This window comes from Martes martes (genome assembly GCF_963455335.1).
Source record: "Martes martes genome assembly, chromosome: X".
In the NCBI taxonomy this organism is placed as follows: domain Eukaryota; kingdom Metazoa; phylum Chordata; class Mammalia; order Carnivora; family Mustelidae; genus Martes; species Martes martes.
The window spans coordinates 87,387,164-87,531,342 of record NC_137897.1 but is presented as its reverse complement, the minus strand read 5'-3'; positions in this window follow the sequence as shown (position 1 = coordinate 87,531,342).

The window sequence follows — 144,179 nt, the reverse complement described above, 5'->3', positions numbered from 1 at the left end:
TTGACCGAAAAAAACTATAACAATGGGCTCACACCTATTGCAACATAGTATCATCTAAGTGCTTTATAAGCACTTATCTAATTCCAACAATCCCACTAGGTAGATACTACATTAGTTATGTCCATTTTACAGAATGGAAAACTGAGAATAGGGGAGAGAAGAATTTGTGGAGGTCACATACCCAATAATAGTGAAACTAAAATTTGAACCCAGGCAGCTCACCATCAGAGCTAGTGCCACTACTATACATTATGGCCTCCTAATTTTGTTGAGAGGTCAAATGCTTATAAACATGCAGATAACTGTTTCCCCATAGTGAGGCACTAAAACTTTTGTGTTTACATAAATGTATGCTTTGCCTCTGCAACTTTTTTCACATGAGGATGTTAGAACTACTAAAAGACATAAATCTTGCATTATTTATTGATAGTTGAATTAAGAAAATAACCCAGCAATTATCAGCTAAAATTTAACAACGTGGAATCATAATATAGACAGGAATGGCCATATTATATATCTTCACTGTCAATAAGAGCAATGAACAAACACTGGTGGTCATTTCCTTGAATTTACGATTGATTTCCAAAAACAGTTTTCTTGGAAGTTGCACAAAGCAGACATATTGCTCTATGGGAATATGTTTCCTCTCTCAATGTGGGCATCTTATTAGTGGGGATGTAGGCTTTAAAGGTATTTTTTGGGTACACCTGGGTGGCTCGGTTGGTTGGGCATCTGCCTTTGACTCAGGTCATGATCCCAGGGTCCCGCATTGGGCTCCCTGTGTGGTGTGACTCCTGCTTCTTCCTCTGCCTGCTCTGCCTGCCGCTCCCCCAGCTTGTGCTTGCTTGCTCACTCACTCTCACTGACAAATAAATAAATAATAAATAAGCAAATAAATCTTAAAAAAATAAAAGTGTTATTTTTTAAAAGAAATATATATATATATATATATATATATATATATATATATATATATACACATTAACCACTGTATTTCCTGATATTTCATAGGTTCATGCTCCTATAGGAAATAGCTTCATCCTCATAATGCCTGAAATTTCTCTAACAATTCTCCACCTTCACCTCATTACTAATCATACTAATCATAATTACAGCTGTGACCCTGTCACAGGCAGCTGTGAGAGAGTCAGAATGGAGAAACTAATCCATTCACAGCTGGTCTAAACTTGCTTACCAGATTCAGACAAAATTTATGGATTATACCAATCAAAAGCAATCTAAACAGCTTATCATAAAGTCTAAACAAAAAATAAGAGAAGAGCCAAGTGAATGTAAATCAATTAAAAATCTAAAATGAAAAAATCTTTACTAGTGAACATATAAAATATTGGTCATTATATGACTTATGAAAAACAGAAAATAACTAAAATGTCTTGAAAATATTAGAGGATTAAATGAGTTAAGCAGGAGTGAAACATGGGGACTTTAAGGTCCAGAAGGCTGGAGTCCAAAAGTTTCCAAGTCTTCGACTAAATTTAGCTTTTCTGACATTGTTTTCTTAATGTTGCCAACATAAAGAAAGTTACAGTGTGTAAAAATATGCAGAATTATAGAACTAAAAAAGGGTTCTCTAACAAATCTCTCATTTTTTAAAAGATTTTTTATTTATTTGACAGAGATCAGTAGGCAGAGAGGCAGGCGTGGGTGTGGGGAAGCAGGCTTCCCACTGAGCAGAGAGCCCGATGCAGGGCTTGATTTCAGGACCCTGGGACCATGACTTGAGCTGAAGGCAGAGGCATTAACCCACTGAGCTACCCAGGTGCCCCAAATCTCTCATTTTTTTTAAAGATTTTATTTATTTATTTGACAGACAGAGATCACAAGTAGGCAGAGAGGCAGGCAGAGAGAGCAGAGGAAGCAGGCCTCCGGCTGAGTAGAGAGCCCGATGCAGGGCTTGATCCCAGCACCTTGGGATCATGACCTGAGCCGAAGGCAGAGGCCGCAACCCACTGAGCCACCCAGGCCCCGCCCCCAATCTCTCATTTTAATGGCAGTTATTGACTTAAGTCAGTAACAGTCAATAGCAGAACGAAAACTAGGTTCTGTATCCTGTATCAGGATTATTATTATTATTATTATTAATATCCTGTACAGGATATTCTCTATCAGGACACTATTCCATTTCTCATGCATATCATGCCTTAGTTTTTTTTTTTGATTTTTTAATTTTTTTTTTATTTTAATAAACATATAATGTATTTTTATCCCCAGGGGTACAGGTCTGTGAATCACCAGGTTTACACATTTCACAGCACTCATCATAGCACATACCCTCCCCAATGTCTATTTCCCCACCACCCTCTCCCATCACCCCTCCCCCCCGCAACCCTCAGTCTGTTTTTTGAGATTGAGTCTTTTATGGTTTGTCTCCCGCCCAATCCCATCTTTTCATTTTTTCTTTTCCTACCTCCCCCCAACCCCCTCGCATTGCATCTCCACTTCCTCATATCAAAGAGATCATATGATAGTTGTCTTTCTCCGATTGGCTTATTTCGCTAAGCATGATACCCTCTAGTTCCATCCACGTCGTCGCAAATGGCAAGATTTCATGTCTTTTGATGGCTGCATAGTATTCCATTGTGTATATATACCACTTCTTCTTTATCCATTCATCTGTTGATGGACATCTAGGCTCTTTCCACAGTTTGGCTATTGTGGACATTGCTGCTATAAACATTCGGGTGCACGTGCCCCTTCGGAGCACCATGTTTGTATCTTTAGGATATATACCCAGTAGTGCAATTGCTGGGTCATAGGGTAGCTCTATTTTCAGTTTTTTGAGGAACCTCCACACTGTTTTCCAGAGTGGTTGCACCAGCTTGCATTCCCACCAGCAGTGTAGGAGGGTTCCCCTCTCTCCGCATCCTCGCCAGCATCTGTCATTTCTTGACTTGTTAATTTTAGCCATTCTGACTGGTGTGAGGTGGTATCTCACTGTGGATTTGATTTGTATTTCCCTGATGCCGAGTGATGTGGAGCATTTTTTCATGTGTCTGTTGGCCATCTGGATGTCTTCTTTGCAGAAATGTTTGTTCATGTCCTCTGCCCATTTCTTGACTGGATTATTTGTTCTTTGGGTGTTGAGTTTGCTAAGCTCTTTATAGATTTTGGATACTAGCCCTTTATCTGATATGTCGTTTGCAAATATCTTCTCCCATTCTGTCAGTTGTCTTTTGGTTTTGTTAACTGTTTCCTTTGCTGTGCAAAAGCTTTTGATCTTGATGAAATCCCAATAGTTCATGTTTGCCCTTGCTTCTGTTGCCTTTGGCGATGTTCCTAGGAAGAAGTTGCTGTGGTTGAGGTCAAAGAGGTTGCTGCCTGTGTTCTCCTCAAGGATTTTGATAGATTCCTTTCTCACATTGAGGTCCTTCATCCATTTTGAGTCTATTTTCATGTGTGGTGTAAGGAAATAGTCCAATTTCATTTTTCTGCATGTGGCTGTCCAATTTTCCCAGCACCATTTGTTGAAGAGGCTGTCTTTTTTCCATTGGATATTCTTTCCTGCTTTGTCGAAGATTAGTTGACCATAGAGTTGAGGGTCTATTTCTGGGCTCTCTATTCTGTTCCATTGATCTATATGTCTGTTTTTGTGCCAGTACCATACTGTCTTGATGATGACAGCTTTGTAATAGAGCCTGAAGTCTGGAATTGTGATGCCACCGACTTTGGCTTTCTTTTTCAATATTCCTTTGGCTATTCAAGGTCTTTTCTGGTTCCATATAAATTTTAGGATTATTTGTTCTATTTCTTTAAAAAAATGGATGGGATTTTGATAGGGATTGCATTAAATGTGTAGATTGCTTTAGGTAGAATAGACATTTTCACAATATTTGTTCTTCCAATCCATGAGCATGGAATATTTTTCCATTTCTTTGTGTCTTCCTCAATTTCTTTTATGAGTACTTTATAGTTTTCTGAGTATAGATTCTTTGCCTCTTTGGTTAGATTTATTCCTAGGTATCTTATGGTTTTGGGTGCGATTGTAAATGGGACTGACTCCTCAATTTCTCTTTCTTCTGTCTTGTTGTTAGTGTAAAGAAATGCGACTGATTTCTGTGCATTGACTTTATATCCTGACACTTTACTGAATTCCTGTATAAGTTCTAGCAGTTTTGGAGTGGAGCCTTTTGGGTTTTCCACATATAGTATCATATCATCTGCAAAGAGTGATAGTTTGACTTCTTCTTTGCCAATTTGGATGCCTTTAATTTCTTTTTGTTGTCTGATTGCTGAGGCTAGGACTTCTAGTACTACATTGAACAGCAGTGGTGATCACGGACATCCCTGCCGTGTTCCTGACCTTAGCGGAAAAGCTTTCAGTTTTTCTCCATTGAGAATGATATTTGTGGTGGGTTTTTCATAGATGGCTTTGATAATATTGAGGTATGTGCCTTTTATCCCTACACTTTGAAGAGTTTTAATCAGGAAGGGATGCTGCACTTTGTCAAATGCTTTTCCGGCATCTATTGAGAGTATCATATGGTTCTTACTCTTTCTTTTATTAATGTATTGTATCACATTGATGGATTTGCGGATGTTGAACCAACCTTGCAGCCCTGGAATAAATCCCACTTGGTCGTGGTGAATAATCCTTTTAATGTACTGTTGGATCCTATTGGCCAGTATTTTGGTGAGAATTTTCACATCTGTGTTCATCAAAGATATTGGTCTGTAATTCTCTTTTTTGGTGGGATCCTTGTCTGGTTTTGGGATCAAGGTGATGCTGGCCTCATAGAATGAGTTTGGAAGTTTTCCTTCCATTTCTATTTTTTGGAACAGTTTCAGGAGAATAGGAATTAATTCTTCTTTAAATGTTTGGTAGAATTCCCCTGGGAAGGCATCTGGTCCTGGACCTTTGTTTGTTTGGAGATTTTTGATGACTGTTTCAATCTCTTTACTGGTTATGGGTCTGTTCAGGTTATCTATTTCTTCCTGGTTCAATTGTGGTAGTTTATATGTTTCTAGAAATGTATCCATTTCTTCCAGATTGTCAAATTTGATGGCGTAGAGTTGCTCGTAGTATGTTCTTATAATTGTTTGTATTTCTTTGGTGTTGGTTGTGATCTCTCCTCTTTCATTCGTGATTTTATTTATTTGGGTCCTTTCGCTTTTCTTTTTGATAAGTCTTGCCAGGGGTTTGTCAATCTTATTAATTCTTTCAAAGAACCAGCTCCTAGTTTCATTGATTTGTTCTATTGATTTTTTAGTTTCTATTTCATTGATTTCTGCTCTGATCTTTATGATTTCTCTTCTCCTGCTGGGTCTAGGCTTTCTTTGTTGTTCTCTCTCCAGCTCCTTTAGGTGTAGGGTTAGGTTGTGTATTTGAGACCTTTCTTGTTTCTTGAGAAAGGCTTGCACTGCTGTATATTTTCCTCTCAGGACTGCCTTTGTTGTGTCCCACAGATTTTGAACTGTTGTGTTTTCATTATCATTTGTTTCCATGAATTTTTTCAATTCTTCTTTAATTTCCTGGTTGACCCATTCATTTTTTAGAAGGATGCTGTTTAGTCTCCATGTATTTGCGTTCTTTCCAAATTTCCTCTTGTGATTGAGTTCGAGCTTCAGAGCGTTGTGGTCTGAAAATATGCAGGGAATGATCTCAATCTTTTGGTACTGATTGAGACCTGATTTATGACCCAGGATGTGGTCTATTCTGGAGAATGTTCCATGTGCACTAGAGAAGAATGTATATTCTGTTGCTTTGGGATGGAATGTTCTGAAGATATCTGTGATGTCCATCTGGTCCAGTGTGTCATTTAAGGCCTTTATTTCCTTGTTGCTCTTTTGCTTAGATGATCTGTCCATTTCAGTGAGGGGAGTGTTAAAGTCCCCTGGTATTATTGTATTACTGTTGATGTATTTCGTTGATTTTGTTATTAATTGGTTTATATAGTTGGCTGCTCCCATGTTAGGAGCATAGATATTTAAGATTGTTAGGTCTTCTTGTTGGACAGACCCTTTGAGTATGATATAGTGTCCTTTCTCATCTCTTATTATAGTCTTTGGCTTAAACTCTAATTGATCTGATATAAGGATTGCCACCCCAGCTTTCTTTTGATGTCCATTAGCATGGTACATTGTTTTCCACCCCCTCACTTTAAATCTGGAGGTGTCTTCAGGTCTAAAATGAGTTTCTTGTAGGCAGCATATTGATGGGTTTTGGTTTTTTATCCATTCTGATACCCTGTGTCTTTTGATTGGGGTATTTAGCCCATTTTCATTCAGGGTAACTATTGAGAGATATGAATTTAGTGCCATTGTATTGCCTGTAAGGTGACTGTTACTGTATATTGTCTCTGTTTCTTTCTAATCTACTACTTTTAGGGTCTCTCTTTGCTTAGAGGACCCCTTTCAATATTTCCTGTAGAGCTGGTTTGGTGTTTGCAAATTCTTTCAGCTTTTGTTTGTCCTGGAAGCTCTTTATCTCTCATTCTATTTTCAATGATAGCCTAGCCGGATATAGTATTCTTGGCTCCCTGTTTTTCTCGTTTAGTGCTCTGAATATATCATGCCAGTTCTTTCTGGCCTGCCAGGTCTCTGTGGACAGGTCCACTGCCAATCTAATGTTTTTACCCTTGTATGTTACAGACTTCTTTGCCGGGGCTGCTTTCAGGATTTTCTCTTCATCACTAAGACTTGTAAATTTTACTATCAGGTGACGAGGTGTGGACCTATTTTTATTGATTTTGAGGCGCGTTTTTAGCATCTCCTGGATTTTGACATTTGTTCCCTTTGCCATATTAGGGAAATTCTCTCTAATAATTGTCTCCAATATACCTTCTGCTCCCCTCTCTCTTTCTTCTTCTTCTGGAATCCCAATTATTCTAATGTTGTGTTGTCTTATGGAGTCGCTTATCTCTCGAATTCTCTCCTCATGGTCCAGTATTTGTTTGTCTCTCTTTTGCTCAGCTTCTTTATTCTCTGTCATTTGGTCTTCTATGTCACTAATTCTTTCTTCTGCCTCATTTATCCTAGCAGTGAGAGCTTCCATTTTTGATTGCACCTCATTAATAGCTTTTTTTATTTCAACTTGGTTAGATTTTAGTTCTTTTATTTCTCCAGAAAGGGCTTTTATCTCTCTGGAGAGGCTTTCTCTAATATCTTCTATGCCTTTTTCGAGCCCGGCTAGAACCTTGAGAATTGTCATTCTGAACTCTAGATCTGTCATGTTACCAATGTCCGTATTGATTAGGTCCCCAGCCTTCGGTATTGCCTCTTGTTCTTTTTTTTGAGGTGAGTTTTTCCGCCTTGTCATTTTGTCCAGATAAGATTTGCTTTCTCCTGCTGTGGAATTCCGCTGTTCTTGGTGACTGAAGTTGGTTTTGGATGGGTTTCTTGTTGATCTTCTGGGGGAGGGGCCTATTGTAGTGATTCTCAAGTGTCTTTGCCGCAGGCGGAATTGCACCGCCCTTGCCAGGGGTTCGGGCTAAGTAATCCGCTCGGGTTTGCTTTCGGGAGCTTTTGTTCCCTGAGTGCTTTCCGTAGAGTCCGGGCGGGGGGACGGGAATGAAGATGGCGGCCTCCCAATCTCTCAGCCCGGAGGAGCCAAGAGCTTGGGGTTCCGCTCCTCAGTGCGCCCTCAGAGTAAAGCGCCCAACCGCCCCGCCTCCCTGGCCTGCGGTCGCGCCGGTAGGAAAGCAGTCAATTGCTGGAGCTGGAGAAAAGCGCTGGGTCGCTTTTGTCTCGGTGGCCTCCTGCCGCGCTCCGAGCCCACCCAGCCTGCGACTGGCACAAGGTAACCCCGGGCTTAGAGCTCATTCCTCGGCTTTGTCACTGTAGCCGGCTTCCCCGCTCTAATACCTGTGAGCTCTGTGACACTCAGACACCCCCAGTCCTTCTGTGACCCCGCGGGACCTGGGGTTATGCTGACCCCGCCTGGGTTTCCCCCCCGGTTTAGCCTCTGGAGCGATGTCTCCCAGTGGAGACGACTTTTAAAAGTCCTGATTTTGTGCTCCGTTGCTCCGCTGCTTGCCGGGAGCTGGCCCCTCCCTCCGGGGTCTATCTTCGCTTTGGATTCACTTCTCCGCAGGTCCTACCTTTGAGAAAGTGATCAATTTTCTGTTTCTAGAATTGTTGCTCTTCTTCTCTTCGATTTCCCGTTGGATTTGTAGGTGTTCACAGTGGTTAGATAAGCTATCTAGCTGATCTCCTGCTACCCGATGTCGTCTCAGCCTGCTACTTCTCCACCATCTTGACCGAAAAATCCATGCCTTAGTTTTTAAAATGCATAAAACTAGCATCTTCAGGAAGAGAGTGCTTCTTTCTCTGCTGCCAAGTTACTGGTGGTAAATTATGCAATCAAAAGGCATTTTCAGTAAAGCTTGAAATCAGGCAACATGATTCCCCCAGTTTTGTTTTTCTTTTTCAATATTTCCTTAGCAATTTGAGATCTCTTCTGGTTCTATAAAAATTTTAGGATTGTTTGCTCCAGCCCTTTGAAAAATGCTGGTGGAATTTTAATCGGAATGGCATTGAAAGTATAGATTGCTCTAGGCAGTATAGACATTTTAACAATGTTTATTCTTCTGAACCATGAGCATGGAAAGGTATTCCATCTTTTTGTGTCTTCTTCAATTTCTTTTATGAGTGTTCTGTAATTTCTTGAGTACAGATCCTTTACCTCTTTGGTTAGGTTTATTCCCAGGTATCTTATGGTTCTTGGTGCTATAGTAAATGGAATCATTTCTCTAATTTCCCTTTCTGTATTTCCATTGTTAGTGTATAAGAAAGCAACTGATTTCTGTACATTGATTTTGTATCTTGTCACATTACTGAATTGCTATCTGAGTTCTAGTAGTTTAGTCGTGGAGTCTTTTGGGTTTTCCATATAAAGTATGACATCATCTGCGAAGAGAGAGAGTTTGACTTCTTCATTGCCAATTTGAATACCTTTTCTTTTTGTTGTCTGATTGCTGTTCCTAGGACTTCTAATACTATGTTGAACAGGAGTGGCAAGAGTGGGCATCCTTGTCGTGTTCCTGATCTCAAAGGGAAGGCTGTCAGCTTTTCCCCATTGAGGATGATATTCGCTGTGTGTTTTTCATAGATGGATTTTATGAAGTTCAGAAATGTTCCCTCTGTCCCTATACTTTGAAGGGTTTTAATCAGGAAGAGATGCTGTATCTTATCAAATGCTTTTTTTGGATCAATTGAGAGGACCACGTGGTTATTCTCTCTTCTCTTATTGATTTGTTCTATCACATTGATTGATTTGCGAATGTTGAACCATCCTTGTAACCCAGGGATGAATCCCACCTGGTCGTGGTGGATAATCTTTTTTAATGTACTGTTGGATCCTATCAGCTAGGATCTTGTTGAGAATCTTAGGGTCCATATTCAGCAGGGATATTGGTTTGCAATTCTCCTTTTTGGTGGGGTCTTTGCCTGGTTTGGGGATCAGGGTAATGCTGGCTTCATAAAAAGAGTCTGGAAGTTTTCCTTCTGCCTCAATTTTTTTGAAATAGCTTCAGGAGAATAGGTATTATTTCTTCTTTGAAAGTTTGGTAGAATTCCCCAGGGAATCTGTCAGGTCCTGGGCTCTTATTTTTTCGGAGGTTTATGATCACTGCTTCAATCTCATTACTAGATATTGGTCTATTCAATTTGTCAATTTCTTCCTGATTCAGTTTTGGAAGTTTATAGGTTTAAAGGAATGCATCCATTTCATCTAGGTTGCTCAACTTATTGGCATATAACTGTTGATAATAATTTCTGATGATTGTTTCTATTTCCTTGGTGTTAGTCATGATCTCTCCCTTTTCATTCATAATTTTATTAATTTGGGTCCTCTTTCTTTTCTTTTGGATTAGTTTGGCCAATGGTTTATTGAGCTCATTATTGAATCTTTCAAAAAACCAGCTTCTAGTTTCATTGATGTGTTCTACTATATCTCTAGTTTCAATCTCATTGATCTCTGTTCTAATCTTGATTATTTCCCTTCGTGTGCATGGGGTTGGCTAAATTTGTTGTTGGTTCTCCAGTTCTTTAAGGTATAAAGACAGCTGGTGTATTCTGGATTTTTTCAGTTCTTTTGAGGGAGGCTTGGATGGTTATGTATTTCCCCGTTAGGACTGCCTTTCTTGTATTCCATAGGTTTTGGACTGAAGTGTCTTCATTTTCATTGGTTTCCATGAATTGTTTAAGTTCTTCTTTGATTTCCTGGTTAATCCAAACATTCTTAAGCAAGGTGGTCCTTAGCTTCCAGGTGTTTGAATTCCTCCCAAACTTTTTCTTGTGGTTGAGTTCCAATTTCAAAGCATTGTGGTCTAAGAATATGCAGGGGATAATCTCAATCTTTTGGTACCAGTTGAGTCCTGATTTGTGACCCAGTGTGTGATCTATTCTGGAGAAAGTTCCATGTGCACTTGAGAAGAATGAGTATTCTGTTGTTTTAGGGTAGAATGTTCTCTCTCTATATATATCTATGAGGTCCATCTGGTCCAATGTGTTATTCTATGCTCTTGTTTCTTTATTGATTTTCTGCTTGGATGATCTGTTAGTGAGAGTGGCATGTTAAGATCCCCTACTATTAATGTATTCATATCAATATGACTCTTATCTTGATTAACAGTTGTCTTATGGAGTTGGCTGCTCCTGTATTGGTGACATAAATATTTACAATTGTTAGATCTTCTTGGTGGATAGACACTTTAGGAATGATGCATTTTCAGGCCACAATGATGATACTGTTCCCATAGGTTTTGCCCACCAGGGAGTGACTTCAGGAAGATATAGGTCTGGGACGTATTATTTGTGAAGGACAATAGTTCCATTCACACATATATATATATGACTTAGCTGTGCAAATGTTATGATAAAATTCATTGGACATTTATGGGAAGTAAAAGCAGAAATTGCGGGAGATGTCTTTGGAGATCATCTAACCCAAATTCATTTTGGGGATATGGACAGGAGAGAAGAGGGGATAAAATTTGCTGTAATTGGTCATAGTGATAATCTTGATGTGAAGAGTAGGTTTTCTGTATTTTTCTAAGGAATAAAGTATTTAGCCTCAAAATATATACCAATATTTGGTTATTGATATTCCAGATTGGTTCTCTAAGAAGTGAGAATATCCAAGGATGGGTTATTTGTTTAGCAAAACATTGTCAAAAGAGAAATACTTTTAAGGATTTTTTTTTTTTATTTAAGTAATATCTACACCCAATGTGCAGCTCAAACTGACAACCTTGAGATCAAGAGTCACCTGCTCTGACTGAGCCAATCAGGCATCCCAAGAGAAATATTTTAAAGTTTGTGATGATGAGATTAAATCATGCCCAATTACAGCACTTTATGAGTCCTATAAACTTCAAATGCATGATTTTACACACATGTGTTCTGAAAGAACTATATTGTACACCTGTCAAATAACTACATAACCTGGTGCTTTTGATTATTCTATACAGTTGTGGTTTTTTTATGGTTATAAAGCTATTTAGCTCTTCTTGAGCTTATGGTTACTGGAGGAGCAGCAGAAGAAATGACTTTAAGTGGCAGTTGCAAATGTTCTTTTAACATAAAGTCTGTTATTAAATTCCAAAGACAAATGGGTGGGTTGAGATTATTCACACCCGTTTTAACATATGGCTAAGTACTTTGAAAAATTCCTGTTTCCCTAGTAAAAGGCAGACATTAGTGAGAATGGTGTTATTAATATAACTGCATGCTTCTTTTTTTTCATTTTTAAAAGATTTTATTCATTTATTTGAGAGGGAAAGAGAGAGAGCATGAGTGGGGGGAGGAGCTGAGAGGTAGAGGCAGACTTCTTGCTGAGCAGGGAGCGAGATCTGGGGCTTGATCCCAGGACTCTGAGATCACGACCTGAGCCAGTCAGATGCTTAACTGACTGAGCTGCCCAGGCTTCCCAACAGCATGCTTATTTGTAATTCATTGATGAAATATTAAAAGAGATAATTGGTGGTGGTTTTCACTAGAATAGTGAAAATAAGTTCATGTTCTTAATATGAGAATTTTAAGGTGTGGTCATCTTTATGGTCTTAGATTCTGCCAGTTATATCATATATATTTTGATTACTAGAGTAAAATTAGAAGAGTAAAGACTGAGGAAAGCCTAAAATAATGCTTTAAGAAGTAGGGAAGAGTGTCCTATGTCAAATAATGGTGATAGATTGAGTAAGAAGATGACTAAAAATTATCTATGGAATTAGCAACAGAGATCTTTTATAATGTAGCATTTTAGAGTAAGGATTAATAAGCTACTGTTCAAAAAGATTAGCTACCTCTCCTTAGAGTCCCTCCCACAAGCTTTTCCTTGTGGGGTGGGAGGTTAAATATTCTCACACCATAGATATGAACAGAAGTATATGCTTCCTTTATTTTTTTCTTCTGGTACAGGAATGACAATGTTCCACACAAGAGTTTTCCCTTTAGTCTAGATAGATCTTAAAGAGGGCATGTTGACCAGCAATCAATATATAATATGCAAAAGAAATACATGTTTGTTGTCAGCAAACCAATTAAATTTTGGAATTTTTGGAATTGTTTGTTACTGCAGCATAACCTAGTCTAACTAATTGCTACACTTTGTCAAAGCAGTTTTAATGGAATGATATTGATGGGGAAAGATGAGAATGAATTGAAGAATGAAGAGATGACTTACTGCACCAATAATAATATATTAGAAGATAGTGGGAAACCTTCCCGACTACAAATACATGGAAATGCTAAGTAAAACAAAATTTTATTTTAAATAACATAGTAGGGCTTGGGAAAAAAACAACAACAACAACAACAGATAAATGACCAAGAACAGAAAAAAAAGGAGAGATATATAGAGAGACAGACAGAAACTGAGAATAAACTGATGACCAGAAATCTAGGCACCTAAGATGACATTGAAGCCACCTTGGGAATTGGAAAGAAGGAGGGATGTGGGTTATCATAATGACGGAGTTTGAAAGTTTTAATGACCCTGTAATAAAAAGGTAGGGCTTTTCCATCCCTAAGAGGATAAATGAGGAGAAAGACCACTGTGTAAGTTGAGACCAGAGCTTTTAAACTAGTGTGTGGTGGGGTATAGCTTAGTGTGCCTTACAGATGTTACAATTCTATTTTTTAAAAAGATTTTTATTTATTTGAGAGAGAGCGAGTGAGAGAGAGCACAAGTGGAGTTAGGGGCAAAGGGAGAGGGAGAAGGAGGCTCCCGCTGAGCAGATAGCCAGTTGCAGAACTCAATCCCAGGACCCAGGGTCATGACCTGAGCTGAAGGCAGATGCTTAACTGACTGAGCTATCCAGGCACCCCAGATGTTACAATTTTCAATGTGCAGCATGATGTAAAGAGTTTAGGAAGCTTTGGATAGAAACATCATATACTTTAACTTTAATAAAAGGATAAAATAGAAAATATCCATTCAATCTCAGTGGAAGACAAGAAAGGAGCTTGTCAGTCTAGGAGATTTTGGGAATACAGGCCTATACTACATGGGGTTTAGGGGTTAAAATATACATCACATGTATGAGATAAGAGCCCCTAAACTGAGATATCAGCACAATCTATGCCTCATATCTATGGTACACTTGTAAGACCCAAATATAAAATCTTTCTGAGATATACATTCTCAATTCACGTAACAAAGAATCATCACAGAAAATCTTACTATGGGGTGCCTGGGTGGCTCAGTGGGTTAAGCCTCTGCCTTCAGCTCAGGTCATGATCTCAGGGTCCCGGGATCCAGCCCCACATCAGGCTCTCTGCTCAGCAGGGAGCCTGCTTCCCTGTGCCACAACCCCCCCCCCCAACGCCTGACTCTCTGCCAACTTGTGATCTCCATCTGTCAAATAAATAAATTAAATCTGAAAAAAAGAGAAAATCTCTTAGTAGATATATGGTTACAATGAAAAATTATAAAACAAATGAGAAAATAATCTAGCAGGGTGAAAAATTATCTGACATAAAAGCATAAGGATCAGACTCTCAAAAACAATATTATAGAAACTACAAAAAATGCTTTAAAGGATTAAAGATATAGTAATAAAAGATGTAATGTAAAAAGTAAGAAACACTATGTAAAAGAAGGAGATCTTAAAAATTGACCTTATAAAACTGAAAAAATATAATGATCACAGTACAAATAAAATAGATTGTATAAATAATAACACAAGGAATTCAAGAAATGGAAAACATGTTTTAGAAAGTTGCCAAAATTTAATACAGAGATAAACAAATGGAACATATAAAAAAGATATTAAGAGACATGGGAAGCTGATTAGAACATTCAGTATATATTTCATAGGAGTTCCAGAAAGGGTGAAGAGAAATATGGGAGAAAGACAATATTTTGAAGAGATAATAGCTGAGACATTTCCAAAATTCAAAAGATAAGAATTCCCACATTCAGAAGTCACAAAAATTCCCAAAAGAAAATTTTAAGAATAGAGCTATCAGAAAGCTATATACAGAACAGCACACATAAAATGTTTCTTTCTGTGCCCATATACAGAATCTGGCACATAAAATTAGAAACACACTATGTTCAAACACACATGGAACACTTATGAAAACTGAACATATGTGTGATCCAAAAACATAACATAGTACAAAATGTTGATATGGACAATATTCTCTGAACACCATGTAATATAATTAGAAACCAAGGGCAAAAAGGTACCTAAAATATAAAGCCTGGACATATTTGTAATATGTATGTTTTTATATATTTGAAATATATATATATTTCTATGCATTTATCAATATATCAATGGATATATATATATATATGCATTTTAATTTTCTTGTAATCCATTGATTGAAATCCATTTCAATCTTGAAATCCATTTCTTGACCCATAGAGTACTTAGAAGTATATCAGTTAATTTCCAACATTTGGGGATTTTCTAGATCTCATATTGATAGACTTTTTTTTTTTAAAGATTTTATTTATTTATTTGACAGACAGAGATCACAAGCAGGCAGAGAGAGAGAGAGGAAGAAGCAGGCTCCCTGCTGAGCAGGGAGCCCGATGGGAGGATCGATCCCAGGACCCCGGGATCATGACCTGAGTTGAAAGCAGAGGCTTTAACCCACTGAGCCACCCAGGCACCCCATATTGTTAGACTTTTAATTTAATTCCATTGCGTTAGAAGAACACATAATCTTCTGTATGACTTCAAACATTATACATTTATTATGGCTTGTTCTATGGCTAAGCATATTATCTAAATGAACATGCCATGTACACTTGGAAAGAATGTGTATTCTTTAATTTTAGGGTATAATATATGAATATTAGCATCAAGGCTGTTGATAGTGCTTTTTTGATCTTTGGAGTATGTTATTGATCTTTGGATTACTTACATCAATTAAAGACAGATTTTATTTTTTAATTTTATTTTTTATAGATTTTTAAATTTATTTTTGTGACAGAGAATGAGAGAGAGAGAGAGCGCACAGGTATGGGGAGGGGCAGAGGGAGAAGCAGACTCCCTGCTGTGCAGGGAGCTGACTAGGGACTTGATTCCAGGGCCCTGGAATCATGACCTGAGTGGAAGGCAGATGCTTTACCAACTGAGCCACCCAGGCTCCCTAAAGAGAAGTTTTAAAATCTCCAATGAAGTTTGTGACTTTCTCTATGTTTCCTTTAATTCTGTCAATTTCAGTTGATATATTTTGAGGCTGTTTTTAGGAACATGCGTATGAAGATTATTTTATGTAAAATGCAGGGCTTTATCTCTATGGCTCTCCTCTTTCTTGGATTTTCCCCTAATTTTCTAGTTCCTTTACAATTCTGTCCCTCAGGTTCTTCAATTTAGTTGAGAAGGTTCCCTTTAGCCAAAAAAATAGAGCCTGAAAAATAATGCACTGTATATATGTATTAGGGCAAACAACACTAGCTGCTGTGATTATGCTTACATCAAAATTCCTTGACAAAATAAATCTTTATTTTTTACTCATATAATCATAATCAGTTTAGAGAACTCTCCTCCAGGAGGTGACACTAGGTCGTATTTGATTCCATCTTGTGGCTTCAACATCTTGTAATTTCAATACTGCCTTTATATCATTCAGCCTTAGACAAAGTGTGGTATAATGAAAAATATGTTTGATCTTTGTCTTAATTTCCTGACACAGAACTAAAAGCACTTCCTTGGAATTTCTGGAGGGATATAAATGTCTTTTGTCATTCATAGCAAACTTCTTTGGACTATATACATGTAAGCATGAAAGAAATTATATCAATAATTTAAAACTATACCCAGCAAAAATCCTCCACTAGGACAAAGCAGATTAATAGGCATGTTCTTATATATTTAAATGAGAGGAAGTATCAATCTTAGAGAAAGTGTTAATCTATACAAAAGTTTAAAGTATAGAGAAAATGGCAAAGTACTCAATATCCTTTTGTGAGGTTGGTCTATAATTTTTGCCAAAAAAACCTGACAAGTATAGTGATACAAAAGAATATTTAAAGCCAAATATATTTATGAACATAAATATATAAGTTTTATATAAGATATTAGCAATGTAAGACTATCAGTGTATTTTAAAAGTGACTTATGAATAAACTGGATTTCTGCCAGGAACTTAAGAAATCATTAGATTTATCATTAGAAAATATACTACTTTTTAATACTATATTAACATACTTAAAGAGAAAGTTATATGATAGTCTTAAAAGAGTCAAAACAATAGATCAAATTAAACATCCCATCATGATAAAAACTCTCACCAAAATACAGATTAAGGAAATCTTTTTAATTCTATAAAGTGTGTCAATACATTTTACAATAGACATCTAATTGTGAAATGTTAAAAACAACCCCTTAATTTCAAAAATGTTTACTATACTACTTCTATTCACCACTAAAATGAAGTTATAGAAAGTCTAATTAAAAAGAAAAATTTAAAATTAAATTGAACATACACAGAACAGAAGGAAGAAGCAAAGCTACCATCATTTGCTGTCTATATAATAATTTATACAGCAAATCCAGAAGAATTAAAATGCAAATGATGACAGATAACAATATTTCTGTACACAAAATCAGTATAAAAAATTGCTCAAATCCCAAATACTGACAATAAAAAGTGCTGTGTGAATAAAGAAGAACAATAGCCCTCATTAATTGTTGGTGGGAATGCAAAATGATACAGCCACTTTGGAAGACAGTTTGGCAGTTTCTTATAACACCAAGCATATTCTTATGATATAGTCCAGCAATAATATTCCTTCAGATTTACCCAAATAAGGTGAAAATATATGTGTACACAAAATCCTACACATGAAAGTTTATAGATTTATTTATAATCACAGAAAACTGGAAGCAGCCAAAATGTCCTTCAATGGGCAAATGGATAAATAAACTGTGGTACACCCATATGATGGAATATTACACAACAATAAAACATAAGCCATCCACCCATTCAAAGACATGAATTGGTCCTAAAAGTATATTGGGGTTTTTTTAAAGCATTTTTAAAATTTTTAAAAGATTTTTATTTTTATTTATTTGACATAGAGAGAGAGAGATCACAAGTAGGCAGAGAGGCAGGCAAAGAGAGAGGGGGAAGCAGGCTCCCCACTGAGCAGAGAGCCCAATGCAGGGCTCGAGCCCAGGACCCTGAGATCATGACCTGAGCTGAAGGCAGAGGTTTAACCCACCGAGCCACCCAGGTGCCTGCTAAAAGTATATTTTAACTGAGTCAATTTAAAAGCCTATATACTTGTATGATGGGAATTACAAGAGTGATCTGATTGTCAGCTCAAGGTGTGCATATTTTAGGAATGAAGAATAGGAAAAGCACAGGGAGTTCTTTAGGCTGTGAAACTATTCTGTATGATACTGTAATGACAAACACATTACACTATGCATTTATCAAAATTTACTGAACTTCATAGGACAAAAAGTAGAGACTCAAAGACTAAAGACAAAAACAACCATATACAAATACTGCACATTATTAGATAAACTTGTTTTTTCCCAGGGATTCTGGTTAACAATCCTGATACTGTTATATGCTGAATCTAAAGAAATAAACAAATGGGTAGCATATAGTTGGATCTAGGCTTCTTACTGTTGGAGTGGGAGTTTACAGACAGGCAAGGCTAGAGTGATCCATATGGTAATGGATTAGAGTTGGATTCATCATTATGAACTCGTGTTTATCTTACTATAAATACAGATGGGGGCATATAGAAATATTTATAAATATGTGTATATACATGGGTTAGTAGTATACATATGTATGTTTCATTGTTCTATCAGCTGTGTGGATCTAAAAACAACAACAACCCAGAAGCAACGATCAATTGCTCATTGCATTGAGAAGAATAAGCCAATCTCAGATGAAAGTAACCAGAAAGATCTTTGGAAAAATGGGGGATTTAATGACTGGATCAAAAAACATACAAGATGATCTTAAAGTATCTTGTAATGCCAGAAAGTAAGGAAGTGCTAAAAAACATCCATAATGATGGGGATATGTCAGATGGACACAGAAACCAACTGAGAGAGCTCTAGTGGCCCAAACTGGAATAATCTGAAAGAAAGTAAATAAAGTGGTACTGGATTATAATGTAAAGAATAAAATAAATGTCCATGAGCTCATACTGATAAAAGTAAATGATTGAATAAATACATAAATGGGAAAAAAAGACAAATCTCTCCTGTAGAATAATTCCAAATAATTAATGTAGCTGCTCTACCCTCAAGAAAGTCGAGCAAAACTCCTCTCTCCTTAAGTGAGGGTTGGCACATAGACTTCTTTCCAAAGAGTACAATATGGAAAGGGAAATGAAAAGAACAATTTTCCAGTAAAGAAACCTGCCTGCCACTATATCAAACAAGTATTTGATGCCACCATCCTGCCATTTGCAACAACCTGGACATACCTAGAGGACTTCAAGTTAAGTGAAATAAGCCAGACAAATACATCATGACCTCACATACATACGGAATCTAAAATAGTCAAACTCAAAAAGCTGAGAGTAGAATGGTGGTGGTCCTGGGGCAGGAGGAAGGGGATGGTGGGGGAGACATTGGTCACAGGATATAAAAGTCTCAGTTACACAAGATAGATAAGTTCTTGAGATCTACTGTACAACATAGGGTTTATGATTAATAATGTTGAATTATATACTTAAAATTTCCTAAGAGAGTAGATGATATAAAATGCTCTTACCTCAAAAGGGAAAAAAAAAAAAAAACAGAGCAAAACCAAAGAAGGTGGGAAGAAACTTTTTTGGTGGTGATGGGTAAATTTATCACATTAACTATGATGATGATTTCACAGATGTATACTTTAAACACATCAAGTCATGTATATTAATTACGGTTTTTATATGTCAATCATACCCTAATACAGCAGTTTTTAAAAATGTTTCACCAGTAGTACTCAAATTTTAAAAAATTCAAGATCTTTATTGTATGATTATAAACTTCATTAAAAGACATAAAATAATAAATAAGAGTATGGAAATGTACCATATCCATGAGTAGAAGCACTCCATATAATAATAATGATAATTCTTGCCAAACCAGTCAATAAATCCAATGCATTTTTTAATGAAAATACCAGAAGATTTTTAATGGAGCTTTTGAAGCTGACCCTAAAATCCCTCTGAACAACTAAAGAATTAGGGATATCAAAACAATTTTGAAGAAGAAAAAGGTGGTGTGGAACTTGTCCTACCAGTTATTAAGATTTATTATAAAGCTGTAAAAATGAAAATTCTGTGATAGCCATACAGGGATCGGCTAAATAACAAATGGAACAAAACTTATATAGAAATAGCTTCAAATATGCATCAAAAGTTGATACGTAATGAAGGTGGCATTAGGAAAAAATGGAAAGAAAGTCAACTTTAAAGTAAAAGGCACTGGGACAGTTATTAAACCTTACCTCCTCTTAATCTCACAATTCTTACTCTATTCCAATCACTTTCACTCCCTCGCTGTTTTCCAGCTGCATTAAGCTACACCATCTAAAAGAAAGTGCCCTTGTCATTCTCTTTCATGGATAGCTCCCTCTTTTCCTGAGGTCTTTGACGAAAAGTCACCTCACTAAAAGTCAGTGAGGCCTTTTGTCTCTATATTCCCCCACTAGAATTTAAGTTCCATTTTGTACAGGACATGGTCTGTTTTGCTCACTGTTGTATCATCAGAAAAATAATATATGCACTACTACTAGTAATAGTAATTAGCATGATAGTAGGTACATGTTCCTGAGTGAATAGTAGTTGCTGAGTTAATAAATGGATGAATAAATGATAATCCAAAAAATCAACCTCCTAAGATAATGTATACAAAAATCTTCATATGGGGGCACCTGAGTGGCTCAGTGGGTTAAAGCCTCTGCCCTCGGCTCAGGTCATGATCCCAGGGTCCTGGGATCGAGCCCTGCATCAGGCTCTCTGCTCAGCAGGGAGCCTGCTTCCTCCTCTCTCTCTGCCTATTTGTGATCTCTGTCTGTCAAAAAAATAAATAATTTTAAAAAAATGAAAAAAAAATCTTCATATGTATTTGAGATGACATGGAAAAAAAGGAAAATTGAAAACTATTTTAAAAAGAGAGGAGAATGTTATGAAATTTAAGAACATATGATTTTTTAAAACATAAAAATGGGGAAAAGTGGGGATATGGAGCAAGATGGTGGAGGAGTAGGAGACCAAAATATCATCAGGTCCCAGGAGTTCGGCTAAATAGTCTCAAACTATTCTGAACACCTGCAAACTCAACAGGAGATAGAAGAGAAGAAGAGCGGCAATTCTAGGAACAGAAAAGTGACCACTTCTAGAAGGTAGGATGTGCAGAGAAGTGAATCTGAAGTGACGGGAAGATAGAGTGTGGGGGTGGGGGGCCATGGAGGAGGGACTGGCTCCCGGCAAGTGAGAGAGCAGCGGAGCACAATATCAGAACTTTTAGAAGTCTGCTCCACTGAGGTATGTCGCTCCAGAGGCTAAGTGGAGGGTGGAGCCCTTACAGGAGAGTGTGGTCTCAGGACCCATGAGGACACAAAAAGACCAGGGGTGTCTGAGTGTGGCAGAGCTCCCAGGTACCAGAGCAAGGAAGCCAGCTGCAGAGACAGAGCTGAGAAGTGGGCTCTCACCTCAGGGTTACTTTAAACCATGATCTGAAGCATAGTTGGGCCACTGCTCTTCAAGCAGGGACCCCACAAATGACAGATCTGGAGAGATCCCCTCCTTCTTCTACCAGGAGAAGCAGCACAGGAGTATGCTGCAGGAATCAGCTGTGTTTGGAGACTCCAAATTGGCCATGCACTATTGATAGAAATGCTCAGTCACAGGCTGGATGAGCTCAGAGTACAGCCAGAGACCAGGGAGACAGGAGGTATTGACTGCTTTTCTCTGAGAGTGCATTGAGGAGTGAGGCCCTGAGCTCTTGGCTCCTATGAGCCTGGAGACTGGGAGGCCACTATTTTCATTCCCACCCTCCAAAGCTGTATGGAAAGCATTCAGGGAACAAAAGCTCCAGAGACCAAAACCAAGCAGATTACTTAGCCTGGCTCCTGGCAAGGGCGGTGCAATTCTACCTCGGGCAAAGACATTTGAGAATCACTGCAACAGGCCCCTCCCCTCGAAGGTCAGCAAGAACATGCAGCCAAGACCAAGTTCACTGATCAATGAAAACTGCAGAACTCCCAATTTAGTCTTTCAAAATTAAATTTTTTTTAATTATGTTTTTTCTTTTTCTATTTTTTAAAAAATTTTCCTCTTTCCCATTACAATGTTTTTAACTATTTTATCTCATCAATACCCTTTTAAAAATCTTTTAAAATTTTCATTGTTATAGGCATATTTTATCTTTCATTGTATTTTACCTTTTTTTGTATACATATAGGGCTTTTTTTAAATATATAAATTTGGGATACAATTTCTTCTAATACATCAAAATATCTCTAACTCTAGCACATGGCTTTGTTCTAGACTCCAGCCTGATCACATTCTTTCCTCTTTTTTTTTCTTTTTTTTCAACCAACTTCTTACCAATTCCTTTCATAGAAACTTTTAAAATATTCATCTTTACATTCATATTCTATCCCTTCATTGTGTTTATCCTTATTTTTGTGTATATATATATTTTTCTTTCTTTAAAATTTTGGGAAGCAGTTTCTTCGAATGGGCCAAAATACACCCAAAATCAAATGTGTGGCTCTGTTGTATTCACCTGTCTAATATATATATATATATATATATATATATATATATATATACACACACACACACACACACACACACACATATATATATAATACATATGTGTATGTATACTTTTTTTTTCTTTTTCCCCCTTTCTTCCCTTGCTTAGTGTATATTTTTCTGGGGTACTTGCTACCCTCTTAGTATTTTATTCTTTCATTCATCTATTCTTACCTGGATAAAATGACAAGGTGGAAAAACTCACACACACACACACACAAAAAAGAAAAGAGGAAGGACTGATGGGTAGGCACCTGATCATTATGTCAGAACTAAAGTTCAGAATAATGATTATCAAAGTGCTAGCTGGGCTGGAAAAAAGCATGAAAGATATTAGAGAATCCCTTTCTGAAGGAATAAAATCTCTTTCTGGAGAAATAAAAGAACTAAAATCTAACCAAGTTAAAATCAAAAAAGCTATTTATGAGGTGCAATCTAAAATGGAGGCTCTTATTGCTAGGATAAATGAGGCAGAAGAGATAAATAGTGATACAGAAGACCAAATGATGGAGAATAAGAAGCTGAGCAAAAGAGAGACAAACAACTACTGGACCACAAGGGGAGAATTTGAGAGGTAAGTGATACCATAAGATGAAACAGAATTAGAATAGTTGCAATGTCAGAATAAGAAGAAAGAGATAGAGGGGGGAAGAAGGTATACTGGAGCAAATTATAGCAGATAATTTCCATAATTTGGTGAAGGGAACAAGTATCAAAATACAGGAGGCACAGACAACCCCCCACAAAATCAATAAAAATAGGTTCACACCCCATCATCTAATAGTAAAATTTACAAGTCTCAGTGACAAAGAGAAAATCCTGAAAGCAGCTTGGGACAAGAGGTCTGTAACACACAATGGTAGAAATATTAGATTGGCAGCAGACCTACCCACAGAGACCTGACAGACCAGATAGGACTGGCATGATATATTCAGAGCACTAAATGAGAAAAATATACAGCCAAGAATACTATATCCAGCTAGGCTGTCATTGAAAATAGAAGGAGAGAAAAAAATCTTCCAGGTCAAACAAAACATAGAAGAATTTGCAAACACTAAACCAACCCTACAGGAAATACTAAAAGGGGTCCTCTAAGCAAAGAGAGAGCCTAAAAGTAATAGACCAGAAAGGAACAGAGACAATATACAGTAGCAGTCACTTTACAGGCAATACAATGGCACTAAACTCATATCTTTCAATAGTTACTCTGAATGTAAATAGGCTAAATACCCCAATCAAAAGACACAGGGTATCAGAATGGATAAAAAACAAGACTTATTGATATGCTGTCTATGAGAAGTTCATTTTAGACTCAAAGACACCTCCAGATTTAAAGTGAGGGAGTGGAAAACAATTTACCATGCTAATGTACATCAAAAGAAAACTGGGGTGGCATTACTTATATCAGACAAATTAGATTTTAAGCCAAAGACTATCATAAGAGATGAGGAAGGACACTGTATCATACTTAAAGGGTCTGTCCAACAGGAAGATATAAAATTTTTAAATATCTATGCCCCTAACATGGGAGCAGCCAATTGTATAAACCAATTAAAAACAAAATCAAAGAAAGACATTGACAATAATACAATAATAGTAGGGCACTGTAACACCCCCCCCTCATTGAAATTCACAGATGATCTAAGCAAAAGATCAACAAGCAAATAAAAGCCTTAAATGACACACTGGACTAGATGGACATCACAGATATATTTAGAACACTCCATCCCAAAACAACAGAATACCCATTCTTCTCTAGTGCACATGGAACATTCTCCAGAAAAGATCACATCCTGGGTCACAAATCAGATCTCAACAGGTACCAAAAGACTGGGATCATCCCCTGCATATTTTCAGACCACGGAGCTCCAAAACTAGAACACAATCACAGGAGGAGAGTTGGAAAGAGCTCAAATACATGGAGGCTAAAGAGCATCCTACTAAAGAATGAATGCGTCAACCAGGAAAGTAAAGAAGAATTGAAAAAATTCATGGAAATAAATGAAAATGAAAACACAACTCTTCAAAATCTTTGGGATATGGCAAAGGTGGTCCTGAGAGGAAAGTATATACCAATTCAAGCCTTTGTCAAGAAATAAGAAAGGTCTCAAGTACATGACCTAACCTTATACATAAAGGAGCTGGAGAAAGAACAGCAAAGAAAGCCTAAACCTAGCAGGAGAAGAGAAATGATAAAGATCAAAACAGAAATCAATGAAATAGAAACCAAAAGAAGAGTAGAACAAATCAACAAAACTAAGAGCTGGTTCTTTGAAAGAATTAATAATATTGATAACCTCTGGCCAGACTTATCAAAAAGAAAAGAGAAAAAACCCAAATTAATAAAATCATGAATGAAAGAGGAGAAATCACAAACACAAAAGAAATACACTTATGAGAACATATTACGAGCGACTATACACCTGCAAGTTTGACAATTTGGAAGAAATGGATGACTCCTAGAGATATATACATCACCAAAACTGAATCAGGAAGAAATAGAAAACCTGAATAGACCCATAACCAGTAAGGAGATTAAAGCAGCCATCAAAAATCTCCCAACAAACAAGAGTCCAGGGCCAGAAGGCTTCCCAGGGGAATTCTACCAAATATTTAAAGAAGAAGTAGTACCTATTCTCCTGAAACTGTTCCAAAAAATAGAAATGGAAGGAAAACATTCAAATTCATTTTATGAGACCAGCATTACCTTGATCCAAAACCAGACAAAGACCCCACCAAAAAAGGAAAATTACAGACCAATATCCTTGATGAACACAGATGCAAAAATTCTCACCAAAATACTAGCCAATTGGATCCAACACTACATTAAAAGGATTATTCACCACGACAAAATGGGATTTATTTCAGGGCTGCAAAGTTGGCTCAACATCCACGAATCAATCAATGTGATATGATACATTAATAAAAAAAAAAACCAAGAACCATATGATACTCTCAATAGATGCTGAAAAAGCATTTGACAAAGTACAACATCCTTTCTCGATCAAAACTCTTCATAGTGTAGGCATAGAGAGTACATACCTCAATATCATCAAAGCCATCTATGAAAAATCCACAGTGAATATCATTCTTAATGGGGAAAAACAGAGCTTTTCCCCTAAGGTCAGGAACACAGCAGGGATGTCCACAGTCACCATTGCTATTCAACATAGTGCTAGAAGTCCTTGCCTCAGCAATCAGACAACAAAAAGCAATAAAAGGCATCCTCATTGGAAAAGAAGAAGTCAAACTCTCACTCTTTGCAGATGATATGATACTTTATGTCAAAAGCCCAAAAGACTCCATTCCAAAACTGCTAGAACTCATATAGGAATTAAGTAAAGTGTCAGGATATAAAATCAGTGCACAGAAATCTGTTGCATTTCTATACACCAACAGCAAGACAGAAGAAAGAGAAATTAAGGAGTTGATCCCATTTACAATTGCACCCAAAACCATAAGATACCTAGGAATAAACCTAACCAAAGAGGCAATGAATCTGTACTCAGCAAATTGTGAAGTACTCACGAAAGAAATTGAGCAAGACACAAAGAAATGGAAAAATGTTCCATGCTCATGGATTGGAAGAACAAATATTATAAAAATGTCTATGCTACCTAAAGCAATCTATGTATACAATGCAATCCCTATCAAAATGCCATGAATTTTTTTTTTAAAGGAATGGTACAGATAATCCTAAAATTTATATGGAACCAGAAAAGACTCCAAATAGCTAGAGGAATGTTGAAAAAGAAAACCAAAGTTCGTGGCATCACAATTCCAGACTTCAAGTTCTATTACAAAGCTGTGATCATCAAGACAGTATGGTACTGGCACAAAAGCAGACACATAGATCAATGCAACAGAACAGACAGCCCAGAAATAGACGCTCAACTCTATGGTCAACTAATCTTTGATAAAACAGGAAAGAATGTCCAATGGAAAAAAGACAGTCTCTTCAACAAATGGTGTTGGGAAAATTGGACACCCACATGCAGGAGAATGAAACTGGACCATTTCCTTACACCACACACAGAAATAGACTCAAAATGGATGAAAGACCTCAATGTGAGACAGAAATCCATCAAAATCCTTGAGGAGAACACAGGCAGCAACCTCTTCGACCTCAGCCACAGCAGCTTTTTCCTAGAAACATCGCCAAAGGCAAGGGAAGCAAGGGCAAAAATGAACTATTGGGACTTCGTCAAGATCAAAAGCTTTTGCACAGCAAAGGAAACAGTTAACAAAACCAAAAGAAAACCGACAGAATGGGAGAAGATATTTGCAAATGACATATAAGATAAAGGGCTAATAAACAAAATCTATAAAGAACTTATTAAACTCAACACCCAAAGAACAAATAATCTAATCAAGAAATGGGCGGAAGACATGAACAGACATTTCTGCAAAGAAGACATCGAAATGGCCAACAGACACATGAAAAAATGTTCAACATCACTTGGCATCAGGGAAATACAAATTAAAACCACAGTGAGATACCACTTCACACCAGTCAGAATGGCTAAAATTAACAAGTCAGGAAACAGCAGACATTGGCAAGGATGTGGAGAAAGGGGAGCCCTCCTACACTTTTGGTGGGAATGCAAGCTGGTGCAGCCACTCTGGAAAACAGCATGGATGTTCCTCAGAAAGCTGAAAATAGAGCTACCCTATGACCCAGCAATAGCATTACTGGGTATTTACCTTAAAGATACAAATATAGTGATCTGAAAGGGCATGGGTAGCCAGATATTTATAACAGCAATGTCCACAATAGCCAAACTATGGAAAGAACCTAGGTGTCCATCAACAGATGAATGGATAAAGAAGATGTGATACACACACACACATACACACACACACACACACACACACACACACACACACACACAACGGAATACTATGCAGCCATCAAAAAACCACAAGATCTTGCCATTTGCAATGATGTGGATAGAACTAGAAGGTATTATGCTAAGCGAAGTAAATCAATCAGAGAAAGACAATTATCATATGATCTCTCTGATGTGAGGTATTTAAGAGGTTGGGTGGAGGGTCATGGTGGGTAAGGAGGGAAAAAATGAAACAAGATAGGATCGGGAAGGTGAGGAACCATAAGAAAGACTCTTAATCTCAGGAAACAAACTGAAGTTTGCTGGGGGAGGGTGGTAGAGATAGGGTGGGCAGATTATGGACCCTGGGGAGGGTATGTGCTATGGTGAGTGCTATGAAAGTGTAATCCTGATGATTCACAGACCTGTACCGCTGGGGCAAATAATACATTATATGTTAATAATAAAAAATGAGCACAAGTACAGGACATTCAGAGAATTATAAACTGATGGGTTCAATATATGTATGAAAAGGTACTCACTAATGAGGAGAATCAAAACATAAAGTCAATATAATTTTACCCATAATTTTTAAAAAAATATATTCTTCCACACTGTGTAAGCAAAAGTGTGGAAATATTGTAACACTCATATGCTGATGGTAGGTAAAATATGCATATATTTTGATCCATCAATTTCACTACCTAGTGGATACACTGTATCAATGGGTAAAAGGAGATCTATGTAAGAATGATTATTTAATGTTAACTATACTGGAATAAAAATTTTAAAAATGGTTATTTAACATTGCATCTAATAGAAAATTAATTAATTAATTAACTGAATTGATATACAGTCATACAATAGAGTATTACACAACAATGAAGCTAAATCAACTAGAACTATATTTACCAGTAAGGATAGATACAAATACAAAGTTGAGGAAAAATAGTGAGCTGCAGAATACTAAGAACAGTGTGACACCATGCACATAATTTGAAAAGCCTCAGAAATATTTATATACAGATATAAAGGTAAAAAGTCATTACACACATATACGCATTATAGCTGCATATATATATATAGTAAAAATTGAAAAAAAAATTAACCATACTAATATAAGATAACAATAGTGACTATTTGTTTTAAAAGAAGGAGAGAATGGGAGAAGGATACGTAGGCTTAAAATCAACTTCCTAGAAGTACCTGAGTGACTCAGTTGGTTAAGCCTTTGGCTCAGGTCATGGTCCTGGAGCCCCAGGGCTGAGCCCCATGACTGGGTCTCTGCTCAGCAGAGAGTTTGCTTCTCCCTCTTCCTCTAGCTCCCCTCCCCAACTCCTTTTCTCTGTCTCTCTTTCTCTTTCACTCTTTCAAATAAATAAATAAAATCCTTAAAAAAATCAGTCTCTTAAATTTAGTTCTGAAAAAACAGGAGAGAAAAAGATTAATCTGGAGCAAATACAGCACAATATTAAGCTTTGATAAGCTGTGTGATAAATGCATGCTTATGTACATTGTGCTGTTTATTACAGGTTTCTGTGCACGTCACATTTCATAATAAAAAAAATTATGTGAACTGTGAGGAAGTGGAGACCAAACATACCACTTGCCATTAAAGAGAGGAGAGAAATAGAATGGTAGCTGAAGGTGTAAGAAGAGTCAAGAGAGATTTACTTATTTTGTTGTTTTAATCCTGAAAGTTAATAGAGCATTTAGTGCCTTTAACTTGAAGGATCCAGCAGTCAATGAGAGATTGATGATGCAACAGAAAGGAAAAATTCTCAAGGTGTGAGAGAAGAGGATGCAGAGCCCATTTGGAGGGGTTTGCCTTCCAAAGGAGCATAGTTCTTTGTCTCTGTACTATAGGACTTTGTAAAAAGGCTATGACTCAGTTTTTCTTTGTCCTATAATGCCCAGTGTTCTATTGCATGCTTAAGTGGCTAAACTTGCCAAGGTTTGCAGAATTGTGCCCTTTATCATTAGAGATGTAATGCAGCTTAAAAGTGCTTTTGCCAAGCTTCCTGTTTTGTTCCCTCCACAGTTCTCTGGATCAACCTGGACAAAAGGTTGTAACCTGATTTCTGTGCCAAATACCAGTGCACAGTTTGATTTTTTTTTCTGATGAAAGTTATTTCCCACATTATCTGTAAACACAGGGCACATTCTCAACAGCCTGGCATTATGTTTAGATATGCCCTGCATGATATTGTGTGACATATTCTCTCCTGTTCAGCCTCAAGAAGCAGAATACAAAAAAGAATCAAGAACCCAAGCACCATTTAAAAAGTCGCTTTCTAAGACAAATACTGTATTTGTACTTGGAATCTAAATTAAGTCATAGAAAGAGAGAATAGATTTGTGGTTACCAGAGGTGGGGGTTTGGGGATTGAGGGAATTGGATGAAGGTGGTCAAAAGTACAAAACTTCCAGTTATAAGATAAATAAGTACTAGGGGTTTAATGTCCAACATCATCACTATAGTTAACACCAATGTATAGTACATTTTAAAGTGGTTAAGAGAGTAGATCCTAAGACTTCTCACTACACAGAGAAAAACACTTTTTTTGTATTTGCATGAGATGATGGATGTTATCTTATTGTGGAAGTCATTTCACAACATATGTAAATCAAATCATTGTGGTACAACTTAAACTTATACAGTATTGTATGTCAATTACATCTCAATAAAACTAGAAAAAAAAGCCAACTTCTACTAGAAACCAAGATGAATATGAGCTTCGGGACATTATCTGCTCTTTCACTTGCATCCACCAGACAGTAAGTTACTACTGCATCTAAACGTTTATAGTGCCATGTTAAGTGTTCATAGAATTGGGGAATAGAAATCCACCCCCCCCCCCCGTAGGAAATTAGGAATCACCTTCTCCAAACCTTTTCATTTCCATACAAACCAACCCAGGCCTCCCAACCTGGAGATACAAATGACATTCATTTTCAAATTACAAAGAATTTGTCAAGCAGGAAACTACTCGTCCTCAGATTAACCTCCCATTATTTCTGAAAAGCCACAAAATGGTTCTCATGGGAAATTGACAATGAGTCTGATGGCTTTAGTCACCTCTCCTTTCCCTATCCCATTTACTCCAATTTCCATTCACTGGCACTTCCACTTATTGCCATCCAAGGCAAGGAGGTAGTATGGCTAAGCAATTGAGCATGTAAACTCTGAAACCTGACTCCTGGGGTCAAATAAGCCTGACAGTTCCCTAACTGCATAAATTGAGCAAGTAATCTAACCTCTCTATGCCTTGAGTTCCACATCTACAGGGAGCTGAGCAGGGAAAAGATGTCATCTGCCTCAGAACCAAAGGTGGAAATGCTTATTGTATTGTATACACAGTGGAAAGTTGTTCTAAAGTTGTTCTAGAGGGAAATTTGTTGTTGTTGGAGTAGAAACTGAAAGAAAGGGAAATAAGGATGATAAAGGGAATTAGATAAACTAATGCATAGAAGATGTCTGATGAATATTTAGTACTCGATATATGCTGCTGCTGCTGCTGCTTTTGCTTCTTCTTCTACATCTTCTTCTTCTGCTGCTTCTTCTCCTTTTCTTCTTCTTCTTCTTCTTCTTCCTATTATTATTATTATTATTATCATTACTATTTGTAAAACCACTATTAGGTAGGGAAGGTGTTTTTATAATCTCCAGTTAACAGATCAAAGAAGGTATTTACTTCATCTGATAGAGTAAGCACTTAATAAATGCTTGCTATTTTTATTTACAAACTGCCACAGGAAGCTTCACATCTGCCATTTCTGATAGTGCTTCTTCATAGAAATGCCAGCATCAATACCAAGGGTGTTCATACATGAGCAAGGTGACAGAGCAGTACTGAAAGGGGAAGGGTAGCTTCCACTAAGTTTGTGACCTACTTTAAGACTTGGGTTAAAAAGGGGCACCTGTATGGCTCAGTGGGTAAATGTCTGACTCTTGATTTCAGCTCAGGTCCTGATCATGAGGTTGTGGGATCAAGCCCTACATCGGGCTCTATTCTCAGTGCAGAGTCTGCTTCAGATTCTCTCTTCCACTCTCTCTCTCTCTCTCTCTCAAATAAATAAATCAAATCTTAAAAAGAAGTCTCAAGCAGTTCTGACCCTCAGGTAGCAGCTTTTGAAGTCTATAAATAGGCCTCTTTCTGGGGGACCTCTGGGCCAAACCCTGAGGGAATAAGCAGAGGAAATTCTTGTGTTATTATTACTTTGTTATAGTCTTGTGGGTATCATGGATCAAGCTCTGTTGGCTTTCAGAGCTAGATGTTTTGGGGACCCATCCCTCAGGTGAAAGTCTTAAAAGATGAGGCATTCCATCCAAATCTCTGTAGCTGTGCTGAGGGTAGGGTTTTTGGCTAGAGAGTGTCTCAGTCCTTCTTCCCCACATCAATGTGGGTATGTGTTCATTTGTCTGATGTGTAGAAGTCACTCAGCTGGTTTCTGGATTTTGTTCAGCAGGAACTGTTGTTTGTAGCTGTATATCTGGTATGTCCATGGGAGGAGGAATGTTTGAGAGCCTCCTATATCACCACTGGGACCAGAGCTCAAGCTTTTCCTTCTTCTTCTTTTTTTTTTAAGATTTGATTTATTTATTTGACAGAGAAAGAGAGAGAGAAGAGGGAGAGGGAGAAGCAGGCTCCCCACTGAGTGGGAGCCTGATGTGGGGGCTTGATCCCAGGACTCTGGGATCACGACGGGAGCCGAATGCAGACACATAATGGACTGAGCCACCCAGGTGCCCCACAAGCTCTCATTTTCTTAACCATCTTTAAACCAAAGTATGATGCATTTCATATAAAATAATATAGGGGTTTTCATTTTGCAATAAAACACTTAAAAAACCCACACCCTTTGCCTTTTGTTATATTATCTTGGCTAATGCTTTGTGAAAACAAAAAGAAAACAGAAAATATAACTGTACTGCAATTTCCAGAATAGCATTAGATGATATCTTCATGTTTCCTCATACTTCTATCCCATAAAATGATTTAATTGCCCTTTCATTTAAACATTTCTGTCTACAGCATGAATCACAAACTGTTGATGTTTGCTCATTCTCTGTGTCAGAAAATCTATTTTTATATTAAGATGCTTTAAGGAAAGAAATTAATTTCATTGCCTAAAATCACCCTTTTAAATTCACAAAAGAATAGAAGTAAACTTCACTGGGAACTTTCTTCCCCTTAATGAAAGGATATGCTGTATTCCCAACTTTGCTAATGAGCTACTGGAAAGTAAACACATTTATTCTTATTGAAAGTGGGAAATCAGTCTTTTTCTTCCGCTAATTAACTCATCTATCTCTGAAATTTTGATGACTGATTTATTTAGTAAACATGCAGTAGAATTTGTCCAAACACTTTATTTTAAACTAAATGAACCAATTCCATCCCAAGCATGATGTTGTTTAGGAAAATAGCAACAAATACAATAGATTTGTCCATCTTTCTTCTCTGTTAAATGTTTTAGCTAAGGACAAAATGAGAATGTTAAAGTCGTTATTAATTTTAGGTGTCACATTTTTTTTTTAAGGATTATTTATTTATTTATTTGACAGAGATCACAAGTAGGCAGAGAGGCAGGCAGAGAGAAAGGAGGAAGCAGGCTCCCTGCTGAGCAGAGAGCCCATGCGGGGCTGGATCCCAGCACCCTGGGATCATGACCTGAGCTGAAGGCAGAGGCTTTAACCCACTGAGCCACCCAGGCGCCCCTCAGTGTCACATTTGAACACCAGGATTTCAGTTTTACATTTCAAAGAACCTCAAAACAATATTCCGATTTTATTTTATAAATTATCAAATTTTGTGAAGGAATTAATTGACCATGGTATTATTTAATGTGGTTAGCCTTATGTAAATTGTCCTTTAAATTTTAAGTATGTTTAGATTTCTTTTTCGATCCCAGCTCTTTTAAGCTCCTGGATTAAAAATCCATTTATTTAAAAAAGGAGCCATAGTGAAGTTTGTTTTTAAATAATGTACATATAACAAAAAAAAAAAAAATCTCAGGCCATGAACATCTGCTAATAATCAAATGAAGAAAAAAATACATGTATTTATGGTTTTGTTTATATTTCTTTATATGCTGTCACATTTTATGCTTACTCATGAATCTCTTCTAAAAACATACACCATATCTATTTGACAAAGAAGTAAAGTCTGAACTACATTATGAAAAGTTAGCAAATCAATTCAGATATTCAAGGTAAACACTCTAATCTATTATCATTCATAATATTAGGACTAGAAGTGCCACTTTGAATTATGAAAAGTTCTTACAGAAAGGAAATAATAACGGGATTTATCTAGGGTACAATATTTCATATATAGTCCAATTTAAGTGTGCTTTGTAAGAAGTAAATTTCATGCAGGCTTATTCATTCTAGTGGACTGTTATCTCTACCTTGAGTTGTCAATAATGTAAAAGCATTGTAGCAATCAATAATAGCCATCCATGTGGAGTTTCGTGATGATAGTTTTGCTATTAAGTAGCTGAGTGACATTGAATAAGATAGCCTCTCTGATCCTGAGTTTCTCCATCCAGCAATAAGATTCCATGATTCCATAAAAAAGACATGAAAATATAAGATAGTTCTATTCTGCTTGAAGAAACTATAACAACATACAAATTAAAATTATAAAAAAAAATAATCACAGAGAAGTTGTTTACACAGGGTTTTCATTTTATCAAAACATTTACTGCTGGGTTATCTTAAACATGATCTCTTCTGGTGCAGTTGAGTGTTTACACACCATTCATACATGATAAAGAGGCTAGAATATAGCAGTATCTCTCTAGAAGAGTTTGCTTGGGAGAAGCCTGAGGTATTTGTCACAATATCTCCATTATATGTCATAGAATATCAAAGGTTATTAAAAATCTCCAATGTATCACAGTTTAGTCAAACAAAGCACTTTTTAAGGCACACACACAAAATACAAAAAATAAGAGTAAATGAGAATTCTGTTTAGGAGAAGGAAGGAAGGATTAACACGACATTGGAAAGCTAGGATGTTATTTTGATAGAAATGTTTTCTGTCTTCATTCTTCCGGTAAAATTGTTGTATCCAGAATATGTCCTGTGTTTTACCTTTTCCTGAGGTACCATAGGATACCACTATGTTGTATGAAATTTCCTTTTCAGATGTGGAAATGGAGATGCAGAATGGCTAACGACAAAATGGTATTCCAAGACCACCCAGGTAAAGTCACTCATTTCCCCCTTTTTATGGACAAAAAAAATGAGGCTGGAAAATATTTTCAAAGCATATATCAAATCAAAACATACAAAGGACTTGTTTCTAGAATATATAAAGAACTCTTACATCATAGTGATAAGAGTACAAACAACCTGGTTTAAATATATGGACAAAGGACCTGAATAGACATTTCTCTAAAGTAGATGTGTTAGTGGACAATTAACATACAAAAAGATAATTAACATCCTAGCCATTAGGGAAATGCAAACCCAAACCACAATGAGATACCACTTCACACCCAGGAGGATGGCTGTAATAAAAATGACTGATAATAAAAATTGTTGATAAGGTTATAGAAAACCTACAAACCTTAGATTTTTCTGGTGGAAATATACAATGGTTCATCTGCTTTGGAAAACAGTCAAACAGGCCTTTGAAAGGTTAAACATAGAGTTACCATATCACCTACCAATTACACTTCTGTTCCTAAGTACATACCTAAAAAAAAAGAAAGCATTTACACAGACTTGTACATGACTATTCATAGCAGCATTATTCATAATAACAGGAATAGAAATAATTCAAATGTCCCTCAACTGAGAATGGATAAATAAAATTTGGTAAATATCCATACAATGGAATACTATTCATTCATATAAGGGATGACATACTGATACATGCTACAATGTAGCTGAATCTTGAAAACCTTACGCTGAGTGAAATAATTTAGACATTAAAAAATACATATTGCAAAATTTCTTTTGTATTAAGTGTCCAGAAAAGACAAATCTATAGAGGTGGAAACAAGATAAGTGGTTTTTGGGTGGGGGGGGTGGAGATAGGGATTGATGGCCAAGTGGGTGACAGAAATATTTTAGAACAGATTGCAGTGACTATTGAACAATTCTGTAAATTTACTCGAAATCCTTGATTTAAACATTTACAATGGCCGAATACTATGGTGCATAAATTAGATGTCAATAAAATAGAATTTCATATATATACATAATATTCTTAAGATATTACATGTATAAACATACTTTCATAAAATATTTAATATATATCTATATCTATCCATTTATCTATCTATATATATATATATATAATTGTTAACCCTCTACAAAAATCTATCACCCTGTGCTGGTATGCTGTATAAATCAATACTTTGTTACAAATGCAAAGAATGATGGTTTGGGTACTCTATATTACAAAGTATATTGCTTGAAACTTTGGTGAAATTTGACATTTTTCTTCTTTGTAAAATTATGCACAGAGCTTTGAAGCCTCAAAACTGCTTTTAGAAGAAAATTAAAGAAAATTTCTACTTGCCTATAGATCAGAGAAGCAATTTGCAACAAACCTCCTAAAAAATTTAGCTAAAACATGAACAATTACTGTCAAATGCAAATAATCCACATTTGAAAGCTGTGGCTCTAAACAGTTCAAGCCTAGAGAAGATATTGACAGTCACAATCTCCAAAGACAGGCTGTTGCTCAGTGATTCTATTAAGAAGAATAGAGTTAAATAATTGAGAAAAATTATTTAAACATTATTTCAAGTAATTTTGCATGATTCAAGTTGATTAGCTAATAAAAGTAATTATGATAATGAAAGCTTTCAGTCCAACAGATTTCAAAAATTCAGATTAAAGAATCTCTAAAAATTCTAACTACATTATCAGAAAACGAATCGCACAAGAATTCTTATAGTTCTTGTCCGTAAGAGGCTTAAAACATATTGATATTAAATATTAAACATATTTCTTTCTCTTCCTAATATTTATAATGCTAAAACATAATTTCTTTAAATTGTTTCCAGATTGAATTTTGGAATAACAATAGTTATATCTTTTCATGGTGTATAAATTACATTTACATGCATACATTAGTTAATAGAGCAGAGCAGCAGTGAAGAACACTTTGGAATCTAATAGGCTATCACATATTAGCTGTACATCCTTGTACAGTTAACTTCATCTCTTTGAACTTCAATTTCCTTATGTATAACATGGGAATAATATTCAGATATAACACATAGAATATTATATGTTAAGTGCAAGCACATAAATATTAATTAAAACTGTAGCCATATCTTATACATTATGTATAATATTACATACAATTGCACTGTGAGTTATTTATGACAGATGGGAATTTCAATTATATATATATATCCAAAGGAAATTATATCCTCTGAGTTCCATTTTACTTATATCTAAAATATCCTCACATTGTAAAATATACGATAAGAGCTTCTTCACAGTGTTATTGTAAGAATACTTGATATGACATACACAAAATGCCTTAAATAGTTCCCCATATGGAGTAAACACTTGCATTGAGTTCTTTCCTTTCTAGTCTGAGTGACTGAGGTAATCCCTGAAGAATCTGCAAAATATTATAATGGCATAAGGCTGAAGTTTAATGGCAGCAAAGTTCCTTAGAACCCACAATCAGGGCCTCCAGGATAGCCATGGCAAAAATTAATGCTAAGAAATGGCTGAAGGCTTTTTTCACCTTCTCAGACTGAGCACTGATTTAAGTCATTTTGTGTAGCTATTCCCTCTAGTCTACAAATTCTTGCTGATTTCCAACCAGGTCCCCTCAGTTCTCTCATTATCTTTATTTATTTATTTATTTATTTATTATTCTTAGTGCTTGAAATTTTATTTTTTGCTTGTTTGTTTCAAGGTTTTATTTAAATTCTAGTTAGGGGGCGCCTGGGTGGCTCAGTGGGTTAAGCCTCTGCCTTCAGCTCAGGTCATGATCTCAGCGTCCTGGGATCAAGCCCCGCATCGGGCTCTCTGCTTAGTGGGAAGCCTGCTTCTCTCTCTGTCTGCCTCTCTGCCTACTTGTGATCTCTGTCTGTCAAATAAATAAATAAAATCTTACAAAAGAATAAATAAATTCTAGTCAGTTATCATATAGTGTCATATTGGTTTCAGGAGTCTCATCTTTAAAACAGGCTTTCACAATAATTGTACTTTTGACATTTGGGGCTGGATGATTCTTTGTTATGGAAAAGTATCCTGTGAATTATAGTGTGATGTTAGTAGCACTCCTCCCAGTTAATGTGACACTGGATCCCTAACCTCCTTCTTTGCCCCAACTCTTTCAAAGAGATCAGCATTTTGTTATTGTTATTCAGAACATTTATAATGAGTCAGACCAACAGATATATTTGCTTGGTGTTGCCAAATGTTTTCCATTTCTTCTTTTTTTTTTTTTATTAAATTTTTTATTTATTTTCAGCGTAACAGTATTCATTGTTTTTTCACCACACCTAGTGCTCCATGCAATCTGTGCCCTCCCTAATACCCACCACCTGGTTCCCCCACCCTCCCACCCCGCCCCTTCAAAACCCTCAGGTTGTTTTTCAGAGTCCATAGTCTCTCATGGTTCACCTCCCCTTCCAATTTCCCTCAACTCCCTTCTCCTCTCCATCTACCCTTGTCCTCTATATTATTTGTTATGCTCCACCAATAAGTGAAACCATATGATACTTGACTTTCTCTGTTTGACTTATTTCACTCAGCATAATCTCTTCCAGTCCTGTCCATGTTGCTACAAAAGTTGGGTATTCGTCCTTTCTGATGGAGGCATAATACTCCATAGTGTATATGGACCACATCTTCCTTATCCATTCATCCGTTGAAGGGCATCTTGGTTCTTTCCACAGTTTGGCGACCGTGGCCATTGCTGCTATAAACATTGGGGTACAGATGGCCCTTCTTTTCACTACATCTGTATCTTTGGGGTAAATACCCAGCAGTGCAATTGCAGGGTCATAGGGAAGATCTATTTTTAATTTCCTGAGGAATCTCCACACTGTTCTCCAAAGTGGCTGCACCAGTTTGCATTCCCACCAACAGTGTAAGAGGGTTCCCCTTTCTCCACATCCTCTCCAACACACGTTGTTTCCTGTCTTGCTAATTTTGGCCATTCTAACTGGTGTAAGGTGGTATCTCAATGTGGTTTTGATTTGAATCTCCCTGATGGCTAGTGATGATGAACATTTTTTCATGTGTCTGGTAGCCATTTGTATGTCTTCATTGGAGAAGTGTCTGTTCATATCTTCTGCCCATTTTTTAATATGATTATCTGTTTTGTGTGTGTTGAGTTTGAGGAGTTCTTTATAGATCCTGGATATCAACCTTTTATCTGTACTGTCATTTGCAAATATCTTCTCCCATTCCGTGGGTTGCCTCTTTGTTTTGATGACTGTTTCTTTTGCTATGCAGAAGCTTTTTATCTTGATGAAGTCCCAGAAGTTCATCTTTGCCTTTGTTTCCTTCGCCTTTGGAGACATATCTTGAAAGAAGTTGCTGTGGCTGATATCAAAGAAGTTACTGCCTATGTTCTCCTCGAGGATTCTGATGGATTCCTGTCTCACGTTGAGGTCTTTTATCCATTTCGAGTTTATCTTTGTGTACGGTGTAAGAGAATGGTCTAATAGCATTCTGTACAATCTAATATACATTAGAAAGAGATAAAATTCTATGAATTGAAAATTTTGAAAATTTTCAAAAAAAAACCTTCAAAAACATCAAAAAAATTGAAGTTGAAAGTTCAGAGCTGACCTCCAAATTTGGCACATTTGGCAAAAATTGTCATAGTATTTGAACATACAGTAGCAGGTGTTCGGAAGAGACATGTTTTAATGTGTCTGTCAGGTAAAACTCATTCACTTATTTAGTCTGTGTTGATGGTTATAAACAAAACAAAACAGAGATCAACAAAGCTGGAAGATTTACACTTTCAGATACCAAGGGGCATTATAAAACTACAACAAGACAATGTGATATTAGCAAAAGGTTATGCAAACTAACCAACTGAACAAAAGAGAGAGTCCAGAAAAAGTCCCACACATATATGGTCAGCTGATTTATGCAAAAGTGTCACAAGAGTGCAGTGCGCAAAGGAAGACCTTTTCAATAAATAGTGCAGGAGCAACTGGATAGTCAAATAAGAAAAAATATCTAGATCCCTGTATCTTACACTATAAACAAAAATCAACTTCAAATATATTGCAAGTCAAATTTAAAATAAATCCAGCTTTGTGAACTTGGAGTAGCCAAAGATTTCTGAAATGGAATCTAAAAAGCATTCATCATAAAATAAAACAATGTAATTTGGACTATATTGAAATTTAGAATTCCTATTTATCAAAAGTCACCATTAAAAAAGTGAAAACAAAACAAAACAAAACAAAAACAAACAAACAAACTAAAAAGTGAAAACAGGGGTGCCTGGGTGGCTTCTGCCTTCAGGTCAGATCATGACCTTAGAGTCCTGGAATCAAGCCCTGCATCAAGCTCTCCACTCAGCAGCAAGTCGGCTTCTCCCTCTCCTTCTATGAACTCTCTCGCTTTTGCTCTCCCTCAAATAAATAAATAAAATCTTTTTTTTTAAATTTTTTTATCTTTTTTTTTTTAATTTGACAGAGAGAGAGATCACAAGTGGCAGAGAGTCAGGCAGAGAGAGAGGGGAAGCAGGCTCCCCGCTGAGCAGAGAGCCCAACGCGGGGCTTGATCCCAGGACCCTGAGATCACGACCTGAGCCAAAGGCAGAGGTTTAATCCACTGAGCCACCCAGGCGCCCCTAAAATCTTTTTTAAAAAGAGTGAAAAGGAACTCACAGAATAAAGGATATTCATAATACTTATATTCAAGAAAAGACTTCTGTCCAGACTATTTGTAGGATATCAATAATGAAAAGACAAGAGGGAAAGAGAAAAAAAAAAAAAAGACTAGAATGAGAACTTTACAAAAGAAGATGTGCAAGTGACTCTAATAAACATGTGGAAAGGAACTCACCTACATTAGTCAATTAACTACTACTACACATCTACCAGAACTGCAAATGCTACAAAGAATAATACCAAGTATCAGGATATGGAATTCAGACTCTCATACTGCTAGCAAGAGTGAAGCTGACATAGCCACTTGGGAAAAATCTTTGTCAGTCATTACTGAATGGATGCACTCCCAAGGCCCAGCAAATATCCACCTGAGTATATATCCAACAGAAATAAGCATACATATTGACCAAAAGACAGTTACTAAAATGTTCATAATAACTCCCTCCATAATAACTCCAGATTATATAAACAACCCAATTGCCCATCAACAGTAGAAGGTTATATAGTCACACAAGAATGTTATACAGCAATAAGCATAAATTACAACTCTATACAATAGTTTGTATGAATCTCCTATACAAAATTTTGAATAAAAGCCAGAAACCACAAAGTTTATGAGGTATGATCCCTTTTATATCAAGTAAAAAAAAAAAAAAGAAAGCTGTCAGAAGGCAGGTTTTTTACCTTCTGTGGGAATATTGGGGTTGTGACCAGAAGAGATTATGTGGAAGTTTTCTGGGGTTCTGATAACATTCTATCTGTTGTTCTAGATGCTCCTTACTTAGATAAATTCATGTTATGAAAAATGTTCCAGTTCTTTTGTATGTTATTTAGACTCTATATGAAGATGAAAGAGAAACCTCTCTTGCTTCAGATTTTATCTGCAACTTCCATTCTATATGCCAATAATGCTTTCAGCCAGTTATTTGTTCAATCTAGTGCCAAATCTATACTCTTCTCCCACTTGGGTTCCTCAGTTGCCTTGGCACACGGAAAAGGCCAACTTTTCTTTTACCTCTGCTCATTTCTTTGCTCTAGTTCAGGCTTGGCAAATTTTAATATCCTACCTACATTTCTGTTCACAACTAAATTCTAAATGTATGACTGGTTTAACCATTTTTGACTGAATATAAAATAGTTGCTATCCTCTTCTCTGAATGGTTGCTTCTCATCCCTGTAGGGATACCACAAGTAATAAGGCTGAGCTGTTAATACAAATAAGCTCTAAGGCACAGTGGGTAGCCACCTTTCTTTTATTTATTAATACAGATATAAACTCTTTCATTTGCAGAGTGTTCGAGGACAATGGTCACAACAAGATGCTTTAAATTATATAAATGCAAATGAATTTTCCAGGGGCTTGTTATATTGTTCCAAAAATATATAACTTTATCAAGACAGTATGTGTGTGTATGAGAGAAAGTCTGTTTCCTATTAATTCTCATCATAAAAAGAGATAATCAAAGACTTTGCTTCAGAGATAATTTCCCATTATTAAATATTTTGTTATCTTTTAATTAGATGAATTTAACAACATTTGGGGATATTAAGTCTGAAGTGCTATCTTGTTTGCTGTTTGAAATTCACTGTGCCAGGAATAAAGTTGAGTTAATATAACTGAAATTTATAATGCTAATATTTCCCCTTACACAAAGTGGAGACACAAAATTATTCTGATGTAATGGTCCAAAAAGTGTATCCATACCTAATGTACTTCTACATGGCTCTCGCATTTATGTACTATAAAATTTGGACTGTGATTTCAGCATACTATTCAGCATACTACTCTTTTCTCAGAAATATGGCAAAGAATAAAATGCATTTATATAATAGTTACTTCTAAGTCTTCTATCCCCTAAAGCATAAACAATATGTTCTTGGGCTTCCAGGCTCAGAACTTTTAGTCATTCACTCCAGATATTCCATCAATCACCAAGTTATGCTCACTGATCTTTAGGAATATTCCTTTTTTAAAAAATTTATTTTTTTTTAAGTAGGCTCCATGTTGGGTGTGAGCCCAATGTGGGCCTTGAACTCACAACCCTAGATCAGATCTGAGCTGAGATCAAGAGTTGAATGCTTAACCGTCTGAGCCACCCAGGTGCAACTTTAGGAATATTTTACTTGTATTTCTGTTTCTAGAACAACTACCACCTCACTTCATGCCAAAATGCATGTAATTTCCTTCTCCTGAGGTCATGACCATCATTACACCCATGCTCTAGACAATAGATAATTCCTATCTCTTTAAGTAGCCACTCACCATTTTTAATACTTTATATTTAAGCTACACAAATTACAACTCCACAGCTTCAGTTATTTCAGCTGTCCCTTCTGGTATAGTTCATCTTTCCTGTTCTCTTCAAAAATCACTCTTGTGATTTTGTTTTCCCGATTCCTCAGATACACTTCCCTCCTACCTGATAAGAATTCCCTCAGTTTGCATCCTGTACACTTTAAAATTTCTGTCTTCATCCTGCTTCTCCTTTGCTCCTCTCTCCAAGGATAACCTTTCCTTTTGTGGTCAGCTGGTATTGGGATTCAACATACATGCCAAAGGATTTGGTTCTGCTACCAACCCTATCACCTAAAAGCTGCTTGTTGTTGGGCAAGTCCCTTATCTATTCTTTTTCTTTTTTTAATATTTTATTTATTTATTTGACAGACAGAGATTACAAATAGCCTGAGAGGCAGGCAGAGAGAGAGAGAGGAGGAAGCAGGCTCCCCGCTGAGCAGAGAGCCTGATGCAGGGCTTGATCCCAGGACCCTGGGATCATGACCTGAGCCGAAGGCAGAGGCTTTTCCCACTGAGCCACCCAGGCACCCCTCCCTTATCTATTCTAACCGGTTTCTTTGTTCATCAAATGAAGAGATGGTTTAGGGATCATTAGATCATCATTTGTCCTTCTCACCTCACAGGATTGTTTGGGGCATCACTTCATTCATTTATTCAATAAATGTCTACTTAGCATCTACTATATGCCAGACACTATTATGGATTCTAAGGATGTATTAATAAGTGGACTGTTTTCATGGAGCTTACTTTCTAGTGAGGCCTGACACTAAACATATTAAAAAAAGAATTTAGTATATAATTTCAGATAGTGACATTTGCTCTGAATAAGATGAAGCAGGGTATGGTAAGAAAGTGACCATATGTGATCCGGGAAGACCTTGCAGACAAGATGGCATGTGAGTACAGGCCTATGGAAAGTGATAAATTAAGCCATGAATACTTCTTGAGGATGAACATTCCAGCAGAATGAGCGTCAAGAATAACAACATTCAAGTAGGAGCTTAATTGGTTTGTCTGGGGAACAGCCAGGAGGTCAATGTTGCTGGAAGAGAGTAAGTGAGGTCAATGTTGCTGGAAGAGAGTAAGTGATTAGGAGAAAATAGAGTATGACCTCAGAAAAGAAGGTAGGATAGAACAGGTTCTATAAAAAAGTCATATAAAACATGACGCACACACAAAAATTTTATAGATGCAAAGGAGCTTCATATTTATACCAAATATCACTATTATTAGCCTTATTCAATATGAAAATGATTTTATTCCTTCAATTATCAAGGTTTTTTTGATATGTTTAGTCATTGGCTTCTCTTCCTTTCCTGTCAGCCTGCTTCTATCTTTCTCAGTCTAATAACATTTCCTTTGCTCCTATGTCCTCATTCTCTTCTCATTGCCATTATCACCAAACTTCTAAGACAAAACAGTTTTAACTTCCTATTTCACCAACTACACCCTTCTTAAATCATTTACAATCTGCCTACTTTCTCTACTGTTCTGAAAATGTACTACTGGAAACATCTTTGACTTTCCCTTTCCACTTGACTTGCTCACTCCCCCACATCTTATACCCCTTTAGATTTCTATATATGTGAACTCTCGATTTTTTCTGGTGCTGAAGCCTTCTTCTCTGCCTTGTTACTGTGAGTCTGGTCCAAGTCCCCACAATCTCTCTTCTAGGTCCTAATATTTCTTTACTTATCTCAACCAGTTTATTTCATATCTCAAAGATGAATTAATTCTCCTAAAGGATAGCCCTGATTTCAATTATCTTTTTTTTTATTTGTGGCAGAAGCATAAAACATCACAAAGAGAAAGATAACCTGTAATATCACCACTTTTAAAACAATTTATTCTATGATTATCTTCTCTGGTCCTTACTCATATAAATAGACAATTTTTCTGAGTTACTAATAAAGCATAAATATAATGTTTCCCTTGTTTATTTACTTATTCATTTTCATTGTTGTTGCTTTGTATATTTTTTACCAGTTTGAGAAATAATTGACATACATTACTATAGAATTTTAAGGTATACAGCATGATGGTTTGATTTACATACATTGTGAAATGATTGTCATAAAACTTCAGCTAGCATAAATATAACTTTGTATTCTGTTCAGTTCACTTATTTCCTCTTAAGAACCTGTGGCTATTACATGGTCTCCAAATGATCTAATCTATTGGTTACATAATAGTCCACTGATTTAATGTTCTATAATTTACTAAAGTGTTCTCCTACTGTTAGACATTAGGTCACCAAATGACTTTCATTTGCCTATTTAATTAAGAGCAAACTTCTTTGCCTGGCATCAGAATTACTTCAAACTCTCCCTCCAGCTTTCTATAAATCTACTTTCATACTTTCACTTCATATTCCTGCCAAATCATGCTATTTCTGCTATTTCGTGCTATTTCCAGTCTCTCAGATCATTCTGTTGTTTCAAAATTTTATTCATGCTCTTTACATAAATTGCCCCTGTCCATGTTATCTCCTTCTCGAAAACCTATCCAAAGTATTCATCCAATCTTAATGGTCTAGTTCAAATGCCACATATTGCATAAAGCCTTAGTGATCCCCCAAACTAAATAACTTCTCTCCTTCTTCTCAACTACTATTTGCTTTGAGAAAACCTATTCCATAGCAGTTATCCACCCTGTCTAACGTTTCACCATGTTATGTACTCACATTTATTGGATGTGTAAAAGATGAAAAGTCAGTTGACTAGTCATTAATAAGAAGAGTCTTATAATGTAAGGTATTTCATTTTACAAACACTTTACTAAATGACTCATTTTCAGGTACTGGTTTAAGCACTTTCTATATATTGATTCATTTATTTCATGTATCAACACCTTGAAGTACTTGCTTTTATAATCCCATCTTTATTGATGAGAAAAATGAAGCCTGGAGAAATTAAGCAAACTTCCCAACAAGACAAAGCTACTAAGTGGCAGAACTGAGATTTAAACTTAGGTAGCCAGAATCCAGACACTGTAATTCTTAATAAATTATTCAGCTTCTCATTGTATAACCTCTAGAGGAAACTTTATAAAGAAAAGAAAGAGGATTTACAATGATGAATATAATAACATAAAATTATATTTTCCAGTTCCTCTAATGGAGGACTAACATTTTGCAGAATGAATTTCTTGTGGCAAACAAGTAGAAAAGTTGTTAAAATATTTTAAAGAATTTTTTGAAGTCATTAAGAAGCTACCATAAAAGTGAACTTGTAGGGCCAGAGCTTGGGAGAAACACACACACACACAAACACATACACACACAGATGAGTCTGGCATTTCTCTTGAGACACTAATATTCAACCAGTAGCTGAGAGGAAAATTATATCTATGCACTTCCTAGTCAAATTGCTGAAGACCAATGACAGAGAAAATCTTTGACAGAGAAAATTAACACATTATACTCAAAGAAATAATTCACAAGAAACTAATGTGGGCAGAAAACAATGGAATATCATCTTTAAAGTACTGGAGAGAGGAAAAAAAAACCCCTCTTAACCCCAAATTCTGTACACAAGGAAAATACCATTCAAGAATGAAGAAGAAATATAGACATTTTAAGGTAACAGTATCTTAAGATAAGTCACTGATGATAAACTTGAACTATGAAAAATGCTAAAACATTTATTGAAATTGAAAGGAAATGATGTGAAAGGAACTCAGCTCTTCAGGAAGGAATAAAGAGCATCAAAAATAGTAAATAGGTAATTATAAAAGTCTACATTTTCTTAAGTTTTCTAAAATATATGTAACAACTTAAAGCCCAAACCATAACATTTCATTGTGACTTATATATGGAGAAGCTATACACATAACAAGTATAGCATAAAGGATGACAGAGGCAAATGGATATATATGGTTGCAAGATTTCAACTTTCTATGTGAAGTGGCATAGTATTACCTATGAGTCTGAGCAACCAATAAAAAATATATAAGCAAGTACAGAAAAATAACCAATAGGTAAAATGAAATTCAATCAACAGAGATTACTCAGGTAATCAAAAAAAGAGGAAAGAACAAAGTAAAGAGAACACAAAGAAATAACAAATATTAAAATGGTAAACCTAAATATCTAAATACAGCCATATCAATGAGAATATAAGATGTTAGTGTATTAAATGCTCCAATTAGAAGCCACACATTATCAGAATAGATTTTTTTAAACTTTTTAAAAAATGTTTTACTTATTTATTCATTTTTGAAAGAGAGTGAGAGAGAGGATGCATGCCCTCATGAGTTTGTGGAGGGGCAGAAGGAGAGGAAGAGGGAAAGAATCCCAAGCAGACTCCAGGCAGGGCATGGAGCCAATCACAGGGCCTGATTCCACACCACTAAGCTTATGAACCATGTAAAAAACCGAGAGTCAGATGCCCAATCAACAAAGCCACCCAGGTGCCCCAGAATGGATTTTTTTTTCTTTTTTTGAGAAATAGCATGCATGAGAGGGAGGGGAAGAAGGAGAGGAGGAGAGAGAATCTTAAATAGGCTCCACACCCAGCATGAGGCCCTACTTGAGGCTGGATCTCATGACCCTGAGATCATGACCTGAGCCAAAATCAAGAGTCAGCTGTTTAACAAACTGAGCCATGCAGGTGCCCCCAGAATGGAATTTTTTAAAAATAAAGGTTAAACTTCATGCTGTCTACAAGAGAAGCAATTAAAAATAAAACAGAGGTAAACTGCAAAAGAAAGGATGAAAAATAGCACACCATGCATACAACAAGTTAAAGAAGGCTGGAATGGCTTTATTAATATAAAATAAAATAGATTTCAAGATAGAGTGCCACTAAAGATATAGACATCATAATAATTAAAAGATTAATCCATCAGGAAAAGACATGAATCACAAAGCAGAACTTCAAAATACATGAGGGGAAAACTGATGGAATTTGAAGGGGAAGTATGCAATTCTACAATTATATTAGATGTTAATACGACTTTCTTAGCAAATTATTGAACAACTAGACAAAACAAGTTAGTCAACCAGACAAAACAAAAACAAAAGCAAATCTTTTTTTTTTTTTTTAAGATTATTTATTTATTTATTTATTTGACAGACAGAGATCACAAGTAGGCAGAGAGGCAGGCAGAGAGAGAGGGAGTAAGCAGGCTCCCCACTGAGCAGAGAGCCTGATGCGGGGCTCCATCCCAGGACCCTGAGATCATGACCTGAGCTGAAGGCAGAGGCTTAACCCACTGAGCCACCCAGGCACCCCAACAAAAGCAAATCTTAAGAAGATTTGGACAGTACTATCTATTTCCTTGACCAATTTGACACTTATTGAAGAGGACCCCTACCAAACAGAGAGTACATATCCTAAGCCATAAATCAAGGTTCAATAAATCGAAAGGACTGAAAGCATGCAGAGTATATCCTCAGTCCACAACAAGAATTAAATTGGAAGTCAATAACAGTAAGATATCAAGGAAAACCTAAAATATTTAAAAATTAACCAAGTTAATTTTTGATTAACCAAGTTAATTTTGATTAAAAAATTAACCAAGTTAATTTTGATTAGCCAAGTTAATTTTGATTAACCAAGTTAAAAATTATCCAAGTTAAAAAGAACTCTCAAAGGAAATTAGAAAATACTGTGTATCACAGTTTGTGGGAAGAAGCTAAAGCAGTTATTAGGGGGAAATTAGAGGTTTAAATGTTTATATTGGCAAAACTTAAGATGAAATGAAAAACATTTTTAGACAAATAAAGACCAAGGGAATTTTTCACAAGCAGAGCCTTACTAAAGGAAATATTAAATGGAGTTATTTATGTACAAAAACATCATCTGAGATGCAAGCAATAACAGTTAAGAATGATATGCACCAAAATAGATATATACAACTCTATAAAACAACATTAATACTTTGTACGTTTTGAATAAATGTAGAACTAAAATGCATAAAAACAACAAAATTGTGGAGTAGAACCTATGGAGTTAATACGTTGTACAGGAATTAAAATGTCCATTTTGGTAAAAGTGCATATTGATATCAGAATTTAATGGGTATGCTATAATTTTGTTGATAATCACCATAAGAGAGTAAAATAGTGTCTGTATATATAAAGAACAACCTAGCACAGAAATAAAAAGTAGCTAATAAAAAAGGATAGAAAATAAAAAGGACATAGAAATGTTCAGGCAAATGGAACAGAAGTAGTAAGAATATATTTTTAATATAAATAGATGATTATTTACATTAAATATAGGTGGATTGTATACTGCAATTAAAACATAAAAATTATCTAACTGGATAAAAAATTATATGCTTCTTAGAAGAGACATACTTCAAATGTAAGAATACAAATTGGTTGAGAGTTAAAAGACAGGAAAATATGGATTCTAAAAGCTCTAACCTAGATTAAGTTGTTTCAGCTACATATTAATATAGGATGAAATAGACTTCAACATGAAAAACATCACTGGTGATAAAGAGGGACATTTAGTAATTATAAAATTATTAGTCATAAGAAGGTATAATTAAGTACAACATAATAACATAGCTTCAAAATAAATGAAGCAAAACTGACAAAGGAAAAAAAACACAATCATAATGAGAGTTTTAATACAACGTTCTCAGTAACTAGAAAATTACACAGGCTACAAAGTCAATGACCAATTTGATATATAAGGAGCACTGCACCCAATAACTGCAAAAAAACCACATTCTTTTCAAGTACAAAGGGAGCATTTACCAAATCTTAACATATAGTAGGCTGTAAATTTCAATACATTTCTGTATATTTAAATCATACAGAATTTTTTTCTGACCACAGTGTGATTAAGCTAGAAATATTTAAAAAAACCTAGAAAATATTTCCAAATACCTAAAAATTAAGCAGCATACTTCTAAAGAAGTCAAGGATCACAGAAGAAACTGCAATGGAAATTAAAATGTATTTTGAATAAATGACAATGTAAGTACATCATTTCAAAAACCTGTAGAATGCATCGGATGTTATTCTTATAGAGAATGTATGTCCTTAATTCCATATATTAAAAGATAAGAAACACTGAAAATCATCAGTCCCTTCAAGAAGTTAGAAATGTACTTGAAGAAAGAAAAAAATGAAATAAAAAAGTAGAAACTAATAAAATTAAGCAAAATGCTAACAAGGAGAAACCTACCCAAAACTGACATCTGAAAAGAGTTATGAAATTAATAAAAGACTGGTAAGAATGAATTAATAAAAGAGAGGAGGTGCAAGAAGTCAATATAAAAAATGACAAATGGGATGTTATTGAAGATGGTAATAATAAGTATGTACAGTATGTGCAGAACAACTTTATTGGGAAATTTTATATGAAATGTACCACTTCCTACAAACTTACAACATTCAGATTAACCCAAGAAAAATTTAAACACTTGAATAGTCCTATATTTATTAAAATAATCTTAGGAAAAAGATCTTTAAATTCCCTAGAAAAGCCTTCCCATAAAGAAAATTCCAGATCCAAACAGCTTCATTTTTGGAATTTTTGGAAACTTTTTTTATAGTAAGATATACATGATATAAAATGTATCATTTTAACCATTTTAAATATACAGTTTAATGGATTAAATACATTCACATTTTTGTGCAACCATCATCATCACCCATTGCCAGAACATTTTCTGTCTGCCCAAACTGAAACTCCATTCTTACTAAACATAACTCCCCAGTTCATCCTGTGTCCCCAACACCTCGCAACCACCATTCTACTTTGTCTCTTTGTGAATTTCACTACTTTAGGTACTTCAAGTAAGTGGAATTACACAATATTTTTCCTTTTGTGACAGGATTAGTTCCCTTAGCCTTATGTCTTTCAGTGTCATCCATGTTGTAGCAGTGTCAGAATATTCTTCATTTAAAGGCTAAATAATATTTCATTGTCTATGGATGCAACATATTGATTATTTGTCCATTGACAGACACTTCAGTTGGCTTCCACCTTTTGGCTGTGGTAAATAATGCTGCTATAAACATGGGTGTATAAATATATGTTCAAATCTTTGTCTCAATTATTTTGGGTATCCATATATAAGTGAGATTGCTGGATCAGAGGGTAATTTTATTTTTAATTTTTTAAGGAACAGCCGTAACATTTTCCATAGCAGCTATACCATTTTACATTCCCACTATCAATGCACAAAGATTTCAGTTTCTCCATACCTTCACCAACATTTGTTATTTTCTGTTGTTTTAATAGCCATCTTTGTGGGTGTAAAGTGATATTTCATTGTGGTTTTGATTTGCATTTCACTAATTATTGGTGATATTGAGCATCTTTGGATGTGCTTGTTGGCCATTTGTATTTTTGCTTTAGAAAAATGTCAGTTCAAGTTGTTTTGCCATTTATTAATTGGATTGTTTTTTTTCTTGTTAAGTTGTAGGAGTACTTTATATATATTCTGAATATTAACTCCTTATCAGATATGTGATTTGCAAATATTTTCCTCAATCCATGAGTCGCCTTTTCTCTCTGTTGATAATGTTCTTTGATGCACAAAAATTTTAAATTTTGATGAAATCCAATTTATCGAGTTTTTCTTTTGTTGCCTGTGCTTCTGGTGTCATAGCCAACAAATCATAGCCAAACACAATGTTATGAAAATTCCTCTTATTTTTTCTTCTAAGAGTATTCTAGTTTTAGCACTTACATTTAGGTCTTCCAACCATTTTGAGTTTATTTTTGTACATTACTTTTACCAACATCATTCTTTTGCATATTGCTATACAGTTTTCTGAATATTGAATGATCTTGGCACCCTTGTCAAGAATCAGTTGATCATAGAAGTGAGGGTTTATTTCTGTGCCCTCTATTCTATTACATCAGTCTATATGTTTGTCTTTATGCCAGTAACACATTGTTTTGATTTGTGTAGCTTTGTAGTAAATTTTGAAATAAGAGGTGTGAAATCTCCAATTTTGTTCTTATATTTCAAGATTGTTTTGCTGCTTGGTGTCCTTTGAGATTCCAGATGATTTTAGGGAAGATTTTTCTATTACATTTTGATAGAGGTTCCATTGAATCTGCACATTTCTTTGTGATTACCACGGAGATTATATATAACATTCTAAAGGTCTATTTTATATCAAAACTATCTTAATTGCATATGAAAATCCTACTCCTGGGGTGCCTGCCTAGCTCAGTAGGTAGAGAATAGTAACTCTTGATTTTGGGGTTGTGAGTTTGAGCCCCACATTGAGTGTAGAGATTACTTAAAAATAAAATCTTAAGGAAAAAACTCTACTCCTTTGCAGCTGTGAGCTACAATTCATGTTACTGATGTCACAAATTATATCTTTATATGTTGTGTACTCATTAACATAATTTCATAATAATTTGCATGCTTTTGTCTTTGAAATTCTACAAAAATATAAAGTCATAAAAAGTTATAAACCAATATCATAATAACACAAGTTTTTAATTTGTTTTATGTATTTACCAGTAATAGAGAATTTAATATTTTCATATGGCTTTGAGTTACTGTCTATTTTTCTTTTATTTCATCTTGAAGGACTCCCTTTAACAATTTTTGTAGGGCAAGTTTACTCATAATGAACTCCTTCAGCTTTTGTTTTTCTGGGAATGTCTTAATTTTCCATCAATTTTCAAACAGTTTTTCCAGATATAAAAGTATCAGTTGATAGTTAGTTTGTTTATTTGTTTCTTTCAGCACTTTATTTTTTATTATATTATGTTAGTCAACATTCAATACTTCATTAGTTTTTGATGTAGTGTTCCACAATTCATTATTTGTGTATAACACCCAGTGTTCATTGCAATACATACCTTCCTTAATACCCATCACCTGGCTAACCCATCCTCTACCACCCTCCCCTCTGAAACACTCAGTTTGTTTCCTGGAGTTCATACTCTCTCATGGTTTGTATCTTGCTCTGATTTCCCTTTCTTCAGTTTTCCTTTCCTTCTCTTAATATCCTCCATGCTATTCCCTTTGTTCCACATGTGAGTGAAACCATATGATAATTGTCTTTCCTTGCTTAACTTATTTCACTTAGCACAATCCCCTCCAGTTCCATCCATGTTGGTGCAAATAGTAGGTATTCATCCTTTCTGTTAGCTGAGTAATACTCCATTGTATATACGAACTATACCTTCTTTATCCATTCATCTGTTGAAGGGCATGTCATCTCCTTCTACAGTTTGGCTATTGTGGACATTGTTGCTATGAACATAGGGATATATGTGACCCTTCTTTTCACTACACCTGTATCTTTGGGGTAAATACCCAGTAGTGCAATTGCTGGCTAATAAGGTAGCTCTATTTTTAATATCTTGAGGAACCTCCATATTCTTTTCCAAAGTAGCTGTACCAACTTGCGTTCCCACCAAGAGGGTATGAGGGTTTCCCTTTCTCCACATCCTCTCCAACATTTGTTGTTTCTTGTTAATTTTTGCCATTTTAACTGGTGCGAGGTGGTATCTCAATGTGGTTTTGATTTGAATTTCCTTGATGGCTAATGATGTTGAACATTTTTTCATGTGTCTGTTAGCCTTTGTATGGCTTCTTTGGAGAAGCGTCTGTTCATGTCTTCTGCCCATTCTAAAATTTGTATGGAACCAGAAAAGACCCTGAATCACCAAGGAAATGTTGAAAAAGAAAAACAAACCTGGGGCCATCATGTTGCCTGATTTCAAGCTATATTAAAAAGCTATGATCATCAAGACAGCATGGTATTGGCACAAAAACAGACGCATAGATCAAGGTAACAGAATAGAGAGTCCAGATATGGACCCTCAACTCTATGGTCAACTATTTTTTGACAAATTGAGAAAAAATATCCAATGGGGGAAAAAAAAACAGGGTCTTCAATAAACAGTGCTGGGAAAATTGGACAGCTATATGCAGAAGAATGAAACTCAACCATTCACTTACACCAGACATAAAGATAAACTATAAATGGATGATGGGGCACCTGGGTGGCTCAGTTGGTTAAGTGAATGCCTTTGGCTTAGGACATGCTCTTCAGGGCCTTGGATAAAGCCCTGCATCAGGCTCCCTGCTCAGCAGAGAGCCTGATTCTCCCTCTCCCTTGGTTGCTCCCTCTGCTTCTGCTTTCTCTCTAGCTCTCAAATAAATCAATAAAAATCTTAAAAAAAAAACACCTCCCAATGGATGAAAGACCTCCATGTGAAACAGAAATCCATCAAAATCCTAGAGGAGGAGGAGGGGCAAGATGATGGTGAAGTAGGAAACCCTGTTCCAACTGGCCCCCTAAAGTGAGCTAAATATCTACCAGAACATTCTGAACACCCATGAAATCAGCCTGAGATGTAAGATTATACACTTCTGGATCTTTACAGGGGCAGAAGACATCAGTGGAGAGGGAACACTCAGACTGATATTAGAGGATAAACAGGAGAGGGAGGGAGCCACCAGAAGCAACCCATTGGAAAGTAATACCCCAATATGAAAGTGCTCTGTGATTGGGGACCAGCATTAACTCAGAATCTGGTTAAAAGCACTCAAAAGGAGCAAGAGATCTTAACGGGCAAGTGGTGGAATCGGGTGGTCATGGGCACGGGCCTAAGCCCATGGTCCCAAGATGGTCACCACCAGTGATGACCCATGTCAGAGAGTGTCCAGCAGGGCCTCCAGTCCGTGGTCCCTAAGCCCGCAGCTTTCTGCTGCTTACACTACCGCTCAGGCTGGGTGCACTCCTGCCCATGCCTGAGAGAGCCCAGTGAGGGTGCCAGCTGGTGATCTCTAGGCCCACACCCTTCCGCCACCTCCATGGCCCCGGGGTGTGAGTGTGCCCAGCCTGTGCCTGAGAGAAGCTGGCATGGACTCTGGTCGGGGTCCCTCAGCCCACATCCTTCTGCAACCTACATGGCCTAGGGGTCTGAGCGCACCCAGCTCATGCCCAAGAAAACCTGGCACTAACTCCAGTTGGGGGTCCCTGTGCCCACAGCCTTATGTGACCTGCGCAGCCACTGGGTGTGAGTGCACCTAGCATGGGCCTGGACTCCGGACAACAATCCCAGCAATGGCAGAATCAGGCTGCTTGGGCCAATAACACTCATGGTTTTAGTGGCATGGGGGTGCAGAGACAAGTAGGGGCCTCGGGTTACCACTGGGATGGTGGCTAGGGCTATGCACCACCTGCGGGAGGTTGTGGTGTTCAGCAAAGTTTGCAGAGGGGTAGTCTGTGTGTTCTGGACCACCTGGAAGGGAGAAGACTGAGGCTTCCCTCTGAGGCAGAGTTCTGGGTGCAGACAGTTTACTTTCCACTAACCCTCTGAAAAGACACAACAAGCCACCAAAGAACAAAAACCTCCAGAGAACAAAATCCTGAAAAACCAGTTTCCACAGAGCCCAACCCCTTGATAGGGGGCAGGGCGACTCAACCAAAGCAAGATTGACTGAAAAACAATGTGGTAAGCCTCTCTCCAAGAAGACAAGCCAAAAGAACAAGAGGACAACCACCATAAGGTCCCCGTAAAACTGTAAAACCCCAACATCAGGGGAAAATAATATATTAAGCTCCCAGTATTGCCTCCAAACCTGCATATTTCATAGATACAACTTTTCTTTCTTTCTTTTTAGAAAAATACATTCTCGTGATTCTTGTTCTTTTAATTTTTTAACCTATTTACCATTACAACTAGCAGTTTAATACAACATGTCCCATAATAACTTTTTAAGTTGAAATTTTTTCATACATATACCTCTGTTTCTTTTTCTTTTTTACTATACATAGAGATAGAAGCTTCAAGGTAATCCTTTTCCCCTATTCAATACTACCCTTATATTTAAGCCACTTTTAATTTCCCTGTATCTCTGGAAAGTTGAGTCCTTTAACAAAGATAACAAGATACACCCAGGAAGAAATGAAATAACCTTCCCCACCCACATCGAGGGTTTATAACCACCGTCCCATCTTATTCTTCTGTTAGTGTTTCTGTGTATTTGTTTTTGTTCTGGTACTATATAAATCTTATTATTGGGGTTCATTTTGGCTGGGTTTTTCTTTTTTTTTTTCTTGTCTTTTACTTTTGTTAGTCTTTTTGTTTCTTTTGTTTATGTACCTTATAAATCTCACTTTTGGGGCTCATTTTGGCAGGGTTTTCTCTTCTTTTTCTCTTTCTCTCTTTTGTTCTTTTTTCTTTCTTTTTGGTGGTGATTTCCGATTGCTTCAAAACTTTCCAGGATGCACCTTGCCTGGATCATGGTTGATATATTCAGCTATACATCCTCTCAACCACCTCTCACCAAAAAATGACTAGGAGGAGGAACACCCAATAGAGGAAAAATTCAGCAACTGTGCACTCTGCCACAGAACTATTGGATATGGACATAAACAGTATGTCAGAAAGGGAACTCAGGGTAACAATTATCCAGGCAATGATTAGGTTGGAGAAGACTATTAATGACAACATAGAATCTCTAAGGGTGGAAGTGAGAGATGATTGGGCAGAAGTTAAAAATCTACCAATGAGATCCAATCTAATCTAAATACTCTAACAGCTAGGGTAACCAAGGCAGAAGATAGAATTAGTGATCTAGAAGACAAACTGATAGAAAAGAAGGATCAGGAGGAGACCTGGAACAAACAGCTTAGAAGCCATGAAAATAGAATTAGGGAAATAAATGATGCCATAAAACATTCCAACCTCAGAATTAATGGGATCCCTGAGGGTGATGTAGAAAGAGAGAAGACTAGAAGATATAGTTGAACAAATTCTGGATGAAAATTTCCCTAATCTGGGGAATAAAACTAGTGTTTGTGTCCTAGAGGCAAGAAATAAAAAAATAAAAATAAAACAAAACAAAAAAAAACCCCAAGATCAATGAGTCTAGAAAGACATCCAGACACTTAATTGTGAAATTCACAAATCATAATTTCAGAGATGAGGTCTTGAGGGCTGCTAGGGGGAAGAGATTCCTTACGTACAGAGGAAGGATCATCAGAATAATGTCAGACCTGTCCACAGAAACCTGGCAAGCCAAAAAGGGCTGGCAAGACATATTCAGGGCATTAAATGAGAACATGCAGCCAGGAATACTTTATCCAGCAAGGCTGACATTCAAAATGGATGGAGAGATAAAGAGCTTCCAAGATCAGCAAGGTTTAAAAGAGTATGTGACCACCAAGCCAGCACTACGAGAAATATTAAGGGGGGGCCTCTATAAAAGAAGAAAGAACCCAAGACTGACATAGAACAGAAAAGTACAGAGACAATCTATAAAAATAAGGACTTCACAGGCAACATAAAAACTTATCTTTCTATAATCACTCTCAATGTGAATGGCCTAAATGCTCCCATAAAACAGCACAGGGCTGCAGACTGGATAAAACAACAGAACCCATCCATATGCTGTCTACAAGAGACACATTTGGAACTTAAAGATACATCCAGACTGAAAGTGAAGGGATGGAGAACAATCTTTCATGCCAAAGGGCCTCAAAAAAAAAATCTGGGGTAGTGATTCTCATATCAGATAAATTAGATTTTAAGCTAAAGACTGTAGTCAGAGATATAGAAGGACACTGCATCATTCTTCAGGTGTCTACTCACCAAGATCTAACAACTGTAAATATTTGTGTCCCCGATATGGGAGCATCCAACTACATAAACCAACTCTTAATCAAATAAAGAGTCATATTGATATGAATACATTAATTGTAGGGGATACTAACATGCCACTCTCAGTAACAGATCATCCAAGCAGAAAATCAATAAAAAAACAAGAGCACTGGGCACCTGGGTGGCTCAGTGGGTTAAAGCCTCTGCCTTCAGCTCAGGTCATGATCTCAGGGTCCTGGGATCGAGCCCCGCATCGGGCTCTCTGCTCAGCAGGGAGCCTGCCTTCCTCCTCTCTCTCTGCCTGCCTCTCTGCCTACTTGTGGTTTCTGTCTGTCAAATAAATAAAAATAAAATATTAAAAAAAAGAAAAGAAACAAGAGCATTGAATGACACATTGGACCAGATGGACCTCATAGATATATACAGAACATTCCACCCTAAAACAACAGAATATTCATTCTTCTTGAGCACACATACAACTTTGTCCAGGATAGATGGGTCACAAATCAGGGCCCAACCAATACCAAAAGACTGAGATTATTTCCTGCATATTCTCAGAGCACAATGCTTTGAAACTGGAACTCAACCACAAGAAAAAGTTTGGAAGGAATTCAAACACTTGGAAGCTAAAGACTATCCTGCTCAAGAATGTTTGGATCAACCAGGAAATCAAAGAAGAACTTAAACAATTCATGGAAACCAATGAGAATGAAGACACATTGGTCCAAAACCTATGGGATTCAGCAAAGGTGGTCCTAAGAGGAAAATACATAGCCATGCAAGCCTCACTCAAAAAAATGGAAAAATCCCAAATACACCAAATACACCAATTCTCTTTACACCTTTAAGAACTGGAAAATCAACAAATTAAGGCAACCCCATGCACAAGAAGGGAAATAATCAAGAGTAGAGCAGAGATCAATGAGTTAGAAACTAAAGATACAGCAGAGAACATCAAGGAAACTAGAAGCTGGTTCTTTAAAAGAAGAACCAATAAGATCAATAAACCACTGGATAAACTACTCCAAAAGAAAAGAGAGAGGACCCAAATTAATAAAATTATGAATGAAAGGGTAGAGATCATAACTAATACCAAAGAAACAGAAAAATCATCAGAAATTATTATCAACAGTTACATGTCAATAAGTTAAGCAACCTAGACAAACAGTTATATGCCAATAAGTTAAGCAACCTAGATGAAATGGATGCATTCCTGGAAACCTATAAACTTCCAAGACTGAAACAGGAAGAAATGGACAACCTGAATAGACCAATATCTAGTAAAGAGATTGAAGCAGTGATCAAAAACCTCCCAAAAAGCAAGATTCCCTAGGGAATTCTACCAAACATTCAAATAAGAAATAATACCTATTATTCTGAAGCTGTTTCAAAAAATAGAAAGAGAAGGGAAACTTCCAGACTCTTTTTATGAAGACTGCATTACCCTGATCCCCAAACCAGGCAAAGACCCTATCAAAAAGGAGAATTTCAGACCAATATCCCTGCTGAAAATGGATTCCAAGGTTCTCAATAAGATCCTAGCTAATAGGATCCAACAGTACATTAAAAAGATTATCCACCATGACCAGGTGGGATTTATCCATGGGATGCAAGTGTGCCTCAATATTTGCAAATCAATCAGTGTTATAGAACAAATCAATAAGAGAAGAGAGAAGAGCCACATGGTCCTCTCAATTGATGCAGAAAAAGCATTTGACAAGATACAGCATCAGTTCCTGATATAAACGCTTCAATGTATAGGGATAGAGGTAACATTCCTCAACTTCATAAAATCTATCTATGAAAAACACACAGTAAATATCATTCTCAATGGGGAAAAGCTGACACCCTTCCCTTTGAGATCAAGAACACAACAAGCAAGCCTACTCTTTCCACTGTTGTTCAACATAGTACTAGAAGTCCTAGCAACAGTAATCAGACAAAAAAGAGAAATAAAAGATATTCAAATTGGCAAAGAAGAAGTCAAACTCCCTCTCTTTGCAGATGACATGATACTTTATATGGAAAACTTAAAAGACGCCACCCCAAACTACCAGAACTCATACAGCACAGAACTCATACAGCAAATCAGTAATGTGGCAGGATACAAAATCAATCCACAGAAATCAGTTGCTTTCTTATGCACTAAAAATGGAAATATAGAAAAGAAAATTAGAGACTCAATTCCATGTACAATAGCACCAAGAACAATAAGATAACTGGGAATAAACCTAACCAAGGAGGTGAAGGATCTGTACTTGAGAAACTACAGAACACTCATGAAAGAAATTGAAGAAGACACAAAAAGATGGAAAAACATTCCATGCTCATGGATTGGAAGAATAAACGTTGTTAAAAATATCTATACTGCCTAGAGCAATCTATACTTTCAGTGCCATCCCAATCAAAGTTCCACCAGCATTTTTCAAAGTACTGGAACAAAAAATCTTAAAATTTGTATGGAACAAGAAAAGACCTGGAATTGCTAAGGAAAAGTTGAAAAAGAAAAACAAAGCTGGGGCATCACATTGCCTGATTTCAAGCTTTACTACAAAGCTGTGATAAGCAAGACAGCATGGTACTGGCACAAAAACAGACACATAGGCCAGTGGAACAGAGTAGAGAGTCCAGATATGGACATGCAACTGTATGGTCAAATAATCTTTGAAAAAACAGGAAAAAATATAAAGTTGAAAAAAGTCTCTTCAATAAATGGTGTTGGGAAAATTGGACAGTTACGTATAGAAGAATGAACCTTGACCATTCTCTTACACCATACACAAAGACAGTCTTGAATGGATAAAAGACTTCAATGTGAGGCAGGAATCTATTAAAATCCTAGAGGAGAACAAAGGCAGTAACTTCTTCAAAATCGGCCACAGCAACTTTATTCAAGACATGTCTCCAAAGGCAAAAGAAACAAAAGCAAAAATGAACTTTTGGGACTTCATCAAGATGAAAAGCTTCTGCACAGTAAGGGAAACAGTCAACAAAACAGAGGCAACCCATAGAACGGGAGAAGATATTTGCAAATGACACTACAGACAAAGGGACAATATCCGAGACCTATAAAGAGCTCCTCAAACTCAACACTCAAAAAACAGATATGTTGAAAAATGGGCAGAAGACATAAACAGACACTTCTCCAAAGAAGACATACAAATGACTAACAGACACATGAAAAAATGTTCATCATCATTAGCCATCAGGGAGATTCAAATCAAAACCATACAGAGATACCACCTTACACCAGTCAGGATGGCCCAAATTTACAAGACAAGGAACAACAAATGTTGGAGAGGATGTGGAGAAAGGGGAACCCTCTTACACTGTTGGTGGGAATGCAACTTGGTACAGCCACTTTGGAAAACAGTGTGGAGATTCCTTAAGAAATTAAAAATAGAGCTACCCTATGACCCTGCAATTGCACTACTGGGTGTTTACTCCAACGATACAGATGTAGTGAAAAGAAGGGCCATCATACCCCAATATTCATAGCAGCAATGGACACAGTCATTAAACTGTGGAAAAGGCCAAGAAGCCCTTCAACAGACAAATGAATAAAGAAGATATGGTCCATGTATACAGTGGAATATTACTCAGCCTTCAGAAAGGATGAATACCCAATGTTTGTATCAACATGGATGTGACTGGAGGAGATTATGCTGAGTGAAATAAGCAGAAAGAATCAATTGTCATATGGTTTCACTTACTTGTGGAGCATAAGGAATAACATGGAGGACATTAGAAGAAGGAAAGGAAAAGTGAATTGGGGGAAATCAGAGTGGGGAGAAGAACCATGAGAGACTGTGGACTCTGAGAAACAAACTGAGGGTTTTGGAGGGGCGAGGGGTGGGGGGTTGGGTGAGCCTGGTGGTGGGTATTAAGGAGGGCACATATTGCATGGAGCACTGGGTGTGGTGCATAAAAAATGAATGTTGGAACACTGAAAAAAATAAAATTAAATTTAAAAAAAATCTTAGAGGACTACATAGGCAGTAACCTCTTCACATCAGCCACAGCAGCTTCCTTCATAACACGTGTCCAAAGGCAAGGGAAACAAAAGCAAAAATGAACTTTCGGGACTTTATCAAGATAAAAAGCTTCTGCACAGCTAAGGAAACAGTCAACAGAACTAAGAGGCAATGGAAGAATGGGAGAGGATACAGATAAAGTGCTGGCATCCAAGGTCTATAAAGAACTTCTCAAACAAACAAACAAACAAACAAAAAAAGAACTTCTCAAACTCCACTCCCAAAAAACAAATAATCAAGTTAAGTAATGGGCAGAAGGCATGAATGGACACTTCTCCAAAGAAAACATGCAAATGGCTAACAGGCACATGAAAAAATGTTCAACATCATTAGCCATCAGGGAAATTCAAATCAATACCACATTGTTTGAGCACTTTAAATATATTATCCCACTGATTTCACTTCTCTATGGCAGAAAAATCGATCATTAATCTAATTGAGGATCCCTTGTATGTCACAATTTTTCTCTTGCTGCTTCCATGATTCTCTGTTTTTGACTCTTGATAATTTTATTATAATGCATCTCTTTGTAAGTCTCTTTTATTTTATTCTTTTTATTCTACTTGGAATTCCTTCATCTTCTGGATTTGTATATCCACGTCTTTTTCAAATTTGGAAAGTTTGAGACCATTATTTCTTCAATTATCTCTCTGGTCCTTTCTTCTCAGTTTCTGGAATTCTTATAAAGGGTATACTTGTATGTTTGATGATTTCCTTTCAGTCTTCTAAACTTTGATTACATTTCTTCATGCCTTTTTCTTTTTGCAACTCAGACTCATTAATTTCCAATGACCTGTTTTTTAGTATGTTGATTTTCTCCTCTTCCTGTTTGAGCCTGCTATTAAACCCCTCTTGTAACTTTTTCAATTTAGTCTTTACATTTTTCAGCTCCATAATTTCTGTTTGGTTCTTCTTTTTTTTTTTTTTTTCAAAGAATTTCTATCCCTGCTGACATTCTCATTTTATTCATATATCATTTCCCTGATTTCCTTTAAATATTTGTCCTTGTTTACCTTTAGCTCTTTAAGCATATTTAAGACAGTTGTTTTAATGGCTTTGTTGGTTAATTCCCATGCCTATGTTTCTTAGTGATGGGTTGTGAAGATTTATTTTGTTTCTTTGAAAGAGCCATCTTTTTTGTTTGTTTCTATACCTTGTAATTTTTGTTAAGAATTTGGCATGTGAAAAAAGAGCCATCTCTCCCAGTCTTTTTAGACTGGCCGAGAAGACCTTCATTAATTAGCAAGGTGTGTTCTGAGTGTTGGAATCAGCCCAGAGCAAAGGCTTAAGGCCTTCTCAGCTCTTTTCTGGATGTGCATACTACCTGGGAATATGTGCATGTCTTTCCGTTGCTCCTGTATACATGCCCTTAAATATCTTAATTTCCAAAAATTCCTTACCCTATCTTCTTATTGGGAACTTAGATGTTTTATTCTCTTTCTCTGACCATCAGTTTTTGTCCTAGACATCCACAGATCAGCAGGCCCCCTATAGTTTTTGCATACTATTACACTTACTATTGCCTTCTGCTCCTTTATTAGCCTGAGATTTGAATTATGCCACCTTTCAAAGTAAGAGAGGATCAGGCCCTCTGACACAGACCACAGACAGGTTAAAACATTACAAATAAATTCTGCTGTACTCCTGCTGCCTCAAGGAAAGGAACTGGGAATTGGGCTACCTCCTCAAACTACATCATACTGCATAAAGGATGGAGTAGGGACAGGGTGAATAAAAGTGCCACAAAATTTCCTACTGTTTTGAATGTAGCTTTTCTTGATTGAGTGTTATCTTGGTGGTTGCTGCAGAATTTTGACTGGCTTCCAGAGGTCCTAAAAAGTTATTTTAGTTAGTCTCAATTTCTAAAAATGTTTCCATGGGGAAAGAAGGGTCTGGAGCTTCCTAATTCACCATCTTGCTAACATCACTTCTAAAACTTCTAAAACATATGTAAAATGTGTTTTGAGCTGTACATCACTTCTATAACAACAGAAGTGATGTAACCAGCATATATGAAAGCTTCTACAAACCAGTAAGAAAAAGGCAACTCAATAAAAATTAGTGAAAGTCATACACAGACATTTCACAAAGGATGATAGCCAAATAGCCAATAATCAAGCGAAAATGTTCAACATCTTTATTCAACACAGAAGTGCAAATTAAAACCATGGTGGTATGACCCTGCACCAAATACCAATTATTGGCCAGAATGTGAGCAAAGGGAACACACAAATACTGAGCATGAGATTTAAAAAGGGTGCAACAAATTTGGAACTCTATTTGGTAGTTAGAGCTGAATTGAGTATATCAAATGATCCAGTGCTCTACTCCTAAGTATACATTTTGTAGAATATATGCCAAAAACATGAACAAAAAGTCCATGCCCAGATATGTATCCATGTTTCACTGATGTGAGGCTTATACAATATAGGGGGCTCTGGCTGATTAAAAAAAAAATACAAAATTAGGAATGTAAGATTAGATACAGAAATGAATATTAAATTAGCATGATAAAAGATACCACAACTATAGTAGGCTTGGAGATTCAGGTCCTTTCTTCTGGAACGTTTTTAGACATCTTACCAGAAATGCTTTCATAGAGATATTTCACAGAATATGAATATGAAATATTCATATGAATATTCCCCTCCCTATCTAGAATACACTATAAATCCTAACAATTCATATCTCTCAGAGAGACCTATGCAAATGAGGGACCCTGAAACTTAAGCTTCATCAATGGCTTGATAAATCTGCCTATGATCATCATAGCATTACTCAGGAAAGCCAAAATTGGGGAAAAAAATCCACGTATCCATCAGTAGCAGAATGCATGAATTGTGGCACATCCATACAATGGAATGCTATACAGCAATGAAAATGAACATATCACTACTATGTGCAACAGCATGAGTGAATTTCACAACCATAATGTGGAATTATGGAATCCAAAAAATGAATATATACTGTATGATTTCATTTCTATACAGTTCAAAAACAGACAAAATAACCTATGGCAATAGAAGTATGGAAAGTAGTTTCCTCTGGGAAAGAGAACTGGAAATGTTTGGTAGGTGGCAGAAAGGGGACTTCTGAGATGTTCATAATGCTCTATTTTTTTTAATCTGGATAGCAGTTATGCATAGTGTGCTTATTTTGTGATAATCCATCAAGCTGTACATTTAGAATCTGTGTACTTTTTTCTTTGTACATTATACTTTAGTAAGAAGTCTGTTAAAAGTAGCAGATGGAGGGCAACTGGGTGGCTCAGTTGGTTAAGCCATTGCCTTTGGCTCAGGTCATGATCCTGGAGTCCCGGGATTGAGTCCCACTTCGGGCTCCCAGCTCTGCAGGGAGTCTGCTTCTCCTTCTGACCTTCTCCCCTCTCATCCTCTTGCTCACTCTCTCTCTCAAATAAATAAATAAAATATTTAAAAAAAAACAAATAAAATGAAATAAAAGTAGCAGATGGAAAAAAAAGTAGCAGATGAAAGCAAGATATTAGTTTGTTAATGAGAAGTGGGCAGTCTTAAGGGGGTATCACCAAACTATGAGAACTTCTGCTTATAATACTGATATTCTTGCAAAGGAAACTAGCAGGATCCTGAGAACTGATCAGAACACAGTACTGCCTAGAGCATCTAAAAGAATCCTGATAAACTCTTGTACTTTTACCACCTTTTATATATGATTCCATTCAAAACCCTTACACATTACATTCTTCTAAATTTGTGGAGAACTTCCCAGTTCCTACAACTATTTTTAATATAGTATGATTTTCAGGCTATTTTCAATCCTCATTGCTTATTTCCAAACACATACTGATTTTCCTTCTCTTCAAGAATAGAGTCTAGAAATCTGAGTTTTTCCACATGTGATCTGACCAAGACAGAGTAGAATGAATACATGACAGTGCTCATTCTAAAGTTTTTATTTTGTGGATTAAGTTTTATATCACATTAGATTTTCTAAATTCTTAGATTCCTCTGTGGACTCAGACTGAATTTACATTCCACTAAAACTAGTAAATAATGGTTTGGAGGGGTTAGAGGGTTGTTTGTATTTCTTTTAGTTCTATATTCATAAAGTTGTATTTTGTTTTGTTTTATGGCCCAAACATAAACTTTTCATTTTTTCCCTGGGGAAACATGAACCTCTTAGGTTCCTTGTTCTGCAGTTTAACATATTGGTTATCCTTCCTAGTTTGGTTTTATTTCCCATTTTCTTCAGCAACTACTGAAATACTTATCTAATCCACTGATAAAATAATGTTATATAACAAAACCCTCTGTGATACAGTTCATGATTCTGGTTATGAAAGAAATAACCAATAGGTTACCAGTCAGAAAACACAAGATTTGAACTTTGTCTAAATCCAGAAAAATAATTAGGGACATAATTTTCTTCTTATATTTGAAAAGACAAATAAAATGAAAGTATCACCCATCCTGCCCCTACATGATTTTTTAGAAGCAAAGTAGAGATTCCTTATGTAAAGGCTTTAAAGAGCGTAAAATGCTAACATAAATAAGGGGGGGGTATAGTTGTTAATGCTATTTTTTACCTACAGTAAAAGTTGTATTGCTCGATTTCCCAATGAAGTGACCATTTGCTTGGCATTTTGTAAAGAGATAGTTTGTAGCAACTTTATAGCCCATATTATTATGTACCAAAATTTATATTTTCCCCCATATGAGTCTATCAAACTCAATGACAGATAATAGAGCACTGAAATGGGATGGCAGGAATGATTAATTCTTGCAGAACAGAAGCACTATGTTGACAAGGTAATGAGAATTTTGCATTTTTATAATTCTTTTATAGTTCTAATTTTGAGAATTCTGGTACCTATTGTAAAAGCTTTCCTTCATATTTTTAAATGCAGGCAATGTCACTAATCATTCTGATTCATGAGGTAAGATCACTCTAACTATATTTTTAAAAAATCATAAACACTTTAAATTCCTAACTCTAATTATTTCTTAGTTTTTATGTGTATACTTAACTCACATGTAAGAGGCAGTATAAAGTCAAAACTTAAGGAAAAGCACTGAGGTGATATCTGTTACAGATTGGGACTGTTTTTAAATGTGAGGGTATCATATCACGACATAAATTGTGTATGTGTGTGTGTGTGTGTGTGGTGTTTGTATGTATGTAGATAGATTTTTCCCTTGAGAAGTGAACATCCCAGTGGTTATCTCCAAGGAAACCAGTCTTTTTTCTACACAAACAATGCAAAATCATTCAAGAATACACTGCAGAAAGCAGAAATGCTGTGACTATTTGTGGCATTTAGCAGAGATACTGGAAGCATGAAATGAGGGGTGACCAAAGCACAGAGGGATAGGGGAAATACAATAAGAGCACAGCAAAGACAGCACTAGAGAGGAAGCACTTATAGCCTTATGACAGACAAAGCAGCAGGTGGCTATTGTAAGGGAAAAACATCAGTGTTTTTACTTCTGTCTGCTGGAAGGGAAAACCATGGGAACATAAGACAGTGCAAGAGTATTGGGAAAAGCTATGACCCTGCAATTGCAGTACTAGGTATTTACCCCAAAGATACAGATGTAGTGAAAAGAAGGGCCATCTGTACCCCAATGTTTATAGCAGCAATGGCCACGGTTGCCAAACTGTGGAAAGAACCAAGATGCCCTTCAACGGATGAATGGATAAGGAAGATATGGTCCATATATACAATGGAGTATTATGCCTCCATCAGAAAGGATGAATACCCAACTTTTGTTTCAGCATGGAAGGGACTGGAGGAGATTATGCTGAGTGAAGTAAGTCAAGCAGAGGGAGTCAATTATCAAATGGTTCTACTTACTTGTGGATCATAAGGAATAACATGGAGGACATTGGGAGATAGAAGTGAGTTGGGGAAATCAGAGGGGGAGACAAACCATGAGAGACTGTGGACTCTGAGAAATAAACTGAGGGTTTTGGAAGGAAGTGGGGAGGGGAGAGGAGTGAGCCTGGTGGTGGGTATTAAGGAGGGCATGTACTGCATGGAGCACTGGGTGTGGAACACAGAAAGATATAAAATAAAATTACAATTAAAAAAAGAGTTATGGGAAAAAGGAAGAACACTTCTATAAAGATTTACAGAAAGGATTAGTAACATATTATTACATAATAAGGCCAATAACAGAATGTGACATTGATTAAATTTCAGGAGGAGTTCAAAAGGCCCCATCAACACACATACAAAGCAACATGGAAAGCTGTGTAAAGAAAAGGAAAAAGAGGCATAAGATAAGACAAGAATAAAACTATGACCCTTACCTCATCACCCCCTCCCTAAAGAACGGATCCCCACAGTGACCTAAGAAAACTACCACATGATTATTTATAATGAGTTGAAATAGTAAACTTACCTACTTAGTAAATCTGTTTATAATTTATTGTATCCTTAAATTAATATCAATTCCCTTTCAGTTTGAAATTTCAATTAAAAAGTCCTAATAGGAGATTGTGTATAATAAAAATATCTAAATTTAGTTTGAATGTAGGGACCATCTGGTCACTGGAAAGACTGTTACAGAAACACCTGTAGTCCAGCAGACTCAGAAGAGAGAAGGAGGGCTTATATAATTATCTCCCTCCTCTATAGAATAGGATTATAGATCTTAAATTTTTAAAAATATTTTATTTATTTATTTGACAGACAGAGATCACAAGTAGGCAGAGAGGCAGGCAGAGAGATAGGGGGAAGCAGGCACCCCACTGAGCCAGAGAGCCTGATGCAGGGCTCGATCCCAGGACGCTGAGATCATGACCTGAGCCAAAGGCAGAAGCTTAATCCACTGAGTCACCCAGGTGCCCCTAGATCTTAAATTTTTTTAAGAAAATCTTCTTTTCCACCATCCCCTACTAAATATCAGTTTTCAGGAATCCATGTATACTTCATATCTCTTTTCATTCTACTTCCTCCTTATCCCTGCCTGTGGCCCCCTCCAGAACATCATACTGACATTGTCAATGAAAATACATCTCTGGTGGATGTCCCAAAAGTCCAAGGATGATTTTATCAAATTCCTTCACATTTCTCTTAAACTAGTCCCTTGTTTGTATTCCATATTCCAAATTTTATCAAATTCCTTCACATTTCTCTTAAACTAGTCCCCTGTTTGTATTCCATATTTCCACTTGAAAACCTTAAAACCCATCTTATTTCCCAAACTATGAATTTCAGTGTCATTTTTAATTTGGCTTTGCTTTATCCTACTACACAGAGGTCACCCTTTTTTTGTAGATTTTACCTTCTAAATATCTCTCTGATTTGTTCCCTCCTTTTCATACCTATTCTTACTATCATAATCCGGGCCTTCAATATCACTTGCTATCAGGTAAATCTCTATTTTCATACATTCTCTGTACAATAACCAGTGATCTACCTAAATTATGAGCATATTGTTCCATGTATGAATGATTTCAGTGGAGTCAGAGTCCCTAACATGACATACAAAGGACTCTGCAGTTTAGCCACTGCTTAACCTTGCAAACTTTAGCCTCTGCAATTCTTCTACAGGATCCCCATGTCTTCCCCAGTGTGAAATAACTCAATTCTGATAACATACTATTTCTTTCATTTCTACATATATTTACCCTTGTCTTTTTGTGAGATTCATACTCATCCTTCAAAAATTGGATCAATAGCATCCTCTCTGTGAAGCCTTTTTAAAATGGAAACACCTCCCATCCCTGGCACAAATATTCTTTCCCTCCCCAATGTTAATAGAGTATATAATGCGTACCTTGGGAATACATAAAATTGTTGCTAAAGGGGCAACAGTTTATAACTGTTATGTATAAACGTACAGCAAATAAGAAAGTCAATACATATTTGTAGAATTTCAGCATACAGGAATTAGCAAATCCACTACAGCAAGTATATTCAGACTCCTCTCTATATATGTTCTATATAATCTGGAGGACTGTTCAGCTTCTATTTCCCATAAAAATTTTACATTCATCTAAACTACTGTTTCTTTTTTTAAGATTTATTTACTTGAGAGTGAGAGAGACAAAGTATGAGAGCATGGGGGGAAGGTCACAGGGAGAGGTAGAGAGTTTCAAGTGCAGCCTGATGCACAACCCTGAGATCACTACCTGAGCAGAAACCAAGAGTTGGATGCTTAACCAACTGTGCCAACCAGGTACCCCTAAGCAATTGTTTCTATGTACCCATTGACTAGTAAACTCCGAGCTCCAGGCATCTTTTGAGTTTGGGTTCCTGGCCATAGAACAACTCTTAAGTACATAAAATGGCTGGCAGGGACAAAGACAATGAAATCTAATCTTACCACCAGTGAAAACTAGAATGATATTGCTGTTCACAGATGCTCCTTTCTGACCACCTTTTGCTTTACTAGTAAGAGCCCTTATATGTCATAAAAGGAAGGCATTACCTATGGTGCATGTAGAAATAATTAGGATAAACTGTGACCTAGGTTCAAACTGGCTGTTTTTCTAATTCAAAGTGAGAACTCTGTACATGAACCTCACATGACTCTATGAGATCATGGTAGAAAGCTGAAAATACAAAATGGACATCTACCAAACCCATCGTGCCTAATTTTCATGCAATTATTAACAATTATACTTCATTAAAAAAGAAAGTTTGGAATACGTGCTAAATGTGCTATATGCTAGAACAATGGACATAAACCAAGACTGTCTAATATATTTGTATACATCGTTGTTTTGTGCACTATGAAAGATACAAAATAAGTATACAATGAGAGCCCTACCTTCAAAGTTAAATCTCATTAGACAAAATATATTCATCTGAGATAGAGAGCTATACAAGAGTGAATATTTTAAAAATGCAAAGTAAGTGGTATAAATTGTGGAATTACAATAATTCAACTGAGAAGCTGGATTATTTAGAGAAGGCTTCATGGGAGAGCTAAAACTTGAGCTAATAAGAAAAATACTTCTCTGTGTGTAATTGAAAGTAATCTGAAGACAGCAACACAAGTCACACACAATCATTATTATTTTATGGCACCTAGTATTGTAGTGGCAAACAACCTAAGCACACAAGCAACGAATAAAATGGCTTTAATGTTATTTGACTCTTAGCCTTGCCTTACTTAGCATTAGAGCTCCTGCCATGAACATATATGTCAGCCCACAGTAATCTCGCTTTTCTCTGCACTTTAGTTCCTGAAGCTGACCTCGTGATTTTTACTCTCCTCAGCCTGACCACCAGAGCCATCTCTGGTTTTCCCAGAAAGACCTCAGTAAACCACTAAAAGAGCCTAGCAGTGTCCTTAGGCTGCTCTGTGACTACTTGACTCTACTGACTCTCTGACTCCTTATATCACACATTAGCTGGTGTCTAGGCCTCATAAATGGAGCTAAGTCAGGACAATTATTGGACTCATATCTAAGTTAATCATTCAAGAAGCATGCCATAAACATATCTATAGCTGGCCAAGGGAAAGATACCAAGGCTAATTGCCTGAGGCATGATCTGAGTCAACCATGATAGTGAAAAAAGCCCTTCAGAAATTTGTATTGTTTCTATTCATGAGTTTCAGCAACACAAACAGCTATGTTAAGAGCTCCCCTTAATTATTCTTATCAGATTTCATCAAATGGCTCCATCCATAAAGCATCAGATAAATCTTTTAGACTTGATGACCTCTAAATAACTACACTCCCAAATTGGGATATCTTGTGGGTGTCTTGACTTTATTAACATCAATACCTTCTGATTCCAACCTGAGACAAGTGTTTTCATCAATAAGTTACTTGACAGACTTTGAATATCCCGAGTTACTTTTCATAAATATTTCTAAGCTTTAAAAATAAGTTTTTAATGTCTCCATCAGCCCTATACTATATGGATTTCTCCAGCTGCTTTTCTTGGATGATTTGCTAGTCAGATTTCTCATTAGGCTCAATCATGAAGGCTCAACTTACATTTAGAAAAACAAGGTAGCTGCATTCCAGGGAAAAATTCTTTGAGTAATAAAAAAATTTATGAAAGAACAATAGAAATAATTGTCTTGTATAGAAATGAGCACTGGGACTTTAATTTTAACATCTGTATAACAGAATCTTTTTTTTTTTGCATTTTTTAATGAACACTTGAGCTCAACATTTTCAGATCATAGAGTAAAGAACTTCCGTTCTTTCATTTCTTGTGCTAAGGGTGATAGCTTTCAAGTGAATGACAATCACCTGAATTCTGAATTCAAAGCCTGAGGAAAGGTCATTTGACACAGCCTCCTGGTGTCTTCAATAAAATCTACATGTATGATTATCCTGGAAGTGGGGAGAGAAAAAAAAAAAAACTGTGACACTACGTACTTAAAATAGGAAGACTTTAATAGCTGTCCAATTGCAAGACCAAAAAAACCAACTTACATTTGCAAAATGAAGATAATAATTGCAGTAAAGTGGCATATCTGATAGATTATGAAAAGCATAAATTACAATTAAACACCATTTCAATACATGCTAATTTACCAAAGCTACATAGAAATTGCATTTGAGTTTCATGGGGGTATGTACACTGGTCCCCCTCAAAAAAAAATTCACCTGGTCTATATTTGAAAATGAGTGCAAGTCATACAACAAATGAATGTTTTACTGCTTACACTGAAGCACAGAACTTAGCGAAGTCTGAATGACCAACTAATATAAAGGGAGACCTGTTTTAGTAAAATGGATTTCTAGCATGAATTAAGTCTATGTTTCAGTCAACTTCTGTATTTATGAGACAGAGAGATCAACTAAAAGAAAATGTCTCACTTTTAATGATACCCTTTCTACATTCAACTTTTCCAAATGATTTTTAGGTAGATCCACCTGCATTGCAGCAATGCTAACTCAACACAGTCCAGCAGTGTCCAGGAGAGTTTGATGTACCTAATCCCTCCCTTCTCTCCAGCCAAGTGTCCAAATAACTAGTAAGTCAGACATTTAATACATTTATAGCAACATTTAATTTATATTTATATATTTATATACATTTAATACACATACAGCTACATATGTAGCACATGTGTTATGTGTTTAACATATAGTCTATACCTAATAAAAATGTGTTCTGACCCCCTAAGATGAGATGACCACATGTCATCTGACAGCTAACTTTTCTGCCTTTTCCTTGATAACGAGACTTCTTGATGAAACCGTGAACTACTTGAGGTCAGGGATTGGGCTCTATTAATATGTGTATCTTCAACTTAACATAGTACATGACGCTTTATAAATTATTAAGGAATGGATAGATAGAAAAATGGATGATTGATCTTTGTCATGATATCCAGATACTTGACCTCAATTTAGTAATCTGATTCCAAAATTCTAATTATTTCTTTAATTTAGTGGTTTGGTTTGAGCTTCTTAGTCCCTATTTCTTTCTAAAATCTAGTTAACATAATCATAGTGACACAGTAATATGGGCCCACATCTCTTTCCTTAAAATTTTTAGATGAGAACAAAATAAGTACAAACTAAGGAACTAATGGGCCCAAGTAGAGCAACGTAGATATTTTCACAAAAATAATGTAAAAATAAACTAACATAGGACAATTAGTGTGTTTGCAATTTTCAACAAACAATGTAGCACTTTAAGAAGAACTGATAAAAATAGATTTTTAGTTGATAAAAATTGCTAGATCAGAAAAAGAACAATCAAATCTAAATAAAACAAGCTTTTAATATTTGCAAATGACAAAGGTAGTATAAATAAAGGGTTAGTATCCAAAATGTATAAAGAACTTAAAAAACTCAACACCCAAGAAATGAATAATCCAATTAAAAATGGGCAGAAGACATGAATAGATATTTTTCCAAAGAAGACATACAGATGGCCAACAGACATATGAAAAGATGCTCAGTTGACACTACTGGTCATCAGGGGAATTCAAATCAAAACTACAATGAGATGTAACCTCACACCTGTCAGAATGAGTAACATCAGCAACACAAGAAATAATAGGTGTTGGTGAGGATGTGGAGAAAGAGGAACCCTCTTACACTATTGGTTGGAATGCAAAGTGATGCAGCCACTGTGGAAAACATTATGGAGGTTCCTCAAGAAGCTAAAAATAGAACTACCCTACAATGCAGAGATTGAACTACTAGGTATTTACTCAAAGGATACAAAAATACTGATTCAGAGGGGCACACGTACCCTGATGTTTATAGCAGCATTATCTACAATAGCCAAATTATGGGAACAGCCCAAGGGTCCCACTGACTGATGAATAGATAAAGATGTGATAAATACAATGGAATATTACCCAACCATAACAATGAACAAAATCTTGCCATTTGCAATTACATGGATGGAGTTAGAGAGTAATATGCTAAGTAGAATAAGTCAGTCAGAGAAAGACAAATACCGTATGAATTCTCTCATACGTGGAATTTAAGAACAAAACAAATGAGCAAAGGAAAAAAGAGAGAGAGAGAGGCAAACCAAGAAAGAGACTATTAACTACAGAGAAAAAACTGATGGTTACCAGAGGGGAGGCGGGTGGGGGGAATGGGTGAAATAGGTGATGGAGATTAAGGAGTTCACTTGTCATGATGAGCACAGGGTGATGTATGAAAATGTTGAATTACTATATTGTGCATCTGAAACTAATATTACACTGTATGTTAACTAACTGGAATTTAAATAAAAACTTTTAAAAAGAAGTAACTTATTTTTAGCACAAAATGTAGCAATATCTATAATCAACTGTAAGAGAGTTTGTCATTTTTAGTTCTCTGATTTAGTAAATTTTTGCTATTACCTAAAAAATCCCCCAAAACAAAAAAACAAACAAAACAAAAATACTTTTACACCAAAGCCATTCAGACTAGTTGGAAAAAGATGTTAAGTTAATCATCAAGGTCAATTTTTCTGATGAGAAAAAGCATGTAGTCGTAAGTTTCTGTTTAAAGTTACATGACTTGGGGCACCTGGGTGGCTCAGTTGGTTAAGCAGCTGCCTTCGGCTCAGGTCATGATCCTAGAGTCCCAGGATCTAGTCCCACATGGGCCTCCCTGCTCGGCGGGGGGTCTGATTCTCCCTCTGACCTCTCCCCTCTCGTGCTCTCTCCTCTCATTCTCTCTCTCAAATAAATAGATAAAATCTTAAAAAAAATTTTAAAGTTACATGACTAAAACTCGTCTTTATATTAATTTATGTTAAATACCAATATGACCATAAATCCAATACATATTGTATCTTTTACTGTAGCATTTTGAGAAAATGTTGGAAGGTGGGGTAAGAATACCATAATTTTCCAAAAAACATAGAAAAACAAAGACAAGTTATAAAAAAATGGCAAACAGAGGATTTGTCATTTGATGCTACTTGTACCCACAACCCATCCTCTACCCAAGTCACCAGTAAGGACATTGAACAAGTCATTATAAAAGCTATTAGGAAAACTGGAGAATCTCATAAATCTACTTCTTTTTTGACTGTGAATTCTTGGCTTACAGATTTTAAAAATATCCATTCTATTATCATTAATAGGGCCCTGAAAATGCTGGAAGAATTAGGAACACTTGCAAAAGATACAATAGTTACCCAATTTTAGCATTACTTTGAGACCAATGTACTTGGAAAACAGAAGGAAATTTATCCCAATTTAGGTAGAGGAAAAACTGAATAAAGAAACAGTAAATTATCAATTGATTCTTCAAAGATCATCATTATAATACCTGGTTTATGCATACTATTTCCTGTCTCAACATCACTCCATACAAGATATTTCCTTTAGTTTCCACAACAGGGCAGATAAATAGGGACTACTATCTCCTTCCGATAATTAAAAAATATATAAAATGCTCAGGTTTCCTATATTCAATACTTTTGCTGTTACTTTTCCCCAATAACTGAACCTATTAAGTTCTTAATAATTACAAAGTAAGGACTGAGGGTTTATGCTTTTTGTAATTCACTAAAAGCTTCCATTTGTCTCAAAATGGTATCAAAAAGACAATCTAAAGTAGGCAAGTGGCATTTTTATTTCACCTAAATTCTATTTTCTTGCATGCCCACACCACCTCTAATCAAGAATAATCCTCCCCAAACAGTGGCAGACAGCTCTTGCCTTACCCAATTAGAAATAGATAATATTTAAAAGTTTATGGGGATGCCTGGGTGGCATAGTCAGTTAAGCATCCAACCCTTAGTTCTGGCTCAGCTCATGATCTTGGGGTCCTGGGATTGAACTCCTCATCAAGCCCATGTTGGGCCCATGCCAAGCACAGAATCTGCTTGAGATTCTCTCTCCCTCTCCTTCTGCATCTACCCCCACCCCACTCATGCTATCTCTCTCTGTCAAATAAATAAATCTTTTTAAAGAAGCTGGAATCTGAGAAATACTTGAATAGTCTGTTTTCACAGATACTGGCATCTCTTATCCTTAGTAGCCTCTGAATAGAATTTGGTCTAAGATTCTGGAAACTTGTGTTGGGATAGGGTGCAATGTTCCATCTGGCATCCACAGATTTGATGCAAGAAGCTTGTTAAACCTAACTTCTCACTCTGAGGTATACTTTCTAAGCAAGTGAAAACTACACTTTGGCCAAGTATCTTGGGTCCAATGGCTGGAAGTTAGAGGCATTTTAGTAGCTTACACATAACAGAAAGGGGACAAAGAAAAGATTAGAGGCAAGGGAAAAATGGGAATCCAAAAATTTCATTTATGTCATCAAAGTTTATAGCATCAGTGAAAACCATTCTATGAAGAAATTGCTTTTTTACATTTTTTGCCAAACTTCAGTCACCTTTATTTACTTGCAAAGTCTATTAGTTGTCAAGTTTTATTCATTTTATCCACCATGCTCAAGTTCATTTGCTTCTCAGCATCTACACTACCATCATCCTGTTGGAGCCAGTGCCAACTTTGGTCCAAATTCTTGCAATGGCCTCAAAATTGGCCTCCTAATCTCCACTCTATCCCCTTCCTATCTACTTTCCACACTTCCGCCAAGACTGACCTTTTAAAAATGGAAGCTCTGTCTTTCATGCCTCTATCCCATTTCAGCTCCTGCCATACTTAAAACCTTTCAGTGACTTTTCATCACTCTAGCCTAAAACAAATTTTCTTAACATAGCCTCCAGGCTCTGCTTATGCTCCTTCATGCCTGCATCTGCAATATCATCTTTGCATCAAGCTCCTCCACAGCTTCTCTGCTCCAGTCACGTTAACTTTGCATGTGTGCGTATGTGCATTTTCTTTCTTTCTTTTTTCTTTTAAGATTTACTTATTTATTTTAGAGAGACAGAGAACCTGTTGGGGCAAGGGGCAGAGGGAGAGGGAGAGTCTTAAGCAGACTCCATGCTGAGCACAGAGCCCCACAAAGACCTTGATCTCATGACCTTGAGATCCCAAACTGAGCCAAAACAAAGAGTTGGACACTTAAGCAACTGCACCACCCAGGGGCCCCTGTGTATGCATATTCTACGCATCTATCCTTACAATAAGAATTTTGTGGATATTTCACTAACTCACTCTCCTGTAGCATCTTCTCCATTATTTCAAATTAACATCTTTGTATCCTTTTGATCTAAAATGGAATTTCCTCAGATAAGCCCTCTCTGACCCATTAGACCATGTCAGTTACCTCTGTTACATATTCTCATTGCACACATACCTCTCATAGCACCTTCCAGAGATTTGCATTTCCTTGAGTGTATGATAATTGGATTCCTCTTCTCTCTACCATTAGATTGCAAGTTTCATAAAGGCAAAAGCTATAGCAAATGTGCTTACTGTTGTATCCCCAGATTCTAGCACACTATCTGGCACAGAGTTGATGACAGTGATAAACACCACTAAATTGGTTTATGTGAACTTTGACAAATCACTCAAATTTACCGTGCTGCAGTTTCCTCATCTATAAAAGATGAATGTGAGAAATGATGATAAAATTAGCTTATTAATACATTAAAAGATGCAAAGTACCTATGGACATGGTGTGATAAAGGGAGTCATGCTGGTTACGATGAGTATGATCCTTTCAGGATGGTGCTGTCAAAAGAGAAGGTATTGCTTTCATGGTTGAGAGGAGAAACATACAGTTACTGAGTAACTACTCTGGGTCAGGCTCTATGTCTGGCACGTTACATTCATTATATTGGTGAGTCTTCACACGTGAAGGTTGTAGAACCAATCTACTTGAGACATATAAAGAAAACAAAATCTCTCTCTCTCTTTCTCCTTCTGTGTCTCTCAACATGATCTCGGCAATGCAGCCTAAAATATCACCAAGCACTCCCCTATGTTCCAGTGATTAGGGAATAAACTAATCAAACCCTATAGCAGTTCTTTCTGCATATAATTCATATCAGTAGAGCTGGTTATAGACCGTTGTTAATGTACCATTTTCATTGCCAAATTTAACTTCTGTGTAATTCTTCCTTTTTCAGTCACCTTAATTAATAAATTAATCCCCTAAAATGTTTTTCAGGTCAGCCAATTCTCTCCTCATTTTACAGATGAGGGAACAAAAGCAATGACATTTCCTTAATGCCATAGTTGAGTTGCAAACTCCTCGATCAAATGCACCTTAGGGATATCAACTTTTGTAAGTCCTTCCAGGACATCTTCACTCAGTTCAGTAACTCAATGTTATGATTGCTGTGACCTCAGGAAACAGCAACATTGATGACGAAAGTCAAGTTTAGATACTGCAATCAGGGCTGTAGGACTTTTATTTCTCTTGGTGGCTGTCACATTATGGTAAAACCACCCAGCATGGTTTGTATAAAGGCACATTTATGTCTCTTCCATAATTTAACAGTATTCAAAACAGCCCTTACTTCATTAGAAGACCAGATTTCTCCATCAATCAGCATTAGAGGCATTAAATAGATGTAAAATGGGTGGCAGAATTTGTCATACTTTATACTTGATTTTAATGTTTTTTTTTTCTTACAGATATATATTTTTTTACTCTATAGAAGAACAAGTTGAACAGGGCCTTTAGTTGCACAACATACATAGGTGATTTCCATGCTATTTCTGACAGATAAGGTCCCTTCCAATAGACAAACAGAATGTTACCTTGCAGTGTTATGTTGAGATGTTTTTGGAGTGGAAAGCATGGAGAATCACATCAGTGCTTTAGAAAAGATATTGAAGACCATGACTGTTAAACTTATTGAAAGCTTACGATTTTCTGGCTTCACATTTAGACTGGAAATATAAATTGGAAGATAGTTTTAAATCAGGAATTGCATTTTTCACTTAAAGAAAGCAATTTTTTTTCAAGACTATGTACTGAGAAAATCCTGTACCTCCCTCTTTTCTAGTTTTCTGTTCCAGTCAAGAACATGAAAGATGGTGCTCTATCCTCAAGAATCAAACAATATTCATCCTGGGGAAAGTGACTTCAGATATTTTCAGATTTTCAAGTGAATTTCTTCTAGATAGCACATACTTGGGTCATGGTTGGTTCATTGTTTTTACCCATTCAGCCACTCTATGTCTTTTGGTTGGAGAGTTAAATCATTTACTTTTAAAGTAATTATTGATAAGAAAGGATTTATCATTTTCATTTTGCTAGCTGCTTTCTGTTAATCTTATAGTTCCTTTGTCTCTTTTCTTGCTGTCTTCCTTTGTGTTTTGTTAATTTTTTTGGTATTAACAAAAAATTGAAATTATTTGGCTTTTATTAGTTTTTTTCTTTTGTGTAATTTCCATAAGTGGGTTTTTTTTTGTGGTTACCATGAGACTTAGAGAAAACAATTTTTTTAAAACTGATAACGAATTAACTTCAACTATATAAAAACACTACTTTTGTATACATTTACATTCCCAACTTATGTATTGATGCCAGAAATTACATCTTTACATATTCTGTATCCATTAACATAGTTCAACAGTTATTTTTTATGCTTTTTTTTAATTTCAAGGGATACTTCTTCCCATCAGAGCTCTAAGATAGGTCTAGAATTCGTTCTCTGGATAGTCCTGATGCTAGTTCTCTGGATAGTCCTGATGAAGAATTAACTCTTTCCCTTCCCAGTGGGAAGCTAAGAGCTGGGATCTTTCATCCACTCTCTCTGTGCTAAGCAGGGTGGAGGATCAATGAAGTCTACCCGCCCAAGCAGCCACCTCCATTCTCTCCTGAGCAGCTAGACTGCCAGTCACGTCAGATCTCCAAGACGGGCAAGACCAAAGCCAGATCTCTGGGGAGCCCTGTCAGAAAAATTGGTGCACTGTACACATTAACCAATCCCTTCCTTCCCTTGCATGAAGCTGGGTACTAACAGATCTTTTCTGGATCATATAAAAATGCTGCACTGGGGGTGGGGTTTTCAGTAAGAGGGTGTTCCAAACTACCAGCTTTGATAAGTCTGGCTTCATGTTTTCCCAGGGTGCAGTAGCCTTTCAATGAGTTTATTATCTCTCACAAAGGAAATTTGTCCATGAATTATTGAATCAGTATTTTTGTTAGGATAAAGGAGGATCCAGAGCTTCCTCCTTATCTATATTGTTGAAGTCACTCATATATAAATGGATATATTAAAGGGATAAATATCTTTTTAATATAAATATATAATCTATATCTTTTTATATAAACCTATATCTTTTTAATATAGTTATTGAAAGTCAAATTCTATCTTATTGTGAATTCTTCATTTTAAGACACCTATAATCTGAAAAAGCTAATACTAATTTTTTTATATGAATTTTCTATGTTAGCCTTAGATTTTGTTGAAAATCAATGATCTTTTCTTCTGAAAAAATATGAAGGGAAATCATTTTTTTTTCCTCAATTTTTTCTCAATTAAAGGAATCATATCCCAGCAAATTTGTAGTCATGAAGCTGATTTAGGAAAACGTATAGGCAGCAGTATCTGTTAGATGTAATGGTTCTCCCTGCTCAAACAACTTTCAGTTCTTGGAGACTCCAAGAAAAGGACCCCTGTAAACCAGAGAAAGCACCATAGCAAAGCCAGAGAGCAGGATATGGGAGATCATGACTGCACCTTTTTGCTCTCTTTCTCCATGGTCTAATAAGGCTACCAAGCACTGCCATTAGAACACTGCTAATCAGAAAAATAAGAAATGAATACATAATAATGGGTCATCTTTGAAAATTTGGTCCATTTGGCATGGAAGAATTGAAAGGAAGAGCAAAGTCACTTACATGTTATCTTAGGTGATGAGAGTTTTCTGCAAGGCTATGTACATAGAGAGAGAGAGGGTTGCATAGGAAACAGCCTCAACAGTCTAATGTTTGGTCTCATGGAGTCTTGAAGCATCATTCAGGATACCACAGCAATCTCAGTCTCCCACAAAATCTCTAGCACTTGAACATTTCTGGAACTCAGCTTCTGCCTCCCCCTTTTCTTTTTTTTCTACTGGGTTTTACTGTATTCACCATCTGTTTGAACACTCCAGAGGAAAGGCTCTGTTTAGGTCAGTTGGTTCCTATGTTAGATAGTTTTCTTGCCTGGACCACTCATATAACGGAGTTAGCTTCAATCCCTCTTCCAGTCAGATATGCTCAAGGTGTCAGGGTCACATGGGGTTAAATACCATTAGGAAAAATCGGAGGCTATTTTTCTCAAGAGGGTCAATATAACCAGAAAACAATTTGGGGATTTGAGGCTTCAGCAACAACTTTTTATTTATTCATAACAGTGGTTGATGATGAGTACAATGATGAGATCAAAAGCAATAGCTACTTGTTTTAACCTTCATAAATTCCCTAAATGTCATAATTAAAATAAAATACATAACAAGCTACTTCCAGAAATGATTTGTGTTATTTCAAGGCAAAAGTATGAGATTTCTTGATACTAGGGCTTCTTCTATCTTCTTAGCCTATGTTTTCTATCTCAGGTTGCATGATCTTTCCCCAAAAAATGAAAAAAAAATCTAAAGAATAGAAATCTTAATTTTTAAAATAAATATACCATCCTCATTGCTGTCTCTCTTTATTGCCATTTTCTCCTCTGGTCCTTTTTCTTTTTGGTCCTCAAATTGTGATTCAAATACTTTTTTTTTTTTTTTCAGATTCTTACTATTGACTTTTTTTTTTTAATTTTTTTATTTTAATAAACATATAATGTATTTTTATCCCCAGGGGTACAGGTCTGTGAATCGTCAGGTTTACACATTTCACAGCACTCATCATAGCCCATACCCTCCCCAATGTCCATTTCCCCACCACCCTCTCCCATCCCCCCTCCCCACCGCAACCCTCAGTCTGTTTCTTGAGATTGAGTCTTTTATGGTTTGTCTCCCTCCCAATCCCATCTTTTCATTTTTTCTTTTCCTACCTCCCCCCAACCCCCCCACCTTGCATCTCCACTTCCTCATATCAAAGAGATCATATGATAGTTGTCTTTCTCCGATTGACTTATTTCGCTAAGCATGATACCCTCTAGTTCCATCCACGTCGTCGCAAATGGCAAGATTTCATGTCTTTTGATGGCTGCATAGTATTCCATTGTGTATATATACCACTTCTTCTTTATCCATTCATCTGTTGATGGACATCTAGGCTCTTTTCACAGTTTGGCTATTGTGGACATTGCTGCTATAAACATTCGGGTGCACGTGCCCCTTTGGAGCACCACGTTTGTATCTTTAGGATATATACCCAGGAGTGCAATTGCTGGGTCATAGGGTAGCTCTATTTTCAGTTTTTTGAGGAACCTCCACACTGTTTTCCAGAGTGGTTGCACCAGCTTGCATTCCCACCAGCAGTGTAGGAGGGTTCCCCTCTCTCCGCATCCTCGCCAGCATCTGTCATTTCTTGACTTGTTAATTTTAGCCATTCTGACTGGTGTGAGGTGGTATCTCATTGTGGATTTGATTTGTATTTCCCTGATGCCGAGTGATGTGGAGCATTTTTTCATGTGTCTGTTGGCCATCTGGATGTCTTCTTTGCAGAAATGTCTGTTCATGTCCTCTGCCCATTTCTTGATTGGATTATTTGTTCTTTGGGTGTTGAGTTTGCTAAGCTCTTTATAGATTTTGGATACTAGCCCTTTATCTTATATGTCATTTGCAAATATCTTCTCCCATTCTGTCAGTTGTCTTTTGGTTTTGTTAACTGTTTCCTTTGCTGTGCAAAAGCTTTTGATCTTGATGAAATCCCAATAGTTCATGTTTGCCCTTGCTTCTGTTGCCTTTGGCGATGTTCCTAGGAAGAAGTTGCTGTGGTTGAGGTCAAAGAGGTTGCTGCCTGTGTTCTCCTCAAGGATTTTGATAGATTCCTTTCTCACATTGAGGTCCTTCATCCATTTTGAGTCTATTTTCGTGTGTGGTGTAAGGAAATAGTCCAATGTCATTTTTCTGCATGTGGCTGTCCAATTTTCCCAGCACCATTTGTTGAAGAGGCTGTCTTTTTTCCATTGGATATTCTTTCCTGCTTTGTCGAAGATTAGTTGACCATAGAGTTGAGGGTCTATTTCTGGGCTCTCTATTCTGTTCCATTGATCTATATGTCTGTTTTTGTGCCAGTACCATACTGTCTTGATGATGACAGCTTTGTAATAGAGCCTGAAGTCTGGAATTGTGATGCCACTGACTTTGGCTTTCTTTTTCAATATTCCTTTGGCTATTCGAGGTCTTTTCTGGTTCCATATAAATTTTAGGATTATTTGTTCTATTTCTTTAAAAAAATGGATGGGATTTTGATAGGGATTGCATTAAATGTGTAGATTGCTTTAGGTAGAATAGACATTTTCACAATATTTGTTCTTCCAATCCATGAGCATGGGATATTTTTCCATTTCTTTGTGTCTTCCTCAATTTCTTTCATGAGTACTTTATAGTTTTCTGAGTATAGATTCTTTGCCTCTTTGGTTAGATTTATTCCTAGGTATCTTATGGTTTTGGGTACGATTGTAAATGGGACTGACTCCTCAATTTCTCTTTCTTCTGTCTTGTTGTTAGTGTAAAGAAATGCAACTGATTTCTGTACATTGACTTTATATCCTGACACTTTACTGAATTCCTGTATAAGTTCTAGCAGTTTTGGAGTGGAGCCTTTTGGGTTTTCCACATATAGTATCATATCATCTGCAAAGAGTGATAGTTTGACTTCTTCTTTGCCGATTTGGATGCCTTTAATTTCTTTTTGTTGTCTGATTGCTGAGGCTAGGACTTCTAGTACTATATTGAACAGCAGTGGTGATAACGGACATCCCTGCCATGTTCCTGACCTTAGCAGAAAAGCTTTCAGTTTTTCTCCATTGAGAATGATATTTGCGGTGGGTTTTTCATAGATGGCTTTGATAATATTGAGGTATGTGCCTTCTATCCCTACACTTTGAAGAGTTTTAATCAGGAAGGGATGCTGCACTTTGTCAAATGCTTTTTCAGCATCTATTGAGAGTATCATATGGTTCTTACTCTTTCTTTTATTAATGTATTGTATCACATTGATGGATTTGCGGATGTTGAACCAACCTTGCAGCCCTGGAATAAATCCCACTTGGTCGTGGTGAATAATCCTTTTAATGTACTGTTGGATCCTATTGGCCAGTATTTTGGTGAGAATTTTCGCATCTGTGTTCATCAGGGATATTGGTCTGTAATTCTCTTTTTTGGTGGGATCCTTGTCTGGTTTTGGGATCAAGGTGATGCTGGCCTCATAGAATGAGTTTGGAAGTTTTCCTTCCATTTCTATTTTTTGGAACAGTTTCAGGAGAATAGGAATTAATTCTTCTTTAAATGTTTGGTAGAATTCCCCTGGGAAGCCGTCTGGTCCTGGACTTTTGTTTGTTTGGAGATTTTTGATGACTGTTTCAATCTCCTTACTGGTTATGGATCTGTTCAGGTTATCTATTTCTTCCTGGTTCAGTTGTGGTAGTTTATACATCTCTAGAAATGTATCCATTTCTTCCAGGTTGTCAAATTTGTTGCCATAGAGTTGCTCGTAGTATGTTCTTATAATTGTTTGTATTTCTTTGGTGTTGGTTGTGATCTCTCCTCTTTCATTCATGATTTTATTTATTTGCGTCCTTTCTCTTTTCTTTTTGATAAGTCTGGCCAGGGGCTTATCAATCTTATTAATTCTTTCAAAGAACCAGCTCCTAGTTTTGTTGATTTGTTCTATTGTTTTTTTAGTTTCTATTTCATTGATTTCTGCTCTGATCTTTATGATTTCTCTTCTCCTGCTGGGTTTAGGCTTTCTTTGTTGTTTTCTCTCCAGCTCCTTTAGGTGTAGGGTTAGGTTGTGTATTTGAGACCTTTCTTGTTTCTTGAGAAAGGCTTGCACTGCTGTATATTTTCCTCTCAGGACTGCCTTTGTTGTGTCCCACAGATTTTGAACTGTTGTGTTTTCATTATCATTTGTTTCCATGAATTTTTTCAATTCTTCTTTAATTTCCTGGTTGACCCATTCATTTTTTAGAAGGATGCTGTTTAGTCTCCATGTATTTGCGTTCTTTCCAAATTTCCTCTTGTGATTGAGTTCGAGCTTCAGAGCATTGTGGTCTAAAAATATGCAGGGAATGATCTCGATCTTTTGGTACTGATTGAGACCTGATTTATGACCCAGGATGTGGTCTATTCTGGAGAATGTTCCATGTGCACTAGAGAAGAATGTATATTCTGTTGCTTTGGGATGGAATGTTCTGAAGATATCTGTGATGTCCATCTGGTCCAGTGTGTCATTTAAGGCCTTTATTTCCTTGTTGATCTTTTGCTTAGATGATCTGTCCTTTTCAGTGAGCGGTGTGTTAAAGTCCCCTGCTATTATTGTATTACTGTCGATGTATTTCTTTGATTTTGTTATTAATTGGTTTATATAGTTGGCTGCTCCCATGTTAGGGGCATAGATATTTAAGATTGTTAGATCTTCTTGTTGGACAGACCCTTTGAGTATGATATAGTGTCCTTCCTCATCTCTTATTATAGTCTTTGGCTTAAAATCTAATTGATCTGATATAAGGATTGCCACCCCAGCTTTCTTTTGATGTCCATTAGCATGGTACATTGTTTTCCACCCCCTCACTTTAAATCTGGAGGTGTCTTCGGGTCTAAAATGAGTTTCTTGTAGGCAGCATATTGATGGGTTTTGTTTTTTTATCCATTCTGATACCCTGTGTCTTTTGATTGGGGCATTTAGCCCATTAACATTCAGGGTAACTATTGAGAGATATGAATTTAATGCCATTGTATTGCCTGTAAGGTGACTGTTACTGTATATTGTCTCTGTTTCTTTCTGATCTACTACTTTTAGGGTCTCTCTTTGCTTAGAGGACCCCTTTCAATATTTCCCGTAGAGCTGGTTTGGTGTTTGCAAATTCTTTCAGCTTTTGTTTGTCCTGGAAGCTCTTTATCTCTCCTTCTATTTTCAATGATAGCCTAGCCGGATATAGTATTCTTGGCTGCATGTTTTTCTCGTTTAGTGCTCTGAATATATCATGCCAGTTCTTTCTGGCCTGCCAGGTCTCTGTGGATAGGTCTGCTGCCAATCTAATGTTTTTACCCTTGTATGTTACAGACTTCTTTTCCCGGGCTGCTTTCAGGATTTTCTCTTCATCACTAAGACTTGTAAATTTTACTATCAGGTGACGAGGTGTGGACCTATTTTTATTGATTTTGAGGGTCGTTCTTAGCATTTCCTGGATTTTGATGTTTGTTCCCTTTGCCATATTAGGGAAATTCTCTCCAATAATTGTCTCCAATATACCTTCTGCTCCCCTCTCTCTTTCTTCTTCTTCTGGAATCCCAATTATTCTAATGTTGTGTCGTCTTATGGTGTCACTTATCTCTCGAATTCTCTCCTCGTAGTCCAGTATTTGTTTGTCTCTCTTTTGCTCAGCTTCTTTATTCTCTATCATTTGGTCTTCTATGTCACTAATTCTTTCTTCTGCCTCATTTATCCTGGCAGTGAGAGCTTCCATTTTTGATTGCACCTCATGAATGGCTTTTTTGATTTCAACTTGGTTAGATTTTAGTTCTTTTATTTCTCCAGAAAGGGCTTTTATCTCTCCAGAGAGGGTTTCTCTAATATCTTCTATGCCTTTTTCGAGCCCGGCTAGAACCTTGAGAATTGTCATTCTGAACTCTAGATCTGTCATGCTACCTATGTCTGTATTGATTAGGTCTCCAGCCTTCGGTACGGCCTCTTGTTCTTTTTTTTGAGGTGAGTTTTTCCGCCTTGTCATTTTGTCCAGATAAGATTTGCTTTCTCCTGCTGTGGAATTCCGCTGTTATTGGTGAGCGAAGGTTTTGGATGGGTTTCTTGTTGATCTTCTGGGGGAGGGGCCTGTTGTAGTGATTCTCAAGTGTCCTTGCCGCAGGCGGAATTGCACCGCCCTTGCCAGGGGCTGGGCTAAGGAATCCGCTCGGGTTTGCTTTCGGGAGCTTTTGTTCCCTGAGCGCTTTCCGTAGAGTTCTGGAGGACGGGAATGAAGATGGCGGCCTCCCAATCTCTCAGCCCGGAGGAGCCGAGAGCTTGGGGTTCCGCTCCTCAGTGCGCTCTCAGAGCAAAGCGCCCAACAGCCCCGCCTCCCTGGCTTGCGGTCGCGCCTCAAGGAAAGCAGTCAATTGCTGGAGCTGGAGAAAAGCGCCGGGTCACTTTTGTCTCCGTGGCCTCCGGCCGTGCTCCGAGCCCACCCAGCCTGTGACCGGCACAAGGTAACCCTGGGCTTAGAGCTCACTCCTCAGCTTTGTCGCTGTAGCCGGCTTCCCCGCTCTAATACCTGCGAGCTCTGTGGCACTCAGACACCCCCAGTCCTTCTGTGACCCCGCGGGACCTGGGGTTATGCTGACCCCGCCTGGGTTTCCCCCCAGTTTAGCCTCTGGAGCGGATGTCTCCCAGTGGAGCCGACTTTTAAAAGTCCCGATTTTGTGCTCCATCGCTCCGCTGCTTGCCGGGTGCCGGCCCCTCCCCCTGGGGTCTATCTTCGCGTCGCTTTGGATTCACTTCTCCGCAGGTCCTACCTTTCAGAAGGTGATCGATTTTCTGTTTCTGGAATTGTTGCTCTTCTTCTCTTCGATTTCCCGTTGGATTTGTAGGTGTTCACAGTGGTTAGATAAGCTATCTAGCTGATCTCCTGCTACCCGATGTCATCTCAGCCTGCTACTTCTCCGCCATCTTGACTCCTCCTGATTCAAATACTTTTTAAAGGTTTTAAGCTGCATTGATCTTCTAGAACTGGCATGATATTGTTGACTGAATAAACATAATAAAGTGCTATCTCAGAGCAAGAGCATGTCATAACCTTCAGTGAGATAAAACATGCCTTATGATGTAGTAAGGCATCAGTAATTACTCCAAAGCATATTCATACCATTTAAATGACCAAAATTTGATGATATTAGCAATAGCTAGAGCATAAACATTTTCTTTTTATACAACAGTTATAATTTATTATGAAAATAATGCCAACCCTCAACCCAATTTCTACTTTAATCTAAAATGCTTCTTTCAATGATCCCATTGCTATGACACTGATTTGATGTGCTTGACCACAGAAGTGAAAGATGCAAATATCAGTTAAAGAACTGAAAAAAGATAAAGAGCAGCAGGACATAAACATCAGGAATTTCATTATTTGAGATACTGTTTTAGAGCATAATGTCTGTGATAATAACCCAGTAGTTACCATTAATCTCTTGCACCTTAGGGAAAATTATGTGCTCAATTCTGTGTCAGAGGAGGAAAAATTAACTACATTAAAAGCAATAAGCAATTAGAGGTTGAAAATTTTTATAATGGGCTTTGTGGGAGTTGGGTAGCAACCACAAGTATGGGGTATTTTTTTAAAGATTTTATTTATTTATTTATTTATTTATTTGACAGAGAGATAGAGCCAGAGAGCACAAGTGGAGAGAATGGCAGAGGGAGAGGGAGAAGCAGGCTCTGCACTGAGCAGGGAGCCCAACATGCAGCTCGATCTCAGGATCCTGGGATCATGACCTGAGCCAAGGGCAGATGCTATCTTACTTATATTGAAGTCTTATTTTAAGGTGTCCCAGGCATTTTGAATATAACATGCCAAAATTCTAACAATTATCTCTCTATCCAAATATGCTCTATTTCCTTCATTTTCTATCTATTATAGTGGCATCCTCACCTAGGCTAGAAAAACTTCATCTGTAATGACAGATTCAGTAATGGATTATTAATCTTCAGATTGGATAGACATTTTCTCACAAAATAAAGATTTTTTTTCCTGCTAAAAAGACAATTTTAAATGGTTTATTTTTGGCTGGATAGTCCAGTGTAGAGTATAGCTACACACATTTGAACTGGGCAGCTCAAAACCTTCCATGCTTCCTTCCCTATCATTGTAAGAAAGCAGAAAATCTGAATTAACCACTGCATGGCAAATTTTCAAATGTGGTCAATAGGAAAGTGAAAACACTTTTCAGAGTGTTCCTTACACATATCACAACTAGTAGTCATGATTCTATTAATAAAATATGGATAAACATGATATGGTTTATTCATATAATACTGCTCAGCAATAAAAAGCAACAAACTACAACAAATGTACAACTATAGATGATTTTCAAATGCATGCTTAATGAAGAAGCATAAATGTACAATCCCACTTATATGGAATTTTAGAAAAGATACACCAGATACACAGCAGGGGGAAAAACAGGATAGTATTGCCTCTCGAAGGTGAGGACATGGTTATAATGGAAAGGCACAAGAGGAAACTTTGCGGGGTTATGGTACTGCTCTATACCTTGACAATAGTTTTATATACACAGCTCTATGCACTTGCCAATGCATACCACAGAATGGTATACTTCACCTTAAAAAGGAAAAATATGGGAAAAATAAGCCATTTAAATCAACTGTATATGGACTGAGGTGTTTAGGGAGTATACTAAACGTCTGCCACTTACTGTTAGGTGCTTCAAAATATAAGATGGATTACGGATAGGTAGAAAGATAGATAGAGGGATTTATATGTGATAAAACCTAATTGTAAAATATAAACTATAGGCTCTAGGTGGTAGAAATATGAGTGTTCACTCTACAAGTCTTTCAACATTTTTGCATGTCTGCAATTTTTCATATTAAATGTTGAAATATAAAAAAGAAAAATCAGCCTACAGTTTGATTTTGGACACAAGCTTAGAACATTTAATCACCAATATATATGTATTTTTTTTACTGTGGTAAGAAAATTTAACATGAGATCTGCCCTCTTAAAATTTTAAGTGTATACAGCATTGTTATCTCTAGGCACTATGTTGTATTTCTAAAATTAATTTCTAAAATTAATTCATCAAGCATCTCTGAACCTTTATACCAATATGAACAATCATGTCCCATTTCTCCTTCCTCCCAGACTTTGACAAACCACTGTTCTACTCTCTTCTATGATTTTGACTGTTTTAGATATCTCCTATAAGTGGAATTATACAGTATTTATCTTTCTGTGACCAGCTTATTTCACTTAATATAAGGTCCTCCAGGTTCATCCATGTCATTGCATATGGCAGGATTTAATTCTTTTTTTAAAGTCTAAACAATATTCCATTATATGTATGTGCCACATTTTCTTTACCCATTCATCATTAATGGACACACATTGTTTACGTATCTTGGCTATTGTGAATAATGCTGCAGTGAATGTAGGAGTGCGGGTAACTGTTCAAGTTCCTGATTTCAATTCTTTGGGACAAATATCTAGAAGTGGAATTATTGGATCATGTGGTAGTTCTTTTTTAAATTTTTTTTTTTAAGGAACTCCCATTGTTTTCTATTGTGGTTGCACCAATTTATAGTCCCACCAACAGTAAACAAGGGTTCCAGTTTCTCCACACCCTTGCCAATGCTCATCTATTTTTTTTATGATAATGATCCAAGAAGATATAAATAGCCAATAGATATAAGAAAAAGTACTCAACATCATTAGTCATCAGGGAAATGAGAATCAAACCACAATGAATAATCATGATATCGGTAGAATAACTTTTTATATATCTTTTGGAGTAGCATCATTTTGTAGTGTTCTTTTTCTTAAAAAGAAAAAAAGCTTCTTCCATCTAAAGGCTAACTTTCTTACAAAAAATAAAATATGGTGAGTGAAATAATCATAATAATATGTCCAGTGGCTCCTCAGAAGCAAATAATCTCTTGAACACACATCTTCCGAGTCATATCTAAAAATTATGTAGAAGGGGGCTCTGGGGTGGCTCAGTTGGTTAACATCTGACTCTTGATTTGGGCTCAGGTCATGATCTCAGGTTCATGAGATTGAGCCCCAGACGGGCTCCACACTCAGCATGGAATCTAGTTGTCCCTCTCTTCTCCTCTGCCCCTCCCCACACTCGCACTTGCATGCTTGTACTCTCTTTCTCTAAAATAAATAAATCTTTCAAAAAATAAAAATTATGTAGATGTATCATGAAAAAACCCGATTGTAATCATATATGGTTATCCAATAAAGAGTTACCTTTTCAAAATAAAAAAAAATAAAAATAAAATGTATGCAGATAAGTGAAAAAATGTTTCCCCCATCCAAATATATGGTAAACTAGGATCAGTATCATATGCTATATAATGGATATAAAGAATTCTATGCTTCTTTGTGCCAATTCAATACATCTCTTTTTTCCACTGTGTATATTAAGCCCCTTTTCCATTGTGCAGATTACCAAAACTTTTCTTGGGAATGTGATTAAGTCCCCACCACTATCTGTCCCTCAGCTTGGGACCAAAAAGAAAGAGAACTGGATTCCATTTACACTACCCATTGTATTTTGCCTGGGAGTACTTCACTTCCTTACATGACTAGTTTTACTCCTTCGCCTCTGTCTCCAATTAACAGTCATCATGTGTGTGTTTGTATGAACACACAAGACATGTGCACATATACTTAGATACACATAAAACACACACATACACCTTTATGGTAGCATCCATGTCCATACATATAGTTTGCTATTTTTATTTTTGTTTTATAGTTAGCTACTTTTAAATACCATATAGCTCTCCAAAAAAGAGCACAAGCTGAAGGTTTCAAATACAGCTGAGATGAAGTACCAGGGATAAAAAGCTACTCTTTTGCAAGTAAAAACCAGAAAAATACATATGAACCAATGGTTCTCAGAGAATAACTATCAAATAAAGATAGTCATGCCCTAAGTAATGGAAAAAAAAAAAAAAACAAATTAGCTCTACTATTGCCCTGACTTACTGTCTGGAGATAATTTGTGGGCCATAGCACAGGGAAGCCAACCCCTAGCAAAGTCCAGGGATCTCCCTGAGCTATGGAGAGAAATATGAGGATCAAAACAAGAAAAAGGAGCCAGAGTTTGCAAGGAAGAATAATGCAGAGAAAAAACAGAAAAAAATTGTTTTTCATTCTTTCTCTGATATATTTCCAGCAAAACTTATATAACTAAAATCATTTTTTTATCATTTCTCCACCTACATACAGTTTTTGTTTTTGCAAGAAAAACCTCAAATTGTTTTATGGCTGGCAAAAGTTACAAACTCAGAATCTATTAAGAATAATTTGTATAGTTTTAATGGATATTTATTCTGATTTCAAACTATTAATTATATTGATTCTTCTTAACTGTTCAAAGGAAACTTCTTATCAAATTCACTTTGTTTTGCTGAAAATGTTACTCAATGTTGTACACTTTATTATTTTTTTACACAATAAATAGCTTGTTTTGTTTTATTTCTGTCATGGCAGATTGAAATCACCATTTACTGTGAAATTTTCAGCATGCTTTCTTTCAATCTATCTTTTTCTTTCCTATTCTGGTTGTACTATTTGCTTCTGCTCTCCACTCAATTTTGAATCAGAAGTATATTTTTATTATAAATTTGAAATTTATCGAACTTTTTTAAGCTAGAAAAATGACTTAATTATAATACACTTAAAATAATAAGTATTTAAATTTAATAACCAATTATGATTTACATACAAATCACACTGTCTGCATAAAATATGCAAATAAATATGTTACAATCTCATATCAGTGCTTAGAATAAATCATTGGAGCTGAATCAATCTCTTGACACTGACTGGATTGATGGTGTGGTTATGTATAATACTAGAAATAACACACACGACATGTACACTACAATATGAGAATATCTTATGCAAAGCAATCGTAAAAGTGAAATGTAGTCCTACCAAAATGTTAAGTTGTGTATAATGGAAAAGACAGTTTATAATATTTCAGTTTAATTTTAATTTTAATTAGTTAAAATGGAATATGATTTTGAAATTCAGTTCTCAGTCACCCTAGACTCATTTCAAGTGCTTAATATCCACAATTGATGGCGGTTACCATACTACACAAGATAGGACAGCATTCCTAATATTACATAACATAGTTCTTCTTCTACTATGTATAAGATTTCTCCTGTCAAATTATTCAAATATCTGGTCAGTCCAAGGGGAAAAGTCTATCAGTCTGGCGACTGCAGGTAGTTATTGGAACTGTGTCTAGTTACCATTGGCTCTATTATCATTACCAGTATCTATTACCATTCCTTTGCATTGTATACATATCAAACAAACCTGTACAACAATTAATCTGTGATTTAAAGTCAATCCAAAATAATAGGATAATAAGATAACTGTAAATTCATATGAAAGAGAAAAATACATCCAAATAGTCAATCACATTTGGTTAAAGAACAATAATGAAGAGGAAGTTGCCATATTAGCATTATATAGCTACCTGGTATTTAAAACAGAGTATTAAGACAAGATGGTGGGGAAGTAGGAGGAGGCGCCATTTCAACCTGTACCCTAAAGTGAGCTGATTACCTACCAAAGAACTCTAATCACCCATGAAATCAGCCTGAGATCAGAATTATAAATGTCTGGATCTCTATGGGGGCAGAAGACACCAGTGGGCAGGTAAAGCGGGGCGGGAATGTCAGACTGATATCGGAAGATAAACAAAAGGGGGAGGGAGCCACCAGAGGCGACCCATTGGAAAGTAATACACCAGTACTAGAGTGCCCTGCGACTGGGGACCAGCATTAACTTGGAGTCTGGTCGAAAGCACTCAAAAAAAGCAAAGGATTGCGGGGGGAAATTGTGGGAATCGGGGAGGTTTAGGAAAAGGGGCTTGAGTCCCCTGACCCAGAACAGCCACCCCTGGCACTGAGCCAGAGAGAGTGTGGCAGAGAAACCAGGTCTTGGTCCCTGAGCCGCCAGAGTGCCTGAGAGCACGTGGGATCCGACTCCCGTGAGGGGCTGGGAGCCCCACCAGCCGGCAGAAGCACAGCCTTTTTGCATTCTCCCCACAAGCACCGTGCCACGCTATCAGAGCCTGAGACAAGTGCGCCCCACACCCTCCCGTGAGAGAGGTGCGCGCAAGCCCAGTGCTCTCACCTGGAAAGACCAGGCACTCCCAGCCCGGGCCAGTGGGAAAATCTCAGTGTGCGAACACTGCTTGGAACCTCTCTGGAGGTCAGGAGCTGCCCAGACAGCCGCCACTGTCGTGGTTTTGGGTACAAGCAGGAGTTCCTGTGTCCCCAGGGACTGTGACTCGGCACGTGCTCTGCCAGCAGCCGAGGGGGAAATTATGTGCTCTGCAGCACCCAGAGGGGAATAGACTGAGGCTTCTCTCTGAGAGAGAGGTTGGGGTGCAGTTTACTTTCCTCTAAACCTCCAAAAACCATCAAAAGCTGTCAAGGTGAGAGAAAAAACAAACAAACAAACATAAAAACCTCCAGAAGAACAAAAGCCTGAAAAACCGGTTTCCTCAGAGCCCACCCCCTTGAGGGGGGCGGGAGGACTTAACTCAGGGAACATTGCCTGAAAACCCACGTGGCAGGCCCCTCTCCCAGAAAACTAACCAGGAAAAAAAAAGAAAATAAAAAAAAAGATGACAAGAGAACAACCAGCACTACTTTATAGATACAACTTTTATTTTTAATTCGTTCCCATTATTCTGGCTCATTCTTTTAAATTTATATAGATAATTTTTTAACCTATTTACCATCACAGTGAGATGTCTAGTACATCAAATTCCATAAAAACCTTTTAACCTGAACTTTTTGATACATATACCCGTGTTTTTCTTTTGCTTTTCTATTTTTTAATTTTTTAAAAAAAATTTTAGTTTAGTTTAGTTTATTCTTTTTTTATTTTTGTTTTTTAATATACATAGAGAGAGAGTTAAGCTTCAAGGTAATTCCCTTTCCCCAATGAATGCTACCCCTATAGGTAAACCAATTTTTAATCCCCCTTTATCTTAGGAAAGTTGAGTCCTTTAACAAAGAGATCAAGATACATCCAGGAAGAATCAAAATAACCTTCCTTGCCCACACTGAGAATTTATAACCACTCTCCCATCTTTTTCTTCCGCCAGTGTTTCTGTGTATTTGTGTTTGTCCTGATGGTATATAAATCTTATACTTGGGGTTCTTTTTGACGAGGTTCTTTTTTTTTCTTTGCTTTTATATATATATATATTTTTTTTTCCTCTTGTCATATACTTTTATCAGTCTTTTTGTTTGTCTGTTTTTGTTTGTATACTTCATAAATCTTACCTTGGGGCCCATTTGGGCTGAGCCTTCTCTTTTATCTTCCCTTTTTTTCCTGTCTCTCTCTCTCTCTCTCTTTTTTTTCTTTTTCTTTTCTTTTTTCTCTCATTTGGGTGGGGAATCCTGATTGCTCAGAAGCGTTCCAGGGTGCACCTTGACTGCACCATGGTCGATACATCCAGCTACATCTGTTCAGCGATCTCTCACCAAAATGACTAGGAGGAGGAATGCCCAACAGAAGAAAAATTCAGAGGATGGGCCTTCTGCAACAGAGCTAATGGGCTATCGACATAGACAATATGTCGAAAAGGGAATTCAGGCTAACAGTTATCCAGGCAAAGCTAGGTTGGAGAAAGCCATGGATGACCAAATGGTATTGATTAGGGCAGAACTGAAAGCCACCAGGGATGATGTTCACAATGTTAGGGGAGAACTGAAAGCCACCAGGGATGATGTTCACAATGCTCTCAGTGAGTTCCAATCTAATCTAAATTCTCTAAAAGCTAGGGTAACTGAGACAGAAGATAGAATTAGTGATCTGAAGGACAAACAGATAGAGAAAAGGGATCAGGAGGAAGCCTGGAACAAACAGCTTAGAAGCCATGAAAACAGAATCAGGGAAATAAATGATGCCATGAAACGTTTCAACATCAGAATTATTGGAATCCCTGAAGGGGAGGAGAAAGAGAGAAGTCTAGAAGATATAGTGGAGCAAGTTCTCCATGAAAATTTTCCCAATCTCGCGAATGGAACCAGCGTTCATGTACTAGAGGCAGAACGGTCTCCCCCCAAGATTATAGATTCTTGAAAGTCCTCGAGACACCTAATAGTAAGAATGAAGAATTGTAATTGTAGGCAGGCCCTCTTGAAGGCAGCTAGGACAAAGAAGCTCCTTACGTACAGAGGAAAGCCCATCAGAATAACATCAGACCTGTCCACAGAAACCTGGCAAGACAGAAAGGACTGGCAAGATATATTCAGGGCACTAAATGAGAAGAACATGCAGCCAAGAATACTTTATCCAGCAAGACTGACATTCAAAATGGATGGAGAGATAAAGAGTTTCCAAGACCAGCAAGGCTTAAAAGACTATGCAACCACCAAGCCGACACTGCAGGAAATATTAAGGGGGGGGGTCTATAAAAGAGCAAAAATCCTAAAAATATCATTGAACAGAAATTTCGAGACAATCTACAGAAAGAAAGACTTCAAAGGTAACACAATGTCAATAAAAACGTATCTCTCAATAATCACTCTCAATGTGAATGGCCTAAATGCGCCCATAAAATGGCACAGGAGTGCAGATTGGATAAAATGACAGGACCCATCCATATGTTGTCTACAAAAGTCCCATTTTGAACCTAAGGATACACCCAGACTGAAAGTGAAGGGATGGAGAAGCATCTTTCATGCCAGTGGGCCTCAAAAGAAGGCTGGGGTAGCGATTCTCATATCAGATAAATTAGATTTTAAACTAAAGACTGTAGTCAGAGATACAGAAGGACACTACATCATTCTTAAAAGGACTATCCACCAAGATGATCTAAAAATTGTAAATATCTATGTCCCCAACATGGGAGCAGCTGATTACATAAGAAAACTATTAATCAAGATAAAGAGTCATATTGATATGAATACATTAATAGTAGGAGATATTACCACACCTCTATCAGTAATGGACAGATCATCCAAGCAGAAAATCAATAAAGAAACAAGAGCATTGAATGATGCATTGAACCAGATGGACCTCATAGATATATACAGAACTTTCCACCCTAAAACAATAGAATACTCATTCGTCTCAAGTGAACATGGAACCCTCTCCAGAACAGACTACATACTGGGTCACAAATCAGTACTCAACTGATACCAAAAGACTGAGATTATTCCCTGCATATTCTCAGATCACAATGCTTTGAAACTGGAGCTCAATCACAAGGAAAAGTTTGGAAGGAACTCAAACACCTGGAAGCTAAAGACCACCTTGCGTAAGAATGCTTGGATCAACCAGGAGATCAAAGAAGAACTTAAACAATTCATGGAAACCAATGAGAATGAAGTCACTTCGGTCCAAAACCTATGGGATACAGCAAAGGCGGTCCTAAGGGGGAAATTCATAGCCATCCAAGCCTCCCTCAAAAAAACTGAAAAATCCAGAATACACCAGCTGTTTCTACACCTTAAAGAACTGGAGAATCAACAACAAATCAAACCAAGTCCACACATAAGAAGGGAAATAATCAAGATTAGAACAGAGATCAATGAGGAAGAAACTAGAGATACAGTAGAATGTATCAATGAAACTAGGAGCTGGTTTTTTGAAAGAATCAATAAGATCGATAAACCATTGGCCACACTAATCCAAAAGAGAAGACAGAAAGCTCAAATTAATAAAATTATGAATGAAAAGGGAGAGATCACAACTAACACCAAGGAAGTAGAAACAATCATCAGAAGTTATTATCAACAGTTATATACCAATAAGTTAAGCAACCTAGATGAAATGGATGCATTCCTGGAAAACTATAAACTCCCAAAATTGAACCAGGAAGAGATTGACAACCTGAATAGACCAATATCTAGTAATGAGATTGAAGCAGTAATCAAAAACCTCCCAAAAAATAAGAGCTCAGGACCTGATGGATTCCCTGGGGAATTCTATCAAACTTTCAAAGAAGAAATAACACCTATTCTCCTGTAGCTGCTTCAAAAAATTGAAGCAGAAGGAAAACTTCCAGACTCTTTTTATGAAGCCAGCATTACCCTGACCCCCAAACCAGGCAAGGACCACACCAAAAAGGATAATGTCAGACCAATATCACTGGTGAATATGGATGCTAAGATTCTCAACAAGAGGGATGCCTGGGTGGCTCAGTTGGTTAGGCAGCTGCCTTCGGCTCAGGTCATGATCCCAGTGTCCTGGGATCGAGTCCCACATCGGGCTCCTTGCTCCGCAGGGAGCCTGCTTCTCCCTCTGCCACTCTGTCTGCCTGTGCTCACTCTCTCTCTCTCTCTCTGACAAATAAATAAATAAAATCTTTGAAAAAAAAAAAAAAAGATTCTCAACAAGATCCTAGCAAACAGGATCCTGTAGCACATTAAAAAGATTATCCACCATGACCAGGTGGGATTCATCCTGGGTTACAAGGATGGTTCAACATTCGCAAATCAATCAATGTGATAGAACAAATCAATAAGAGAAGAGAGAAGAACCACATGGTCCTCTCAATTGATGCAGAAAAAGCACTTGACCAAATCCAGCATCCGTTCCTGATTAAAATTCTTCAAAGTATAGGGATAGAGGGAACATTCCTGAACTTCATCAAATCTATCTATGAAAGACCCACAGCAAATATCATCCTCAGTGGGAAAAAGCTCACAGCCTTCCCATGGAGATCAGGAACACGACAAGGATGCCCACTCTCACCACTCTTGTTCAACATAGGATTAGAAGTCCTAGCAACAGCAATCAGACAACAAAGAGAAATAAAAGGTATCCAAATTGGCAATGAAGAAGTCAAACTCTCTCTTTTCGCAGATGACATGATTCTTTATATGGAAAACCCAAAAGATTCCACCCCCAAACTACTAGAACTCATACAGCAATTCAGTAACGTGGAAGGATACTAAGTCAATGGACAGAAATCAGTGGCTTTCTTATACACTAACAATGAAAATACAGAAAGGGAAATTAGAGAATCGATTCCATTTACTATAGCACCAAGAACCATAAGATACCTGGGAATAAACCTAACCAAAGAGGTAAAGGATCTGTCCTTGAGGAACTACAGAACACTCATGAAAGAAATTGAAGAAGACACAAAAAGATGGAAAACCATTCCATGCTCTTGGATCAGAAGAATAAACATTGTTAAAATGTCTATACAGCCTAGAGCAATCTATACTTTTAATGCCATTCTGATCAAAATTCCACCAGTATTTTTCAAAGAGCTGGAACAAATAATTCCAAAATTTGTATGGAATCAGAAGAGACACCAAATCACTAAGGAAATGTTCAAAAACAAAAATAAAACTGGCAGCATCACATTGCCTGATTTCAAGCTTTACTACAAAGCTGTGATCACCAAGAGAGCATGGTACTGGCATAAAAACAGACACATAGACCAGTGGAACAGAGTAGAGAGCCCAGATATGGACCCTCAACTCTATGGTCAAATCCTTTTCGACAAAGCAGTAAAAAATATCTGGTGGAAAAAAGACAGTCTCTTCAATAAATTGTGTGGGGAAAATTGGACAGCTATATGTAGAAGAATGAAACTCGACCATTCTCTTCCACCGTACACAAAGATAAACTTGAAATGGATAAAAGACCTCAATGTGAGACAGGAATCCATCAGAATCCTAGAGGAGAACATAGGCAGTAACCTCTTCGATATCACCCACAGCAACTTCTTTCAAGATATGTCTCCAAAGGCGAAGGAAACAAAAGTGAAAATGAACTTCTGGGACTTCACCAAGATCAAAAGCTTCTGCACAGCAAAGGAAACAGTCAACAAAACAAAGAGGCAACCCACGGAATGGGAGAAGATATTTGCAAATGACAGTACAGACAAAAGGTTGATATCCAGGATCTATAAAGAACTCCTCAAACTCAACACACACAAAACAGATAATCATATCAAAAAATGGGCAGAAGATATGAACAGACACTTCTCCATTGAAGACATACAAATGGCTATCAGACACATGAAAAAATGTTCATCATCACTAGCCATTAGGGAGATTCAAATTAAAACCACATTGAGATACCACCTTACACCAGTTAGAATGGCCAAAATTAGCAAGACAGGAAACATCATGTGTTGGAGAGGATGTGGAGAAAGGGGAACCCTCTTATACTTTTGGTGGGAATGCAAGTTGGTGCAGCCACTTTGGAGAACAGTGTGGAGATTCCTCAAGAAATTAAAAATAGAGCTTCCCTATGACCCTGCAATTGCACTACTGGGTATTTACCCCAAAGATACAGATGTAGGGAAAAGAAGGGCCATCTGTACCCCAATGTTTATAGCAGCAATGGCCATGGTTGCCAAACTGTGGAAAGAACCAAGATGCCCTTCAATGGACGAATGGATAAGGAAGATGTGGTCCATATACACTATGGAGTATTATGCCTCCATCAGAAAGGACGAATACCCAACTTTTGTAGCAACATGGACGGGACTGGAAGAGATTATGCTGAGTGAAATAAGTCAAGCAGAGAGAGTCAAGTATCATATGGTTTCACTTATTTGTGGAGCATAACAAATAACATGGAGGACATGGGGAGATGGAGAGGAGAAAGGAGTTGAGGGAAATTGGAAGGGGAGGTGAACCATGAGAGACTATGGACTCTGAAAATCAACCTGATGGTTTTGAAGGGGTGGGGGGTGGGAGGTTGGGGGAGCCAGGTGGTGGGTATTAAGGAGGGCACGTATTGCATGGAGCACTGGGTGTGGTGCAGAAACAATGAATACCATTACACTGAAAAGAAATAAAAAAAATGATAAAAAAATAAAACAGAGTAGTATTGGCATAGAAACACATGGTATTGGTACAATTATCTAGCAACATAGAAAAAAATATAGACCCTCTATTATTTCATCCCATATGCAAAAAAAAAAAGAAAAACAAAATCCCAGATTGGTTAAATAGGTAAACATAATTATAAGATATGAATTTTTAGAGAAAAAATATTTTAGGAGAAGAAATCCACCAAGTTCCAAATCCATAAGTGAAGGTTGGCAGATTTTTCTGTGTAAAAATTAAAATATTTTACACATATTGCCCTATGGAAGGGCATTCAAATTATTTTTAGTTGTTTACTATTTATTTATTTTTTTAAGGTTTTATTTATTTATTTGACAGAAACACAGCAAAAGAGGGAACACAAGCAGGGGGCATAGGAGAGGGAGAAGCAGGCTCCCCACCTAGCAGGGAGCCTGATGTGAGGCTTGATCCCAGGACCCTGGAATCATGACCTGAGCCAAAGGCAGACACTTAACAACTGAGCCACCAGGTGCCCCAGTTGTTTACTGTTTAAAATAATGCCTATATATGTACTTGTACATGTAGCAAGTATACAAAATATAACAAAGATATTGACTTATACATTCATTTAAATAATGAGTACATATTTCAATTCTGAGTATACATATTTAAATATTGAATATATATAAATATGAATATATTATGCCATAGGGAATTGCTTAAATGAATGAATTTATGCCTATATGTTTATGAAGTAGTATGTAGCATTGAGAAGAATAAAATAGCACTATAAATTCTGATACTCAAATATCTCCAAGATATATTGTTAAATAGAAAGCAAGTTAAAAATAGAATTACCCTACAATCCAGCAATTGAACCACTAAGTATTTTCCCAAAGAATACAAAAATATTAATTCAAAGGAATACATATACCCCTGATGTTTGTAGCAGCATTATCTACAGTAGCCAAATTATGGAAACAGCTCAATTTTCCATTGACTGATGAATGGAAAAAGAAGATGTGGCATATATGGAATATTACATAGCCATAAAAATGAACAAAACCTTGCCATTTGCAATGACACAAACGGAGTTAGATTATTATGCTAAGTGAAATAAGTCAGTCAGTGAAAGACAAATGTCATATGACTTCTCTCATAAATGGAATTTAAGAAACAAAACAAATGAACAGAGGGAAAAGAAAGAGAGGTAAACCAAGAAATAGACTTTTCACTAGAGAGATCAAACTGATGGTTACCAGAGCAGAGGTGGGTGCGGGGAGGGGTGAACTAGGTGATGAGGATTAAGAAGTACATTGGTCCTGATGAGAACAGGGTGATGTATGGAAGTGCTGAATCACTTTATTGTAAACCTGAAACTAATATTATACTGTGTATTAACTAACTGGAATTTTAATAAAAACTTCAAAAAACTAAACATTGTTATTTTTTCAACATTTCTCAATGCTTTCTCAATTTCTAATTTCTCAATATTTTCTCAATATTTCTCAAGTTCCTGGACAAAAATCAAAGCTTAGTGGTATTTTTTTAAGAATAGAATTAATAACAAAAACAATCCATGGTTGAACACTAGTCAAAAATAGACATTTGTCTCATGTCTCTGAAGTCTTGTACCTCAGCATGCTCTTAACAATGGCTGTTGCTAACTCCATACCTACTAAGCTCATCTCTAATGACTAGACTTGCTTCTAGTCAGACCATTTCTACACATACACCACACAAATGTCCACCCTCTCCCCACACATTCCTCATTTTTTGTTTCTATTTCCATGTCTTATTCCACACTTTCCCCTCCCCAGAGTGCCTTTCTTCCTCCTTTCTATCAGCTTCTAGCCATTATTTCCTCAACCTTTTTCCTCCAAGAAACCTGATTTTAGCAACATAAAGTAATCATAACTTGTGGTCCTTTATGTACATTCAGGGTTTGTAATAAAGTCAATTATACTCATAGAGGGAATCTCCAGAGAAAACTTAGTCCAACGGATTTTTAAAAAATTTTTTTTAAAGATTTTATTTATTTATTTGACAGAGATCACAAGTAGGCAGAGAGGCAGGCAGAGAGGAAAGGAAGCAGGCTCCCTGCTGGGCAGAGAGCCTGATACGGGGCTCGATCCCAGGACCCTGGGATCATGACCTGAGCTGAAGGCAGAGGCTTTAACCCACTGAGCCACCCAGGCACCCCCGGATGTAAAATTTTTATTAGCCATTATATTAGTCAGAGTTCTCCAGAGACAAAGAACTAATAGGATGTATACATCTAAAGAGATTTATTACAAAGAATTGGCACATGATCATGGACATTGGTAAATCTAAATCTGCAGTGTGAGCAAGCAGGCTGGAGACCGAGGAGAGCTGATGGTACAGATGAAGTCTGAAGGCAGTCTGCTGGAGAATTCCCTCTTGTTGAGGAGGCTAGTCTTTTTGTTCTATTCAGGCCTTCAACCCATTGGCCTCTATCCCATTATGGAGGGCGGTCTACTTACCTTAAGGTCATCGGCTATAATGTTAACCTCATCCCCAAATACCCTCCAATTTGATACATAAAATTGACTATCACAGCCATAAAGCCTTCTTCAAATGAAATCTTTAATCAATATCATCGTTGTTGTCATTGTCATTACCATCATCATAGTTAATGCTATTTAAGAGCTTACTGTAGCTTGGACACTATTACAACTGCCATAGTTTTTTAATCCTCAAAATGATATCATGGCACAAGTACTGTTATTAGCATCCCTGTCTTACTGATGAAGAAACTGAGGTATAGAGAGGTTTATGTAACTTGCTCAGGGTTACACAGCTAACAAGTGACAGGATAAGGTTTTGAACTCAGTCTGATTTCAGCCTTCTGTATGCTATATTGCCTTTCAAAGAGATATGTTTAGACACTGAATTCAGTATCCACTTTTCCTTAGCTTATTAGTTTATTTTATATATTTTAATTTAATACTTAAAAAAGATGCATGCTATTTAAAATAATATTTGCTCAATGTAGTCATTTTAAATATATAGGAAAATCTAAATTAAAAATAATGAACTCCTTCCACTTTTATTTACAAGATGTAAAATGTCCATGTTATAAATACTGGAGTTGTTATATCTGGCTTAAAATTCAGTCATTACAGATGATAGTACATCAAAGAGAGGGAGTGTGGTGATTAATTTTATGTGTCATCCTAACTGGGTTAAGGGATGCCCAGATAGCTGATAAAGCATTATTTTTGGGTACACTTGTGGGGGTTTTTCCATGAAGAGATTAGCATTTGAATCAGTAGACTGGGCAAAGAAGATCACCCTTTCCAAAGTGAGTGGACACTATTCAATCTGTTGAGACCCATACAGAATAATATATATGGAACAATATATATCTATGTATAGATATAGATAGATATAGATTATTGATACAGATATAGATATATTCAAATGTGCAACCACATGAAGGCAGAAGTAACCACAGTCAACAAAGGAGATAACACACATACATATTCCTATTGACATTTGTATCTGCATCAAGCCTTACCTAAAACCTTCCACATTTATATTCATAAGTTTCTTTTTGTCACTTAGCCAGCTTAAAATAAGTTTTCTGTCACTTTCTGTCAAATAAATCCTAAATAAATTAAGAAGATGGGTCTATTATATATTTTTTTCTCATTTCATCCTATGATATGCATCAATCAAGAGTTTTTATTTTGCTTAATATAAAGGTTAATACATATATAAAGGTTTTCTATATTTTTATTTCTGTTGGGAAAAGTAGGTCAAATTCTTCATGTGATATGTATTTTACTTTTTCTCAACAATAGCTCTTGGAAAGACTTTCACATTTTATTAAATGTCTGTATCATATTCCCTAGTATTGATGTACCAAAATGTAGTCAACCATGTTCTTCTGAATGGTCTGGGTTTTTTTCTTTTTTTTTTTTTCATTTCTTTATTTGTTCTTGTATTCGAAGCAAATTGCAGTAAAGTGTCTTTGCTCTTCTATTAAAAAGAGAGAGATGACATGTAGAACAGATGTTCTAAAAATGGCATTGAGTCACTTTCACTAAAATCCTATTGCCAATTAGATTTTACTTCCTTGTTGAACGGATAATCATGCATATACCGTTGAATAATTATCAGTGTTTCTCTAACCAAATTTTACTGTGGACAAGTATTTAACAATTTATTTTCTCTATACTCAGATCCTAGGCTCAAGAAAGAGGAAATCATTAGAAAATACATATGTTGCAGTCATGTCTAGGAATTTGTTTAAAAAAAATGGTGCCTTGTTCTTCTATGGGTAAAAAATGGAAATTACAGGTTATCCCATACTGTAACACTTTTTTTAAAATATTCTTTCATTTTCTTTTTTTTTTTCAAAGATTTTATTTATTTATTTGACAGAGAGAGATCACAAGTAGGCAGAGAGGCAGGCAGAGAGAGAGGGGAAGGGAAGCAGGCTCCCTGCCGAGCAGAGAACCCCATGCGGGGCTTGATCCCAGGACCCTGGGATCATGACCTGAGCTGAAGGCAGAGGCTTTAACCCACTGAGCCACCCAGTCGCCCCAATATTCTTTCATTTTCATGTGTGCTTTAGGCTTGTCACTACCAGTAGGAAAGTGGTTCTCACAAAAAGATTATACCTTTGTTTTTCTGGGATTCTCTTATAAAGCTTATCCAAAATCATGGATTTTTCAGAAATGAAAAGTAAATAAATATGAACATAATACAGAGCTTTGAAAAGAGTAGCTTTTCCTTTGGTAAATGTCAACTGCTAAGCCATTTCCAGGAAATATGAGGGAAGAATATGATAGAATAGCTAAGTATCTAGGCTATGGAGCTAGATCTAACCTTGAATCCTATCTTCACCACATACTAGATAGGTTCATCACCATTTCTGTGTCACAATCTCTTCATTTGTTAAATGGTGACATTGGTAGTAAGCATCTCACAAAACTGTAGTGAGAATTAAACATGGAAATATTCACATATTTTCCACACAGTGCCTGGCACAGAGTAAGCATTCAAAAATATAAACAAATAGGTAATATTTATCTAAGCATTTATACATGAATCCTCACCAAGACTTTGAGCTAGGTGTTACTATCATCACCATTTAACAGAAGAGAAGACTGAAGCAGATAGGCAAAGTAATTTGCCTAATGTCACAGAACTAGTTAAGGTGCAGAGCAGGGACTCAAACCCATGATGCCTGTCTCCAAAAGCCATGTACTTGGCAACTAAACTACACGGCTTCTCAAGATGCAGTTGAATTTTTGTTTCCATAATTCCTCTATAGGAGGTGAGATATATACTCTCTGAAAATGGAAACATTTTGTCCCTTTTTAAAGGGACTCCAGACTTTGACAAATGGCTGAGGGTTGTGTTTGGAGTTGGGGGTGGGCAACAGTCTTCACAGGATCCCTAAAGTCACTGGTGGCTTCCTGCTCCCTTTTTCAGAAGCCCCTCCTCTTTTGCTGGCTCAGCTTTATGAACTTGCCTTAACTACTTTCCCTTCCCTGGAGAGTAATTCATACATCCCAGACACAGAACCATCACCATGTAAATGAAGCTTCCCCAGTCCTGACATGGTGCATTAAAATATTCTTTAAATGTTTTCAGAGACATCAGCCCACTGAAGCAATCATTATGCTATAGCAGTTATGTCACCTGAGAGGTGTTAAAGCTTTCAAATGGGAAGATACAATTTTTCAGCACCTCAGTTATGACCATATTCTTGTTTCAAAATTAATTTGACTTCTGTATGGGATGCAATCTTGGCATCAGTATTTTCATTTTAAAACTTAGCAACCAATGATACTAAAATATCATCAGCAATTCATCAGTGATTCAATGGCAATTCAAAAGAAATTGTTTTGTGAAATGTCTTCAATCTTCACCAGCAATTCATACCAATGACTTAAGAAATATTGTACTTAAGAAATACTGGTACATGTACGTAGTGGTTCAGAGCTGCTACTGGAGATATATTACTCTATTTATGGAGTGATCTCATTTTGTTAATAGATGGGCCAAATCATAGACTTCTATTGAGTACTTGAATGTAAAAGTCAATTCCCTAGTACAGTGATTCTCAAATCCTAATCTATAGAGCTCTAGCATTCCATTCAATCACCTTATGGTGATGCCTTGTGGAGCAAGGTTGACTGTGTAGGCTTGCTCACCATGCCCACATCTGCCTCCACCAGAGTAACTCCTCATTTATCTTTTGATATATTGGGATTCCTCATAAGATTTCTTTTAAATTAAAAACTAATTATTTTGATAAGAAAAAATTTGGAAATGATCCTTGTGAACAAAAAAAGTATATATTCACTGTTTCCAGTAAGATATACTATTTTGGGGGGATATAGGATACACAGAGTATAAAGCAATATATTATAGGTATCTAGGGAGGAAAGAATAGTTTTGAGCTGACTGTTCAGGGCTGTTGCACAATCAGACAAACCAGCACAGTTAGTTCCAGGCATTTTATATCCATTATCACAATAAATCTTTACAACAGTAATGATAATAGTATCATCGTCCTAATTTTATGGAGCAGTAAACTGAGTTTCAGAGAGTTTAAGTAACCTGCCTAAAACCACATAACTAATAATCCACAGAGAAGGGACTCAAACACATGCCTGTCCATCCCCAAAGTCCATGGTCTTTGAACGCTGCATCAACTACACCTCCAACACCTATCACTGTCACAGGATTTCAGAAACAGATGACATCATTATAAGCCATGTAATGTAAGAAAGCTCACCTAATAAGTCTAGCACACAAATGTTCAATTCTATGTATCAGTTTGGCCCTTGTCCACTACAGAGCTGCAGAAGTGTCAAATTACAGAGGTCCCAAAGAGACTGGCCCTCAGGCTGTATTTAGCTCACAGATGTGCTTCTGTTTGGCATGCACAGAGTTTTTAAAAATCAGGACATTCTAGTAAAGTTCCATTCCTTATTGTTTTTTATTGCCTACCATACTCATTTATGCTACCTGCATGGCTTCTGTGGAAAACTGCATCTATAACCCCTTGTTTAGGAACTAGGAACAGGAGAGAGAACCTTCCTCCAACTAACTGCTTTGAGACCATCTACCTGGAAAAGATATTAGATGGCATTTTGACAGAGGAGCACATGAATAATATGGTGGTAAGACTCCAATCTGGAATATACTGCAAAAGAAGTAGGGAATTCAATATTTCATGTGAACAACATCTATATGGCAGAATGGAACAAAACACTCAATAAAGAAAAAGATGAAAAAAATATCTATTCATACATGTATTTACTCATCACTTACCATATTTCTCAAACCAACAGGAAGACAGAAATGTAAAACATCAGCACTGCTATCAAGTGGCTTAGTGTAATGAGGCACAAGACAAGAAAACGGACAATTAAAACATGTGAAAAAAGAGAAGCACAATATAATGAAAATAAGCATAAAGTATTATAGAGGCACAGATATGTTTGTATAAAACTAGGAGTTCAGGAGAAGTTATCATGAATGAATATGAGTTGCTAGATGAGGAACAGATGAGAGAGAAAGTACAATCCAAGTAAAGGAATGAAGGAATGGTATTTATGAAAGTAGAGAATTTGAAAACATCATAATTTTTCAAAGAAATACATTTTCTCTTTATGATTGATGCAAAGGAGGGACTTTGGGAAAATGATTGAGGATGAAGCTGGAAGACTAGGTAGGCATTTATTCATATACATTCATATACTCATTCAGTAAAAACTTAAGGGTACCAACTTGGGTGCTGGGGATACAACAGAGAACAAGGCAAATGAGAACCCTTCCCTCATAAAGTTTACATTCATTTTAGAAAAATATTTATTTATTTATTCTAGAGAGAGAGGGAGAGAGAACAAGCAGGGGCAAGGGCAGGGGCAGAGGGAGAGGGAGAGAATCTCAAGCAGACTCCCCACTGAGCATGGAGCCTGACTCAGGGCTCAATCCTACAACCCCAAGATCATGACCTGAGCTGAAATCAAGAGTCAGATGCTCAACCAACTGAGCCACCCAGGTGCCCCTAAAGTTTACATTCTTAAAAACTGAGTCAAGTTAACAATATAAATGATTAACTTGATTAGTGCCATGATGGAGGTGTTTTGTTTTGTTTTGTTTTGTTTTGTTTTTAAGTACTATAATAGAAACTAATAAGAGAGCTGGGTTTAGATAAGGTGATATAGAATAACCAATGGTTCATAAATGTACACGTCATTTTTTTTTTTTTAGGAAAAGAGCTATAAATTTTATGCTAAGTGCCACAGAGAGCCACAGAAGGGTTTTATAAGGGGATGGAGTTGTGGTATGATCGAGTGTGTTTTAGAAAGGTAACTGTGGCAACAGGGTGAAGAACACACAGGATGAGAGAAACACTGGAAGTAAGGAGACTGGTTAAGAGACTTGCTGGTAGTATATGTAAGAGAGGTGATGGCCTCCACTACACTATTTTTGATGGAGATTAAGAGAAGTAGACAGACTCGTGGAGTTGCTAAATGACTACTGTGGATAGGAGAGAGGAATTTGTAGTATAATGCCAGGTTTCTAATGCTAGTATGTCAATACCAAGATAGGATCCAAACCTATAGTCAAGTGTGAGTGATGGTCAGGGAAGGTGAATATAATTCAGACAGCAATAAGGAGAGTAGAGCAAGTCATAGAATCCATCAGTTCAGCTGGATATAGTGAAAATAGGTGGGTTTCTTTTAGTTCTTATTTAAATTCCAGTTAGTTAACTTACAGTTTAATATTAGTTTCAGGTGTGCAATATAATGATTCAACAATTCCATACATCACCCAGTGCCCTCCTTAATCCCTATCACCTATTTCACCCATCCTCCCACTGGCCTCCCTTCTCTTGACCATCGGTTTGTTCTGTATAGCTAAGAATCTGTCTTATTACCTGAGCAGTACCAGTCCCTTTTTTGAAGCTATGTCATATCTCATAGGCAAAAAAAAAAAAAAAAAAGGCATTTGGTATTTGAGAAACAGACCAGGTTGTGACAAAAGATTTCTGGAGAAGTTAACTCAAATCATTGAGATTAAGATAGCTTTAGGAATGGGAATTTTCAGGCAACTAGAGATAAAGGAGAGCAATGTGTATTAATAGCACAATGAAAAAAAAGGTGCAAAGAGGAGATGCAAATGATCAATATATTTTGAGGGGATAGTGGCTATAGCAGAATATTTATATTGGTGCAAATGGAAAAAAATATCTTATCCCCAATATTATCTACAATTACTATGATAGAAGATAGCAAGCACTCTACTTTCAAAATGTTGCAAAAAATCTCTATTTCCAAATGCAGCATCTACCAAAATTTATTTGGCTTCTTCTAACACATTTGATTTGATTTGATATGACAACTAGTTTCATTTTTTCTGTGAAAATAGAGCATAGTTAGAAATTACTAACAGAATATTACCTAATAACTTCCAAGTCCAGCCAAATGAAGTACAAAATGGCTAATTTGAGAAATCTTTTCATTATGAATTCATGAAATCAGGAGAGAGTTAATATTTTAATGGAAATGTCCATTCTAGACAGGATAAGATAAAGCCATTGTATTGCAATTGTGTAATAGAGGGTTTTTTTTTTTTTCTTTCCATCTATGGGGGACCTGGGTGGCTCAGTTGGTAAAGCATTTGACTTGAGCTTAGGTCCTGATCTCAGGCTCCTGGGATGGAGCCTCATGTTTGGCTCCCTGTTCAGCAGGAAGTCTGCTTGTCACTCTGTCTCTACCCCCTGCTCGTGTGCATGCCCTCTATCTCTCTCTCAGATTAATAAATAAAATCTTTTTTAAATATGCTATCTGTAAAAGAAATTATATACTCTTAAAAACTACTTCATTTTTACTGCTGTGACATTCTACATTGAATCGAGTAGATAACTTTCTCGTGTAGAAAGAGAGAAATGCACAGATAGAATTTTTTTTTACAGTAACACTGGTATTTGAAAAACAGCACTAAAATATCTGAATCTTTTAATACAAAATGCCAAGATTTCAAGACAGAAATGTAAACTGAAAAGGAAAAGATGAAATTCCATTAAGTACATAGAGGTACTTAATAAAGTCTCAAGGTAGCCCAGATATGGACCAGACTGTCCAAACAATTGAATCCAGAAAATTGGTAGAGGACTGTCTGAATCTTTTCTCAGAAGTCCCATCTAAGGTACCCATTTACCAAGCATTCTCTTTGGTTGCTCTCTCTTTGCTTCTTATCTGACCTCTCAAATAATAGGAACATTCTTTACTCCATTTATGACTTGAAGTTGGTTCTACAACTCTCATTGACCAATTCTGATAAAAGGTTTATTTTGTTTAGATGGGGCCTAATTAAGATCAGTATTTTCAAACTCTTGTTCTGCATTATAGCTTTAATTTTTTTGTATAGTTAATGTGCTCCTACATTTTAGTGATCAGTTTTAAAGATTGGTTTGGAATTCAAGTGTTCTTAATTAACAAAATGAAAGCCATTTAGCTACTCTCAGAATAGGCTTCGGAGTCTGCTTATATATACTCACTTAGCATAAATTCACTTCTTCATTAATGAAAATAATGTTATAAAACATTTTGTGTAAGTCTTCTTAAGTGCTAAAAGTGCATTTCAAAATATCTGAAAAAATACATTTTTTATAGCTAAAAGATTTAATTAGAAATAAAATGCAGTGACATTTTCCTCTAATAAAACTGGGTTTTATTGGAGCTAAACTAAGCATGATGGTATGTCCAAAGGAAAACAGTCCCAGCTCTAAAAGTCATAAAGCAATTAATCATGATCAGGGAAGAATAGAAGAAACAACACTGGGAGAGGGTCTTGTAGGATGAGTATGTCTCCACAAAGCAGAAGGTGTGTGGAAGGAATCAGAAGGGAATTCTAGGCAGGTGAAATGGCATGAGCAAATGCCAAAGGGTACTGAAGTTTACCGAAGAGTCAGAGAATAGGAATTAGTTTAGTAGAGCTAGAACATAGGTTACATGATAATGAAGCAGGAGCAAATTAAATACCAAGTGTGAACTGGGGCTGAATTACAACAGTCTTTAATGCCAAACAAGGGAATATATAACTTATTTATACTTTAGAGAAGGAGGCCCTATGAATGTTCGGTTAAAGGAATCACATGCTGAGAGTTATGAATTTTATTTTAGAGAGAGTGAGAGAGTAAGAGCATCCACAAGTAGCAAGAGGGGCAGAGAGAGAGGGAGAGAGAGACTCTCAACCAGACTCCCTGGAGCCTGACACGGGGACCAATACCACAACCTGAGCAGAAATCAAGGCTTGCATGCTTAACCAACTGAGCCACCCAGGTGCCGCTGAGAATTATGTTTTAGTAAGATTACTGTGGGAGCACTTGGGTGGCTTATTCAGCTAAGCATCTGCCTTTGCCTCAGGTCATAACCGCAGCATCTTGGGATTGACCCCTACATTGGTATACTTGCTCTGTGAAGAGCCTGCTTCTCCCTCTCCCTCTGCCTGCCACTTCCCCTACTTGTGCTCTCTCTCACTATCTCTTCCTCTCTTGCTGTCTCTCTCATATAAATAAATAAATTAATTTAATTAATTTTTTTTTAAAGAAAGAGACAACAAAAGGTGGGGGCAAGATGGTGGAGGAGTATGAGACCTAAATATCATTGGGCCCCAGGAGTTCAGCTGGATTGTTATCAAACCATTCTGAACACCTACAAACTCAACAGGAGATTGAAGAGAAGAAGAGCATCAATTCTAGGAAAAGAAAAGTGACCACTTTCTGGAAGGTGGGATGTGTGGAGAAGTGAATCTGAGGTGATGCATGGGAAGAGATACAGCAGGGGGAGGAGCCAGCTCCTGGAAAGCAGTACAGCAGAGGACAAAAAGTTGGATGTTTTAGAAGTCTTCTCCACTGAAGGACGTCGCTCCAGATGCTAAACAGGGGGTGGAGCCCTCACGGGGACAGTGTGGTCTCAGGACCCGTGGGGTTACAGAAAGACCTGGGGTGTCTGTGGCAGAGCTCCCAGGTATTGGAGCAGGGATGCTGGCTGCAGAGAAGGAGCCAAGGAGTGAGTTCTCAGTTCCAGGTTACCTGAAACCATGATCCAAGGCACAGTTGGGCCACTTCACTTCGAGGAGGGACCCCACAAGTGGCAGATCTGAGGAGATACCCTCTTTCCTCCTCCAGGAGAAGCAGTGCACAAGCGCACTGCAGAAGTCTTCTGGGTTTGGAGACTCCAAATGGGCCATGCACCAGAGAGAAAAACACTCAGTCACAGGCTGGGTGTGATTGGAGTGTGGCCAGAGACCAGGGAGACAGGAGTGATCAACTGCTTCTCTCTGAAGGCACACTGAGAAGTCAGGCCCTGATCTCTCAGCTCCCACAGGGCCAGAGATTGGGAGGTCACCATTTTCATTCCTGCCCTCCAAAGCTCTAACAAAGCCTTCAGGGAACAGAATCTCCAAGACCAAAGCCAAGCAGATTACTTAGCTTGGCCCGTGGCAAGGGCAGTGCAATTCTGGCTCTGGCAAAGACATTTGAGAATCACTGCAACAAGCCCCTCCCCGAGAAGATTAGCAAGAACATCCAGCCAAGACCAGGTTCACCAATCAATGAGAACTGCAGAACTCTAGAGCTAGGCAAATGCAACACACAGAATTCATGGCTTTTCCCCATGATTCTTTAGTCTTTCAAAGTAAAATTTTTTAATTTTATTTTTTCTTATTCTATTTTTTAAAAATTTTCCCTCATTTCTATTTTAACCTTTTTAAAGTATTTTATCTTATCAATGACTATTTTAAAAAATCTTTTTTCAATTTTTATTGTTATAGTCATATTCTATCCCTTCATTGTATTTAACCTTATTTTTTTGTATATGTATAGTTTTTTTTTTTTTTAATTTTGGGATAAAGTTTCTTCTGACAGATCAAAATATACCCTAAACCTAGTGCATGACTTCATTCTAGATTCCAGCCTGATCACATTAGTTCCTCTTTTATTTCTTTTTTCAACCAACTCTTATCAATTCCTTTTTTAGAAGCTTTTTAAATTTTCATCTTTACAGTCATATCCTACCTCTTCATCGTGTTTACCCTTATTTTTATGAGTATATGTTTTTCTTTCTTTAAACTTTTGGGAGGCAGTTTCATCTAACAGATCAAAATACACCCAAAATCAAGTGTGTGGCTCTGTTCTATTCACCAGTCTAATATGTATATGTATTTTCTTTTTTTCCCCCTTCCTTTCTTCTCCCCCAGGTTTTGGGTCTCTTCTGATCTGGTTAGTTTATATTTTTCTGGGGTCATTGCTACCCTTTTAGTATTTTCTTCTCTCATTCATTTATTCTTATCCAGATAAAATTAGAAGGCAGAAAAACTCACCTAAAAAAAAAAAGAAAGAAAGAAGGAAAGAAAGAAAGAAAAAGAGGCAGTACTGATGGGTAGGGACCTAATCAATACAGACTTTAGTAAGATGTCAGAACTAGATTCAAAATGATGACTATCAAGGTGCTAGGTGGGTTTGAAAAAAGCATGGATTATACTAGAGAATCCCTTTCTGGAGAAATAAAATCCCTTTTAAGAGAAATAAGGAACTAAAATCTAACCAAGTTGAAATTTAAAAAGCTACTAATGAGGTGCAATCAAAATGGAGGCTTTTATTGATAGGATAAATGAGGCAGAAGAGAGAAGTAGCAATTTGGAAGACCAAATGAAGGAGAATAAAGAACCTGAGAAAAAGAGAGACAAACAACTACTGGACCACAAAGCAAGAATTTAAGAGAAGTTATACCATAAAATTAAACAATATTAGAATAATTGGGATCCCAGAAGAAGAAAGAGAGAGAGGAGCAGAAGGTTTGAGGAGAAAATTATAGCAGAGAATTTCCAAAATTTGGCAAAGGGAACAAGCATCAAAATCCAGGAGGCACAGAGAATTCTCCTCAAAATCAATAAAAATAGGTCCACACTCTCTCATCCAATAGTGAAACGTGCAAGTCTCAGTGACAAAGAGAAAATCCTGAAAGCAGCTTGGGACAAGAGGTCTGTGACATACAATGGCAGCAGACATAGACAATGACATAGACTGGCAGCAGACCTACCCACAGAGACCTGGCAGGCCAGAAAGGACTGGCATGATGTATTCAAAGCACTAAATGAGAAAAATATGCAGCCAAGAATACTATAGCCAGCTAGGCTGTCATTGAAAATAGAAGGATGGATAACAATCTTCCAGGACAAACAAAAACTAAAAGAATTTGTAAACACCAAACCAGTCCTACAGGAAATACTGAAAGGGGTCCTCTAAGCAAAGAAAGAGTCTAAAAGTAGGAAACCAGAAAGGTCCAGAAATGAACAGAGACAATATACAGTAACAGTCACCTTATAGGCACTAAATTCATATCTTTCAATAGTTACCCTGAATGTGAATGGGCTAAATGTCCCAATCAAAAGACACAGGGTATCAGAATGGATTAAAAAAAAAAACAAAACAAGACCCATTGTTATGCTGTCTATGAGAAACTCATTTTAGACCCAAAGACACCTCCAGATTTAAAGTGAGGGTGGAAAATAATTTACCATGCTAATGGACATCAAAAAAAGAAGAAAAAAAGCTGGGGTGGCAATCCTTATATCAGATAAATTAAATTTTAAGCCAAAGACTATCATAAGAGATGAGGAAGGACACTATATCATACTTAAAGGGTCTGTCCAACAAGAAGATATAACAAATTTAAATATCTATGCCCTAACATGGGAGCAGCCAATTATATAAACCAGTTAATAACAAAACCAAAAAAAAAAAAAAAACCCAAAAGACTTCACTCGAAAACTGCTAGAACTCATAGAGGAATTCAGTAAAGTGTCAGGATATAAAATCAATGCACAGAAATCAGTTGCATTTCTTTCTTTATTTCTTTTTTTTTCTTTTTTCAAAATTCTATTTATTTATTTTGAGAGAAAGAGATCACAAGTAGGCAGAAAGAAGGGGAAGCAGTCTCCCCGCTGAGCAGAGAGCCCGACAAGGGGCCTGATCCCAGGACCCTGAGACCATGACCTGAGCTGAAGGCAGAGGCCTCAACCCACCAAACCACCCAGGCGCCCCATCAGTTGCATTTCTTTACACCAGCAGCAAGACAGAAGAAAGAGAATTTAAGGATTTGATCCTATTTACAATTGCACCAAAACCATAAGATACCTAGGAATAAACCTAACCAAAGAGGCAAAGAATCTCTACTTAGAAAACTATGAAGCATTCATGAAAAAAATTGAGGAAGACACAAAGATATGGAAAAACGTTCCATGCTTATGGATTGGAAGAACAAATATTGTGAAAATGTCTGTTACATAAAGCAATATATACATTTAATGTAATCCCTATGAAGATACCATCAATTTTTTTCAAAGAAATGGAACAAATAATCCTAAAGTTTATATGGAACCAGAAAAGACTCCAAATAGCTGGAAGAATGTTGAAAAAGAAAACCAAAGTTGGTGGCATCACAATTCCAGACTTCAAGCTCTATTACAAAGCTGTGATCATCAAGACGGTATGGTACTGACACAAAAGCAGACACAAAAGCAACAGAACAGAGAGCCCAGAAATGGACCCTATAGTCAACTAATCTTTGACAAAACAGGAAAAATGTCCAATGGAAAAAAGACAGTCTCTTCAACAAATGATGTTGGGAAAATTGGACAGCCACATGCAAGAGAATGAAACTGGACCATTTCCTTACACCACACAGGAAAATAGACTCAAAATGGGTGAAAGACCTCAATGTGAGACAGGAATCCATCAAAATCCTTGAGGAGAACACAGGTAGCAACCTCTTTCACCTCAGCCATAGCAACTTCTTCCTAGAAACATCACCAAAGGCAAGGGAAGCAAGGGCAAAAATGAACTATTGGGATTTCATCAAGATCAAACGCTTTTGCACAGCAAAGGAAACAGTCAACAAAACCAAGAGACAACCGACAGAATGGGAGAAGATATTTTCAAATGACGTATCAGATAAAGGGCTAGTGTCCAAAATCTATAAAGAACTTATCAAACTCAACACCCAAAGAACAAATAATCCAACCAAGAAATGCACAGAAGACATGAACAGATATTTCTGCAAAGAAGACACCCAAATGGCCAACAGAACTCATGAAAAAGTGTTTGACTTCACTTAGCATCAGAGAAATACAAATCAAAACCACAGTGAGATACCACCTGATACCAGTTAGAATAGCTAAAATTAACAAGTCAGGAAATGACAGGTATTGACGAGGATGTGAAGAAAGGGGAACCATCCTACACTGTTGGTGGGAATGCAAGCTGGGGCAGCCACTCTGGAAAACAGTATGGAGGTTCCTCAAATTGTAGAAAATAGAGTACCCTATGACCCAGCAATAGCACTACTGGGACTACTGGGTACTTACCCTAAAGATACAAATGTAGCAATCCGAAGGGGCATGTATACTTGAAAGTTTATAGCAGCAATGTCCACAATACCCAAAGTATGGAAAGAACCTAGATGTCCATCAACATATGAATGGATAAAGAAAATGTGGTATGTATAAACACACACACACACACACACACACACACACACACACACTGGAATACTATGCAGCCATCAAAAAACAAAATCTTGTCATTTGCAATGATGTGGATGGAACTGTATTATGCTAAGTGAAGTAAGTCAATCAGAGAAAGAAAATTATCATATGATCTCTCTGATGTGAGGAATTTGAGAGGCAGGGTGGGGGGTCATGGGAAGAAGGGAGGGAAAATGAAATAAGATGGAACCAGGGAGGGAGAAAAACCAAAAGAGACTTTTAATCTCATGAAACAAACTGATGTTTGCTGTGGGGTGGAGAGGAGGCAGAGGGTGGCTGGGTTATGGACATTGGGGAGGGTATGTGCTATGGTGAGTGCTGTGAATTATGTAAGACTGAGCTTTCACAGACATGTACCCCTGAAGGAAAAAAATGTATTATATGTTAATAAATTTTTAAAAAAAGAAATACCACTTTGGCAGAAACATGGAAAAGGTATTGGGGATGGGAAACAATAGTGATATAGAGATGAATGTGGAAGCTGGCAGGAGAGGCAACAAATCTGAACTAGGGAAGTGTAGATGGAAAATAAAAAACACAAAAGAGTTTAAAAAATAGAAACAGCACTTGGACAATAATTTTATATTGGGTGTAAAGGAAAAGAATCAAGAAGATGTATGTCATAGGTTACTAGTTTGATTTACTTATCAGGAAGCACTGTATTTTTAATTAGCAAAATGAATATAAATAGAAGAAAGCATGGGATCAGATTCATTGGGGTGATGAATTCAGTTTGGGACAATTTCTGTGACATCCAGCTGCAGACACAAGTTTAGAGATATGACTTAGAGATAGAGCATTTAGGAGTCACGTGTGGGTGGGCAAGACCATCCACAGAAAAAAAACTCCAGGAAGAGGATTGAAAAACTTTAAATGACACAGATATTTGGAAAGGATTAGAGAAAAAGGAATCAGAATGAGAGGCTTAAACAATGCTGGCCAACTACAGGAGAACCTGGAAAGAGAAGGAGATCTACAATCAAGAGGAGACAGAGTTCCAGGAAGAAAGGAATAGTTGTCTGTCTTCATCAGACTTTGGGATGGAAGAGATGTTGATCAGACCTCACTTTCCTGATTCCTCAACCAGCTGTCTATTGCCATAGTATATTCACAAGCTACACACCCACACACACTACCAACTCCAGGAATATCTACACTCTTTATTATTAGCTAAATTCTTAACCTATACCGCCTGATGATCTGCCTACCCACTGAGCTGGGATGAACCCACAAGAACTGAAAGAATTCTTTTTTTGCCCTGGACTAAGAAATGAAGTAGAGATATAGTGTGTGCCCTGTCCCTTAGTATCATCCCCTTGACTTCCAATAACAAGAGAAGATGAGGCATGAGAAAGTGAACTCACAGAAAGAGCCCCTCTCCCCATGGCCACAGTTCCCTGCTTTATTTCCAGTAGGTCCCACACAGGCTCGGATTTTACCATACTCAGATTTAACCCAAAGCTATCCATAAATTAAGCTAAGATATTACTTCCATCCTATTTGTCATATTCAGCTATATTCAGCTATATCCACTTAAATTGTATCCACTAAATATATTCAGCTATATCCACTTAAATTGCCCAACATAGCTCACCAGAGAGAGGAATTGTAAATCAATCAGCAGAAAAAAAGTGACAAACACTGTAAGAGAACATAAAATGCCTCACATTTGCCATCTTATAGCATGCATCAATTTAAAGCCTTTTCTGCTTTCAAAGTAATCCCTTGATCCCAGAGAGAATATAAACTTATAAAAATTACATTTATTGTATCTTACACCAACCAGAAAACAAAAAATATATGTACTTTTTTATGTACAATGCATCTCCCCTCTCTATTTTACTTTGGCAAGTTTTTTTTTTTTATCATGAAATACATCAAACATACAGAAAGGTAGAGATAATAATAGAATGTATAATGACCATCCAGCTTAAATAAATCTTAACTATTTTCCATTTGTCTTGGATCTTGAAAACTCACAGAGTCCCAGAACCTTGTGTGTATCTACTGATTCCATTCTCCTGCATGCCCACTTCAATACTGAGAATGATACATATAATCTGATTTGCTTACATATATTAGCTCTTATATATTCATCTTTAAAATATGTGCTAGTTCTCTACATTTTAGCTGACATAAATGGCATTCTGCTGTGCATACTCTGGAATTTTTGCTTTCATTATCATTTACTATTAAGTATGCATGATTTCCCTTGTGATTTGCTAGTTATTCCTTATTTAGTAATTCATATTTTTAACTTCCAACATATGGTTTTTAACTAACATATATTTTTTAACCTATACTTTAACTGCAATGTGTTCAGAGAAAGTTTCCTGCATGATACCAGTTCTTTCAAATGTGTTTAGGTTTCCTTCAGGATCTAGCACATAATATATTTTTATACATTTTGTAGGTGAGCTTGAAAACCACATATATTCTATACTTTTTCACTGAAGGAATATGTGTGTATTAGATCAAACTTGTTATTTGCATCTTTGGGTTTTCTCAAAACTTACTAGTTCTCTGTCTGCTTAATCTATCAGTTTCAGACAGATATGTGTAAAAATCCTCCAGTGTCATACAGTTTTGTCAACTTCTGTTTGTTAATCTGTCAGTTCATACTCTATTTTTGAAGATAACTTTTTTTTTCAGTGCATAAAAGCGCATGCCAGTTATATCTTGGTAGCTTGATCTTGTTATGAGGTGATATCTCTTCTTCCCCCTGTTAATGCTTTATCCCTTAAATTCTATCAAAAGAAGCCTTACCCATCTCTTCTCTCTGCTTTCACATGTAGGTTCCATCCTGATTTTTTTGTTTTAGCTTATTTAAGTATGTTGGAATCCTAAAATGATATGCTATTTTATTTCATATTTTTAATGTTAGATAACTGAAGTCACATTCTTTTGTAAGTTCCTTCTATCACTGAACATTATGACTAAGATTCATATGTGTTATTGCTTAGCTTAGTTCATTCATTTGCACTTCTGTGCAATAGCCCACTGTATGAATATGTAACAGTTTATCTATGCCACAATGGATAAACATTTATATTATTTCTGGATTGTGGCCACTAACAAAGAATGAAGTTAGGGACATTTTTATAAACATCTCTTCATGTGCATACATTAGAGTTTCTACCAAGGATGGGCAAATTCTGCATAAAGGGCCAGATAGTAAATATTTTAGGTTTCGTGGACTACATAAGGTCTTGGTTGCATATTCTTCCTTTCCCCTACAACTCTTGAAAAATGTAAAAATTGGGGGGGTGTGGCTCAGTCAGTTAAGCCTCTGCCTTCAGCTCAGGTCATGATCCTAGGGTCCTGGGTTCCAGCCCCGCATTGGGCTCCCTGCTTAATGGGGAGTCTGCTTCTCCCTATCTCTCTGCCTCTCCCTTGGCTTGTGTTTGTTCTCTCTCAGTCTCTCTCTCTCATAAATAAATAAATAAATAAATAAATAAATAAATAAAATCTTTTTTAAAATGTGAGGGAAAAAAAACATTCTCTGTTTGCAGGGCCTTCCTGAAATGGTCTGTAGGACACACATGTTCATAGCCCATAGTTTACCAACCCCTGCAGAATAAATAACCAGGTATGAAAGAGCTGTCAAACTTTTATATTTTTGCCAACACAGGGGATGTGAAATGGTATCTTGTTGTCATTTTAATTTAATAAGACTGAACATAATTTCATATGTTTATTGGCCACCTGGGTTTTCTCTTCTGCACAATGACTATTCAAGTCTTTTGCTCATCTTTCAAGTAGATTGCTTTTTCTGTTGTCCTGTATATTAGTCCCTCCTGACTAATATGTGTTGCACATATCCTCTAAGTCTGTGCCTTGTTTGCTGAACAGAAACTTTTAAACCTTAATCTAATTTATCTACCTTTTTTGAGTGCATGTGCTTTTTGTCCCTTATATTGTCTTCTAAAACTTTTTATAATACTAGCCAGAAGTCTTTAGTACAACCTACAATCTATTTTTATGCCCCATGTGAGGTGGGAGCACAGTTTCATATCTTTCTATTGCAAATTCTCTTCTTTCCTCCTTGAACTGGAAAACTGATCCTGTTGTACATTAGGTTCTCTTAAAATTAATGCTGCAATAACAAATAGCCCCCAAGTCTCAGTGGCTTATGCAGTTTCTTTCTTGCTGACATTACTGACAGCATATCAGCACTGGGTCTCATCTACATTTCTATTTTTTTTCAGGACTCAAACTGAAGGAGGAGTCCCTATTTGGAATATGACATTTTTTTTCTGGCAGACGGAAAAGAACTGTCAAACCATGCAATGAAATTTCTGTCATTATATAGTTACAGAGTTACCATGGTTAAAGCCTCTGACAGGTGTGGCATAAGTCTGCTCCCATTCTGTTGGCTAGAGCAAATCATGTGGCCAGGCCTGACCTCACAAGGAGGAGATACTCCTCTCCTGGAGAGGGACTGAAAATTATATGGCAACAAGTAGGTACCTAAAATCCTCTCACAGAGAGAAGGGAAATCTGGGGAAATAATAATACAGTTTACTTAAACATATGTGAAAATATTTTTCTGTGCTATTTCTCTTCCTCTGGTCAAGTTCTCTATCCCTGTGCAAATATCACATCATCTTAATTAGTATAGTTTCATAATTATTGATATCTGCTAAGCAAGGCACCACAGTGTTCTTTTGCTTTAGCAGTATCTTGACTCTCCTTGGCCTTTGTTCTTACATATGTATTTAAAATTCACTAGTAACATTAAAATATTTTTAAATGTTTCATGCTACTGATTACAGTATCTCTTCTTATAAATTCTCTTGGTTTCTGGTGAATATAAATGTACTTAATGGATTTTTGTGTCCAAAAAATTTGTCAACCTGTCTTACTTACTCTACTAATTCTGAGATTAATTGATTCTGTAGATTCTTCCAGTATTTTTTAAGATTTTATTTATTTGAGAGAGAGAGAGAGAGAGAGAGCATAAGCAGGAGTGGGGGGCAGAGGGAAAGGGAGGAGCATACTCCCCACTGAACAGGGAGCCTGACATGGGACTTGACCCCAGGACCCTAGGATCATGAGCTGAGCCCAAGGAAGACATTTAACTGTCTTAGCCACCCAGGCACCCTTCTTTCAGCTTTTTATGTAGGTAACCACCTCAAGTACAAGATGACAGTTCTATCAAAATATTTCTTCTAATATATCTATTTTCCAACTTTATACTCACTTTTATTTTAAGTCTCTCTTATATATACAATATACCTGATTCTTCTCAAATCCAATCTGGTACTCTTGTTTACTTCATTTTGATTATTATATATTTGAGTATATTTCACTCACTCTCTCTTGTGTTTCCCTTTTATTTTCCCTTCTTAATAATTCACTTCTACCCTTACCAATTCTTTTTTAATTCATAAAGTTCATCATAAACCTTTTTATTTCCTGTGGTACCCCCAAATCCAAGGATTGAATTTCTATTTTATAAAGGATTAGACTTTATATTTTTATACATATCCTACCTAAAAACTTAGTTCTAATGGTATCTAACATTATTTAGCACATCTTTTCTCCTCCTCTGATATACACACACAGAACTGTCTTGGCTTGCTTTTCTTCTTCAAGTTTCTATTGAAATTCCACTTAGTTAACATGCAGTGTAATATTAGGTTCAGGTGTACGATATAGTGATTCAACACTTCCATACATCCCCTGATGTTCATTAGGGGGGACAAGTGCCCTCCATGAGGCCCATAACCTTTGTCTTGCTTTAATTTTTTAAGATTTTATTTATTTACTTATTTGGGAGAGAGAGACAGAGAGAGCAAGAGAGAGCATGAACAGGGAGGAGAGGGAGAAACAGGCTCCCCGCTGAGCAGAGAGCTTGATGTGGGGCTCCATCCCAGGACCCCCAGGATCATGACCTGAGCCAAAGGCAGACACTTAAATGACTGAGCCACCAAGCACCCCTAGCTTGCTTTAAATAACCACTGGACATATTGTAGAGCAGGAACTGATTCCCATTGTTATTGTCATCTAATATTTTTTTTAAGATTTTATTTATTTATTTGATAGAGATCACAAGTAGGCAGAGAGAGAGAGAGAGAGAGAGAGAGAGAGAGAGGAGGAAGCAGGCTCCCTGCAGAGTAGAGAGCCCGATGTGGGACTCGATCCCAGGACCCTGAGATCATGACCTGAGCTGAAGGCAGAGGCTTAACCCACTGAGCCACCCAGGCACCCTGTCATCTAATATTTTAACTTCAACTTTCATTTTAATTGTAAAATGCTGTTTTCTATTCAATAGTAAATGTAATTTGCCAGGGTATTTTCAATATCTGTGCTTGACACTGTTTCTAGCAGTCCACGCTGTTACATTCACTTTTCTCGTTGCTGAAAGACATCCTTTAGAGAGTCTTTCAACAAGAGTCTTTGTGTATCTATGCATCTTAATCTTTGTACTTTTCAAAATATCTTTCTCTTGGGCTCTTAGGATGGTAGCTGAACTGAGTATATTGTTCCAAGGACTTTGAGCATCTTTTCATACTGAAAAGATATCCAATTTTTAAATTATTGTTCTTTTTATAAATTGTCTGGCTTCTATGTATAGTAGCTTTTAATTTTCTCTGTATCTTTATATTTAGCAACAATATTCTTTAGTTTTATTAAGTTGTATCTAACTATGAATTTAATTTTATTTATCATGTGATTTAGTTCTGAGTGGAGGACTCATGTCTTTCTTCAGCTTTGGAAACTGTCTTCAAATATCTTTAGGGGCACCTGGGTGTCTCAGTGGTTTAAAGCCTCTGCCTTTGGCTCAGGTCATGATCCTGGGGTCCTTGGATCAAGCCCCGCATTGGGCTCTCTGCTCAGCGGGGAACCTGTTTCCCCCTCTCTCTCTGCCTGCTTCTCTGCCTACTTGTGATATCTCTCTCTCTCTCTCTCTGTCAAATAAATACATAAAATCTTTAAAAAAAATTAAAAAAAAAAACAAAAAACAAAATCTCTTCAAATGTTTCTCTATCATTCTTTCTTCTTATTTTGTAAGTCCTATCAGACTTATAGCAGAATGTAGTTCTTTTTTTTTTTTATTTGACAGAGAAGAGTACAAGCAGGAGGAGCAGCAGGCAGAGGGAGAGGGAGAAGGAGACTCCCTGCTAAGCAGGCAGCCAGAGGCAGGGCTCCATCCCAAGACCTTGGGATCATGACCTGAGCTGAAGGCAAATGCTTAACAGACTGAGCCACCCGGGCGCCCCATGAAATGTATTTTTATTGTCTCAACTTCAATCATTTTGATATCTTTATTTATGTGCTGCAGTCTGAGTGAATTTCATGGCCATATAGTCAATTTCATAAATTCCCTTTTCACGTGTTTACAGTTTATCTCACCTACAAAACTGCTAGCAAAATAACGAGGCTTTTCATTTCTTAGATTTCTATTAGGATCCTTTTTATCTTAATCTTTCCCCCAAAGTTTACTGAGATATAACTGACATATTTATATTTTATAAGTTTGAGGTATACAACATAATAATTTGATATAAGTATATATCATGAAATGATTACCACAATGAGTTTTGTTACCATCCATCACCTTACATAGTAATAATTTTTCCCCTTGTGATGGGAACTTTTAAGATCTAGTCCTTAGAAACATTTTTTTTGGGGGGGTGGGTTGCTGCAGAGGAAGACAGAGAGAAAAAATCTTAGGCAGGCTCCATGCCCAGCAAGGATCCCCAAGTGATTCCACAATGCTAAGATCATGATCTGAGATGAAATCAAGAGTTGGACACTTAATCAACTGAGCCACACAGGCACCCCAATCCTTTACCTATTTTTAAAAAAGGAATCTTCTATAATTTATAGGCATTAGGCCTTTATGAAATGGATCCAGGCAAAGGATGGAGAGGAGAATTGAGGAAACCAAAGGAGGATTAATTGTTTTATTCAAAAGCAAAGGCATATAAGGAAAAAGATAAGAGATCCAGAGGGAATCTTTGACAAATGAGGACAGGAATAGAGCAAGGGAGGGTGAAGAGAGGGTCAGATGATGAGAGTAATTTATGTGAAGAGAGAGAGACGAGTGAGCATAAGGTTTGGGGAGACATGTATAAAGCAGCATTTTTTGAAATATAATTGACTTATTGAAAAAGCTGAACTGTATAAATTACAATCAGAAAAAGATTTTAGTCTTTCTCCTTGTTGGAATTATGAGGATATTCCAATTTTCCCCACTTGAGTTTGGAAGTCACTAAAATATTTATAGACACAAATAAGAAAGAGAAACAAAAAAATCTCTATAACTGGTATATCTCATATTGGATAATGCAGCTTATGTCTGTAGGCAAGAAGACTTTTTTATACACATTGCAGATTTAGATAGGATCAGCCCCAGGTTGTAGTGGAAAATCTTAGGCTGCCCCACACTGGGGTTCTGGCTTCGTATAAAATTCACTGCACAGGGGTGCCTGGGTGGCTCAGTGGCTTAAAGCTTCTGCCTTCGACTCAGGTCATGATGCCAGGGTCCTAGGATTGAGCCCCGCATCCGGCTCTCTGCTCAGAGGGAAGCCTGCTTCCCCTTCTCTCTCTGTCTGCCTCTCTGCCTACTTGTGATCTCTCTGTCAAACAAATAAAATCTTTAAAAAAAATTCACTGCATAGAGGCAGTGACTGGAAATATGAACTCCCTACATGCCACAAAATCCTGAGTGAAAAAGAAGAGTCAGATTCTGAGTGATACATTTAGTTCCTTATCCCAAATTTATCACTCATATAAGTCACAACAGTGATCCAGGAGTAAAGTATGTGAGGAGGGTGGAGAGACTGTATGGGGTGGTTTTCTTTAAATTAGTGTCCCACTATATGGAAGAATATCAGGTAGGAAAATAAGCATTTCTTTCCTATTATGGAGCACTTCCTACAACACAAGTACACTGACTTTCCAGGGTGATTTCACAGGTTTTCTGGTCGTTCTTGAATAACACAAGTTCAGCTTAGTAGATATAACACTCTTGTTTAGCTTAATATTTTCCCTGTGACTTTGGATATTGGGGATTTAGGAAGTTACTTAGAGTTGAAGAAACTGAATATACTGAAGGATTTACATCATGTTTATGATGTGAAGCCAACACTAGCATAGACTGGGTTTCTGAAATCATCTATGTAATGTCAGTAGGGGCTTCAAAAAACATATAGTGTATATATATTTTTTCTATATATATATATCTATATAGAAATATATAGATATATTCTATATAGAAATATACGGGCCCATGTATTTCTGCGAAGACTGATGAGGGAAGCCAGTACAAAATTATTAGGCATGGAGAGAGAGATAAGGGAGAGAGAGATATAGATAGAGAAATGCCCTATATACAAAGAATCTACAAAACTAATGTTGAGAATAGTAGCCCAAATAACCAGATAGAGGATTAAAATGGAAAACATTTAGAAAAGATTTAAATTGAATATAGATGGGAGCTTAAAGAGATAAAGGAATAATATAAAAGAATTAAATATATATATATAAAACTATATATATATAAAAAACTATATATAAAAAAATATATATATATTTGTAATACCAAGGATGGGCCTTGACAACAATATGTCAAGTGAAATATATATACATATATATATTTAATTCTTTTATATTATTCCTTTATATATATATATATATAGAGAGAGAGAGAGAGAGAGAACACAAAATCAAGAGCCCCAAATAAACCTGTGTATATAGGGTCAACTGATATTTGCCAAGGCAGTCAAGAATACTCACTAGAGAAAAGACAGTTTTTTCAATAAATAGTACTAGGAAAATTGGATATTTACATGAAAAGAATGAAACTAGATTCCTACCTTACCCCACTCATATACATTAATTCATTAATTCAAAATGGATGAAAGATTTAAATGCAAGACTTGAAAGCATAATACTCCTAGAAGAAAACAGAGGGAAAAAGCATCTTAACATGGGTGTCACCAGTGATTTTTTAGATATGACCCTTAAAGCAGAAACAACACAATAAAACATAAACAAGTAGGACTACATTAAACTAAAAAGCTTCTTCACAGCAAAAAAGAAAAGGCAAACTAAAGAATGGGAGAAATATTTGTAAACTACACATCTGGTAAGAAGTTAATATCCAGGGACGCCTGGGTGGCTCAGTTGGTTAAGCGGCTGCCTTCGGCTCAGGTCATGATCCCGGCGTCCTGGGATCGAGTCCCACGTCGGGCTCCTTGCTTGGCGGGGAGCCTGCTTCTCCCTCTGCCTGTGCCTGCCTCTCTGTCTGCCTGTGCTCACTCTCTCTGACAAATAAATAAATAAAATCTTAAAAAAAAAAAAAGAAGTTAATATCCAAAATATATAAGGAACTTGTAAAACACAGTAGTAAAAAACCCAAATAATCCAATTTAAAAATAGGTAAAGGATCTGCATAGACATTTTTCCAAAGAAGATACTCAAATGACCAACAGTATGAAAAGGTTCTCAACATCACTAGTTATCAGGGAAATGTAAATCAAAACTGCAATGAGATACCACTCATACCTGTTAGAAGGGTATCATCAAAAGAATGAGAGATAATAAATGCTAGTGAGGATGCAGTAGAAAGGGAATCCTGTTGCAATATTGGTGGAAATGTACATTGGTTCAGGTCCTATGGGAGACAGTGTGGAGATTCCTCAAGAAATCAAAAGTAGAACTGCCATATGATCCAGCAATTCCACTTCTGGGTATCTATATGAAGAAAACAAAACAACTATGCGAAAGAGATATCTGTACTCCATGTTCATTGCAACATTATTTATAATAACTAGGACATGGACACAACCTAAGTGTCCATCAGTGGCTGGATGAATAAAGAAAACTCACACTGGAATTCCTTTCAGCCATAAAAATGAAGGAAATGCTGTCATTGGTAATACCAAGGATGGGCCTTGACAGCATTATGCCAAGTGAAATAAGTCAGACAGAGGAAGATGAAGACTGTATGTCTCACTTACATGTTGAATAGAAGAACTCGAACTCATAGAAAGAGAGATCAGATTTGTAGTTGCCAGAGGTGTGGGTGGGAAGTGGGGGAATTGGACGCAGGGAGTCAAAAGGTACTAACTTCCATTTGTAAGATAGATAAGTTCTAGGGATATAATATACAACATGGTGACTATAGTTAATAATACTACATCATATATTTAAAATTTCTAGGGGTGCCTGGGTGGCTCAGTCAGTTGGTTGTCCAACTTGATTTTGACTCAGGTCATGATCTCAGGGTCTTTAGATCAAGCCCCAGCATTGGGCTCTGTGCTGAGCATGGAGCCTGCTTAAGATCCTCTCTCTCCCTCTCCTTCTGCCTCTCCTGCGCCTCCCCTCCCTCCCCCACTGCTCATGCATGCATGCTCTCTCTTTAAAAAATGTGGTAAGGGATGGAAGAAAATATCTGTATCATATATTATCAATAAAGCATTAAAATCCAGAATATATAAGGAACTCCTACAACTCAACAACAAAAAACAACACGTTCAAAAATAGGCAGTTCTCCAATGACAATTATAAATATAGAACAGACATTTCTCCAGAGAAGATATGTAAAGGACCAAAAACCATATGGCAATGTGTTTAGTATCATTAGTTATGGAAATGCAATGAGATACAAATACATACCCATGAGGATGGCTATTATTTTTTTAAAAAGTGATGGATGTTAACTTACCGTGGTGACCATTTTGCAATCCATACGTATGTCAAATCACTATGTTTTACACTTCAAGTTAATACAATGTTATATGTCAATTATATCTCAGTAAGCCTAGGAAAAAATTAAGTAACTAAATCATGTTTAAAAAATGGTAATTAACATGTGTTGGCAAGGGTGTGGAGAAATTGTAATCCTTGTGCTTCTTAGGTGGGTATGTAAAATGGTGCAGCTGCTGTGGCAAACAGTTTGGTGGTACCTCAAAAATTTAAATATATTGGGCACCTGGGTGGCTCAGTGGGTTAAGTCCTCTGCCTTCAGCTCAGGTCATGATCTCAGGGTCCTAGGATCGAAAACACCCATCGGGCTCTCTGCTCAGCAGGGAGCCTGTTTCCCCCTCTGTCTCTGCCTGCCTCTCTGCCTACTTGTGATCTCTCTCTGTGTGTCAAATAAATAAATAAAATCATTAAAAAAATCTTTAAAAATAAATAAATAATTAATTAATTAAATATAGAATTTACTACAGAGGGGCGCCTGGGTGGCTCAGTGGATTAGGCCTCTGCCTTAGGCTTGGGTTGTGATCTCAGGGTCCTGGGATCAAACCCCGCATTGGGCTCTCTGCTCAGTGGGGAGCCAGCTTCTCCCTCTCTCTCTGCCCGCCTCTCTGCCTACTTGTGATCTCTCTCTCTGTCAAATAAATAAAATCTTAAAAAAAAAGAATTTACTACAGAATTACTACATGATCCAACAATTATACTCCTGGGTATACACCCAAAAAACTAGGGGATCAAATAGATACTTGTGTACACCAATGTTCATGCAGAATTATTTGCAATAACAAAAAAGTGAAAACAACCCAAGTGTCTATCAACAGATGAATGAATACAAAACATGAAACACACACACACACACACACACACACGAATATTATTCAGCCATAAAAAGGAAATTCTGATACGTGCTACAACATGGGTAAACTTTGAAAACATTATACTAGGGTGAAATAAGCCAGGCACAAAAGGACAAATATTGCATGATTCCACTTATGTGAAATATCTAAATAGGCAGATTCTTTGAAACAGAAAGTAGATTAGGGTACCTGGGTGGCTCAGTGGGTTAAGCCTCTGCCTTCAGCTCAGGTCATGATCCCAGGGTCTTGGGATTGAGCCCTGCATCGGGCTCTCTGCTCAGCAGGGAGCCTGCTTCCCTTTCTCTCTCTCTCTGCCTGCCGCTCTGCCTACTTGTGATCTCTGTCTGTCAAATAAATAAATAAAATCTTAAAAAAAAAAGAAAGAAAGTAGATTAGAGGTTACCAGGAATGAGGGGCAAACTAGGGAAAGAATAGGAGTTATCATTTGATGGATACCGAGCTTTTGTTTGGGGTGATCAAAAAGTTCTGAAAATGGTTAGTGGTGATGGTTGCATGACATGTGCTTAATGCCACTGGATTGTATAGTTAAAAATCGTTAAAATAAGAAACTTTTTATTATGTATATCTTGCCACAATAAGAACTTTAGAAAGTTAAGAAAGAAAGACTGGAAAATAATACTTTAATACCGTTATCCCTTTCAGACATGTCACATTCATATAAAAGATACATAAACTTAGCCAAATCATTTCACTTCTCTAAACTTCACTTTCACCATGTATTGAATGGGGGTAATATTGCCCTGCCAACTTCACAGGGCTGATTCAAAGTTCAATTGCATTGAGGGGGTGCCTGGGTGGCTCAGTCAGTTAAGTGTCTACCTTTGCTCAGGTCATGGTCCTGGGGTCCTGGGATCAAGACTCGTGTTGGTCTTCCTGCTCAGCGGGGTGTCTGCTTCAGCCCCTTCCTTTGTCCCTCTCCCTCACTAGTGCTCTCTCTCTCTCTCTCAAGTAAATAAATAAAATCTTTTTAAAAATCTAATGTGTCTAATGGGTCAATTATTAGATGCCTAATGATACATAGTATGTGATTGGGGTGCTTTTCTCCCTTTATATTTTATAATGAGCATTTATAATGCTCATAAATTATAATAATAAATTATAAATAAAATTATAAATTATAAATACATTATAATAATTTATAATTTATAACTACATTTATAATGTAGTTTTGCTATTATTAATGAAAGGGGCATTGCCTGTGATGGCTGTGAAAACAAATCCTCTGGAAAAGGGATTTTTGTTATCTAACTGCAAATATACCCTAGCTTGAGTGATTGTTGAAATTATCAAGTCTCATGACAGAATTCAAAATTTCAAGTGATTTTGATGTCTGATAGGCATCTTTTAAAAAATATTTTATTCACTTAGAGAGAGAGAGAGGAGGAGTAGAGGGAGAGGGAGAGAGTCTCAAGTAGACTGTACGCTGAGTATGGAGCCTGATGTGGGGCTTGATCTCATGACCCTGAGATCATGACCAGAGCTGAAATCAAGAGTCAGATGGTTAACCAACTGTGCACCCCTCATAAGCATCTTAAAGTTAACATGTCCTAAAAAAATTCTTTAACATTCCTCCTAAAGATACTCTTCACCCAAATCTCCTACATGATAGTAAATAAAACCACCATTTTCCCAGTTGCTTGAGCCAGAGACACTTCTGTCCTCCTCTTGCCAACCCCACACTACCAAATCCAGTCTATTCTGCTTCTAAAATATATCTCATTTCTGCTTTCCCTTCATTCTCACTGACACTGTCACCACCTGAACTGCAGCAAGTCTCTGAATTGGTCTCCCTACTTCCTCTCTAGATTCTTTTTTTCAATTCTACATTGAGTAAGACAGGGTGACTCTCATTATATAGATTGGATTATGTAACCTTGTTTTAAAACTCTTCAATCGCTTCTAAGTCATTTTGACTAAAATCTAGACTTCTTAATGTGGCTCTGCCAGCTCCTGTAAGGTCTAGCCTTTGCCTGCAATTCAGCCCCACCTGGGCTTCTCTTCCAGCACTTTCCTCCTACCGGCCACACTCATCTTCATTCCTTAGACATGCCAAACCTTTATCATCTTGGGACTTTTGCACATACTACAGCTCTGCCTGAAACATTGTCACTTCATCAGGTTTCAGTTTAAATGTCATTTCCCCAGAACAACCTACTATGCCCCTATAATCTAAGTAGGTTCTTCATATTAGCACCTGTACACTGATTTATGTACTTGTTTCTTGCCAACTTCTTACACCACAGTGTAATCTCAATGAGAAGTGGGATCATAACTGTTTTATTCACCACTCTATCCTAACACTACCACAGTGCCTGAGCATATGAACATTCAGTAAATATTTGTTAAATGATTTAATAAGAAAGAAGTAACAATGTGGCACATATTAATAACTATGTGTTTCATGAATATGTGCAATTATGCACATACATATTCCTACACATAAATAACTACATGAGAGTGAAAATGTATTCACATTTCAATCAGTTAGAGGGTATTGCTCAAATATTTTAGTTTCTACATAGACGATGATCATTTCACATCCACATAAAAAAAACACAAAAAATGCTGTCAGGGATTTCTGGGTGAGCTATCAGTCATAAGTGGTTTTGCCCTTTTAGCTTGTGCAGCTTGTAAATAATCCAATCAAGAACAGAGGGAAGTTATTTCCAGTGAAACTCGTAAAAATGTTCAATGCTGTGATGGCCTGGTCATATTGTATCATCTATTAAATTGCTTTTCATGTTTATTTTTTTCAATAACCAGTACTTCCTCTGAGTTAACCCTTCATTTAAATTCAAATGTATGCACATGCAGGAATGCACACACATGGGTCAGTATTTGTATCCACAGCCAAATTTTATTAAAAAACTAGAATTTTCAAAAACATTGGAATTTTCTTTATGCTTTATAATCACATCTCAATCATTGAAAGTATAGAATATATCCTGCAGACAGATACCATGCTTAAGTAGCATTTAGGGAGTTAGGAAGTAGGGGCCTGGCATATAGATGAGTTTTAGAGGGAATTTTGGAGGAACCCATTTTATGACATTTTTAATGCTTCACTGGCTAAGTGTCTGTTGAGGTCCAAATCAACACTTCCATTATCTGATACTCTGTAAGCCCTTTACCCTGAATTGAGAACAGATAGCTACCCAGCCAAGTTAATTAGGTTTTTCATTAACTTTTTAGCCCTGGTATCACTTTGCTTTCAGTATGATGGAAAGTGTTTTCGAGTAACAAATTTAAGTAAGAATCATATAAACTTAATTTGGGAGGCTGCAGATATCCTTCGGCTAACTTTCATTAGATTGGGCTTCAATGAGTCAAAGGAGAAGGAAGAGTTAGAGCAGGATATGTTCTCCAATTGAAAGTAGCTTAAAATGTGCTATCAGAGCAATTCAGTGGTGATTTGGTTTATATAATTTAATTAAAAGGCAACAAACCTTTAGTACTCATCCTTTCATATTAACACCCTTGTGCTTGAAAGCTGCTCACACCAAATCACATCATCTTAACATAATTACCAGCTCACCGTGAAAGGGAAGTGTGGCCTAAAGTTAGCTAAATCCACAGAATATTATTCCAAGAAAAGCCTTTGCCCATCACCTAGTCCAAATGTTTTCAAAGACTTTTAAAAGAGAAATTCTTTCCTCAAACATTACTTAAAATGGAAGCCATAAATGTAAAATAGATGTTAATGGTAATGATTATAATAATAGCAAACACCTGACTAGTGTTAGCTATATGCCAGGAATTGTTCTAAATTCTGCAGCATGCACTAATTCATTCAACCTCACAAGAACTCTCTATCAGCATCCTTACAGATGAGGAGAAAACAGAAGAAGGTTAATAAAATGCTACCAAATGGTAAAGTCATTGCTTCTCTAGAACAAAGGGAGAGCTCTTTTAGTTAGGAGGGGAAGAACTGAGTCCACGTTTGATAAATTCTAGAGGGACATCTCCAATGCTCTCTTGTCCCATAATCCTATCCTTGGGAATTCACCAGATGGCTAAGCAACCAATATCAAACAAAAAAGATCAAAATGTAATAATACACTATCCAGGACTCCCAGAAGAATAAGGGCTTCACCAGCCAGAATTTGGTAAGTGACAATGTAATCAGAGAAAAGGCAGGCTTAAGGGAAGAAAGTATTTATGCATTACTTAGGGAGGGACTACATTTCTAAGGAGTCATCAGTCAATTGGTTGGATATGAACCCTAACTAGCATTGGCAAATGTTGTCAAAAAAGGGAAAATGCATTACTCAATTGATCACAGCATGTCATAAGGACCATGTATCAACCTAACACCCACAAGGTATCTGGGATATCAGTTAAGGGCATGCAGAACTGCATGTCCATAAGGACCAGGAAAACTGTGGAAAGGTTAGTGGGAATACTTTGGGTGGCTATCTTTTGGGTGAAAAGAAATTAACACCAAGCAGACATCACAAGGTGGTGGGCCCTTCTCATCACAGGTCCTTATCCACACTCTCTTTTATCCCTCCAAAGAAAGAGCAGGTTTCTTTACAGATGATGAGATCCTGGGGTCCAAGAAAGTGAAGCTCCTTATTCGAAGTTTACATTCAAGTTAAACTTCAACCCAGGAATATTACTCCCAAATGTGGGCTTATTTTGTTGTTTTAAGTGTTGGTAACTTGAAAATACTTTCTGAAATAGACTCTGGGGGACACCTGGGTGGCTCAGTTAAGCATTTGCCTTTAGCTCAGTCCATGATCTCCAGATCCTGGCATCAATCACCGGATCCTGGGATTGAGCCCCACACTGGGCTCCAGCCCCACATTGGGTTCCCTGCTCCGTGAGAGGTTTGTTCTCCCTCTACCTCTGCCCCTCCCCACTGCTCATGCTTGAACTCTCTCTTGCTCTCTTTCAAATAAATGAATGAATAAATAAATAAATAAATATTTTTTTCTTTTTTTAAATTTAAATTCAACTAATTAACATATAATGTATTATTGGTTTCAGAGTTAGAGGTCAGTGATTAATCAGTCTTTTTAAAAAAATATTTATTTATTTATTTGACAGAGAGAGAGAGAGAGAGAGATCACAAGCTGGTAGAGAGGCAGGCAGAGAGAGAGATGGAAGCAGGCCCCCCGCCAAGCAGAGAGCACAATGCAGGTCTCTATCCGAGGACCCTGAGACCACGACCTGAGCTGAAGGCAGAGGCTTCAACCCACTGAGCCACCCATGCGCCCCTAATCAGTCTTATATAATACCCAGGGCTCATTACATCACATGCCCTCCTTAATGTCTATCATAAATAAAATCTTTAAAAACAATGAAAGAGACTCTGGGAGTAAGTGGAAAGGTTCACAGAGCTGGTAGATATTATTTTATTTTAATGAGTGATTTTGATACCAGGGTTTTGCATTTGTTTAAACCATAGGGGCACCTGGGTGGCTCAGTGGGTTAGGGCCTCTGCCTTCGGCTCAGGTCATGGTTCCAGGGTCCTGGGATAGAGCCCCACATCGGGCTCCCTGCTCAGCGGGGACCTGCTTCCTCCTCTCTCTCTCTGCCTGCCCCTCTGCCTAATTATAATCTCTGTCTGTCAAACAAATAAATAAAATCTTAAAAAAGAAAAAGAAACCATGGCTTTGTCCATACCTAATAATATAAATGACAGTATTTAGATTATTTCTGGTACATCTAAAATTCAACTTCACTTGCAAAGGGAAACCATCATTGGAGAACTGTAGCAATTATCTTTCTTAGCACTGATTAACTGATCTCATTTACATTGCTACTGCTTTTTTTTTAAATCAAGCAAAACAGATTTTTAAAATGTGTCAAAAGCAAACACAATTTTAGATAAAAGTCATTGAACTATTACTGAAGAATATATTTGTTTATTGAAAAAAATCATTAAAAGAGAGAAACCTCAATTTCTTCACTGTCTGAAAAGTGAGAAACTGATAGGCTAATTTGATAACATCTCCCTCTAGAATACCAAGGTGAGACCAAAGACTCAGTGCAATTTTGCAAGTTAGAAATATTGTATCTATTGTATCCCCCTCAAAATACCAAAAAATTTCTTATATACATGCTGAATAAAAGTAGAATGAGGACCATAAGCATTTGTACAAGCGTATAAGTGTGTGTGTGTGTGTGTGTGTATATATATATATATATATATGTATATATATAATTTTTTACTTTTTAAATTTTAAGATATGTATACATAAGAGTGCATAAGACATATGTAAAGTTCAAAGATAATTACAAAGTAAGCATGCAAGTAAATCAAACGAAGAAAGAAAACATTGGCAGTGCCCCAGAAACCTCTTTTGTTTCTCTCCCCATCATATTCTACTACCGTTCTCCTGGAGGTAACCATTATACTTACTTTTATGATAATCATCTGGATTCAAGTCTTTCTTTCTACTTTTACTATCTGTGTATGCATTCCCAAACAGTATAGCTTATTTTTGCCTGGTTTTGAACTTTTATAATTGAAATATTCTGTTTTTTTCTGAGCTTGCTTATTTCCCTCAATGTTATATTTGTCAAATTTATTCAAATTATTAGCTGTACCATTAATACAACTGAACCCCAAACCTTAGAACCTTTCAAAAACAAAGGTTTTGTTTCTCACTCACATTATACACCCTTTGCAGTTTAGTTGCCTGTCTGCTTTATGTCTTCTCCATTATAGGACCCATGCTGGAAAAGCAGACCCTACATAAACCATTACTGGTCTCATAAAAAAGTAAAAGAGGAAGATGGAAGTCCACACAATGACTGTCAATGCTTCTGCTTGTGGAAATTGCCACTTGCATTCACACTTTTTGGAAAACCACATAGCCTACTCTGATAGAAATAGGATGGGAAGTAACATCCACCCATACGGACAGGTCCAGTAGGGAGCAGTAGAATATAATATCTTCATTATAATGCCATCCATAGAAACAACCTATAGTGAAACGTTACTGTGAATGGATTTGAATTGTTTCTCCTTTGGGGCTATCATGAACAATGATGCTACAAACCTTCTTGTATATGAAGTTTCTCTAAGGTATATGCCTACGGGTATAGTTGATAAATCATAGCATCTGCATAACTTCAACGAAATAATGCCAAACCATTTTTCCAAAGTGAGTATGCTAACTTATTCTCCAACATTATTATATGAGTTCCCATTTTTCCACATCCTTACTAACACTTGGTATTGTCTTTATGAGTAATAGATAGTATCTCAGTTTTATTTAAATTGCATTCCCATGATCATAAATGAGCTTGGGCATCTTTTATATGTTGTATAGCATCTTAGCATTTGTATATCCCTATCTTGTGAAACTGCACACATTTTAGATTGTATTTCAAAATAATTTGAGATTCACAGAAAATTTGAAAAAACAGTACAAAGAGTTCTCATATGCCCTTTGAATTTTTACTCAACATCAAAAACTGAATAATCCTTTCATTAGCCTTTGTCAGCAGAGGGGCTACAGAGACTCGAGTCACCATGGAACACCAGACGAGATTTATTCTGGCAAGAACACAGTAGCATTGTACTTAGGAGAAATGGTTCTCCCTGCCACATTATAGATAAAAATTTGGCAACCTGTATGGTTATAGGAAAAGACACTTAACTGGATTTCAAGCAGGAAGTCAGGTAGCAAATGAATACATGTCAGCTATAAATAGCTTCTGACCCCAGCGTTAGTCCCAAGTATGGGAATCATTTTTTGAAATTTAAATTATATTGCATGAATGTAAGTTCCCCCTTTCGAAAATGATTGTTCTGATTGATTCTACCATAGGATCGAAAATATCTCCATCACTTTTCAAATATGATGGGATCTTAGATTTTCATTTTATAAGATTGTTTACTCTGTGCCTTTTTTTAATGTACAAACACCTAATTGAATTAACAGTTAATAATGGGAGAGTTAGGATTTCATCCCAGGTAGTTAGTCTTCAGAGTCCCTGCTCAATATCATTCCATGACAGCACCTCTTAGTAACTCTCTCTCCTCACAGACATTCTGATTCTAAATTGAGGACACTTACTCCCACATCACACTGTTTTGTTTAAAGGAATTTGACTCTTAGCTGGATTTTCATGAAACAATATTTTTATGTTTTATTTCAAATAAGTGATTCTTTCATGAGGTTGAAAATAAATTTGAGAAGCCTATTCTTTCATCCCTGCCCCAGTTCATTTGTTTCCCCCCAATGCCCCTAACCATTGCCTATTTATCTGTGTAGTGTCTCTTTGTACAAATATAAGAAAATATGAATACATATTCTCATTTCACCTCATTACAAAAAAGAGGGACTACAATAAACACTGCACTAACCCTTGCCTTTTTTGCATTATATGTTGAAGATCTTTCAGTATTACCACACAGAGTCCTTGTCATCTTCTTCTCCAGCTTCATTGTGTATGTACCAGAACCTATGTAACCAGTCCCATTTTAAAGAAGATTTTATTTATTTACCTGAGAGATAGTGAGAGCAAGAGAGACAACATGCACACACAGAGGGAGTGGGAGAAGCTGACTCCCCACTGAGCAGAGAGCCCAATGCAGGGCTCCATTCCAGGACACTGAGATCATGACCTGAGCCAAAGGCAGACACCTAACTGACTGAGCCGTCCAGGTGCCCCATAACCAGTCCCTTTTTGAAGGCCATGTCTTGTTTTCATCTTCTGCTATTGTTAAAAAATAAAGCTTCAAAGAGTTACTGAATGTACAAATGAATAAAGAAACCCTATACATAAATTTATAAGAGAAATGTAGGCTTTTGTTTGATGACTCTTCAATGTACTGCTGTATAAATCAACCCTAGAAGGCATCTAAAAACACACAAAATGTTCAAGCCCTAAAGTTACCCTACCACATTCTTACCGGCCCTAAACACAGTGGCTACTGTTTCTGAGCCCTGTTCTCAGGGAAGAGTCATTTAATAGTTTCACATACTTTCAGATGCTCAAATGGTAACTCTTTCTTGTCTGGAAAAGGCAATGTTTTTTCCAAAGGCATGATTCCTAAAAATGTGATCTCAGGCAGGTTGATAAAAGGTAGGGAATATGATTTGGGGTGAATTAAGGGACTTCCTGCTATCATTATAATCACCTCTACACAAAAGCATACTGTAATTATAGAAGACTGATCTAACCTTTAGTGGTCAGAATTCGCTTATGTTATAGGAATTCAATGATTTCAGGGTTTGAAATTACTTCAGTGTAAAAGGGGCCTGTGTTTTGTCTTTGACCACACCCCCAAAAGATACAAACTGGGTCCCAAGTGATTATTAAGTCCCAATTTTATCAATGAGATTCTATTCCCTGAGACTGATAAAGTTTTTTGTTTGTATGTTTGCTTATGTATTTTTTTTTTCAGCTGGGGTTGAGCTTTGGGGATGTGAAAGGGCAAAAAAGGGGGAAAACAAAACAATTTGTAGAGTTTCTCTCAAGAAAATATAATTAACAGTTTTCTCTTTCTTCAGGCCCTTTTGGTCCTGTCAGACATATTCCTGAGCAGCTAGATATCACAAGCTTAGGATGGTGATCCAAGAGGGAAAAGAGTACAGTAATGAAGAACATGGCTTTGGGCACCCACTGCCTGGATGTAAAGCCCAGTTCCATCACTGACTATCTGACCTTGAACAAGGCACTCTCTTTGCCCTTGTTGCCTCTATTTTTAAAAAAAATGAAGTTAGTAACTACCTAATGGGGTTGTTGTGTCGGTGAAATGATATGATATATGGAAAGTACTTAGTACAGATTATGAGTTCAGTAAATGTTCACCATTTTATTTTATTACATCTTCACTAGACTGTGAAGTCCTTGAAGGAAGGCAAGAACTATAAATTTATCTCTGTATTGCCCACTTATTAGCTGAGTACTGGGTACATGATAAGTGACAAATTAATGCCGACTACATGTATGAATGAATAGAGAAATGAATGAACTAAAGGATACCAAGTCCTCCTTCAGACAAGTGGAGGTCTTCCTGGTATAACACCCATCACCTTGATGATAAGGGAGATGAATATTTTCGTAGAACCATCTGAGAAAACACCATCCCTTTGCTTCTGTTTGGCCAATAAATATCATACTTTATGACTAGACAGCCAGTTCTGGAGACTATCTATGCTTCAGGTAGCACTGTGAATTAAAATTGTGAATCAAAATTGTTCTAAGACATTTATCATGCTCTTTTATTTTTTTCTGCTTATGAAATAGATATACTGATCCATGTACCCTATGGCTACTCAAGTATACTTTAAAGGAAATGCTTTACTCACCTTCAAATCTTAAGTATATCCAAGACCTGATTAAGAATTTCACCCACAGCCTCAGATTCTCCCTTCTCTGAATTTCTACTGTACTTTCTTTTTTTTTCCTTTTTTTTTTTTTACTATAATTGACACCCAATGTTACATTAGTTTCAGGTGTACAACATAGTGATTCAACTTCTCTACACATTATGCTGTGCCTACTATAAGTATAATTACCATCTGTCAGGCCCACCTACTTATTCTCTTTGGACATCTTCCCAGCTCCATGTTACATTTCTTCCATCAGGATCGCATAATATACAACCGATCTGCAGCTTTACAAAGACAATCATGACTTCATGTAAGTTTGTTCTTACACATATGTGTGCATAATACATATTTCATAAATATATGTAATATATGAATGTATTATACATAAAGAAGATGCATATTTTCATATATGTAATATATACATATAGATATATGTATATACATAGATAACACACTTTGTTGTCTGCCTTTTAAAGCTTTTAATGTAAATACATTCACAAATTTAGGAAGAAAAAAATCTCTTTGTTGGATTCTGCATCAAGTCACGATTTTCAGTTCAGAAAATACAGTCATTATAGGGATCATACTTAATTGTTACCCTGTCACCTTCTCCTCTCTCCTCCATAGAACCCTGATGATTTAGTTTAGCAACCCTATTGTATATATGTCTTTTAACATAAGCTACTTCAAACTAATTTTAGTAGCAGGTGGGTATAATTATTAGATAATTAAATAGCTAGAAAGATAAAAGATATAGATAGATGATAGATAGATCATGATAGATGATAGATAATAGACAGAGAGGCAGACTATTCTTATGTCTAACATACATGTGGGGGCAGATGGTTGATAGTCAGTATTTAAAAAGGCAAAAAATGGCATTTGTACATCATTCACCCTTGTATGGAGCTCAATTTAAAAAATCAAGTGTGTTCATTGTTTCCCAGAAGTAAACCATCAGCAACAGCCTGAATCTTTTAAAATCAAATGCCTGCTTGACATTTTCACTTGAATGTTTTACAAACATCAAAAATTTAACATCCTCTGTATGGATGTCTTGATTGTTCCCCATCTCATACCGGTCATCATCATCTAAGTAAATGGCATCGTATCGCTCCAAGTGAGAAATCTGAGTTATCACCAATTCCGCCATGTCTCCTACCTCACCATCCAATCTATTTATTAATGACCTGTGATTCTACCATCAAAATGTATCTTGAACCATCAGTTTCTCTCTTCCTCCACTGACACTGCTCTCATGCAGGCCACTATCATTTCTCTGCCACAGCATTCCTGTGTCCCTGTTTTCTAGTCTTACTTTCCCCCATATCTATTGTTGTCATGGAACAAAAATTATTTCAAAATATTAATCAGTTCATGTCACTCCTTTGATTTAAATCCTTCAGTTGCTCCCCAGTGGACTTAATTAAAGTTAAACTCTTTACTAAGGCTTAGAATTCTCTGCAGCATGTTGCTCCTACCAACTTTCCAACCTCATCTGCTGCCCCTTTCCCTTTGCTCACTCTATTCCATCACTTCTGTGACACTTTTTCTACCCACATCTTTATAACTAAACATGCTTACACTGCTATTCATTGACGATTCACTTTTAGATAATATCTATCAACTTCCTCTTATACAACATGCACAGCTCTCTTATACTATTTTTACTTCCTGTAAAGTACCAAGCACTTTCCAGCCTCTAATCCTTTATAAAAGGTTCTGTTTCTTCCATCAGGGAGGCTCCTTCCCCTACTACCATTGAAGAATTTTTTCTTCAATCTCTTAAAATTTATTGTAAATCACTTTACTGGCTAATACATGAACTATCTTTGTGTTATTTGCAATTTTAAAAACCATTTTAATTTGATTAATTAATTAATATGATGTATTATTGGTTTCAGGTCTGTGATTCAGCAGTCTTATATAATACCCAGTGCTCATTACATCACATACCCTCTTTAATGTCCATCACCCAGTTACCCCATCCTTCCATCCCCCTTCCCTCCAGCAACCCTCAGTTTGTTTCCTATGATTAAGAGTCTCTTACAGTTTGTCTCCCTTTCTGGTTTCATCTCATTTTATTTTTTCCTGTCTTCCCCAATGATCCTTTGTTTTGTTTCTTAAATTCCATGTATCAATGAGATCACATGATAATTGTTTTTCTCTGACTGACTTATTTCACTTAGCATAATACCCTCTAGTTACATCCATGTCAGCTCCTTAATTTTTTTAATTTAATTTTATTTTTCAGTGTTCCAAAATTCATTGTTTATGCACCACACCCAGTGCTCCATGCAATATGTGCCCTCCATAATACCCACCACCAGGCTCACCCCTCACCCCCCCAAAACCCTCAGTTTCTCAGAGTCCACCATCTGTCATGGTTTGTCTTCCCCTCCAGTTTCCCCCAACTTATTTCTCTTCTCTATCACCTCTTCAAAGAGATCTTCTCTAATGACCTGCTCTACAAAAGTTCTGTCTCTTATTTTTTATCTTAACTCCTTGTCTCTCTCCTTCATTGCATTTAATACAGTTGGCAATTTTTACATCTGTATTGTCATTTTATTGTTTTTTTAATCATTCTCCTTGACTTGAATATAAAGTTAATGAAGAAGGAAACACATAGCTCTCATTTTCCATTACATCTCCACCATTTATCACTGTGTTTGTCACACATTGCAAGTGGTCAAATATTTTTCAGTAAGTGAATTACAATAAGTGAGAGCAATGGAACAAAATTTTAAAAGTCTGATTTTGACATCTCCCATTGCAATTGAAAACCAAACAAACAAAAAAGAACTTTAAAATCTATATAGTCTTTATACTTATGAAAATTGCACAGCTATACCAGTATTTCATAACACTTACCCTAATTCTAATTAACTTACAGCTTAGTATATTTAATACTGTTCACAAAAAGAAAAACAAAGATTTACAAGGACTAAAGGGTCAGGGGAAAAAAAGAATTCAAAGTATCCAAGAAGAAAAGTTTTATTTTATATCTAAAAGCAATTCAAAAAATTAGAAATTACATTTATTTAAGAGTAAGTTTTTAGAGATGGAGGTATACACCAAAAAATAAATTTCTTAAGGAATAGGTTTGCTTTTAGTTATAAACAACTTTAATTTTCCTAAACAATGACAAAGGTAGTTTTTATATCAGAAAATAAGTTTATGTTGGGTCCTTAATGTCAAAAACAAAAAGCATAATAGTACCATCAACATGATCAAGAAGCATTTGTTAACATGACCAGTTGAACATTAAGATGTTCTATAAATGAAATTTCTGGCTAATGGTCCATTACTTGCTACAACAACTTCAAAAGAGTGCTTGCTTTCTGAAGAAACAGCACACATGCTTGACATCTTATTGCTTTCTATTCATGAGTCAGATTCTAGAGGTCAGGCAACACTCCCATGCAGAACTTTTAAGTAAAGTTCTCCCACTGATTTCAAAGTCACCTTCATACAAAGAAAAATTCCATGCAGCATAGGAGAAAGGACAATACAAAAAGGGCAAAATATGAATCTATCTATTAATTATCTGCCTACATACCTACCTGTCTGAGAAGTAAAAGAAATGTGGCATTCACTTTTTTCTGTATTTTTACCTTTTTAAGAGTTGTGTTCTTAAAAGTATTGTATTTACATCACTTAAAACTCCAATAGATCTCTAAGGCTTATTACCAAAAAGAGTGGCCCCACCCTGCTACTCCCCTTCACATCCCAGATTCCTTTCCCCACAGGAATGTTTATCTATTCTAGCTGTTTCTTTTGGTATTTACCCCCATGATTAGAAATAACATGCTTAAAACACTTCTTTGATTTTCAGTTTTATATACTTTCCATCATCTTCCTGCTATGGAAGACAAAGCTCATCACTCTTAAACTGACCCCCACGACACACACACACTCCTCCTTATAATATCCTCACCATAGATTTATATAATTAATTTGGGTTAAATACTGATTCAGTGCTTGAATTACGTAACTAATTAGGGCTACATAACTACTATTAAAATCCTAGGGATGCAGGGTGCTATAATTACTTTGTTCTCCTTCACAATTTTTAGCTCTCTCTCCTCTTTCATGACCTACCATTCATTTATCTGCTTTCTAGCTCCCAAAATTGTGTTAACTTCTCATCTGTTCTTCTACTCCCTTTTTCCTTGTGGATTTATGTCTTTTTATCCTATTAGTGAAGTTTAGGAGAGAACAGAAATTAATGCATGTTCACTCTGCCATGTTTAACTGGAAGTTGGCATTGAATTTTTTGATAGACCAAGGATAAACTGTAGACAAAATCATTTCATGCCCCACCACCATTCTGAAATGAATTTGTCAATTACTGTCTGAGATCAAATGGTTCTAATAATGGCAAAGTTGTGAGTTAAAAATCTTTGTAAAGGTCAGTTATGTCTACTCTGTTCTTGGGTCACAGCTATAGCTTAGCCTTCATCCCTCAAAGAGCTCACAAATGTTTCCTAGAAACTGTAGCAGGACCAGGGGAAGAACTATATATAGTTCTTTTTATTTCTAACCTGAAGACCAGGAAATTTACTCACAAATACTCTTTATGGAAAATGACTATAATACCGATTACTAAGCAGGTAGCATGTCCTTAAACAACAGCCTGAGATTCCTCTTGTCTTATTGCCATTCTTGAGTGCTCTATTTCCCTGAACATGTGAAGTCCTAGGATCAGCCTGAGAATACATCCAATCCTCTAAGTACTTGAGAGTTCATGTGTGTGTGTGTGTGTGTGTGTGTGTGTGTGTGTGTGTTGGGTGCTATGGCTAAATGCTCAGCTATGACAGCAAGACAAAAACTGAGGCTTACGGGCAATACTGTTACTTCCTTATTGTCCTGCCAAGTCACAAGAGTTATATAGAAAAAGTAGAGGACTGGGTTGGAAGAGAGTTGGGGCCCATTTAAAGTTTTGACTTGACATTGTAGATTTTAGCCTACCTGCTATGCAC